The sequence below is a fragment of the Plecotus auritus genome, assembly GCF_963455305.1.
Source record: "Plecotus auritus genome assembly, chromosome: 2".
NCBI classification, from domain to species: Eukaryota; Metazoa; Chordata; class Mammalia; order Chiroptera; family Vespertilionidae; genus Plecotus; species Plecotus auritus.
Genome location: NC_137771.1, coordinates 103,533,354 through 103,677,532, shown reverse-complemented (window position 1 = coordinate 103,677,532; position 144,179 = coordinate 103,533,354). Strand labels below are relative to the sequence as shown.

Below are 144,179 nucleotides of genomic sequence, written 5' to 3'. Positions count from 1 at the left end.
AGCATGGAATATGCTGATGAATCTTGGAGGGAAGGAGAAAGGGGGGCAGGACAGATAGTAGGGTGGTGAAGGCCTGGGGCAGAGCAGGAACCAGGTGGAGTGATGGATAGGAGAAAAGGGGGGATAACTGTAATATGCTCAACAATAAAGATATAAAAAAAAAGATGGAAAAATTAAAAGGATGATTAAGAAAATATCACAATGAAAAAAATTCTCACAAACAAAGGTAAACACATAATAGAAGCAATAGATCAACCAACAACAAAGCTAGTATAAAGGTTAAAAGGCAAAATTAGGAAGATCATATATAATTACAACCATAAATTAAGGAATACACACACACACACACAGAAAAGCAAAACAAAAAACAAAGAATTAAAAATAATGACCAAAACATAAATGTGGATGGGGAGAGTAAAAACCATCAATTAAAAATAGACTGCTATAAATATAGGTTGGTATATTCCACGCACATGGTAACCATAAAACAAAAAGAGATATACAAGAAATAAAGAGAAATGAATCTAAAAGAACGTTACAAAAAGTCATCAACATATAAGAGAGCAAGAGAATAAGAAAGGAACAGAGAACTCCAAATCAATCAGAAAATAATGAATAAATGGCAATAACTCAATAGTTATAAAAATTACTTTAAATGTAAGTTGATTGAATAATCCAATCAAAAGATGAATAAATGAAGAAGATGTGGTACATATATACAATGGAATATTACTCATACATAAAAAAGAATGAAATCTTACAACATGGGTGAACCTAGAAGGTATTATGCTAAGTGAAATAAGTTAGACAGAAAAAGAAAAATACCATATGATTTCATTTATATGTGGAATCTAAAAAACACATAAAATAAATGAAAAAACAAAACAGAAGCAAACTCAAATATTCAGAGAACAGACTGATAATTGCCACATGCGAGGGGTTTAGGGGGAGGATGAAAAAGGCGAAGGGATAGGAAGTACAAATTGGTAGTTACAGAATAGTCATGAGATGTAAAGTACAGCATAGGGAATATAGTCAGTAATATTGTAATACTGTAATACAGTAATACAGTATAGTCAGTAATATTGTAATATTGTCAGGTGGGTGAAAGACTTATTGGGGGATCACTTTGTAAGTTATATAAATGTCTACACCTGAAATTAATATAATATTAAATGCCAACTGTAATTAAAAACTAAAAAAAAATGTTGTGTGCTTTATATCATATGGAGAAGTAAATGTATGAAAACAATAACACATAGGCAGAGAAAGATAAAATGGATGTATACTATAGTAAAATGCTTAGAGAATGTGTTATGTGATCAAATATAAAATGAAAGCACACTATGACAAGGTGCTTGAAAACATGTGAATTGATAAAACATTTATCTTTAATATTGTGATAATTTAGTTATTAATGATAATTAAAGATATATATTGTAAACTCTAAAGTAATCACAAAATTTTAAAACAAAGAGGTATGCTTCTTCAGCCCAAAAGGGAAATAAAATGAAAACATGAAAAATAACAAATTCAAAGAAATCGGGAGAAAAGAGAAACAATGAGTAGATGAACATCTACCAAAAAAAAAAAATTATGGCAAGAATATAGATTTAATCCACTTGCATTACTGTAAATGATCAAAAGACTCCAAAGAAGCCAACTCTCAAGAGAACTTATCAATCTTAAGTGTATATGCACCTGTAACTGACCTAACAACTGAGTTTCAAAATACAGGAAGCAAAAATCAACGGAACTAAAGAGAGACCCACAGATCCATAGATATTAAGTGGACAAATTTACTACTGTAATTGAAAATTTCAACAATGATCTCTCAGTAATTGATAGAACAAGTAGACAGAAAATCTATACATATATAGAAAACTTCATCAATTAGATCTAATTGACAGTCCAACCAACAAGAGCAGAATACACATTCTTTTCAAATGCACAGACATTCACCAAGATAGACCTTTTTTTTTTTTCCATAAAACAAGCCTCAATTACATAAAGTATGTTCTCTGATTGCAATAAACTTAAATTAGCAATCAATAATGAAAAGAAATCTAGGAAATTCCTAAATATTCAGAAATTAAACAACACACTTGTATAAACCCCTATAGCTCAAAAATACTTAAACAAATTTACAATTTTTAACTTAATAAACACAAATGCACAAAAAATTTTGTTAGATTCAGCAGAAACAATGGTTAGAAGGAATTTCATAGCATTAAACACTAATTATAGAAGAGAAAATTCTCATATTAATGATCCAAGTTTCTACCTTAACAAACTAGAAAAACAGGAGCAAATAAACCCAAAGTTTGCAGAAAGAAGAAAATAATAAAGATAAAAGCAGAAATCAGTAAAATAAAATGTGAAAATCAATAAAACCAAAAGATGTTTCTTTGAAGAGAAAGCCAGATTAAGGAGGGGGAAAAAGAGTACACAAATTATCTGTATCAGAAATGAAAGTGCAGACTTTCTCATAGATCCTACTGGCATTAAAATAATAATAATAAAGTATTATGAATAAAAATTGATGCCAACAAATTTTATAACTTAGATGAAATTTACAACTGTTGTGAAAGACACTCAAGAAGAAATAGCAAAACTGCATAGAGATATCTACTTAAAAATTGGACCCATAATTTACAAACTTCACACAAAAAAGTATTGGCTTCGCTGGTTAATTTTATCAAACATCTAAGAACACACCACCAATTTTAAACAGACTCTTCCAAAAGTATTGAAAAGGAGGGGATTTTTTCCAACTCATATTATGAGGCTAGCATAACACTGATACCAAAACCAAACAAAGACTTTGGGGGGAAAAATAAAGCTACAGACTGATATCCCTAAGGAACACAGATGCAAAAATTATTTTTTTAATTTAGTGAAACAAATACAGCCGTGTATAAAAAGAATAGTATATCATGATCATGTGGTATTTATTCTAGGAATGCAAGGTTTGGCATTCAAAAAGCAATGTTAGTCACCATTTAATAAATAAATATTAATCATATAATAAACAATAGGTGTGAGTGACCTCGGCATCACAGCAGCATAAGACATTCCTCCTTTTTGTCCCCGCTTTTAGAGAATAAAGTAAAAATCCACCCATGAACATAAACCCCTTTGTGGAGTGTGGGATCCAGCACCTATGCTGGAAACCGAGGTGGGGGGTTTGTCTCCCCAATCGGTGTGCATGGTAATAAGCAGACAGGCCTTGGTATGGACTGCAAAATCAGAAGAGCCAGCAAACCTACCTAAACTCCTCTCCCCACTGTTGGGGAAAAAATCTGGAGAATGCTCACCTGCTCACCTGGACAGATAACCAGAAATGAGAGAGAATTTGCAGAAGTCCAGCCTTCCAGAGGGGAGATTCCAACATGCCAATGGACAAAAAAAGCTATATTGATAGCTATAGTTGCTTGATAAGAGAAATTTTCTTAGCCCTAGCCAGTTTGGCTCAGTAGATAGAGCACTGACCTAGGGACTGAAGGGTTCCGGGTTCGATTCAGGTCAAGGGTATGTACCTCAGTTGCAGGCTGTGTGCAGGAGGCAACAATGGATGTGTCTCTCTCACATTGATGTTTCTGTCTCTCCCTCTCCCTTCCACTCTCTCTAAAAATCAATGGAAAAATATCCTCTTGTGAGGATAAAAAAAAGCTCTATCCACCATCCCCCACCTCTCCCCTCAGCCAAAGCAATGCTGCACCCCCACTCAGACTCTGGGGGCAGAGTGGGGGGGGGGGGGAGGGATGGAGAAGGGGAGGAGAGGGAGTGCCTGGCTTCCACAGTTGGGCTGAAAGCAGCTGGAGAAACCTGTTTCTCTCCAACAAGCAGGGAAGAATACTGAGGTGGAGCTTCCAGGACTGGGGAAGTTGCTCAGGACTTCAGTAGGAAGTCTGATCAGGATGCTCTGGGAGTCCCTCACCCTGGAATCTGTCTATTCACCAGGTCTGCAGGCACCACCAGCACCTAAAATGTTTAACCAAATCTCCCACCACTCTGCAGCTGGCCTCTTGTATGCCCTCCCAAGCACAGTGGCAACAGCAAGTCAGTAAATAAATGCTATCAGAAAAACTAACCAGGATCTCTGGGCTAGGGAGAAACCACAAAATTAGTTTATAGTGCCACCATCTGGAAAATCCAGAAGGTGGGGAAAAAAATCCCATCTGAAGGCAACTAACTAGAGAGATCAACCAAAAGGATTTGTATGAATGCATATAAGCCTAACCAATGGACATAGACACCAGGGGAGTGAGGGCATGAGTTGGGGTGAAGGTGTGGGGGGGTACCAATGGGGGGGGTAAGGACACATATGTAATACCTTAATCAATAAAGAAAACACACACACACACACACACACACACTAAAAAAAAAAAAGATTTAAGGAGGTGACTGCTACTTCAAATGAAACAGCAACAATGTAAAATCTAGGAAGTTTTGTTACCAAAACTTGTTACCAAAGTTGTTGTTACCAAAAGGAAACATTTCTCCAATAATCAAGCTCAGAGCATAGAATTTTGCAATGTGGCTGATAATTCAAAATACATGTTTTGAAGAAACTCAATGAGTTAAGAAAACACACACACAACTCAGACAGCTCATTGAGATTAGGAAGAAGAGAAGAAGACATGTAAACAAAATGAGATATTTATCAAAGTGATAGAAATCATAAAAAGGAACCAAACAAATTCTGGAGCTGAAGAATTCAACAGATGAAATTTTTAAAATGCTGTAGACAGCATGTGAGGGAGAGTAAAGCAAGTGGAAGACAGAATGCATGAGCTGAAGAACAAAATTTTGAAGTAACCCAGTTAGAGCAAAACAAAACAAAAAAAGGATGAAAAAGAATGAAGAAAGCCTTATATGGTCTATGAAATTTCAGCAAAAGAACAAATATGAGAATAACCTAGTTCCACAAGGAGACAGAAAGGCATGATAGAGAAAGAACAGACACCCAAATCAGAAAGAAAAGAGTAACACTGCCATTGTTTGTAGATGATATGATTTTATTTATAGAGACGTGTAAAGATTCAACCAAAACACTGTTGGAACTAATAGACACATTCAGTAAAGTGGCAACATGTACAATCAATATACAGAAGTCAGTGGTTTTTCTATACACTAACAAAGAAACAGCTCAAAAAGAAATTAAAAAAACTATCCTACTCACAATAGCATCAAAAACAATAAGTACTAGAAATAAATGTAATGAAAAAAATGAAAGAGTGGGAATTGAATGAAGTTGGGGGGAGGAGGATCCTAACGGAAGTCAGACGGTACAACCCTCTTGTTATAAGATAAAGAAGTACTGAGGATGAAAGTGCAGCATGATGACTATAGCTAACACCATGTTGTTAAGAGTAAATCCTAAGAATTCTCATCAAAATGAAAAAACCTTTTTTTTTTCTTTTCTTATTTTATAGCTCTATGATATAGTAAATGTTAACTAAACTTATTGTGGTAATCATTTTACAATATATGAAAAGTCATTATGCTGTACACCTTAAACTTACACAGTGCTATATGTTTAAGTTTTATGTCTCAATAAAACTGGGAAAAAAACCCCAAAAGACCTAAACAATAAAAACTGCAAGTCTTTCATGAAAGAAATTAAAGATACAAACAAGTAGGAATTTATCCCATAGTCATAGGTCAGAAGAATTAATGTTAAAATATTTATACTACTTAAAGCTATCTATAGATTCAATGAATCCCTATCAAAATTCCAATGGCATTTGTTCACATAAATAGAAAAAATATCCTAAAATTTGTATGGAGCCAGAAAAGGCCTTGCATAACCAAAGCAACCATGAAAAGGAGGAAAGCTGAAGGCATCCACGCGTTCTGATTTTAAACTATACTATGAAGTCATGGTAATTAAAACAGTATGGTACTGGCATAAAAATGGAGACATAGATGAATGGAACAAAATAGAGAGCCCAGAAATAAATCCCTGTATACATAGTGAGCTAATGTTTGAGAAGGGAGCCAAGAACACTCAGTGGGGAAAGAACAGATGGTGTTGGGGAAATTAGATCACCACATGAAGAAAAATAAAATTGAATGCCTATCTTACACCAATCACTAAAATTAACTTGAAATGTATTCAAGACTTAAACATTAAGACCGGATACCATAAAACACGTAGAAGAAAACATAATGAGGAAGCTCTTTGATATCAGTGTAGACAATGTTGTTGTTTTTGTTTTTTATTTTATATGACACCAAAGCACAAGCAACAAAAGCAAAAATCAACCAGTGGGACATCAAACTAAAACACTTTGGGATAGCAAAATAACTACCCTCCCAAAATGAAGAAGAACCTACAGAATGGGAAAAAATATTTGCAAACCATATATTGTCTAAGAGGTTAATATCCAAAGTAGATAAATAATTTATATAATTCAATAACAAAAAAACAATCTAATTACAATATGGGAAGCATAACTAAATAGACATTTTTTAAAGAAAGCATACAGCTGACCAACAGGACATGAAAAGATGCTCAACATCACTAATCATCAGGGAAATGCAAATCAGAACCATGAACTATCACTGCACACCTGTTAGAATGGCTGCTATGAAGAAGACGGGACATGTGTGCTGGTGGTGAGGATGTGGAGAAAAGGAACATTTGTGTACTGTGGTTGGGAATGTAAATGGCCTTACTCACTATGAAAAACAGTGTGGGCATTCCTCAAAAAATTAAAAATAGAACTACCATATGATCCAGTAGTTCGACTTCTGGGTATCTAGTCAAAGGCAGTGAAAGGAGGATATGCGCATGTTTACTGCAGCACTGTTCACAGTAGCCATGACATGGAAACAGCCTGTGTGTCAATGCATAGATGGATAAAGAAAATGTAATGCACACACACACACACACACACACACACACACACTGGAATATATCCAGTCATGAGAAAGATGAAATTCTGCCACTTGCAACAACATGGATAGACCTTTTGAGCATTAAGCTAATTGAGATAAGTCAGACATAGGAGAAATACTGCATGACACCGTTTACATGTGCAATCTAAAAAAGGTGAAGTCATAGAAACAGAAAGTAGAGTGGTAGTTACCAGGGACTGGGGGTTAGGGGAATTGGAAATATATTGTTTTAGGGTACAACTAGCAACTAATAGGCAAATAAATTCTGAAGCCTGATGCACAGCATAGAGATTGTAGAGAACAGTACTGTATAATAAACTTGAAAGTTGCTAAGAGACCAGATCTTAACTGTTCACACCACAAAAAAGAAGTGCGCATGGTGATATGATAGGGGTGTTAGGGACCTGAAGTGACCATTGCATTGCAGCATATTAAGTGTATCGTGTCAGCACACTGTACACCCTAATCTTACATGATGCTATATGTTCATTACCTCTCAATAACAATAAACTTTAAGAAAAGTAACTAGAAAGGACAAAAGCATATGATCATTTCAATAGATACAGAGAAAGCATTTGACACAATCCAGCATCCATTCTTAACTAAAAGCAAAAACAAACTCAAAAGCTAAAACAGGAAGGGAACTTCCTCATCTCAGGGCCTCCGTGAAAACCCGTGTGAACTTACTAGTGAAAAGCGAAAGCTTCCTCCTCCTCGGGGAACAAAGCAAGGGCTCTGCTCACCACTCCATCCCACACTGTCCTGGGCGTCCTAACAGGCCTTAAAGAGAAGGGAAAGGCAGGCCCTGGAGGACACGCTGGTGGCCTGGCACTGCCCCCTGTGGGCCTTGACGTGGGCGAGGCCCGCTGCAGCCAGTCTGGTCTTCCTGCCAGCACCGCAGGGCACCAGCCACCGGCCTCTGTCCCTTCCGACTGATTCAGTGTCTGTTTATTCACTCCGCGAACACCCCCTGCCAGGTGTGACCCCTGGGGTGGAGGTGAACGTGGCCGCCAGGCCCCTGCCCCAGCGGGCCGGGCCGTCTCCAGAAACATGGTCCCTGCGGAAACACGCGGGCACGTGAGAAAGCCCCCACTGCCAGAGCCCTGCGGCGGGAGAGCTACGTCCTGGGGGCCCAAGAGCACACCGCGTCCCTGGGGGAGCCCACGGCACAGGGGACGGTCCGACAGGAAGCGGGACTGGATGCAATCACCGTCAGCACACGGAGTTTGAAGCGTGGGCCTGTGATCAGGTCACTGCGGCTGCTGTGAGAACGGGTCAGCGGAGGGCAGGGGAGCAGAGAGGCTGCTCAGGGCCTTGGAGGACGGATGACAGTGTCCACGCCGCCACACTCCTCTGCCTGCATCTCCTCCTCTTACCATCTGAGGTGGGCTTCGGTCCTTGGCCCGGCTGGCCAGACTTGCTGTGGCCACGGCAGTGCAGTGGGAGTGATGGTTGGCCAGGGGACGCCTGGACCTCCAGAGGCCTTGCACACTTCATCTGAGAACAAGCGCGGGCTCTCCTGTGGGTGCGCCCGCCCCATGGAGCAGCTGATTGCAGCCTGGCCCTGAACAGCAGGCTAGCCAATCTGAGAACTTATGGGAAATAACACATACATCGTTTTGTTGTACACATTTTGGGGATGCCTTATGACTTAGTAACAGCTAGCTGATAACCACGGCCTCCCGTCTCTTCCTGTCATAGCCAACCTTCTTAGGAAAGGCCTTCTTCCACTGTGCACTCAGGCCCCCCACCCCCCAGCTGAGTCGTCTCCTGCCCCTCCTCCCTCCAGTGGAACCGCTGTCTCACTGCTGTCTCTGGTGACCAGTGACATCACTGCTGAGAAATCCAAGCTCTATGCATCTTTCTGTTACCCTGGACTCATTCTTAACATCAGTCCTGTCTTGTCTGCTCTGCCTCTTCTCTCCAGATGCCCCTCTCCTGGCTTTCCTCCTCCCTCCCTAGCTGACCCTTCTGTCCTGTGGCAGGCTCCTTTCCCCTGGCCTGTCCCTATATATTTTTTTTCCTCTGGATTCGGTGGGGGCACTTTTTCTCTCTCCACACGTGTGCCCAGTGATCTCACACTCTCCTGGGCCCCCGAGCCCATCTGCACACAATATTGACCCCTCTGAATCCCGCGCTGGGCTCCCAGTCATTGCCTCTTCATTCCACAATCTGCCCCTGACCCTGACTACCCTGCCCAGGTCGTAGCACAACCATATGCCCAGATGAACAAACCAGAGGTGCCCTCCTACCCCAGGCCCATCCCACAGTCCTGTCTCCCCAGGACCTAATATGTCTCCTATCTACACTCTCCTGAGCCCAGCCCACATCATTTCCATTGCCTTGAGCCCTCCAGCAAGCTGCTCCTCAACCTCCCGCCCCTGCCCCCCCGCGCCCCCCCGCCAACTCCCACCTGCAATTCAATCCACTTTTACAGGGTGCCACAGGGACTTACATGATGATGTCACACCCTTTATTGTAACTCTTTAATGGCTTCCCATCACCTTCAACTGAAGTCTAAAACCTTTCACACCAGGTACAAGGCCTTTCTTGCCCTGGCTTTGCTTGCACCCCAGCCTCACCCAGGTCAGAGCCCCGAGGGTTGTGCTCCTGGTCACTGTGCTCTGCCTGCAGCATAGCTCCCACTCTCTTCTGACTGATGGGCATCCTTCAGGCCTCACACAGACCTCCATTCCCCTGGAAAGGTTGCTTGAGGCCCCAGCGCTCCTGGCTGGGCATGCCATCCTGAGCCCCAACAGATCCTGTGGCAGGGAGCCCGCACTGTGCCTGCTGGATTAGGTTAGTATTTTGTTTTTGTTTTTTTGTTTAGGATTTTTGCATCGCTTCATGCATAATCACCCTTTCTTAGAATGTCCTTGTTAGGCTTTGAAAGTTATACTGGCTTTATAAAATGAGTTTGGGGGAATGGGCTAGAGACAGGGCTATCAGTACTCTCACAAAAGGACTCTTTAAAGGTTTGTCTGAAAATTACCATATGACACCTTGGGACAGGCAGATTTTAGCCAAAATAACTTTAGACACCAGTGAATGCTATGGAGAATGGAATAAAAAAGGATTCATGAAAAGAACTCTGATTTATTAAGACTTGTCTATATGTTATAGGCGCTTGTTTGATTATTGTTTTATCTGTCCTTTTTGTTTGGTTTAAATTGTTTATTGTTAGTTTATTAAGAATGCTTTTAATTTAATTTACTAAGAAAAGGAACCTAGGTGGCCAGGCCATTTACTGAATTTCCACAAAACAAACAGGATGTGGGGGTGGGGAGAAAGAATATGAGCGGTACACGTGGCCCATTAATTACTACGTCTTTTGGTGATCCTGTAAAATGGACACCCATTCTCAAGAGTGCTATTAAAAGTCTGATTTTTGCCATGTTTTTATTTCCCAGTCCATCATTTGAAATTTGGATAGATGAGGCATTTTTCAGAATTTAAGGGATACGTCTGGGATTTCTGTACTCGCGAAGAGAAAAAGGCTAGCTTAAGAGAAAGGCATGCCCCACCTGATTTTTGATGGCTTCTTAAAGCTGAGCCCCCTCTCTTTAAGGATGCTATAGAATAAACCCAAGACTGTTTTTTTTTCTCTAAAAGATGGCGGAAGTGACACAAGGAAAGTATACAGGCTGTATTTAGGCAACAAGATTAGTGTTTACATAATAAAGGGTAGTTCTTGAATAATAATGGACCGCATTCCAAGGTTAACATTAAGGCCACTGAAAATCAATAAGTTATCCCTGTTACAGAATTTGCCAAAGAAATGCCTTGGATAATAATAATTGGCTTTAAAACCTCAAAATTGTTGAAACATGAATAAATAGATATGAGTAAAATGAAAAATTTGTAGTGGAGCTTTTCAATAATAATTGTAGGTATACTAGAGGCCCGATGCACAAAGATTTGTGCAAGAATGGGCCTTCCTTCCCCTGGCTGCCGGCACTGCCTTCGTTCTGGCTGGAGCCACCTTTCCACCTTGCCATGCTGCCCAGAGGCCTTGAGCTGCTGAGGTGGTGCAGGACGCCTCCAGCCGTCTCGGCGCCTGTATATACAAATTAACCCGCCATCTTTGTTGGGTTAATTTGCATACTCACTCCTGATTGGCTGGTGGGCGTCATGAAGGTACAGTCCATTTGCATCTTTCTCTTTTATTAGTGTAGATTGATGGAGGAGGGGGCTGGCTGCCTTGCCCGCAGCAATAACCTTAGATGTTATCTCTAAGGAAGAATGTGGCGGTTTTACATTCAAGCTGCTATAGGCCTGCTTCAAAAGTCTTTGGCAAGTAATTCAGTAAACTCCAACTTAAAACTTTGGAGTTTACTGAATTAAATAATAAAACTTATTAAATATCTAGGTATTTTGAAATAACAGAATACTGAAATATTAATCTGAGTTTGCCTCCTATGAAAAATCTAGAGGACAGAATTGAATATATTAATTAAATATGTCTTGTATTTTTGAAATATACCCTTAAAGCAAAGCTGCCTAAGAGCCCTGGTGTGAGTGTTCTCCACTCCATCCATCCACAGCCTTGATGAAGACAGGCCTCTGGAGAGAACTACATAACCAGACACTGGGAGAAGCAGAGACCATGGGGAGACAAAGAAACAGCCCGCATATAAAAGAAAAGCAGGCATCACCAGAAAAGGAAGTAAACGAAATGGAGGCAATCAACCTGCCAGAGAAAGAATTCAGAGAAATGGTCATAAGGTGGCTGAAAAGAATGGAAGACAAATTCGACAATATGAGTAAGAACCAAGAGGAAATGAAGAAGAACCAAGAAGAAATGAAAAATGATATTGCTGCTGTAAAGAACTCAATGGAAAGCATCAAGAGTAGACTAGAAGAAGCAGAGGACTGCATCAGTGAGCTAGAAGACAAGGTAGGAAAAAATACCCAAATAGAGCAGCTTCTAGAAAAAAAATTAAAAAGCAGGAGGAGAGGCTAAGGGAACTTTGGGACAACACGAACAAAACAACATCCACATAATAGGGGTTCCAGAAGGAAAGGAAATGGAGCAAGGAATAGAAAACTTGAAGAAGAAATAATGAAGAAAATAGAAGAAATAAAGAAGAAAATAGAAGAAGTATGACAAAACTTCCCTGATATAGGGAAGAAAAAAACCACACAAATCCAAGAAGCTCATAGAGTCCCAAGCAAAAGGAACCCCAAAAGACTGACGCCAAGGCACAATATAATTAAACTGGCAAACACCAACGACAAAGTAAGAATCTTAAAAGTGGCCAGAGAGAGACAGAAAGTTACATACAAAGGAACCCCCATCAGACTAGCAACTGATTTCTCAACAGAAACTCATCAGGCCAGAAGGGAATGGAATGAAATATACAAAGTCATGCAAAGGAAGGGTCTGAATCCAAGAATACTGTACCCAGCAAGGCTATCAATCAAAATTGAAGGTGAAATCAGGAGCTTCACAGACAAAAAAGGACTAAGGAAATTTATTACCACCAAACCAGCAATGCAAGAAATGGTAAAAGGTCTGCTGTAAAAAAAAAAAAAAGGAAATAGAAAGCAAAGAAGGAACACAGGGGTAAAGAATAAAAAAGGCGACAAGTAAGTACCTATCAATAATAACTTTAAATGTAAATGGATTAAATGCCCAATCAAAAGACAAAGAGTAACGGATTGGTTAAGAAAACATGACCCATATATCTGTTGTCTACAAGAAACCCACCTCAGAAAAAGACGCACACAAACTGAGGGTGAAGGAATGGAAAAAGGTTTTTCAGGCGAATGGAAATGAAAAAAAAGCTAGGGTAGCAATACTTATATCTGACAAATTGGATCTCAAAGTGAAGGACATAACAAGAGATAAGGAAGGCCACTTCATAATACTAAAGGGAGCAATCCAACAAGAAGAAATAACTCTCGTAAACATATATGCACCCAATACAGGAGCACCCAAATACATAAAAAAAACTCCTGGAGGATATCAAAGGAGAGATTGACAGCAATACAATCATAGTAGGAGACTTTAATACCCCACTATCACCACTGAACAAATCCTCTAAACAAAAAATCAGCAAAGAAACATCAATCCTAAATGACTCACTAGACCAGATGGAATTGACATCTTCAGAACCTTTCACCCCCAAACCACAGAATATACATTCTTCTCAAGTGCACATGGGTCATTTTCAAAGACAGACCATATGTTGGGTCATAGGCAAAGTCTCTTCAAATTCAAGAATATAGAAATCATATCAAGCATCTTCTCAGATCACAGTGGCATAAAACTGGAAATCAACTACAATAAAAACAATCTTAAAAAAATCAAACAAATGGAGACTAAATAGCATGCTATTATTAAACAATGACTGGGTTACCAGAGAACAAGGGAGAAATAAAAAACATCATGGCAACAAATGACAATGAAAACACAACAATCCAAAATCTATGGGACACAGCGAAAGCAGTCTTGAGAGGGAAGTTCATAGCTTTACAAGACTACTGCAAAAAAACAAGAAACAATGGGAATAAAATACCTAACCCTACAACTCAAAAAGTTAGAAAGAGAGCAACAAGAAAAGCCCAGTGTAAGCAGAAGGAAGGAAATAATAAAGATCAGAGCGCAGATAAACAACATTGAAACCAAAAAAACAATACAAAAGATCAACTTAACCAAGAGCTGGTTCTTTGAAAGGATAAACAAGATTGATGAACCTCTAGCCAGGCTCACTGAGAAGCAAAGAGAGAGGACCCAAATAAACAAAATCAGAAATGAAAGAGGTGAAATAACAACAGATCTCGCCGAAATACAAAGGATTGTTAAAAAATACTATGAACAACTCCATTCCAACAAACTGGACAACCTGGAGGAAATGGACATATTCCTAGAAAAATATAACCTTCCAAAACTCAATCAGGAAGAATCTAAACATCTCAATAGGCCAATAACTATGGAAGAAATTGAAGCAGTCATCAAAAAGCTTCCAGCAAACAAAAGCCCAGGGCCAGACGGCTTCACAGGGGAGTTTTACCAAATATTCAAGGAAGAACTAAAATCTATCCTCCTCAGACTATTTCAAAAAATTCAAGAGGAAGGAACACTTCTAAGCTCCTTCTATGAAACCAGCATCACCCTAATACCAAAACCAGATAAAGACAACCCAATGAAAGAGAATTACAGGCCAATATCCCTCATGAACATAGATGCCAAAAGTCTCAACAAAATTCTAGCAAATCAGATCCAGCAGTACATCAGAAAGATCATACACCATGACCAAGTAGGATTTATCCCGGGAATGCAAGGATGGTACAATATCCGCAAAACAATAAATGTGATACATCACATAAACAAATTGAGAGATAAAAACCACATAGTCCTATCAATTGATGCAGAAAAAGCATTTGACAAAATTCAACACCCTTTCTTGATAAAAACTCTCAACAAGGTGGGAATAAAAGGATCATACCTCAACACAATAAAAGCTATATATGATAAACCCACAGCTAACATCATACTCAATGGGCAAAAACTAAAACCATTTCCCCTAAGAAGAGGAACAAGACAGGGATGCCCACTCTCACCACTCCTGTTCAATATAGTGCTGGAAGTACTAGCCATTGCGATCAGACAAGAAGAAGAAATAAAAGGCATCCAAATTGGAAAAGAAGAAGTAAAACTGTCCTTATTCGCAGATGACATGATACTGTACATAGAAAACCCTAAAGACTCCATCAAAAAATTATTAGACTTACAAAATGAATTCGGCAATGTAGCAGGACCAATAATGAACTTAGAGAAAGAGAGACTAAAAAAGTAATCCCATTTACCATCGCACCAAAAAAATTAAGATACCTAGGAATAAACTTAACTAAGGAGGTAAAAGACCTATATGTGGAAAACTACAGGACACTGAAAAAAGAGATAGAGGAAGACATAAACAGATGGAAGAACATACCATGTTCATGGATTGGTAGAACCAACCTCATCAATATGTCTATACTACCTAAAGCAATCTATAAATTCAATGCACTTCCCATTAAAATACCAATGGCATATTTCACAGACCTAGAACGAACCTTCAAAAAATTCATCTGGAATAAAAAAAGACCCCGAATAGCTGCAGCAATCATGAGAAAGAAGAACAAAGTAGGGGGGATCTCAATACCAGATATCAAGCTGTATTACAAAGCCACTGATCTTAAAACAGCCTGGTACTGGCACAAGAACAGACATATAGATCAATGGAATAGAATAGAGAACCCAGAAATTGACCCAAACCACTATGCCCAATTAATATTTGACAAAGGAGGCATGAACATACAATGGAGTCAAGACAGTGTCTTCAACAAATGGTGTTGGGAAAATTGGACAGATATATGCAAAAAAATGAAACTAGATCACCAACTTTCACCATACACAAAAATAAACTCAAAATGGATAAAGGACTTAAACATAAGACGGGAAACCATAAAAATACTAGAGGAATCTACAGGCAGAAAAATCTCAGACATATGCCGAAGGAACTTCTTCACTGATACTGCTCCTAGGGCAATGGAAACTAAAGTGAAAATAAACAAATGGGACTACATGAAAATAAAAAGCTTTTGCCCAGCAAACAAAACCATCAATAAAAGAACAAGAAAGCCCACTGCATGGGAGAACATATTTGCCAATGATATCAATGATAAGGGTTTAATCTCCAACATTTACAGAGAACTCATACAACTTAACAAAAAGAAGATAAACAACCCAATGAAAAAATGGGCAACTGACCTAAATAGACATTTTTCGAAAGAAGACAGAAGGAAGGCCAAGAGATATATGAAAACCTGCTCAAAGTCACTAATCATCAGAGAGATGCAAATCAAAACAAGAATGTGGTACCATCTTACACCTGGCAGAATGGCTATCATCAACAAATCAACAAACAACAAGTGTTGGCGAGGATGCGGAGAAAAAGGAACTCTTGCACTGCTGGTGGGAATGCAGACTGGTGCAGCCACTGTGGAGAACAGTATGGAGTTTCCTCAAAAAACTAAAAATGGAACTCCCATTTGACCCAGTGATCCCACTTCTAGGAATATATCCCAAGGAACAAGAAACACGAATCAGAAAGGATATATGCACCCCTATGTTCATAGCAGCATAATTCACCATAGCTAAGATTTGGAAACAGCCTAAATGCCTATCAGCAGATGAGTGGATTAAAAAACTGTGGTATATCTACACAATGGAATACTATGCTGCGGTAAAAAAGGAGTTCCTACCATTTGCAACAACATGGATGGAGATGGAGAGCATTATGCTAAGTTAAATAAGCCAGGCAGAGAAAGATAAATATCACATGATCTCACTCATTTGTGGAATATAATGAATGGCATAGACTGATGTACAAGAACAGATCCAGAGACTGAGAAACATCGAACAGCACGTCATACCTCAGGGAAGGCAGGGGAGGGTGGGGGTAAGGGGGAGAGATTGACCAAGGGACTTGTGTGCATGCATATGAGCCTAATCAAGGGACACAGACAACAAGGGGGTGGGGCATAAGTGGGGGGTGGGGGGTTATGGGGGAATAAGGGCACATATGTAAAAAATAACAATTTTAAAAAATTATAAAAAAATAAAATTAAATTTAAATAAAATATTAAATCTAATCCATACTAGTGATCACCATAACCTTAAGAGAAATTGTTTCATATGACAAAGATTTTTAAATGAAACTCTCTGTAGCCCGAAAATTATTTTGGAAGGAAACAAAGAGAAGTTTCCTTCAAAAGTCGTAAGGATTGTAATTGAAAGTCAATATATTTGGCCACTTGAACTAAAGTAAGTAATTTGTGTTTTTGCCTCCCTGACAAAGTTTATATAAAGTTACAAAAAGAAATTGACAGCCAGTTTGAAACTGAATTGCCATGGCCTAGAGCAAAGAATATCCTTACATGATATTATTCTACAATGTCATTATAATTTTAGATATTTTACAACAGCATATTGTACAATTATCCCAAACAAACTTACAAGCTAATTCTTTGAATGTTTGGCAGCAATTTTTTTAAAAAAAAGGACATGAAAGGATTTAATCCTTTTCAGAAGGAATTAAGGCGCTGGGAAGGAACTTGAGCATTCTATATTGGCCACCTCTTGCCTTTTGTGCCAACAGGGACCCTCTTCTCACAATCCAATTGCCCTCAGCTGTTGCCTGAGCTTTCTGTTCATGCTGAGCTTGAAGATTCGTGGTGGCTGGTACCATGGATCTGTCTCTCGCCCAATCATGTGAGCTGGGCCCTCCCTGGAGAAGAAACCTGAGTTCCCTGAGATATGTGATCAGTGCTGGGGAGCCCGCCAGCAGGCCAGGGGATCCCAAGGCAGGTGCTGGGCATGGAGGCCATGGGGGCATAGGCTACCAAGGAGACAGAACTGAACCTCACATCACCCTGCTTGGCCCTGGAGGATGACTGGTTAGCCAGAGATGGGTAAGATTCCTCAGGGAAGGAACAACCTAAGATAGGCACAGTCACAGAGGGGCCATTAGGAGAGAACTTGGGGATCAACAGAGGTGGGGCACAGACCCTCACCCCCGCAACCTTGCAAGGGCCTGAACCCTCACCCCGTCTGAGGGAGGTCTCCTGCCCCCATGGCTGCTTCGCTTCCCACACCCAGCTCAGATCGGGACACAGGTGACAGACAGTGACTTGGCCCAGCTCAGATTGGGACCCAGGTAACAGACAGAGACTTGGCCGACAGCAGCAGCCCTATATCTAAATCCAGCCTAGCACCAGGAATGCTCAGGGCCTACTCAAGAATGCAAATAATCCTTTCCACTAATATTTACAGGGTAAACTAAGATTGTTGGTAGAGTATTAAATTTGACAGTAAAATAATAATCTAGTTTTCAGATTAATTTAAATAGGCTAATTGAAATAAGTGAATATTCAAGAAAATTTAATTGTACTGGACAAAAAGTTGTTCCTAAAGTGGTAACTAAAATTTCTATTGGTAGTTCATCTCATGGTAAAATTCTTGAACATGCAATGAAACTAAAGCAGTCATATTTTTGTGCAAAAAATTAAAATTTAAAGTTATCAAGACTGTATTATAAAATTTACAAAAGCCTCCATTAATCAAAAAAGGGGGGATAGTAGGGTAATATCATGTAAGGAAAAATATCCTATAAGTAAATTACATCTAGAAAATTTTTACTTTACAAAATTAATTTTCATTTGTAATGCTAACAGCAAGACACCCATGAAAAACACACATGGTGTCTAAATAAGACAAAGGAAAATCATTTGGGCAAAAATAAAAAGGATCCCAAATCAATTATATAGAAAAGATTCCTTTATTAACTTTTGGTCAAGAATATGTTTGTATATTTTCAGAAAAAAACTCCAAGACCATGTGGATTCCTGCAACAGAGAGGAATTGACAGGTCTGCTCCAACCATGAAGACAAGAGGAGAAACAGTCCAGAGATGGGAGACGCTGACGACGCCTTGGCACGCTAGCAGTCAGAAGCTGTGCGTCGCAGCAGGTTGCCTAGGACCAAACCAGAGAGGGTCGGACCTGCATTGCCACCATGTTCTCACCATCCAGATATCATTGCTGACATGTACACATAAGGAACTGTTTGACATTGAAACGGGGACTCAGAACTGTTGGACATTGAAATTGGGACTCAAACATTTTTTGTTATTATGTTTATTTCTAGTCTGCAGAGGCAAGATTTTTTAAAGGAAAGAAATGGGGAAAAAATAGATACAGAGGCAAAGAAGCATTGAACAGACTGTCAAACTACAGCAGGAAGGCAGGGAAGGTTGTGGGGGGGTGCTGTAAGACATCAACCGAAGGGCTTGTATGCATGCATATAAGCATAACCAATGGATACAAGACACTGGGGGGGGGGGGGCAGGTAAAGGCATGTACTGGGGGGTAGGGGAGGCTGGGGGGAGGTCAATGGGGAAAAAAAAAGGAGACATATATACTATTTGTAATACTTCAAACAATTAAAAAAAAAAAAAGAAAAAAAATAGAAAAATTATGAGGTAAGCAGAACCCCACCCCCCCAAAAAGAAATATACCCTTAAAAATGTGAAGGTATTACTAATCTAAGAAATGCTAAGTATTTAACTTGCCTCCTAAAATTTAAGGGTTCTAAGAGTTTAAAGTTCAAATTAAGTTAAGAGAACTTATATGGTTGTAATAATGCATAAAGTATAAAAATTTATTTTTGAAAAAATAATTCTTGCATTTTCTCTGGAGAAATTAGTAGTTCAAAATATATTAGAGTCCTTATATGTACTATGTGTGGTAAAATTTCAACCTAAGATATAATATTTTATTGGCCTAATTAAAGAAAGAGGATTAATTCTATGGTCTGAACCAAATTTTTAATATAAAAACCAGTTTAAATTTAATTAATATCTTTTAGAATAATTACAAAAAGTATATAATATAATCTTTAGGTTATGTACATTTTATAGTCTTTCCAAGTTAAATTTCAAATCTTTAACCGAGAGATAGCCTTGGGATATTTCAAGGGCCCTGGAATGATTCAAGGATTTATTCTCTCTTCTTAAAAGAAATATTTTTTGAACTAAATTAGGCCGATCTAACACACTTGAAATCACGTTGGAAGCTTTATCAAATAAAAATTAACTATATTTTATTTACATACATATATTTTAAATGTTATAAAAGTTTCAACCTCTAAGGGAGAACAGGACAAAGTTGCTGAATACTTCTTAAGCAAAACCGGCTAATTCAGCAATGAAATTTTAAGATAAAAAGCACCAACAGCCTGCTCTTTAAATAGGCTGGGGGATAGGGTGGCATCTGTACTTCATAGGTCAAATATATGTTTGCTTACTTTGCTTTTTCAATAAAGATGCCTAATTTAGTTACTTAATAACCTAGCTTTTTATAATATAATCAAGGTCTCATATAAATTCAGTTATATTAGAAGCCAATATTTTTATAAGTAACTAGAGGCCCGATGCACAATATTCGTGCATGAAGGGGTGTCCCTCAGCCAAGCCTGCACCCTCTCCAATCTGGGACCCCTCGAGGGATGTCCGACTGCTCGTTTAGACCCGATCCCGGGATCGGGCCTAAACAGGCAGTCGGACATCCCTCTCACAATCCAGGACTGCTGGTTCTCAACCGCTCGCCTGCCTGCCGGCCTGAATGCCCCTAACTGCTTCTGCCTGCCAGCCTGATCACCCCCTAACCACTGCCCTGCCAGCCTGATCGATGCCTAACTGCTCCCCTGCCAGCCGATTGCCCCTAACTGTCCTCCCCTGCAGGCCTGGTCACCCCTAAATTCTTTCCCCTGCAGGCCTGGTCCCCCCCCCCCCCCAACTGCTGTCCCCTGCAGGCCTGGTCACTCCCAACTGCCCTCCCTTTTAGGCCGGATATGCCCAACTGCCCTCCCCTGCAGGCCTGGTCCCTCCCAACTGCCCTCCCTTTTAGGCCTGGTCCTGCCCAACTGCCCTCCCCTGCAGGCCTGGTTCCCCCCAACTGCCCTCCACTGCTGGCCTGGTTCGTCCCAACTGCCCTCCCTTTCAGGCCTGGTCGCCCCCAACTGACCTCCCCTGCAGGCCTGGCCCCCCCCAACTGTCCTCCCCTGCAAGCCTGCCCCCCCAATTGCCCTCCCCTGCAGGCCTGGTCCCTCCCAACTGTCCTCCCCTGCAGGCCTGGTCCCTCCCAACTGCCCTCCACTGTTGGCCTGGTTCATCCCAACTGCCTTCCCTTTCAGGCCTGGTCGCCCCCAACTGCCCTCCCCTGCTGGCCTGATCAACCACAACTGCCCTCCCCTGCTGGCCATCTTGTGGCGGCTATCTTGTGTCCACATGGGGGCGGCCATCTTTGACCATATGGATGTGGCCATCTTGTATTTTGGAGTGATGGTTAATTTGCATATCACCTCTTTATTAGATAGGATTGGATCTAACAAAGGCCAAAGTAAAAATTTGCATATGTATGCAAATGAGCACTAGACAAAAAGATTGCTGTTTAAAAATAAATTTTAAGCTTAATAAAAGGAGAACTTTTAAAATCTCTTCTGCTAATATTTACAAAGTAAACTAAAAGTTATTATTCAAGCATTAAATCTCATCATTAATAAGACACCGTAAGTAAAAAGAGATTTACTTTTACTTGATATGTATACATTACAGTAATGGCCAGCATCTGAAAAGCAACAAAGTTTGTTGCTGTGTTTAAAAGAAAGAAAAAAGTTTTTAAAAGACATTCCCTAAATGTAGCCTAGAAATTACTCTGGGAGAAAAAAAAAAACAGAAGAAAATGCACTTCAAATATCTAGAAAATTATAATTAAAAATCAATGTATTAGGCCTCAAAAAAAAAAATAATTTGCATTTTGCCTCCCTAACAAAGCTTATGTCAATATACTCAAAGATTAATAGCAGAAATCCAATTAGTGTCATTTACTGTCCATACCCAAGGACAAATGAAGTTAGAAAATAAGCCTTATTTCAGGCTGATTTAAATTGGCAAATTGAAATAAGTGAATATTCAGGGGAACTTAGTTGTACTAGGCAGGAACCTATTCCTGGAGCATTAACTATTTTTTACTGATGGTTCATCTCATAGTAAAGCTGCTTATTATGTAATGAATTCAGACCACGTCATCCAGAGCAGTCACACTTCTGTGCTAAGAATTAAATTAAAAAACTATCAAGTCTGCATTGCAGGATTTTCAAAAACCAAAATATTGTACAGCAAGCAAAAAATATCCCCCTTGCAAGTTAAAACAAAAAAAGGGAAAGAGTAATCTCCTGTAAGTAAATCACATCAAGCCTTAATTACTTTAAATTTTTTCACTTTAAAAATTTTTTCACTTGTAATGCTGATGGTAAGACACCCGTGGAATTACACTGGTGTCAGAATAAGTCAAAGGAAAATGGTCTGGTTAAATGGAAAGATCCTGAGTCTAGTTTATGGAAGGGTCCCTTTATTAACCTTTGGTCAAGGATATGCTTGTGTATTTCCAGAAAACTCCTCCAAACCCATGTGGAAACTTCAACAATGGATCCAAGAGAGGAACTGACCAGACTACTCCAATCACAGATAGCAGTGGCCCCAAGCAACAATGCTGATGAGACAGAGGAGAAACAATCCAGAGATGGGGGATGGTAAAGATGCCTTGCGGCGGTGCAGGTTGCCCTGAACCAAGCCAAAGAAGGTAAGACCTGCATTATCATTTCCCACCATTTGTCCACCATCCAGAACTCGAATATCATTGCTGTCATGTCACAGGGGACAGTGATTGAGAAGGGAACCCACAAAGAACTGATGGCCCAGAAAGGAGCTTACTGCAAACTAGTTCCTTTGATGCCTGACAACAATTTTAAAAGGACATGATAGAACTCAATCCTTTTCATTGAATCTAAAAGTATTAAAAGGACCTGAGCTCTGCAAATGGCATACACCCTTCTAAATTTATTAAGAAAATAAAAAGGGGGATATGCTGGTGGCAAAGACTAACAAGTAGTTAACATATAAATACGAGAAGTCTGTCAGAAGGCTGATGGACTTTAATATTCAGCAAGGGCTGAGAATTAGCATATTACCTGTTGCTGGCTGAAGGCAATCCCCTAATCTGATAATTCTTTATTGTTTACCAAACCTTACCAATGATGTCTGTTTGCTTTGCAAAAGGGCAAATGTATATTCTAGGATATAAAAAGCCATGGATCTGGAGATTCCGGGAGCCTTTCCACTAGAGAAGGGTCTCCACTTGGCTCCCACAATAATTTCTAAATTTTATTTCTAGTCTAGTGTATCCGTTTATGTGCAGCCCCTTCTCCAGATCCTGAATCCTCACTGCAAAAGGTTGTGGCATGAATACTGTACCATCCTTGCATCCGCGGAATAAATCCCACTTGGTCATGGTGTATGATCTTTCTAATGTAATGCTGGATTTGATTTGCTAGGATTTTGGCATCTATGTTCATGAGGGATATTGGCCTGTAATTCTCTTTCTTTGTGTTGTATTTATTCAGTTTTGGGATTAGGGTAATGCTGGCTTCATAGAAAGAGCTTGGCACAAGAACAGACATATAGACCAGTGGAAAAGAACAGAGAACCCAGAAATCGACACAAGCTATTATGCTCAATTAATATTTGACAAAGGAGGCGAAAGCATACAATGGAGGCAAGACAGTCTTTTCAATAAATGGTGTTGGGAAAACTGGTCAGATACATGCCAACCACTGTGTTAGAGCAACTGTAGAAAATTAACACATATGGTGAGGATAAGAAACTGCCACAGTGGTGGAGTCACTTTGCATTCCTGGTTAACACAAAAACTGTATGTAGACCACTCAATCTGCTCCTCTCCCAATTGACAAGGCCACTGCAGTGTTGCATTTTAGTTATTTATCTATTTCTAACCAAGAGGCATATCCATTGTTTTAGTCATTATTCATTTGGATGTATCCATGTAATGACCACTTCCATTACTATATATTCCTTTCTGCATCATTATTTTTTTTTTAGCACAACTTAACGGTATTTTCTTGTATATTCAGTATTAAGAACTACTGGCCTGGACTGCAGTGTCTCATGAGTCACTTGCTCTCTGTAGTTTCTCCTCCAATCTTTCCCACGAGCTCTGGAGCAATAGCTGACCATGTGAGGTCTAACTTTCCATGGCTCCTACTGCCTGCTGGATTGGTCTTATAAAGTCTTTCCTGATTTGTTCCCTACCTAACTCTAAAACCTCACCTTCCTCCTACTGCACATTTCCCCTATACTCTCTATTCATATCTGGCTACCTTCCAGAGTACAGAGATTTTATCAAAAACATGTTATTCCTTCTGCCTGGATTAACTTTCTCCATTCCTACATTTGAAAAACTACTTCCAATGTTTCAGGACCCAGTCACTTCCCCAGATGCTTTCTGCGCTGAGGTAGAGGCAGGAGCCCTCGGAGAGTGCTCGATGGCAGACCTGCTCTGCCTTGTTACTACTGTTGCTCCACAAGTGCATGGAGAGCCTCCCAGCCCAAGAGGAACACAGGGACTAAATTGAGTTCATCTTCAAAATGGAGATAATAATAATGCCTGTATCACCTTCTCCTTTGTGTTATTTTGAAGCTGAAATAATAGCCTGTGAGCTTTAAAATCCAGGGCAGTGTATACAAAGATTAGGGGTTGGTAGTGAGAGGCAACTCTGTTTCACATGTCTTATGGGAAAATATAAATAAAACATGTCTAGCTTTATTTTGTTTCCAGGAAATTATTCAATTTAGGCATCACTGGATGATAACTCACTTTGTAAGGAGATTTTGAATATGGTGCAATTGTTTATAACTTTTTTTCTTTGTAGTGTAACTCTTTTATATATATCCTAGAAGCCCAGCATGCAAAATTGCTCAGCCCTGCCCACCCACAGTCTCGCAGTGCTCACAGCCCTGCCCACCTGCGCCTGTCTTTTGTTCGTTAGGGCATTAGAGCCACTGAGTTTTTAGAACATATACTACACACACACACACACACCCTATCTAATAAGAGTAATATGCAAATTGACTGTCACACCAAGACACAAGATGGCCGCCCCCAGGTGATCAAATATAGCTGCCCCCATGTGGACACAAGATGGACGCCACAAGATGGCCTGCAGGGGAGGGCAGTTGTGGGAAGTTCGGGGTGACCAAGCCAGCAGAGGAGGGCAGTTGAGGGGGACCCAGGCCTGCAGGGGAGAGCAGTTGGGGGGGGGGGACCAGGCCTGCAGGAGAGGGCAGTTGGGGGGGACCCAGGCCTGTAGGAGAGGGCAGTTGGGAGGGACCCAGGCCTGCAGGGGAGGGCAGTTGGGGGGGAACTAGGCCTGCAGGGGAGGGCAGTTGGGGGAGACCAGGCCTGCAGGGGAGGGCAGTTGGGGGGACCAGGCCTGCAGGGGAGGGCAGTTGTGGGTGATCAGGCCAGCAGGGAGGGCAGTTAGGGGTGACTGGGCCAGCAGAGGAGGGCAGTTGGGGGAGACCAGGCCTGCAGGGGAGGGCAGTTGGGGGGGGGGCAGGCCTGCAGGGGAGAGCAGTTGGGGAGGACAGGCCTGCAGGGGAGGACAGTTGGGAGGGACCAGGCCTGCAGGGGAGGGCAGTTGGGGGGGACCAGGCCTGCAGGGGAGGGCAGTTGGGGGAGACCAAGCCTGCAGGGTAGGGCAGTTGGGGGGACCAGGCCTGCAGGGGTGGGCAGTTGTGGGTGATCAGGCCAGCAGGGAGGGCAGTTAGGGGTGACCAGGCCAGCAGAGGAGGGCAGTTGGGGGAGACCAGGCCTGCAGGGGAGGGCAGTTGGGGAGGCAGGCCTGCAGGGGAGAGCAGTTGGGGAGGACCAGGCCTGCAGGGGAATGCAGTTGGGGGGGGGGGGACCAGGCCTTCAGTGGAGGGCAGTTGGGGGGGCCAGGCCTGCAGGGGAGGGCAATTGGGGGGGGACCAGGCCTGCAGGAGAGGGCAGTTGGGGGGGACCAGGCCTGCAGGAGAGGGCAGTTGGGGAAGACCAGGCCTGCAGGGGATGGCAGTTGGGGTGGGGGGGACCAGGCCTGCAGCTGAGGGCAGTTGTGGGCGATCAGGCCAGCAGGGAGGGCAGTTAGGGGTGACCAGGACAGCAGAGGAGGACAGTTGGGGGAGACCAGGCCTGCAGGGGAGGGCAGTTGGGGAGACCAGGCCTGCAGGGGAGGGCAGTTGGGGGGACCTTGCCTGCAGGGGAGGGCAGTTGGGGGGGACCCAGGCCTGCAGGGGAGGGCAGTTGGGGGGGACCAGGCCAGCAGGGGAGGGCAGTTTGGGGGGGACCAGGCCTGCAGGGGAGGGCAGTTGGGAGCCAGCAGTCCTGGATTGTGAGAGGGATGTCCAACCACCCGTTTAGGCTTGATCCCAATGGGAGCGGGCCTAAACGGGCGGTCGGACATCCCTCAAGGGGTTCCAGATTGGAGAGGGTGCAGGCTGGGCTGAGGGACAACCCCCCCAATGCACTAATTTCGTGCACCGGGCCTCTAGTGTATATATATTTATGGATTTCAGGGAGGAAGGGAGAGGGGGAGGGAGACAGAAATATCAGTGATGAGAGAGAATCACTGATCAGCTGCCTCCTGCATATCCCTATTGAGGATCAAGCCCATAACTGGAGCATGTGCCCTTGATCAACCTGGGACCCTTCAGTCCGCAGGCTGATGCTCTATTCCCTGAGTCAAACCAGCTAGGGCTTTAGTGTAACTCTTTTAAAATAAAGTCATATACAGAATCCTGAATGGACGGACTACATTAACATTCGCGTGGTGGCTGAGCACAGGTCTTCTTGACAGCGAGGCTTAAGTGAGCCCCCTGCTAAGTGAGAGTCTTAGGCAGCTTTCTACAACCTTTTTAACTGGAAACTCGAATGACTTCGAACATGCCAACCTCCAATCTGGCATTTAAAAGGAACTTTATTAGGGTTTACGACAGCTGTTTCATACAGTTTGATATGATATGGCTACAAATAAACAGCACACACACCGCGTCCCTGAGCTTTGGGGATACATGCTCCTTTGCTCACACTGGGTGCTGTGGCATTGGCTGGGCTCTGTGTGACAGGTCACCTGCCTATAGGGACGCCCCGCCTATCCTGCTCTCACCTTCCAGAACTTGAACATTACTTACCCTGAGAAGAAGTTCAGAGCTTTTTCTATGATACTTATAACTTACTTTACTACAGTTGAAAAAGGCTGAGAGACATTTGTGAATTTCAAATATAAAAATGGAAAGTAAATTATTTGTCCAGATAAATTGTGCTAAAAAAATGAAAGGTTTTATTTGCAACTTATTCAACTTCATAATAAAAACACTGTTCAGAATCCAACATAGACTAACTTAAAGATTTTGTTGTCTGAAAAATACTACTAATATACCTGTTTTAAAATAATTCAGACATACTATTAAATAAACTAACTTTGATAAAATGTTTCTTAAGATGACAGTTTGTAAACAGAAAAATTAATGTAATTTAAACACATTTTAGTAAATATGCAGATATATTTTATTTGTCAAGAGTAAATAGTTTTATTTAGAATATTTAGGTACAAAAAATAAAAAAATTATATACCTATGACTGTTAATAAAAAGTTAATTGTTCTGAGACTACTATAAGGCACTGATATGAATTATCTAAATGTTTTTATCTTTAATATTTAGATGCTCATAGCTATTTTCTTAGAAATATTTTTAGTAAGGTAATTCAATCTTATTTTTCCCTTGGAAGACAGTTTTAAGTAACAAATATGTAATACATCCTAATAAAAATACTGTGATAACACCCAGATTCAAAAGTACTTATCACTAGTAAAAGAGTTTATATATGTGGGTGTTTTTACTTTTAAACTGTTTTTTTTTTTTTCATCATAATACACCAGCCACAAGAAGGTGTACTGAAGTATGGAAGACCATCGTGTTATATAAAATTTTATACAAAAGCTTAGGATCATGTTACTAACTGGATAATTATATCAAAAATTAAAAAGTTCTATAAAACTATTCAGAAGTTAGAGTTTTAGGTACATAATACATTTTAAAACATATTCTCAAAATTTTACCTTTAGTGTGCACAAAACAAAAGGTTCATCTTAGAACGTAAATGCAATGAGACCGCCTGATGTGAGCGAGCTCTGTTGTCAAAGGCGGTGGCACGGCTCTGTGGTGGCGCTCTGCAGTGACAGTAAGTCGGCAGTAGAGGCAATGATCTCGATCCATCACAAACCAGCAGCTTAAAAGTTCTAACAGCAGTGGACACATAAGTTCTATCACCCACTCTGGCTTATGTATTGGCCTTATACTCAAAAGTATTTTTCTATAAAAGACAGTAACTGTGGCCATTTGCCAGATACAAAATAACTGATACAGCAAATAAAATGAGCAAGAAAATCACAGTATATTTCGAACTTTTTAATAACTTTTGCTTGTGATGGCCTTCTGTGATCTGGAACCTTTGTTTTACATAAAATTGGAGCTGAAAAGAGAGCGAGAGAAAGAAAATCTTTTGATTGGTACAATATAAAATCAACTAAGAAATAAAAATTATTAGAATCATTAGTTTTACAAAGCTTTTTCAGAAAAAGCAAATATACATCTAATGTCTACAAGATATCTAGTTATGGAACTTTGGAAAGAAAGGAAAAAAACCCCACCAAACTCTATTTTCTTGAGGACGAATTCTGAAACTATGGACTTGGACCTAATTTTGTCATCAGCAGCTCATACCAAAGATTCTCAAGTGGAGCAGGGTGATAATTTCCACAAGGTAAGTGTAAACTGTCTTTCATATATGAAATAAATATGGGGGAATCCAATTTTAGTAACACTGGATTAAGATAAAAAGATAAAGTAAAAGGTCCCATAGCTTTGTAATAAAAAGCAATACATTATATTTATAGTTTATCTTTTAAAATTCAATGCTTGAATAAACATAGCTATTATTCATATTATGCTTTCTATGGACCAGGCACTGTGCTGGGCTCTGGGGATGGATACATCCATGCCCTCATGGAGCCTACGTTAAAAGTTCATACATGAGAATTCTTTCTTCCTCCCCAAAGCTATAAAATCTACGGGTCAATTAAATACACCAAAACCCTGTGGATTTATTTCTCCACAGTTCAAAAGCAGAAAGCTACCATGGATTAGCATCGTTTTCCTAACTATTCTCAAGTGGAGTTACAATGATCTGAAAATGCTCGGTTTGAAATCAGACCTGGTTTTGAAATCAACAATGGAAGGTTTGCTCTGTGAGGACATAAGGAGGACAGATGCTGCTAGAGCAGAGACAGTTGGAGAAACCGAGGCAAAGACCACAATGGAGAATTTGCAACAGGACAAACAGGCAAACTGACAAGGACGTATTAAGTGGGAGAAATAAAACAAAGGACACAAAGTACAAAAGAGGAATAAAACCTTATTTTCTAAAACTTTGGTAATTTTGATTGTGACACATACCCCAACCTAAAAGCCTTGAGAATATCATCCAAATGCTACTCATGCCGCCCCATTGTACTGGGACCCTCTCTACCTTCCTCTGCATCATTGCGTCCACCATTGGTTTCATAAGCTCTGACATCAAAGCACAGGAGTTCACATCGATAGCCTGGTTCCCTTATTAAAATAAAAATTCTCACAAAATCATTATCAGAATTTATTAAAATAAAGTGAACCTAAGAATTAGTATTTTTAAATCAAATATTATTTTACACCTATGATTCCACAAGAAAGCATACAGCTTCCAATTAGGTAAGAAATTCAATGTAACTAATGGTAGGTCAGCAGTGTATTAGAGCCACAGGCTTGGCTATAAAATAAGAGCAGCCGACTTTCCCCTCCCCCCCAGGTAATTGATGTATTTTACATTGTGGTGTGTTTTTATTTCATTCATTCTTTCATTTTGCCAAATATTTAATGAGCACCTAATATGTGCCAGGTGCTGTTGTAGATGCTAGGGAAGCAGCAGTGAACAAGAAGCTGACCACAGGAGGCAGACAAGGAAAAGGAAACAGACAGAAGCACAATAAAGATCAAAGAGGGCAATGAGAGGGAGAGGGAAGGGGCAAGGCTACCCGAGGTGGGTGGTTGGAGATGGCTTACTTCTTACGGTCCTTGTCCTTCTTCAGGTTGCTGCCCATAAAGGTCTGGTTCTGGTATATCTCGGAGGTAGCTTTCTTTTTAGAGAAAGAGATTATTTCTTCTTCCAAAAGTCTTCTCTTCTCCTCAAGCTTCATTCTCTCTTCTTGGTGAACTCTTTTGAGGTGCTCGAATTTGGCTTGCAGCTGGGAAACAAGGTGTAGCTCTTAGCAGTGACACAGAATGGCTGCAGCTGGGCAGGGGTGTCCTCCCGCTTTGAGAACACTTCTAATTCACGCTAACGGACACAATATATGCACAAGCCAGCAGCTGAGCAGGGCTGTCCTCCTGCCCAGAGCACACTGCTAATTCATGCTAAAGGTCACAGCATCTGCACAAGCTGCCTGGTGGCTCAAGTTCGTTCTTCAGAAAAAATTTAACTATGAATTTGCCTTAGCAACTTTAACTTTAAATAAGTTCCCATGCAAAAAAATGCATGAACAAAACATAATGAAAAACCATAGCCTCAGGAACAAACCTGTTTTTAAAACACGACCTTTTCTTGAAGTTTTTATTTTCTTGCTCTAGTTTCTCCAAAGCCTCTTCAACTAGATTTTCTAAAATCCATGCTTAATAAAAGTAAGGAACACAAATTACAGAAGCAAGTTATAAAAAAGGAAAAGAAACCCTTATTTTTAAAATGAAGTTATCATTTGTAGTGAGACAGTTGTTAAAAGTTATACTGAAAAATCTGTTTGGAAAGTTGTGTCAATTGCCAATTAAAATCAAGAACCTTAAAAATCGATTCTATTTTTCCACAGTCATTGACCTTCTTGAAATTTAATAGCAACTAAATCAAGAAACCCTAAATTCAGGGTTTGATAGCAACTAAATCAAGAAACCCTAAATTCAGAGAAATAATACTCACTGTAGAATGTACCCCATAATGGAAAAACATAGCCTGTGTCTAATAGAAATAAAGTAAAACCATAAATTTATGCTGAATAACTCAATACAGCCATGAAAACAAGTTTTACAAACGTTTATAATATTATAGCACTACGTTTCCCTGGTTAGTTGGTGTTAATCTGAAAACAAATCTGGGCACTTCAGTGGACTCCACATGAATCTGCTGTGTACTGTGTATATAAGCACAGCATTCTAAATCTCGATAAAAAAAGATACCTTTTCTTTTCTAATCTTCTAACCTGGTTAAACCAATGTTAAATTAGTCTTTTTAGTTTTAGGTAGCAACCTAGCATTCAATGAAAAGTAAAACTTGGCTTCCAGAAAGATGGCATTTAATAGTTGAGGAAACAGAAATACTCTACTAGCAACCACAGTCTGAGGGTAGAAACTAGAGAGAGCTAACCCCCACCCTAATAAACAGTAAATATCCCAAATATGGAGCAGTGTGTCCTGAGCCAGGAAACCCAATGGAGGCCTGAGACGGAGGTGGGAGAAGCTGAAATAAGAGAGTGACCTGCTGACCTCAGATCCTTTCTGAGGGGGCCATTTCAGAGAAGCACAGTGCTTGCTGCTTGCTAGCTTATTAAATGGTTCCTGCTTCTATAAAAAGGTGTGTGTGTGAGTGCACATGTGTTTACAGGGCGGAACTCATCCAGCTGTCACTCCCGTCAGTGGTATAAAGTCTACAGCTCTCTGAGCACATGTGCGTCCCCTGTAAATATGGGAGAGGAGCTGCATGGAGGCTGAAAACAGAAACTGAGGCTAGAGGGGCAGATTTGTATTATGTGAATAGAGACAGAGAACTCTGATTTCTTAAATGGGTTCTTTATAAACCTACATAAATATCTTAAAAGTTTAAATATAGAGTGATTCATATTTCATTCATGAGGTTGATAAAAATTCTAGGAAAACTGTAACAAGCAAAATGTTTTAAAAGGGGGAGTGGAAAAGGTGTGAATGGGACCATTATTCATATTATGTGGCATTCACAGCTTTGATAGCAACAATCTATTCCATGTACATGAAGCACTCACTCACAGTTCCATTAGTCACTGCAGCAGGCATTTACTCAAACGTACTTTCAAATACTAATCAAAAAAGTTAAAAACCAGTACACTTTTTGTGCTCCTGATAACTACTTACCAATGCTCTTAAGACTACCACCAATATGGTACATTAGAGGCCCGGTGCACGAAATTTGTGCATGGGGGGGGGTGTCCCTCAGCCCAGCCTGCACCCTCTCCAATCTGGGACCCCTTTCACAATCCAGGACTGCTGGCTCCCAACTGCTCGCCTGCCTGCCTTCCTGATTGCCCCTAACCGCTTCTGCCTGCCAGCCTGATCACCCCCTAACCACTCCCCTGGCAGCCTGATTGATGCCTAACTGCTCCCCTGCCAGCCTGGTCACCCCTAACTGCCCTCCCCTGCAGGCCTAGGTCCCCCCAACTGCCCTCCCCTGCAGGCCTAGGTCCCCCCAACTGCCCTCCCCTGCAGGCCTGGTCACCCCTAACTGCCCTCCCCTGCAGGCCTGTGTCCCTCCCAACTGCCTTTCCCTGCAGGCCTGGTCGCCCACAACTGCCCTCCCTTGCAGGCCTGGTCCTGCCCAACTGCCCTCCCCTGCTGGCCATCTTGTGGTGGCCATCTTGTGTCCACATGGGGGCAGGATTTTTGACCACATGGGGGCAGCCATCTTGTGTGTTGGAGTGATGGTCAATCTGCATATTACTCTTTTATTAGATAGGATAGAGGTCTGGTGCACGGGTGGGGGCTAGCTGGTTTGCCCTGAAGGGTGTCCCAGATCAGGGTAGGGGTTCCCTTGGGGCGTGGGGTGGCCTGGGCGAGGGGCCTCTGGTAGTTTGCAGGCCGGCCATGCCCCTGGCGACCCAAGTGGAGGCCCTGGTATCTGGGATTCATTTACCTTCTACAATGGAAACTTTGTAGCCTGGAGTGGAGCCAAGCCTTCTGCTCCCTCTGAGGCGGCAGCCATTTCTGTTGGGCTTTATTTATCTTCTATAATTGAAACTTTGTAGTCTTGAGTGGAGGCCTGGGCCGGCAAGGGCAGGCAGAAAACTTGGCTTCCTCCATTGCCAGGAAAACCCAAGCCTCCCTCCTGCTCTCTGTGGCCAAAGCTATCTTGGTTGGGTTTATGTGCATATTCACTCCTGATTGGCAGGTGGGCGTGGCTTGTGGGTGTAGCGGAGGTACGGTCAATTTGCATATTACTCTTTTATTAGATAGGATTGCTATATCTTTTGTCAACATTATTTCTAAGAATGTCATACATTTTGATGTTCAATGATCCTTTTAAACTTACCAATTTTTAGAAACAAATGCTAAAGACAGCATTCCTCTTTGAACTAGATTATCCTTACTGTGAGTTTTGTGCCTCCCAGTGGCCTTTTTGCCATGACTGCCTGGAAGGCGAGCTGCCTGTGCTCACTGAGAAGTCACCTTGGGCCTCAGCTCTTGGCTGCACCTATGGTGAACCCCTCTTTCTTGCCCTGTATTATAAGTCTTCTTCCTACACTCTCATGTTCAGGATTATAATGCAGCTATATTTTTACTGGAAATCATATAGAAGACTTTTGGAAATAAGGCTAAATTAAATGAAATATTAACAACAGAGTAGCCAAAACCGGTTTGGCTCAGTGGATAGAGCGTTGGCCTGCGGACTGAAGGGTCCCGGGTTCGATTCCGGTCAAGGGCATGTACCTTGGTTGCGGGCACATCTCCAGTGGGAGGTGTGCAGGAGGCAGCTGATCGATGTTTCTCTCTCATCGATGTTTCTAGCTCTCTATCCCTCTCCCTTCCTCTCTGTAAAAAATCAATAAAATATATTTAAAAAAACAAAAAACAAAAAAACAACAGAGTAGAGTTATATATAAAATGGGGAAGTAGTAATGATATAATGATGGTTATATGCTTTGAGGGATCAATAAAAACTGTACTTTTTCTTGTAGTGGGGGAAAAGGAATGTGAAATCTGCGTATAATACATAACATGCCTCATTAGTACATTCAGAACGATGTAATAAAGATGTAAGAAAGATAACATTCAGACAGTATCTTGAGATAACATTTGTTCTGTGCATCTCCCTACTCTAGTTGTCTATTTCATGTTCACAACATTTTTAATTAACTATATAATAAAATCCAGTTTTATACAAAAGATAAATTAAGAGGTATTTGTTTTATAACAGTATTGGCAAGGATATTTTAAATAACAAGGTCTCCTAATATAGAGTTAAGAAATGTTTTGGGTTACCAAAATTATCTTTTTATTATTGACTGCCAGTATCTTATTGACATAACTAAAATGTTGGCAGCCAAGAATTGGGATCAAATATCCCAGTTTACCCTGAAGAGACTTGGTTTACACCTACCTATTGCCCCAGTGTAATTAATAAGCCTTTCCCTCTAAAACCATCGTGATTAAGGCAATAACGTATTCTGTCTTCCTCAGCCCTGGAGTAGATGATTCTAGTCTCAAGGAGTGATGATGATTGACTAGATGCCCTTCTTCAGCAGACTGACCTCTATCAAGTATCAACAACAGTGGCTTAACAGCATGAAAAGTGGTCATGAGGCAACTTGTAATACTAAGGAAGCAGGCCAGTAATCTGTCTCTAAAACTATGTAACTAAAAGTTTAGAACTCCTGTGACAACTCCGTGGTGCCTTAGTTTCAAATTATCTTTGTTTAATATATACTCTTAAGCACTTGAATCATAAAAACAAAACTCTACAAAGCACCTACTAACAAACAGAATTCCTCTTTTTCTCTCAATCATTTGGTCACCTGAATTTTTAATATCCTTTTAGATAATAAACATTTAAGCAAAATATTCTTATGTGGGATTTTAAAAATTAAAACTTACCTATAAACCACTTTTACAACTTCTCTCCTCATTGGAGAAACTAGGAATCATGATATATGAGAAACTCTTGAAAGAATTTTACTCTACTTCCATCTTAAAGATGAATCCACTAATTAAAAGAAAAACCAGCATCCTTATTTCCTGTTCATTACAACTCCTTCCTCCTCAATATTTGTATTTTAAAATAGCTACAAAGTAGAGACTAGTTTAAAAGAGAAAAAGAAACAGAACACCCAAATGCAATGAGACCTGTGATTTAATTCTGGTTCAAAAACAAAAACAAAAATCACCAAACAAAAAGAAATAATAATAGACAATCTTGAGACAACTGGGGAAATTTAAATATGGATTCGAGATTAGGCAAGATTATGGCATTCCTATTAATATTCTTAGGTGTAAATTGGGACTATGGTTATGAAGAAAAATACACCTAAGCTTCAGAGATGCACGCTGGTGTACCTAGAGGTAAAGTGCCATGATGTCTCAACCAGCGTTCAGATGACGGGGAAAATAAAACATGTGTGTACATACACACATATACCCGCACACACACACATGCACACATACACACATGTAAAATAAAAATGGCAAAATGTTCCCTGCTAAGTCTAGGTGTGGGAGGGACACGGGTATACTCTGTATTCACTTTTCTATTATCTGAACTTTTCAAAAGAAAAGTCCAAAATTCAAATTATAAGTAGGATATATTAGTAGATTATTATCTTACAAAACCATTTACTAGTTAAATACCAAGTACTGTAAGTATACGTGACATAATTAATTTGTAAAATTAATTACAAATAACTCTTCAGGGACTCTTATGTTATCAAGTTCACTTGTATTAACATTTCTGTCTTCTCCTAGAAATTTCTTTTTGCAGCTCACCCTTTTTGAGCCTCATTTGAAAATGTGGTCATTTACTTAAAAGTAGCCATTGCAATTATGTCTACAGATCTATAGTAAATAGCTTAACAAATAAAATTAAAATTGTTGCTTGAAGAATGAAAAGCAAACAAAACTAAAGGAATTCACCGCTGATGTTTAGATGTGCCAAAGGTCATCTAAACTATCAAAAAAGGCTTTAGCAAGCCAGAGCTACACCATTTCTGGCTCGTGGTTAAGACACTTAAAACACTTCTTAGTAAACTGGTGCATTACAAGTCCTTGCTTGGTAAGCCACTTCTAAAGGATGACCATTTTCTCATAATGGCCAAAATTATTTGATTTCAGACTACGATTTTTTTAAAGACTAGGTGTTAAAATAGCTAGTTTTTAAAGAATAACAAGTCTCCAAATGCATCTCAACTAAATTTTTGAGATAAATCTCCCAAATTAATAGGACACCTAAAAAAATGCAAATCCCAACAAACTAGTGTACTTGCCTCTCTTTCAGCTTCTTTTAGTATGGCTTCTTTCTCCTTTACCCGCTGCACAAACATCTGCTTCATTTCTTCTTCCTTCCTCTGACGTTCCCCATAAAATTCGTGTCTTTTGGCTTCATAGGTCTCTTGAAGACTAAAAAGTTTTTATAGTACTCTCATGTTAAAAATGTGGTGTTAACAAATTTGCAAAAATTCAAATATCTCAGGAGAAGTCTCATAACTATAACATGTGCCAATATTCTCCCACATACAGTAACCCAAAACATGAGATTTCCCATAGCAGGAAACATACAAAGCCACAGTGCTACAGTTAACAGAGAGCACTAGAGTTTGAAAACTGCTTTATCAAATTCTTCACAGTAAGTACTCGCATTTTACCTCAATAGGAATCCCTTTCAATCTTTGTTAATTGGCATTACTATGTCTGGAAACCTCCAAGTCCTGACATCATCTCTGACTCTTCCCTTGTTCTTATCTCCATATCTGATCACCAAGGCCTGTGACCCTGGAACATCATTTAAAAGCAGTCTTCTTTAAATTTCTTCAGCTATCCTGTTACAGGCCAACTTGATCTCTGTGATTTTCTGTCTTCACTACTGCAATAATATCCTAATTGATCTCTGAGCTTTTAGTTCTCCTTCCTTGAACTTTGTTCTTCTTGCCACTCTAAAGATTTTTTCATCAAAACCACAGAGCTCACTACCTTTTTCTCTGCATTAGAGTTATCTTCAGAATAAAGTCCCACCTCTTTCAGAGAGCACTTAAGGAACTTCACAATGGGACCTAATGCCACCTTTCCAGATCCATTTCTTCCAAACAAACCCAAACCCCCTTAGGTCCCAGCCATAGCAGCCTATTCACCCCCTAAAGCATGCCACACACTTCATGCTTTAGTCTGCTGCACCTCCTCTGCTTGCACCTCCTCTGCTTCCGATGCTATTGCCCCCTCCTCTACCCAGCTCTTCCTTAAGGCCAAATTCAAATGCAACTTCCACTCTGAAGTCTTCTCTGGTCTTCCCTGGAACTAGCTGCCCCTTCCAAGCACTCCCATGGCACTGTGTTCACACCTCTTCCCTGGCATTTATAGCCACCTGCCTCTCCTCTAACAGATAGAACCATCTTTATATTTGTAACCCCATTCTGCAGCAGAGCTCTCTTAGACATTTCAGTGTGTTCATAAATGTTCATTTAATGATAGAAATTGTCAGGATATAGAAAAACCAAGATGGCGGCATAGGTAAGCACCTAAACTGCTGCCTCACACAACTATTTCAAAACTACAACTAAAAGACAGAACGGACACCATCCAGAACCACAGGAAAGCTGGCTGAGTGAAAATTCTACAACTAGAAGGAAAGAGAAAGGCTCACAGAGAATTGGAGGTACGGCAAAGGGTCTTTGTGCGCGCAGAGAGGAAGGGCGGCTGAGAGCCTGGCTGACTTTCTCTGGCGGAAGGGGGAAGGAAGCCCCCGACCGCACTGAACCCCAGTTCTGACAGCACTGAACCCCAGTTCCGGGCGAGCCCCTGGGGACCCACGCTCTTGTGGGGGGAGTCTGGACTCTCGGGCGGAGACTCGGGAGCCGGGGAAGGCGGAGGACTGAAAGCGCGCGCGCGCCAGTGTGCACAAAGGCTGCGGAGGTTGCCACAGGCTTTACCTAGTGGAAGGGAGTCAGAGGCTCCTGAATGCACTGAGCCCCAGTTCTGACTGCAGTGAACCCCAGTTCCAGGCGAGCCCCTGGGGACCCACGCTCTTGTGGGGGGAGTCTGGACTCTCGGGCGGAGACTTGGGAGCCGGGGAAGGCGGAGGACTGAAAGCGTGCGCGCGCCAGTGCGCACAAAGGCTGCGGAGGTTGCCACAGGCTTTCCCTAGTGGAAGGGAGTCAGAGGCTCCTGACTGCACTGAGCCCCAGTTCTGACTGCAGTGAACCCCAGTTCCAGGCGAGCCCCTGGGGACCCACGCTCTTGTGGGGGGAGTCTGGACTCTCGGGCGGAGACTTGGGAGCCGGGGAAGGCGGAGGACTGAAAGCGTGCGCGCGCCAGTGCGCACAAAGGCTGTGGAGGTTGCCACAGGCTTTCCCTAGTGGAAGGGAGTCAGAGGCTCCTGACTGCACTGAGCCCCAGTTCTGACTGCAGTGAACCCCAGTTCCAGGCGAGCCCCTGGGGACCCACGCTCTTGTGGGGGGAGCCTGGACTCTCGGGCGGAGACTCGGGAGCCGGGAAGGCAGAGGTCTGAAGGCACGCACGTGCGCGCAAGGGCAAGGCTGACGGGAAGCCAAGACTGAGACTCCACCCCATCCAAGCTGAGCACAGAGGCTATTGCAATTTGGCAAGTCTAATCCTATAAGGCTGTCTCCAGCACCGAACTTCTCCCAGCATAGACACAGCTGATCCTTACAGCCAACTGGCCTGGAGGTCAATTCTTCCCAGTGATACCAACAACAATAAAGACTTAGTTACAACAAGGCTGTACACACAGTCCACAAAGGGGTGCACCAAGAGCGTCCACCTCAGGTTTACTGGGGAGGCAGACCCACTGGGCCATATTGGAAACCTAGCACACAAATCTACCTTACCAACTCAAGGAAGCAGTCAAAATGCGGCGTCAAAGAATCAGATCACAAACAAAAGAAATGGAGGAAAACAAACGACTGGATATAGAATTCAAAACCACGGTTATAAGGCTTTTTAAGAATATCCTAGAAAAGGCCGATAAATATAACGAGACCCTCGAAGATATGAAAAAGGACCAACTAGAAATTATACACTGACTGAAATAAAAAATATTATACAGAGATCCAAAAACAGACAAGAGGAACACAAAAATCAAGTCAAAGAATTGAATTACAAAGAAGCAAAAAACACTCAACCGAAAAAGCAAAAAGCAAAAACAAAAAAATCCCAAAAGTTGAAGATAATGTAAGAAGACTCTGGGACAACTTCAAGAGTACCAACATCAGAATTATGGGGGTGCCAGAAGAAGAGAGAGAGCAAGATACTGAAAACCTATTTGAAGAAATAATGACCGAAAACTTCCCCCACCTGGTGAAAGAAATAGACTTACAAGTCCAGGAAGCGCACAGAACCCCAAACAAAAGGAATCCAAAGAGGACCACACCAAGACACATCATAATTAAAATGCCAAGAGCAAAAGACAAAGAGAATATTAAAAGCAGCAAGAGAAAAACAGTTAGTTACCTACAAGAGAGCACCCATACGACTGTCAGCTGACTTTTCAACAGAAACTATGCAGGCCAGATGGGAGTGGCAAGAAATTTTCAATGTGATGAATAGCAAGAACCTACAACCAAGATTACTCTACCCAGCAAAGCTATCATTCAGAAATGAAGGGCAGATAAAGAGTTTCACAGACAAGAAAAAGCTAAAGGAGTTCATCACCACCAAACCAGTATTATATGAAATGCTGAAAGGTATTCTTAAAGAAGAGGAAGAAGAAAAAAGTAAAGATAAAAATTATGAACAACAAATACATATCTATCAACAAGTGAACCTAAAAATCACGTGAATTAAAAACCTGAGGGACAGAATAATCTGGTGAATATAATAGAATCAGGGGCATAGAAAGGGAGTGGACTGATAATTCTCAGGGGGAAAGGGGTATGGGGGGTTCATGAAGAGACTGGACAAAAATCATACACATATGGATGAGGACAGTGGGGGGGAGGTAAGGGCAGAAGGTGGGGTGGGAAATGGGTGGAGGGGAGCTATGGGGGGAAAAAGGAGAAATAATTGTAATAATCTGAATGAAGATTTATTAAAAAAAAAAAAGAAAAGAAATAAAAAAACACAAAAAACAGTTAAAAAAAAAAAAGAAATTGTCAGGATATAGAGCCAAATTTAACAGAGCAGAGCAAGGGCTGTCCAAAAAAAAAAAAAAAAAGTGATAAATTGCCCTGGCTGGGGTTGCTCAGTGGTTGGAGCATTGGCCTGTGCACAGAAGGTCTCAGGTTCAATTCCCAGTCAAGGGCACAGACCTGGGTTGCAGGTTCGATACTGGCCCTAGTGGGGCTCCTGCGGAGGTGGACAATTGATGTTTCTCTCTCCTCCTCCCACCTTCCTTTCCACTCTCTCTAAAAAGAAATAGGGGGAAATGTGATAAATTAAGAAATTTTAGGAAAAGAACCCAAGTCAGTACTTCTGGAAGGAGCAAGCATGTTTTGGCCCTATGCAGTATAACGCTATACAACTGATTTCTTGGGTGGTTTTTTTTTTGTTGTTTTGTTTTTAACTTTTACAAATTGATTTTAGAAAGTGAGGGAGAGGGAATCATTGCACATCGGGAGGATGCTCTTTTTGTTTTGTTTTTTCATAAACACCCTTATGGTTAAAGAAAAAAAAAAGAAAAGAAATTTTACCAGTTTAAAGTACTATAACTGGGTAAGTAAATATTTTAAGTATAGAATTCTATAAGTTTAAGGAAAAATAAAGAAATGTTGCATAGTAGTTACCATGGCTGCCAGTGAATGTGCGGTATGTATAACAGGCATTCCAAGGAGGACCAGATCCTGAACACTGTCTGAGAGCATGGATGGACCTGGAGAGCACCATGCTCAGTGAAATAAGCCAGTCAGAGAAAGACAAATACCATGTGATTTCACTCATATGTGGAATCCAAAGAACAAAATAAACAAGCAAAATAGAAATAGAGTCATAGATACAGAGAAGAGACTGACAGCTATCAGATGGGAGGGGGAGGAGGGGCTGGGTGAAAAAAGTGAAGGGATTAAGCAAAAACAACAACAAACACAGACAACACTATGGTGATTGGCAAGGGAAAGGGGAATGTGGGGAGGTGGGAGAGGGTAAAGGGAGGGAGAATAAATGGTGAAGGAAAGAGACCTGACTTTGGGTAAAAAACACACAATACAATGTACAGATGATGTATTATAGAATTGTACACCCGAAACCTACATAATTTCATTAACCAATTTTACCCCAATAAATTCAATAAAAATTACAGAGTAAAGCCTATAAATGTACAAAATGCTCTGGATAACCATATAAGTGCTTCAAATTCAAAGAGGCATTTTAGTTTTTAACAGGTTTCTTGTTTTTCTGTGTTTGTTCTGGTCGTATTTTAAAGAAGCCTCTAAATCTATCAGGTTACTTTCACCATTTTCAGAAACCTCACCACATTTTGCTGGTCCTACACTGGGCTGGTAGCCTTTAATGACAAACTTGGTTTAAAGAATGTCTTGAATTCATATCAAATGTAAGTTTTAAAAAATTCTTCTTAATCTACTTATATAAGTACTTGAGTTGCTTAGGAGGAAAAGAAATCTACCCAGCAAAAAGACCTAACATCTGTTGAATAGCTGTTAGCAGCAAGGTACTTTTCTGGGTTCCTTTCAGTAATTCCGTGGCAACTAAGGGCAACTGGGAAGAACAAGCATTAATACTCTGCTTTACAGGTAAGAAAACTAAAGCTCAGAGAGGTACAGTAATCTGCTCAAAGTAACACAGTTGGGATATGAGCCAGAGCCAACCTGCTCAAAAGCCATCCTAACCGCCATGACTGACTACGCTGAAGTCTCAGCAAAAGGTAACAGAGATGGGTGCTCTACATTTCCACCTCACCACAGCGCTTTCCCACATAGGCAATGTAAATTATAAACTAACTGCAAGTACAGAAGTCTTTTAAAAGGCGGTAAAGAACCACTTAGAGCTGAAAGGAAATAGTTTATAAAGTTAGTGTTATAAAACTAATGCAACCATTGTTTCCTATCAAACAAAAATGAAAATAGTTTCTTGCTATACTACTTTTTTCTAGTAGTAGTTTGCAGTCATGAATGTTTAATGTAACACAGTAGTTGGCAAACTCATTAGTCAACAGAGCCAAATATCAACAGTACAACGACTGAAATTTCTTTTGAGAACCAAATTTTTTAAACTTAAACTTCTTCTAACGCCACTTCTTCAAAATAGACTCGCTCAGGCTGTGGTATTTTGTGGAAGAGCCACACTCAAGGGGCCAAAGAGCCGCATGTGGCTCGTGAGCCGCAGTTTGCCGACCATGGATGTAACATATTACTATAGTTGCAAATATCACTGATTTAAAGCAAAGTTGAAAACGAAACAGGAAGAAAATTCTCAGATGCTCATGTTCACCAAGAAAACCACTGCAGTCCCTGCATTTTGTGCTTCATGGCGGTCCTGGTCCTCATAAACCTGATGGGCTTTTTCCATTTCTACTGTTGACTAAATACTTACAAGTTCACTATTTACTTATTGACAACTTTCAAAGACACAAAATTATATGACACAAAAGATTATGTCAAACACTTGAGCAAGTCAAAAATACGACCAAACCTTCCACTCAAACTTTAGGTCTCACACACTTCAAGGACAGTGATTTGTATGCATATGTTAAAGGAGAGTGACTAGGAGCAAGACTGGTTATGTCCATCTAAAATAACTTGGGGATTTAAGTAGGGTTATAAAAGCAATAGAGATCCGGTGCACGAAATTCGTGCATGAGAGGGGGGTAGAAGGTGTCCCTCAGCCCAACCTGTACCCTCTCCAATCTGGGATCCCTCTCACAATCCAGGACTGCTAGCTGCCAACTGCTCACCTGCCTGTCTGCCTTATTGCCCCTAACTGCTACTGCCTGCCAACGTGATCCCCCCTAACCATTACCTTGCCAGCCTGATTGACGCCTAACTGCTCCTCTGCCAGTCCGATCGCCCTTACTGCCCTTCCCTACCAGCCTGGTCACCCCTTAACTGCCCTCCCCTGCCGGCCTGGTCGCCCCTAATTGACCTCCCCTACAGGCCTGGTCGCCCCCAACAGCCATCCACTGTAGGCCTGGTCCCCCCCAACTGCCCTCCCCTGCAGGCCTGGTCACCCCTAACTGCCCTCCCCTGCCGGCCTGGTCGCCCCTAACTGCTCTCCCCTGCCGGCCTGGTTGCCCCCAACTGCCTTCCCCTGCAGGCCTGCCCCCCTACTGCCTTCCCCTGCAGGCCTGGTTGCCCCTAACTGTCCTTCCCTACTGGAACGGTCACCCCTAACTTCCCTCCCTTGCCAGCCCAATCGACCCTAATTGCCCTCCCCTGCAAGCCCAATTGCCTCTAACTGCCCTCCCTTGCCAGCCTGGTCACCCCTAACTGCCCTCCCCTGCTGGCCCAATTGCCCCTAACCTCCTCTGCCAGCCTGGTCATCCCTAACTTTCCTGCCTTGCCAGGCCGGTCGCCCCTAACTGCCCTTCCCTGCCAGCCTGGTCACCCCTAACTGCCCTCCCCTGCTGGCCCAATTGCCCCTAACCTCCTCTGCCAGCCTGGTCATCCCTAACTTTCCTGCCTTGCCAGGCTGGTCGCCCCTAACTGCCCTCCCCTGCAGGCCTGGTTGCCCCTAACTGTCCACCCCTACTGGACCGGTCACCCCTAACTTCCCTCCCTTGCCAGCCCGGTCGCCCCTAACAGTGCTCCCCTGCTGGCCTGGTCACCCCTAACTGCCCTCCCCTGCAGGCCTGGTTGCTCCCAACTGCCCTCCCTTGCAGGCCTGGTCACTCCCACTGCCTTCCCCTGCTGGCCTGGTCACCCCCAACTGCCCTCCCTTGTAGGCCTGTTCCCCCCCATCTGCCCTCCCCTGCAGGCCTGCCCCCCCAAACTGCCCTCCCCTGCCAGCCTGGTCACCCCTATTTGCCCTCCCCTGCTGACCTGGTTGCCCCCAAATGCCCTTCCCTTCAGGTCTGGTCCCTCCCAACTGCCTTCCCCTGCTGGCTATCTTGTGGCGGCCATCTTTGACCACATGGGGGCAGCCAACTTGTGTGTTAGAGTGACGGTCAATCTGTATATTACCTCTTTATTATATAGGATGTTTCATACAGCTTAAATAATTTAAGATCAGTTAATTAAGATGCTAAGAACATAATGCCAATTACTTGAACTTCATAATAAACAAATAATCAGTGCAGACAGATTAGGACACTAACTCTGACCTGGCAGAAGGACTCAATAAATCTAAATGACAAACAAGCTAAAGGAGTATCCATGAAGAGGTCTAGTAAAGAGAAAGAAAGGCCATCCTAAAAGGTTCATGTAACTATTTTTCAAACTCATATATACATACTAGAGGCCCAGTGCACAAATTTGTGCACAGGTGGAGTCCTTCTGGGTGGCCTGTGGGGATCGGGCCAAAACCTGCAGTCCCAAGCCGCCTGCAGCTCCTACCTGCTGCACCCACTTGTTCTGGCCCCACTGTGCCTGCTGCAGGCTTGCGCCCAATCAGTCCCAATCAGTAGAGGCTCGTGCCACTGCCACAATAGCGCTTGCCATGCTTCTGGCGCCCTCCCGAGGGGGTGGCCTGCGGGATCAGGCCAAAACCGGCTCTCTGACAACCCATGAGGGGTCCTGGACTGCAAGAGGGCACAGGCCAGGCCGAGGGACCCCACTGGTGCAACATCAGGGCCTGGGAAGGACCGTGGGAGGGCTCCAGGGTGTGTCCAGCCCATCTCACTCAGTCCCGATTGGCCGGACCCCAGCAGCAAGCTAACCTACCAGTCAGAGCGTCTGCCCCCTCCATTGTCAGTGCACATCATAGTGACTGGTTGATCAGTTGACTGTCTGCCCTCTGGTGGTCAGTGCACGCCATAGCAAGTGGCTGAGCGGCCTTAGCATATCGTTAGCATACTAGACACCTGGTGCACGAAATTCATACACTGGGAGGGTGTCCCTCAGCCCAGCCTGCACCCTCTCTAACTTGGGACTCCTCGGGGGATGTCCCACTGCCAGATTAGGGCCTAAACTGGCAGTTGGACATTCCTCTCATAATCCAGAACTACTGGCTCCTAACCACTTGCCTGCCTGCCTGCCTGATTGCCCCTAACTGCTTCTGCCTACCAGCCTGATCGCCCCCTAACCGCTCCCCTGCCAGCCTAATTGATTCCTAACTGCTCCCCTGCCGGCCTGGTCGCCCCCAATTGCCCTCTCCTACAGGCCTGGTTGCCCCTAACTGCCCTCCCCTGCCAGCCCCGTCGCCCCTAACTGCCTTCCCCTGTAGGCCTGGTCACTCCCAACTGCCCTCCCCTGCTGGCCTGTTCGCCCCCAACTGCCCTCCCCTGCCAGCCATCTTGTGACGACATGGGGGTGGCCATCTTGTGATGACATGGAGCGGCCATTTTGTGATGACGTGAAGGCACAAGGGCCACCTAGGCTTTTATTAGTATAGATTATGCTTTGATTTGTTGAACAGTCAACTGGTCACCTGATGACCAGACACTTAGCATATTAGGCTCTTATTATATAGGACTAGAGGCCTGGTGCATGAAATTCGTGCACGGGGCGGCAGAGGGTGGGGGAGGAAGGCAGGGTTCCTCAGCCCAGCCTGTACCCTCTCACAATCTGGGACCCCTTGGGGGATGTCTGACTGCCGGTTTAGACCCAATCCCCGGGCCTAAACCGGCAGTCAGACATCCCTTTCACAATCTGGGACCGCTGGCTCCTAATGGCTCACTTGCCTGCCTGCCTGATGGCCCCTAATGGCTTGGCTGCCTGCCTGATTGCCCCTAACCACTCTGCCTGCCTGATCGCCTCTAACTGCTCGCCTGCCTGCTTGATTACCCCTAATCGCCTTTGCCTCGGCCCCCGCCACGGAGGCTTCATCCGGAAGGACGTCCGGATGGTCATTTGGCTGTCCAGTCTAATTAGCATATTACACTTTTATTATTATAGGTAATATTAAGGGACAGACTTACATGCTAACCAAATTATAGTGACTACTAGAGGCCTGGTGCATGAAATTCGTGCATGGGTGTAATCCCCAGACTTGACTGGCAATCAAAGCATGAGCGTCTGGCGTGGAAGGGCAGGTCCCAGCTGACCTCTGGGCTCTGGGCATCACCTGGGCTCCCAGACCCCCGTGTGCCCCCCTTCGCCTGAGTCATGGTGCCTTAGTCCCCATGCGGAGATGTGGTGAACGCAGCCAGATGCCACGGGCCGGGGTGCAGTGTGGGCCTCTGGTGGGCAGCACGCTCTCTCCCAGCTGGTCTCGCAGACCGGCTCCGGAACAAACCCACAGGGAGCCAGACCAGCCCCTCAAGTCCTGGAGGCTGCAGCCTGGTTCACCCGGAAGGGGCTGCGCAGGTGCGGGGCAGGCTCCTCGTGAGCACCCGACATCTGAGCATGGGGGCTTCTCTGGTGTCCCAGGGGAGGGTAGCAGGGGGAGTGAGATCGACCTTGGTGGACACCCTGCATTTTCACCTCACCTCCATCCCCATCACCCCCGCCCCCAGGTAGCCGGCAAGAGGTCGTAGCCCCTTGCCCGGGCACCGCGGGAGGTTGATCGCCACCACTCATTCCCAGTTCCCTGTCCCAGCCTGGGGCCCGGCCCAGATAGGGTGATCAGGGCCTGCCAGCCGCTGGTCACCATCTGTGGGGCGATGGGTTGGGGCCAGGCCCCCTGCCCGGCTCTCGCAGCACCTGGGCACCGGGCAGTGGCCCTGCCCCCGCCCCGCCGCCACCGCTGTTCGCCATCTGTGGGGTGATCGGTGGGGCTATCAGGCTTGCACTTGCCTTAGCCTGGTGCTGCCTGCTCACCTGCTCTACCATCCCGCCAGGGTCCCACTCTTGTCAGGGCCCATGGGGGCCGGCAGTGCCTCCACTGCCGCCTGCTGCCAGTGCCACGTTGCTGATGCCTGCCATGTACCACGCCGCCCCCGGTGGTCAGTGCACGTTGGTCTTAGCAAGCAGTCAAACTCCCGATTGAGGGGACAATTTACATATTAGGTTTTTATTATATAGGATTGTTATGTACACACCAAATTAAATGGAAAAGATTCCCCAGAAAATAGAACGTAACTTCTTCAAAGTACAAAAGTATTACCTTCCTGAGACATCAGGCTATAATGAACTATGGAAGCTATATCAAATAATTTATCCACAAGTGAGAAGAGACATTCCGCTGCCCCTGACCCGAGAAATCCAGTAGGAGATGCCTTCTGTCTTAAGGACAGCAGGCATGAAAAGGGCAGAGCCTCCCTTACACTGATATCTAGTTCTCTATTTTTCTTGCTTGTCCTCTGCAAGCAACCTACACTCACTGCTCTGTACCTAATCTGTGTAACCTGGCCTTTAAAGAAACCCCCTTTCCCATTTCTCCATTCTTCATCTGGTTAATAAGCAGATACATCCCAAACTGATAAATGCTCAAGAAATGGTCTGAGCAGTCATCGACTCTGACTGCCCACCACCTGCCTATCTCCTTTTTAAATAAAGTATTTTTATTGATTTCAGAAAGCAAGAGAGAGGGAGAGACAGAAACATCAATGATGAGAGAGAAACATTGATCAACTGCCTCTTGCACACCCCTTACTGGAGATCAAGCCCTCAATGTGAACATGTGCCCTGATGGGGAATTGAACTGTGACCTCCTGGTTTATGGGTCCACGATCAACCACTAAGCCACACTAGCTGGGCTGCCTATCTCCTTTTGGTATCATTTCTCTGATTCCCTTTTGGAGTGCTACCTCTCCACCATGGGATATAGTCTGGCAGGACAATTAATCAGGTTCATCCCAACGTAAGCCAAAACATGGGTGCATGTCAAACTGGGCCTACTGAGCACTTCATAGCCCATCCCTGTGGTATCGATTGTTGAGCAGAGAATAAAAAGGCTGGAAATGGTTTCAGTTCATTCATTCCGCTCCCAGCACTAGAATAAAACTGGTTCCTATTGGTTCTAAACCAGTGGTTCCCAATCTTTTATTGGCCATGCCCCACCTAAGCTTCTCTAAAATCCTGACACCCTCCCGCCCGCCCCCCCCCCCTCTCCCCCCGGCCCGTGACATATAATTCTTATTCAAAAAGTGAACTCCTATTCACGTGGAGGAAGCCTCAAAGGCCATTAACTTGGTCTAAACAAGTTTCCAAAGAACATGGCATCCATGAAAGAGAAAAATAAAAGAACAAAAGGACAGTTGCAGTACTAAGGAAGAAATCACTAAGAAATTATTTTTAAAAAAAATGAAGTTATATGAAAAAATAGCAAATAAAGTTTCAAAACATATAATAGAGAACTAAAATGCATAAATATGTCACAATATATATTTACATACTGTATATGAGGCCCCTAGAACCATAAGAAATGCAAAAAATTCACTGTTAATAACACATTCTCAAATTGTCCTCTTAAAACTCAAATTGTCCCCCTGTGGGGCGTGTGCCCCATGTTGGGAACCACTGTTCTAAACATTCCCTTTGAATCTATAGGTCTTGGCCTATGAAGTCTTCCAACTATTGCTCTTTTTGTTTTGGATGGAGTGATCTCCATTATTTTCAAAGAACAGGAAAGGAAGCAACTAGATTGTACTGCACTGCTATACTTCCACAGCAAAAACCTGATCCTCAACTTCAACATAGCTGACCTCTTCTTTTTTCTTGAGACCCTCTTCACTTGCTAGTTTCCCTCCTTCCTCTACCCAAGGCTTCTCAATTTCTTCTGCCTCTCCAGCTGACAAATATGAGAGAAACTCAAGGCTGTTTCCAAGGCACCTTTCTTTCCAGATGTACTTCTCTTTCCAAGTAATCTCATCCATACTCATATATTCAATTAACCATCTTAAGCTAATTTTTTTTGGTCCAGCCCTTTCCTCTGAGCTCCAAATAAATATCCAAAGTGCCATTTGACATTGTCACTTGGATGTTTCAGAGGAAAATTAAAGTCAACAGGTACAGCCCTAGCCGGTTTGGCTCAGTGGATAGAGCACTGGCCTGCAGACTGAAAGGTCCTGGGTTCGATTCCAGTCAAGGGCACATGCCCAGGTTGTGGGCTCGATCCCCAGGAGGGGACGTGCAGGAGGCAGCCGATTAATGATTTTCTCTTATCAATGACGTTTCCATCTCTCTCTGCCTCTCCTTTCCTCTCTGAAATCAATAAAAATAAAAATAAAATAGAAAAATAAAAAAGAAATAAAGTCAACAGGTACAAAACTCAGCTTATGATTTTCATCATGCTAGTTACTGCTGTCCTCCCACCCCTCCAAAAAAGTTAGTTTTCCTCCAGAGACACCTACCATGATGAATGGTACAAATATCTAACTAGCCAATGAAACCATAAATACAGGAGACTAGAAGTCTTCCTCTAGCATCTTCTGGCATCCCCTACCTTTTTATCTTATTACTAGAGGCCCGGTGCATGAAATTCGTGCACTGGGGGCGGGGGGGTGTCCCTCAGCCCAACCTGCACCCTCTCCAATCTGGGACCCCTCGGGGGATGTCCGACTGCCTGTTTAGGCCCACAGGGATCGGGCCTAAACAGGCAGTCGGACATCCCTTTCACAATCCAGGACTGCTGGCTCCCAACTGCTCGCCTGCCTGCCTGATTGCCCCTAACCGCTTCTGCCTGCCAGCCTGATCACCCCCTAACCACTCCCCTGCCAGCCTGATCGACGCCTAACTGCTCCCCTGCCAGCCTGATTGTCCCCAACTGCCCTCCCCTGAGAACCCGGTCACCCCCAAATGCCCTCCCCTGCATATTCCCTCTTTATTAGATAGGGTTTTTTCTTTAACATATTGGACAGCCCTAACTGGTTTGGCTAGGTGGATGGAGCATTGGCCTGCAGACTCAAGGGTCCCAGATTCGATTCCGATCAAGGGCATGAACCTTGGTTGGGGGCACATACCCAGTGGGGAGTGTACAGGAGGCAGCTGATGGATGTTGCTCTCTCATAGATGTTTCTCTCTCATAGATGTTTCTAGCTCTCTATCCCTTTCCCTTCCTCTCTGTAAAAAATCAATAAAATATATTTTTTTAAAAAAGAAACATTTAAGATTCCTCCATATCTGCCTGGCTGGTGTGACTCAGTGGTTGAGACCCCAGGCTGCCTCAGCTGGGAGGGGATCGTGCAGTGGGGGTGCATGCCCCTGCCAGGCTGAGACCCCAGCCCAGGTTGCCGGCGCTGGCAGGGGATCACGCCGTGGGGGTGCAGGGGATCGCGCCGTGGGGGTGCGGCGCCCCTGCCAGGCTGAGACCCCAGCCCAGGCTGCTGGCGCTGGCAGGGGATTGTGCCGTGGGGGTGCGGTGCCCCTGCCAGGCTGAGACCCCAGCCCTGGCTGCCGCCGCTGGCAGGGAATCAGCTGTGGGGAGTGAATTTGTCTTTGTTTATTTTAAAGGGTCAAGAGGGCCTCTGGGCAGCATTCCGCCAGGCCGCTTACTCTGCAGGTTCTCAGCGGCAGCCCTCCCTGAGACTGGAGGACTCCGGCGGGGCTGAGAGGACTGGGCACCGCCATCTTGTGGCTATGGGCGCCGCCATTTTTGTCGCGGAATGATGGTTAATTTGCATATTACTCTTTTATTAGATGGGACTAGAGGCCTGATGCATGAAGATTCATGCAAGAATGGGCCTTCCTTCCCCCGGCTGCCGGCACCGCCTTCGCTCCGTTTGGAGCTGCCTTTCCATCTTCATTCTGGCCTGGAGCCGCCTTTCTGCCTTCCCACGCTGCCCAGAGGCCCAGAGCAGCTGGGGCGGTATGAAAGGCCTGGTCATCACCATGGTGATGACACAAGCGTCCCACCCCCACGGCGCCTGCATATGCAAATTAACCCATCTTTGTTGGGTTAATTTGCATACTCACTCCTGATTGGCTGGTGGATGTCGTGAAGGTACAGTCAATTTGCATCTTTCTCTTTTATTAGTATAGAGAGCTAAACACTTAGTTCTTTCAGTTTCATCTTTTAGATATTTTTCAAATGCAACCAGTTCTAATTTCATTACTGTTTCATTAGTCTTAGCCACATCTCCTAACTCGTATCTCCTAAGCATCATTGTACACTCCTTTAATACCTTCCTTACATTACAGCTAACAGTGATTTTTTAAATGTAAACATGATATCACTCCTTCAATGACTTTGCCTTTCCCTTAGGACAAAGACCAAAATCCTTCCCAGAGCCTCCATGGTCTTACTCCTGCCTGCCTGTCCTCTCAATCTTATGCCATCCCCACTGTCGCCTTTCCAGAGGCCATTTGCTCTCTGCCTTCAGATCTTTACATGTCTTGCTGTTTCCCCCATGTTATTATAGCTCAAAACAGTAACTGCCTCAAGGAAGTCTTCCCTAAATTTCTGGATTAAACCAGGACACCCTCCCCTCAATATACACTGTCTGTCATTTAGTGCACATTTCACAACTGGGATTTGTTGTGCAATTAGTTGATTTTGCCCACCCCAACAAGAACATAAACTACAAGATGGTCAGGACCATGTGATCATCGTCAGTATATCTCCAGCACTTAGTCCACAGCCTTGTAAATAGTAGACACTTTAAAAATACTTATAATTTTACACAGTATTATTCACTGTTGAATCCCAAAGTAACTTCTTCCCAAGTTCCTACTCAAACTCTTCACCTAAATATTTAATAAGCAACTTAAATTTAACATGTCCCAAATCTCTCAATTACCACACACAACACCCAAAATCTAACCCTTCCCCAATCTTGCTCATACCAATAAACATCACCACCCTGAATCCAGTTTCATAGGTCACAATTGGTGACTAGAGTCATCCTCAATTCCTCTCCTTCCTTTAAGTCCTATGTCCAACCATCAGTGAGTCCTATTAACTTTACCTTCAAATCACATATCCTAAGTATGCTTCTGACAACCTCTATGCTACTCCCCTAATCCAAGCCTCTACTTCTCATGCCTGGACTACTACAGTACACTCCTAATTTGGTTCCCTCACTTCCACTTCTAAGCACATCCCACACTCTCTTTTCCACACAGGGCCAGAGTATCTTCTTCCCACTCCCACCTCAGAAGCTCTACAAGGGCAGGGTCTTGGTTTAATCCCAGAGTGCTTCCATGCCCAGTGACTAGCATCATGCTGGGCAGACAGCAAACAGTTAAGTATCTGCTAAATGACTGAACTTAGAATATTACTTTAAATGCAGATTCTTGGGCTTCATCCCTAGAAATTCTGAATCTGTATCCCTTAGTCATCCACAGGTGACCGATGACCAATCCACCAGGCAACCTGAATCCCGATTCTCAGAATCTTTCAAGGCTGTCCTACTTGCTCTCACTATTGTACACAGAGACCTCTGAAGTGACCCTGAGACTTGAAAGAATGAAAGATGAAGCCTTCTTTGGGAAACATTAGAGGAATCAAATCTAGGTGACTTATCTTCAATAGAGAACATAATCATTTTACCAGAACTGGCTCAGAACTGGAAGTATAGCATTCCTGAATAGGTGAGGAGGTATTAAGTACATAAAATGCTCCTTAGAACTAAAACACTAATTAAATCCATAGATTGAAAAAAAATTAAAAATTTAATGTCATTTATTAAATCTTCCCAAAAGTCATTTGCAATTGCAGCATCAATTTAATTTCTCCTCTTCCTTTCTTTTGCTTACTATGGTGCAATTACTGATAGCCAGAAAAATGACTGAAATACAAATAATCAAAAGGAGAAGAAGTCCTTAGTTTTATAACAGAGTTTAAAATAGTTTAAAGATCTCATGATTGGAATGCAACAGCAGCATAAAAAATTACATTTAATGTTCATCATAAGAAGGTCATCAGGTTCTAAAATTCTTGTAAGTATATTGCAATATTTAAGATACAGTCTAATTTCTGACTCCCTATAAGTACTTTCATTCTTTCTTTATATTTTCCTAAATTTAAGTCATTCTAAAACATTCATCAGGATAAAAACCAACAGTTTTTAAATTTATTTAATATGATTCCCATTTCAACTTTCCTTTATAATAATAAATATGCTTTCATTTTTTTTCAGATAAATAAAAATCAAAACCAAATTAAAGGAGTTTTTCTTTAGTTATTCATTTCAGCACATACTGAAATAGTAAGCTTTTGCCATATGTTCTTCCTTTCATGTGAGGACTTAGAAACCCTTAAAAACAAGAAGGCTTTAAGTGACCTAAAAGCACAATAATTAATCACTATTAAATGGTTCTACTTCATATTGGGAGATTTCTGAAAAAGACTTTCTCCATCCTTCTGGATAAATAAAAAAGTATAATCCCCCCTTACCTGAGAGGCTTATTCTCTGGGCCTACATCAGTAAAGCCCATTTCCTCCAGTTTGCAACGCCTGTACAGTTCATAATGCCTCATATGGGTCTGTTCTCGCAGATCCTCCATGTTTGTACAAATGAGCATTTCCCGAAGCTTTACAAAGTCACAGTGGTTTTCATTTTCCACTAGCCAGAAAAATGAGAAACAGCAACACCAGTTTTTAATTACTGACATACAATTAGTATTTGTTGAATGAATGATTAAATGAAAATATCTGAAATAACAAAGAGGGAAATGATAAGTCTGATATCTGTATAAGTAACCAAGGAAGAAACTCTTGCTAAGACACTGAATTATAGGCAACGTTAAGCTGATGGCCAGAAGATTTGCTTTAAATTTAGTAGCCAATGGATAAACAGAAAATAGGAAAGAAATGTCCTATATTATGTTACCACGTGCTCCAGTATTTCACTAATATAGTGCTAACAGTTTACAAAACATCTTCAGGATACTTCACATAGTGCTTAAAAAATAATGTAACACCAGCCCTAGCTGGTTTGGCTCAGTGGATAGAGTGTCAACCTGTGTCCTGAAGGGTCCTGGGTTCGATTCTGGTCCAGGGCACATGCCCGGGGTTATAGGCTTGATCCTCAGTAAGGGGCATGCAGGAGGCAGCCAATCAATGATTCTTTCTTCATCATTGATGTGTCTATCTCTCCCTCTCACTTCCTCTCTGAAATCAATAAAAATATATTTTAAAAAAGAAGTAACATTATTTCACTTCAAAGTAGTAAATTCTGTATACTCAAGAATCCCATCTGTGCATACTATCAAATTTTTTTGATATAAATGCCACATTTACAATCTTGTGTTAGACAGTTAATAAACTTAAATGTTCCCCCTATGTTCATAGTGACCAGAAAACCACAAATAAGTACGTTACTGTTTAAGTACAACTGTCTTTTAATATTTTATACATTAAAAATGTTTAATTTTCAGTATTTAAGTTCATTATAAAATTTGTCAATTTAATAAAAAGCATTGGGAAATCAGTACTAGCAATTACCACTACAAGTAAATGAACCAAATAGTTCTAATTACTTACTCATTATAATGCTAAATAAATTCTAACGTTTTTTTAGTTGGCTGACTGGTTTATTTTGGAAATAGTTGGCAATACTTTGTAGTAAAAAATATGTAAATTTGTAAGATAGCTTATTATACCCTAGAATTACCTGGTAATTAGTTTATGTATCATATTTACAAACTGTTATTTACACTCAAATTTTTGTTCAAAGTGCCTGACCAGTGTGTCCCACCTTCTGCATGTCTTGGTGCATCTGAGCAGGTAATGGGGAGGCTCTACCTGGCCTCTACAGACCTGGCTAACAATGAGTCATAATAAAAAATAAGCATCACTTTATCCAGCCCACATGGCTCAGTGGTTAAGTGTTGATCTATGAACCAGAAAGTCACAGTTTGATTCCCGGTTAGGGCACATGCCCAGGCCGCGGGCTTGATCCCCAGTGTGGTGCATGCAGGAGGCAGCTAATAAATGATTCTCTCTCATCATTGATGTTTCTCTCCCTCTCCCTTCCTCTCTGAAATCAATAAAAATATGTTAAAAAATAAATAAACATCACTTTAAAGAATGCATTAAACGCAACTTTGAGACTATTAGGTGACATAAATATTTCTAGTCATTGTTTATCTCATTTACCTTGCACAACACCCCAAGGGTACTGGCGAGCTTTGACCAGCTTATTTCCAACTTTTACCTCATCCATACTTCCTACAACAGCAAATGGCAAATGTCCCTGGAAAGAAGCCACAATATCAATCACATCTCATACCAGTGTGATAAATACTAAAACAGTTTTATAAAAATAACATAAAATTAAATAGCAAATTTATTAAAATCAAATAATCTACTATGTTTCAGATTTTAAAACTTGACCGTATATATATTTAGTGTGCGCACAGATATATACTATTAATATAAAATAATATTTACATCCCAAATTAATGCTAAATACAGAAAATGTTTCTAATTTAGAGAAATGAGAGATTACTATGAGCAAGAAGATACAACCCAAACTAAAGATGAATCTAGCAGACTAGAAAACTAGCTGAAGTAACGAGAAAAACAAACTTATTTGAAGAATAGTTTACTGCTTTTTAGAGAGAAAGGGAGGAAAAGGGTGAGAGACAGAAAAAAAACAACATCCATGTGAGAGTGCAACATCTATCGGCTGCCTCCTGCAAGCCTCCCTACTGGGAATTGAGCCCGCAATCCCGGCATGTGCCCTTGACCAGGAATTAAAATGGCAACCTCCTGGTGCACGGGACAATGCCCTATCAACTGAGCCACACTGGCCAGGGCGGTAAGGAGAAAATGTTGAGCAAACAAACAAAAGGTAGATTTAGAGTCAATGAGCAGATTGGTCTAAGTTAAGGATTAATATAGGGGAAAAGACAGATGTAAAAAATATTATGTTTAATATTTAATCATTGACATTATTAGTCTCTTAATTGTGTCTTTCTGAAAAGTTATTCCAGATGGACACAGAAATAAAATTAAATGTAGCCGAAACCGGTTTGGCTCCGTGGATAGAGCGTCGGCCTGCGGACTGAAGGGTCCCGGGTTCGATTCCGGTCAAGGGCATGTACCTTGGTTGCCGGCACATCCCCAGTAGGAGGTGTGCAGGAGGCGGCTGATCGATGTGTCTGTCTCATCGATGTTTCTAACTCTCTATCCCTCTCCCTTCCTCTCTGTAAAAAAAATCAATAAAATATATAAAAAAAAAAAAAATTAAATGTAGAAACAATATGACACATAAGAATTAAGATCACTTACATTTATATGTCATTTAAATTAATGAGGTTTTTTATATATTTATTTTTTTTAATTTTTTTTAATTTAATAAATCTTTATTGTTCAGATTATTACATTTGTTCCTCTTTTTTCCCCCCATAGCTCCCCTCCACCCGGTTCCCACCCCACCCTTTTATATATTTAGTTTTAAGTATCGTAAAATAAATGGGAGTATGAAAAGTCAGAAAAGGGAAAAAAGAGAAATGGAACGAACAGTTATTGAATGTCACGATGTTGGCAGTGCATAAAAGTTGTATCCTCTCAACAACCCTTAAGATAGGTATTATTAATCCCACTTTATAGGTAAGTTAATAGTCTTAGGGGAGTGGAGGTTAATAACTTCCACAAGAATATATGGTTAAATCTGTCCGACTACAAAACCCATGATTCTTCAAAATATAAGCTGATATTTTAAAGATTTGGAAGCCTGAAGAAAGTAATATAAATAACTTAGCTGTCTTCAATTATAGTAAACTAAAGGTTATATGAATGTTATTAGGTACCTGTGACACTACAAGAGAAAATGAGCTTAAACACCAGATCAGAAAGATCTCCTTAAAGATTTTAAGATTCTGAAATATCCAAAGGAAGCTATCAAATCTTCTGTTTTTAAAGACAGAGTCGAAAGGTATCTTTAAGGCAATTAAGGTATCTTTAAGGTGTCTTTAAGTATGGTTTCACAAAAGGAGTATCCCAGTCTCACAATGTATCATTTGATTTACATGAAAATATGGAGGAAAGAAAATATGCTAAAAAATATAGGCTCATTATACTTTTTTCAACTCCAGAAAACAAAACATTTTCCTATACTGGACTTTTTGAAAATTCACCTTTAGAGTCTTTCTGGAAAACCTAAGCGAAAATATGTTAGTAGCAATGTTATCTATAAGTTACTTTTTTCACATGTAAAACAGACGTAATATTCAGTTAGGAGCTCACATTCATTGAAGCATTGATTTTAGCAACAGTTTCATCATCTGTCGGGAATTGGTATATCTGGACACCATTGCTGACCAATTCACTCATGAGCTTGATCTTAAACTTCTGTAATTCAGTTTTAGAAATTGCATCTGCTTTGGCAATCACTGGTATAATGTTCACCTATTAAAAATAAAGAAAAACAAAATCTCATAATTGAAGATTTATTTTTTTAAAAAAATATATTTTACTGATTTTTTACAGAGAGGAAGGGAGAGGGATAGAGAGTTAGAAACATTGATCAGCTGCCTCCTGCACAACCCCTACCGGGGATGTGCCCACAGCCAAGGTACATGCCCTTGACCGGAATCGAACCTGGGACCCTTCAGTCCGCAGGCCGAAGCTCTATCCACTGACCCAAACAGGTTAGGGCAAGATTTATTTTTTAATCCTTCAGTTTCTGCATTCAAAACCACTAAGTCTCTGAGAAATTTCCTTAACCTAGATTAGGGGATGGGCAAACTATACTCGAGCTCATTGCCTGTTTATATAAATAAAAACTTATTGCCCTGGCTGTTATGACTAAATGGTTAGAGCACCGGCTCTCGCACCAAAGGGTCGCTGGTTCAATTCCCCATCAAAGGAATGTACCTGAGTTACGGGAGGCAACCAATGGATGTATCTCTCTCACATTGATGTTTCTCTTTCTCTCTCTCTCCTCCTCCTCTCCTCCTCCCCACCCCTTCTACACTCTAAAAATTAATAGTCAAAATATCTTTGGGTGAGGAATAATGGAAGGAAGGAAGGAAGGGAGGGAGGGACGGAGGGAGGGAGGGAAGGAGGGAAGGAGGGATAGAGGGAAGAGGAAGACAAAGAACAGGAGAGAGAAGGGGGGAGGAAGGAAAGAAGGAAGGAACTTATTGGAATACAACTAGGTCTATTCATTTACTTATTGTCTACGGACACTTACATGCTACAATCAGAGATCAAGTGGCCTGAGAAGCCTAAAGTGTTTACTACCTGGCCCTTCACAGAAAAAGCTTGCTGACCCCTGACCTAGATTAATCTTTCACCTAAATTTCAGTTTAAAAATCTCACATTTTCTTCTCTCAAAATCTCTTACAGTCCTATCATACACAAATAAGTAACATGTATCATTAAGTTGAAACCACCTGCTTACTTACTAATATTTTATTTCTTAATAATCTAAGCACTAAGTAATTAGGATGATTGATCCCATACAAAATTGTGAAACAGGTTGTTTCTTCTTCTGCCTCTCATTTCAACAGCTCCCTTTCCCCAAAGAATCTATCCAACTTGTGCCTCATCAGCAGTGACTCCTACCTAGATGTTAAAGGAAAGAAATTTTATGACCAAATGAAAATGTTCGTAACTCAAAGAAATAACTTTCTCAGCATTATCTGAAGTCCTATCACCAGCCAGAGAGAAAGAGATCTGGAGTCATGAAGGCCAACAAACTTGTAAAAAGCTAATTCTGTAAGATTAATGTCACAATAAAAGATGGATGTCTACACAAATTTAGGGGTGTGTAAGTTTTTTGGGGTTTTGGTTATTTATTTACGTAGTTTGTTTTTAGTGAAAAACTTCAGTCACATGTGTCAAGAGAGTGAGATATCAATATAATTTCCAAAATGAAAAGTAAAAATCATAATTTCTACTTTATTCCTATATTTCTTTCTCATCTCCAATTTCACACTGATTTACTGGTATGTTTGGATTTATTAGTCTTAAATATGGAAGTGAAAATTTTTCTAACTATCCATGAAATGACAGAAAACTTTCCAACATGTGGGTAAAAATAGCTTTTATGTTAAATTAGAGTACAGCACATAAAAAGTTGATGCAAAGTTCAATATGATGTACGTAAATATTCAATAAATTATGCCAAGTTAATAACTTACATAATTGCATCCACAGTAAGTGCAGGAAGCAGGCTGCAGTATAAGTGGTCCAACGTTAAACTTTTTGACTGTAATAAAAGTGCCTGACCTTAAGCTTTCGATTGCCAAGGCATCCATTTCAAAGACATCAAACTTGAATAAATATATTGCCAGGTATATGACAAAGCTACTAGCAAAACACCAGTAAGGAACCAGGCTGCCAGACCCACGAAGTTCCCCTTTTAGATAGCCTGAGCCACCGAAAGAACTGACCCACATCTCCCTTCCCACACTCTAATTCCCACTCTTACGCTTTACATTCACCAATAAAGAGCAAACCCACAACACCCAAGATACCCCACTCTTGAGCCCTAATAAACACAGAGTTCCAGGTTTGTACTTCCTTCTTTTCTCTCTTCTCCTGATCTCCTATGTGGTCCTTGGGTGTGCTGTGTACCCTCCAGGGATCTGTAACAAATCTTGTTCTTCTAAGTTCCCTGATGGTTTCTTGCCGAATTGCATCCTGAGATCATAATAAGAACCACAAGGGCTGGCCCAGCCAGGACACAGACTCTGGTGGTGGTGGTAGCGGGTGGGGGATGTCTGTGGAGCTCATACTATGAATAAATACAGTCGGAGGAGTACCTTCGGCATTTCTAACCACGAGCATCACCATCAATAGGCTTGAGGACACACATAGACCGAAAGATAAACCTAATTAGTATTTGTATATCAGGGGGAGGGGAAGTAACATGTTCCACATTGAAGGTAAGATAAGGTAGGTTTCCATGTGAGCAGTGGAGTGTTCTGCTTTTAGGAACAAAAGACGAACTATCAATTTTAATTAATCTTCACATCTGCCCCTTGAGATCACCTCTTTTTAAAACTCCCTAGCTTTTATTTTAGAGGTGAAAAAACTGAGGCTCAGAGGGCTAAAATAACTTGCCAAAGAACATATAGCTATTATGTGACAGAGCTAATATTTAAAACCTGCCTTTACTGACACCAAATTCTATGATCTTTACACAAACTACATCATGTTGCTTCTGTCTAGCTAAGACAATGCTGCACACTCTTACTTTTATGTTCCATTAATAAATATGAACTTCCATATAATCAGACTAAATAATGAAAAATAACTGGCTAAGTGGTTACAAAGTCTGGTCAGATGAACAGGCTATCAAATAAGCTTCATCAAATTTTCGCTAAGACCAGGAGCCTGCAACTAGTGAAACGTTGATTGATCTATGCACCAAGACTTCACACCGTCAGGCCTTCATGCTTTCCACTCTGATATCTACATAGAAAGTAGTAATGCCCAGAATGACCTTGCTTTCTGAATATTATCTCATAAAATAAATAGCCAGGATAATGAAAGCTGAATTTCTCATAATATTAGAGGTTACAGAAAATTTCTAGTTATTTTTTTAGTATAAGATAGTAGTCTATAACTGCCCTAACCGGTTTGGCTCAGTGGATAGAGCGTCGGCCTGCGGACTGAAAGGTCCCAGGTTCGATTCCGGTCAAGGGCATGTACCTTGGTTGCAGGCACATCCCCAGTGGGAGGTGTGCAGGAGGCAGCTGATCGATGTTTCTCTCTCATCGATGTTTCTAACTCTCTGTCCCTCCCCTTCCTTTCTGTAAAAAATCAATAAAATATATTTAAAAAAAAAAAAAGATAGTAGTCTATAACCACATTTTAAACAAAAAAAATCCTAGGTGAGTTAATTTGTGAATAATATTTTTTATAGATCTCTAAATTTATATATATGTCCTTGGCTCAGAAATTCAAAAATAGTTTTTTTGTATAGCGCATATTAAAACACAATTTACTGTAATATATGATAAAACATTACATCTTAATCTTTGTCAATGAACTTGTCATAAAGTAAAATTAATGTCAAATAAATTCCACATTTAAAAAACGTAAATGACCCTTCCACCATGTGAGGCTACATTGAGAAGTCTGCAACAAGGAAGATGAACCTCATACAGCCATGCTGGCACCCTGATCTTGAACTTCCAGCCTCCAAAACTAAATTCTACCAGGACCCTGGGCTATAGGATTTTCACTATACAAGAGAAACAAACAGTCCTGGATGTACCCTGTCCATCTACACACTGGCTCTTACAAAGCACCAATGGCACAAAGATTCTAAATAGAAGTTTGCAAGTGTTATTAATCAAATGTGAAGAAAGGGATTTTTTCTGTTATGTGTGCACACCCTATTTTTCCTCTACCCCGATTTTTTTTAACATGAAAAGTCCCTAGAAGTTTTGTCATAAAAAAAAAATAATTTTAGCAAGAAGATAGTTAGTTTTCTACTTGTCGATGCCTTTGCAAGCCCAGAAGAGAGGCCTCAGAAGACATCAAACCTACTGACACCTTGATTTCAGACATCTATTTTCCAAAACTCTTGAGAAAATTTCTGTTATTTCAGCCACTCGGTGTGTTGTATTTTGTTATAGCAGCTCTAGCAGACAAACTAATTAACTATGTCTCCTAGCAATTTCACTCCTAGGTAGACAGCCAAGGGAACTAAAAATTATGTGACCACGCAAAAATGTGTGCATTAGCAGCATTATTCAGAGTAGCCAAAACCCAAATGTCCATCACCTGATAGAGAAAATATGACATATCCATACAATGGAATATTATTCATTAATTAATTAAAAGGAATGGAGTACTGATAGGCGTTTTAAAAGAAAATGTAAATAAATTCTCATATTCTGACATACAATTTAATATGAAAAAAGAACTAAAGTTGCCCTAGCCGGTTTGGCTCAGTGGATAGAGTGTCCGCCTGTGTCCTGAAGGGTCCCGGGTTCGATTCCGGTCAAGAGCACATGCCAGGGTTGTGGGCTCGATCCCCAGTAGGGGGCGTGCAGGAGGCAGCTGATCAATAATTCTCTCTTATTTATGTTTCTACCTCTCTGAATTCAATAAAAATACATTTTTTAAAAAAGTGCTGCTGCTAGCATTTTACAAAGAACTAAAGTTTTATGTTAATGTTTTTTTCTGTGTGTCTCATCTTCCAAACTAAATTTCTCTGGAAAATAAGCTAAGATTGAAACTTAGCGAATATTTTAAAAATGCAAAAAATGAAAGTTATACATATACTAGAAGCCCGGTGCACAAAATTCATGCACGGGGGGGGGGGGGTGTCCCTCAGCGCAGCCTGCACCCTATCTAGTCTGGGACCCCTCGAGGGATGTCCGACTGGCTGTTTAGGCCCGGTGGGATCGGGCCTAAACGGGCAGTCGGACATCCCTCTCACAATCCAGGACTGCTGGCTCCCAACTGCTCGCCTGCCTGCCTTCCTGATTGCCCCTAACCGCTTCTGCCTGCAAGCCTGATCACCCCCTAACCACTCCCCTGCCAGCCTGATTGATGCCTAACTGCTCCCCTGCCAGCCTGTTTGCCCCTAACTGCCCTCCCCTGCAGGCCTGGTCACCCCTAACTGCCCTCCCCTACAGGCCTGGTCCCCCCCCAACTGCTCTCCCCTGCAGGCCTGGGTCCCCCCCCAACTGCCCTTTCCTGCAGGCCCGGTCACCCCCAACTTCTCTCCTCTGCCGGCCTGGTCACTCCTAACTGCCCTCCCCTGCAGGCTTGATCACCCCCAACTGCCCTCCCTTGCAGGCCTGGTCCCTCCCAACTGCCCTCCCCTGCTGGCATGATCGCCCACAACTGCCCTCCCTTGCAGGCCTGGTCCCTCCCAACTGCCCTCCCCTGCTGGCCATCTTGTGGTGGCCATCTTGTGCCCACATGAGGGCAGGATCTTTGACCACATGGGGGCAGCCATCTTGTGTGTTGGAGTGATGGTCAATTTGCATATTACTCTTTTATTAGATAGGATAGAGACCTGGTGCATGGTGGGGGCCAGCTGGTTTGCCCTGAAGGGTGTCCCGGATCAGGGTGGGGGTTCCCTTGGGGCATAAGGCAGTCTGGGCGAGGAGCCTGTGGTAATTTGCAGGCCGGCCACGCCCCTCCGGCAACCCAAGTGGAGGCCCTGGTATCTGGGATTTATTTATCTTCTACAATGGAAACTTTGTAGCCTGGAGCGGAGGCCAAGGCAGGCCAGGGCTGCAGAAGCTTGGCTTCCTCCATCGCTGGGGGCAACCCTAGCCTCCTGCTCTCTCCAGCTCCGTGGCTGCCACCATTTTTGTTGGGATTTATTTATCTTCTATAATTGAAACTTTGTAGCCTGGAGTAGAGGCCTGGGACGGCCAGGGTGTGCGGAAAGCTTGGCTTCCTCCATCGCCGGGGAAACCCAAGCCTCCCTCCTGCTCTCTTTGTGGCCACAGCCATCTTGGTTGGGTTTATTTGCATACTCACTCCTGACTGGCTGATGGGCGTGGCTTGTGGGCATGGCTTGTGGTTGTAACAGAGTGATGGTTAATTTGCATATTACTCTTTTATTATAGGATTATCATGAAGGTATTTTAATAAGTCAAAATAAATATTACAGTAGGATAAGTTTATTCCTCTTCCAAACCCACCTTGCTGTCAAGGCTCTTCATGGCTAAGAGGTCCAGTGTCTTCAGAGAGTGGCCTGTTGGAGAGATGAAGTAGAGGCATGCATGGACACGAGAATCGTGGTAGTTAAAGAGAGAACGCTTGATCTTCAGTTCTTCTTGGAGATAGGCCTCAAACTGAGCATCTATGTAGTCAACTATTGGTTGGTAGCTGGAAAAATAATTATTTAAATACTGAATACAACATATTCATGTGACCTTAATAAGATATCTATAACTCTAAAGTTGGAGATCTATATTTTCATCAATTACTAAACACTCAATATCTATGCAAAACAGATAACTTTAGTATTAAATTGTGCAAAACATGCATGTACAAAGATAGTGCTCTAAGCTGTTTTACAGAAATGATATTGAATTTACAATGATTCATTCTCACATTCATTCATACAATGGACCCCTTTCTGACAAGGTTCCCACACTTGCCTGAGTTATTGATATTATCCTTTCACTTGATGTATGCCTTCCTTCCTTAATATGTTCATGATTTTCATGCCTTACAAATCTGATTTAAGAATAAGTCACGAAATTTTATTTTAGCGTCTATTAAGTTATTGATACGCATGCCTTTTCTCAGTTAAATAATATGCCATTCCATTGTAATTTGCCCTAGGTTTCCATTTCCAGTAAATTGCAGGATCATTCTTCTAATGAAATGAAAGATACTGGCTTAAAATAGAAAAATCACCTCTTAAAATATCAAAGTACTCATAAAGTGGTAAGGAACTAACCAGGTAAAAATTGAAGAGAATATACGACCTGGCTGGTAAGGCTCAGCTGGTTGAGCATTTTCCTGTCCCGTGCACTGAGAGGTTGCCAGTTTGATTCCCAGTCAGGGCATATTCCCAGGTTTGGGGCTCAATCCCCAGTAGGGGGCATGCAGGAGACAACCGGGCAATGTTTCTCTCTCATTCATGTTTCCCCTTCCACTCTCTCTAAAAATTAATAAAAACATTTTTTTTTTTTTTAAATAGAAGAGTGTGTGGAAACTGAGAGGTAAGCAGAGGCAAATCCAGCCTGATGCCTGTTTTTATAAGTAAAGTTTTATTGAAATACAGCCACATTCATTTGTTTATGCAGTTTGGCTGCTTTTGTACTACAGTGGAAGGGTTGAGTAGTTTAGACAGAAACTATATGTCCTTCAAAGCTTGAAATACCTACTATATGGCCCTTAAAAAAAAAAAGTTTACTAATCCCTGCACTAAAGCATCAGTGCTAGTTTCATCCTGAAGTCATTTGTCAATCTAATTCTTGGGCTTTGCTCTGAAGAACTTATAAGATAAGAAAGAAGAATCAAAGTCCAAGACCCATACAAGGTGGAAATCTATTGAGACTGCCTCCTCACATTGAGCTGAGATCCTAAAAGCCTAAACCTTCAGGGTAAGAATGAACTAGAATAGATCTACATTTCCTATTCTCTCCAAGAATCTATAGGGAAGGCTGCCTGGCACTAAATGAAGTAGGAAAAATAAAAAGAAAAGGAAAAAAGACCCATCATTGAGATCTTATGGTCCAAGGCGGCCCTGGTGCAGCACAGGTGCACACTGCCTCTCTGATTCTGGAAACCTCAAGCCATCAAACAGATTTAGGGATCTTCAGAGTATTAATGCCCAGAGGGGCTTAACATAAGCAAACAAATCTGTTCATAGCAAGATATGTTCACCTCAGACCTCAAAGTATCTCTGCAAATAACTTTTCAAAGGCCATTAACTACAATAAAAAAAAACACACACCAAGCACATGAGAAAATAAAAAGCACAATGAATGAAAACCAAAGGAAAAAACAAACATCAGTAAAATAACTGCAAAATTTTAATATACTGGGATTATAAGATATAATTATAAGTAGAGATAAAAGAAACAGAAATAAAAGGCAGCTTAAACATATGTGCTGGGAATAGTAAAGTATAACAAGTGATCCTACAGATATGAACTACACAGAGTGTACACACTTGAAAGATTAATAAGCAAAATATAAAACGCAACGGATTAGTTTAATAGCATACATTAGACCAAGGCTGGGGAACCTTTTTTCTGCCAAGGGCCATTTGGATATTTATAACATCATTCTCGGGCCATACAAAATTATCAACTTAAAAATTAGCCTGCGCTTCTTTTTGGCCAGAACCGCCATCTTCCAGTAATTTGCCAAAATGACTAACACACAGGGAAAGAGGACAGGCTCCCACTATATGTTCTCTAGGCCTTCTAGAAAACATGAAGTTGTTCCTTTGGCCACATACATGTGAATCTACAGGAAGGTGATATTGTGGACATCACGGGAATGGGCGCTGTTCACAAAGGCAGGCCCCAAAATGTTACCAAGGCAAAACTGGAAGAGTCTACAGTGTCACCCAGCATGCAGTGGGCATTATTGTAAACAAGCAAGTTAAAGGCAAGATTCTTGCCAAGAGAATTAATGTACATATTGAGCATATTAAGCACTCTAAGAGCCGAGATAGCTTCCTGAAACATGTGAAGGAAAATGATCAGAAAAAGAAGGAAGCCAAAGAGAAAGGTACCTGGGTTCAACTGAAGCGTCAGCCTGCTCCACCCAGAGAAGCACACTTTGTGAGAACCAATGGAAAGGAGCCAGAGCTGCTGGAACCCATTCCCTGTGAATTCATGGCATGATAAGTGGGGAAAAATAAAAAAGACTTCTGTGCTGATAAAAAAAAAAATTAGCCTGCTGTATTTGGTTAAACATTTAATTAAATCTCCCTAAGGCCTTGGCAGGGCCAGACCAAATGATTTTGTGGGCTTGCAGGTCAGATGTTCTCCACTCCTATATTAGACACAGCTATAAAGAGAATTACTATACTGGAAGATAAATAACAATTGTGAAAACAATGTGGGGGGGGGAATAAAAATATGAGAGAGATTAAAAGAGACATTAATGACACAATGGGAAGGTCTAACATATTTCACCGAAGTTTCAGAAGGAAAGGAAACATAAAAAGGATAGAAGCAATATATAAAGATGATGTCTCAGATTATTTCAAAGAACTAATGGTACTATTCAGACTCAAGAAGTCAAACAAATCACTGACAGAATAAATTAGAAATAAATAAAAACTTAGACATTATGGTAAAACTGGAGAACAGAAAAAAGAAAGATCTGAAAAGCACTGGAGGAAAAGAGAAGAGGACTCTAAAGGAGCAGACAGACCAACAGCTGACTTCTCAACAGTAAAAATAAAAGCCATGGGACAAGTGGAATCTATCTTCAATGGGAAGAAAGAAAGTAATTGCCCATCAAAAATTGTATATCCAACTAAAATTTCAACTATGAAAGCAAAACAAAATCTTGGTTAAAAGGATAATAAATATTGGCCACATCTATAGTAATAAAAGGGTAATATGCTAATTAGACCAGACATCTTCCGGACAAAGCCACGGTGAAAGGGGCCGAGGCAGAGGCAGTTAAGGGCGATCAGGCCGGCAGGGGGGAGCAGTTAGGGGGCGATCAGGCCAGCAGGGGGGAGCAGTCAGGGGGCAATCAGGCCGGCAGGGGAGGGCAGTTAGGGGCGATCAGGCCAACAGGGAGGGGCAGTTAGGGGGCGATCAGGCTGGCAGGAGAGAGCAGTTAGGGTGCAATCAGGCCGGCAGGCAGAGGTGGTTAGGGGTGATCAGGTCAGCAAGAGAGCAGTTAGGGGGTGCTCAGGCCAGAAGGGGAGCAGTTAAGGGGTGATCAGGCCGGCAAGTAGAGGTAGTTAGGGGTGATCAGGTTGGCAGGCTTAGGCGGTTAGGGGCGATCAGGCCGGCAGGAGAGGGCAGTTAGGGGCATCAGGCCGGCAGGCAGAGGTGGTTAGGGGCTATCAGGCAGGCAGGCAGGTGAGCATTTAGGAGCCAGTGATCCCAGAATGCGAGAGGAATGTCTGACTACAGTCGAACATTCCCTGAGGGGTCCTGGATTAGAGAGAGTGCAGGCCAGGCTGAGAGACACCACCACTCCCCCACCCCCCGTGCATGACATTCGTGCACCGGGCCTCTAGTCCTATATAATAAAAGCCTAATATGCTAAGTGTCCGACTGTTTGTTCGACCGTTCAGCCAGTCACTATGACACGCACTGACCACCAGAGATAGACACTCCGACCAGTAGGTTAGCTTGCTGCTGGGGTCCAGCCTATCAGGACTGGGCGAGACAAGCTGGACACGTCCAGAGCCCTCCCATGGTCCCTCAACAGCTAGCCAAACTCCTCTGGTCCCTCCCCAGCTGGCCGGCCCTAATCAGCCCAATTGGGACTAGGCGAGATAGGCCAGACACACCCTAGATCCCTCCTATGGTCCCTCCACAGCCGGCCAACTTCCCGTGGTCCCTCCCCGGCTGGCTGGCCCCAATCAGGACTGGGCGAGATGGGCCAGACACGCCCTGGATGAATCTGTGTACTGGGCCGGTTTCAGCCCAATCCCTGCAGCCAGGCCAAGGAACCACACCGGTACACGAATCCATGCACAGGCCTCTAGTCTATATATATAAAAGGTTAATATGCTAAGTGTCTGACTGTCCAGGTAATGAGGTCATGTAGCAATGACCGGCTTCCTCTCCCTAGCGACTAGCCTTCCTTGCAGTTTCTTCAGCCCAGGAACACGACTTGCTTTATAGCCAGGTGGAAACATTTCATACTGTAAACAAATGTCTGTGAAGCGTTTTCACATGTCTCATCCCATTTAATCCTCACAGAAGTCCTGGAGTAGGTAGATAGGAGACTCAGTGGAATCCTATTTTCTTTTCATTAGCAGGAAAAAGGAGATTTAGAAAGCTTAGAAACCTGACCTGATTGAAAAAAAAGAAATGGTGGACCTTGAAAATGACTTCAGGTTTTTACACTGCGCAGAATATAGTCAAACCCTGCTGCAGTTAAATATTTTACTCTTTGTTCTCCCTGCATGATCTACAATAATAATCTGCTTCGTGTTGATATTTACTGCTGTGTTGCTGACAATTACCTGAAAGAGAAGTTGCGGTGCTTCACTGGGCTGGAAAAAGTTTAGCTAAATCAGAAAGCAGGTCTAATTAATCAAGTTTATTTTATTTATATATATATATATGGCTGAGTTGTATTTTATTTATATATATATATATGCCTGAGTTGACTCACGCATGCACGATACATATAAAGCTCTCACTGGGACCACGTGTGTTTCGATCTGTCATTGTTGATCGTGAATTTGGTTGACACTTCTATTATAGAGAAAGGGCAAACAGCGATATTAAAATATTTCTTCTAATTAATTTCCTTTCAATGTGCAAATTCGTGCACCGGGCCACTAGTATAATAATAACGTCTGTGTGGTTAAGGAAAAAAAGAGATATAAAACACATGCCATGATAAGTCAGAAGGGTGAGTTAATGGAGTTTAACTGGTCGAAATTCCAATTTATTGTTTATTTGAATCATCAGGGACAAGTACAAATATCAATTTATCTTAAACTTTGATTAGGTTAGATATTATATTTTATAATTTCTAGAATAATACCTATAAGAATAGAAATCAAGCAAGAAAGAATAAAGAAATATGGAACTGGCAGGACAAACAAAAACACAAAATCCCCTGCCCAGTCAACTTCCCGCAGTCCTTCCCCCCCCCCCGGCCGGCCGGCCCCAATTGGCCCGATCGGGACTGGGCCAGATGGCCCCAATCAGCCCCAATCGCTGGCTAGGCTGAGGGACCCCACCCATGCACAAATTTGTGCACCGGGCCTCTAGTATAAAATAAACTTGCTTAATTAGACCTGCTTTCTGATTTAGCTAAACTTTTTCTAGCCCAGTGAAGCACCCCAACTTCTCTTTCAGGTAATTGTCAGCAACACAGCAGTTGATATAAACACGAAGCAGGTTATTATTGTAGATCACGCAGGGAGAACAAAGAGTAAAATATTTAACTGCAGCAGGGTTTGACTATATTCTGCACAGTGAGAAAACCTGAAGTCATTTTCAAGGTCCACCATTTCTTATTTCTTTTCAGTCGGGTCAGGTTTCTAAGCTTTCTAAATCTCCTTTTTCTGGCTAATGAAAAGAAAATAGGATTCCACCGAGTCTTCTATCTACCTACTCCAGGACTTCTGTGAGGATCAAATGAGATGAGGCATGTGAAAACGCTTCACAGACATTTGGTTAAAGGGTAAAATGTTTCCACCTGGCTATAAAGCAAGTTGTGTTCCTGGGCTGAAGAAACTGCAAGGAGGCTAGTCGCTAGGGAGAGGAAGCTGGGCATTGCTACATGACGTCATTACCTGGCGCCCATAGTGACGTTTCCGGGCTGGGCTGTGGGCCACATTTTGCACCATGGGGTGTCAGCAGCGTTGTCCGTGATTTGGTGGGCTGTCTCTCTGGGGTGGTGGTGGGGCCTGTGTCCCACTTGGGGAAAGCCGAGTGTTGCTTTGTTGGCACCAGTTCCACAGTGCCGTTTCTTTGTGTTGAGCATCTGCCCCCTGGTGGTCAGTGTGCGTCATAGCGACCAGTTGAACAGTTGGAGGGACACTTAGCATATTAGCCTTTTATATATATAGATGATTAAAAAAAACACCCATGACTATTGTAATATAGAGAAACTCCCTTATTCTAACCAAAAGAAAAAAGGCAAGCAAGTATAATATACGGCTTAAAACATAACTTTCCCTTTGGAGTCAACACAAGACAAGGATGCCCACCATCACCACTGACTATCCTACAAAATACTGCAGGTTCTACCAAGTACAGTCAGGTATTTAAAATGAAAGAAAAATAAAGACTACCATCTTCAGACATGATGGAGTAAATGGGACTGCATTTACCCTCCCACCTTAAACAGCCAGAAACTTGGACAAAATATATGGACAAAGGTTTTCAGATAATGGACAATCAGCAGTATAAAACTGTGATCACAAAGGTGAAAAGTAAATGAGGAGAGCTCAACTATTTCCTCAGATTATTGTCTGGAGACAAGTTTCCAGGGCATAGCACAGAAGAGAGAACAGAGCCTGGCCAACACTATGACTGGAGAGATATAGACAGCAGTTCGGGGAGGCTAACACAACTAGAATTTGTAGGCAAGAACACTAGGAAAAGGAGCTACACCAAGAGAAAGCAATGCAGGTCTGGAGAGGGCCCGCCTGGCTTTAGCAAAGCCCTAATCTGTATGTGCACGTGCATATGAGAAAAGCACTCAAGACTCTGGCCTTCTCCTGTATCTAACCATGGTGGTGGCAACAAATCTATACATTTGTCAAAATTAACTGAATTGTACACTGAAAAGAATCAGTACATTTTATTTTTTCTATGTAAATTTTACAGCAACAAAACATTTAAAAAGAAAAAACAAGGATTGGAAATATAAATGTCATTGTACTATCACATACATAGAAAATCTAAATATTAGAAGTGAATTATTATAATTAATCAGAGAATTTACAAAAGTTGCTATATGTAAAATTGATATTTCTATAGAAAATGAAATACTTTTGAAAGGTACCATGTATGAGATCATCAAAAATGCCCAAGATCTCTATATAGAACATTATTTTAAAAACTAATATGATTTAAAGTAGCATATCACAGGCCTTTGCCTCTGCCACAGATCTGTTTCTTCCAAAAAGCACACAAATCATTTTTTGAAATTTAAAGCAGAACACACAAATGCACTGAAAAGGCTAATATAAGTTACATAGAGTCAATTATGCAAAATATTTTCTCTCTAAAGCAAACTAGGAAATTACTGCTAATAATGAAAATATATACATTTCAAAAAAGGAAAAAAAGAACAAAAGTTATTGCTCTACCCCAATCTATTTCTCCCTTTCTTAGTTTAAATTTCATACAGAACCTATAATCAATCTTTATAATAACACAAGAGAAATAATGACATAATATAAAATAGAAATTTCATTATCAAACCTTTCCTGTAATGCATAATAAGTTACCTGGCTAATTTGGTTAGAATTTCACAAAAAAATTCATGCACCATGGATTTGGCCATTTATATTTGCCACTAGTAGCCCTGCGCACGAATCCGTGTGCCACTAGTTCACTGCCGCCCTCCAGTAGCTCACCACCCACTGCCCCACCCTTCTGTAGCTCCTCCCTGCGCCCCCTCCCCCCTCATAGCTTGCTGCCCTGCCCCCTCCTGTAGCTCTCCACCGCCCATTTGTAGCTCGCAGCCCCACCCTCCTGCTGATCCGTGATCCGGTTGTTATGCGATTGTTCATTATGCATTCAGTCGTTACGCATAATGACCATTTGCATATTACATCTTTATTATATAAGATTATATGACTTATTTCTTTTTTTTTCCCCTCACTGAAATAAGTCTTGTCTGAAAATAAGTACAAGTCACTTAAAATACACTATATTGGCGTATCAGAAAATAAAACTATTTTTGCTGAAATAGACATTTTAATAATGTAATTCAAATCATTCTAAAGAAATTAGATAACTGAATACAGAAATGTCAATTGTTAGTGAGAATAAAATATTGCTTAATGATTTAAAAAATTAAAAGTCTGGGAGGCTAAGGTATGGATTTCCATAGTAGAAAGTCAAATCATAGCTCATGGGGCAAGAACGCAAATGTCCTGAATTAAGAAAAATTTGTTTTATTACAAGAAGAAAACATGTACCTCTCTTCTTTGTTTATTTGGTCACCAAATCCCACTGTATTCACAATGGTCAATTTCAATCGAACATTACTTTCTTGTAGTTCATATGTCTGAGCTTTAAGTCTAACATGTGGGCAAAAATGTGACGATTCATGGTCTTCAAAATTAGTATTAAACAATGTATCAATCAACGTTGATTTTCCAATTCCAGTCTCCCCTGAAAGAAACAAAGGTATATCTTCACAGGTGCACAGGATGGATGAGAAAAAAATAGAACTATAAACTCTTAAAGTGGTTTTAAGGATCCCAAATATTTCAAATATTTCAATGGCTGAGTTGTCCAAGAAAGAAATATATGATATGGGTGGTCCACTAAGTCATTAGCAGAACATAAAAATGAGTATGTAAGATAAGTTACTCAGAACGTTGAAGAAAGTACTGAAATGTTTAAAGAACAAACAAAAAAGTTAAAGTAGTACAGCTAAAAAAAAAATAAAAATAAAACTCAGAATTTAAATAACTGAAAAATATCTGTGATCATGATCTCAAACTGATAACATGAACACCACACAGCTTACAAGAATTAAGTGAGCACAAGGAATATGAGAACAAGTTAGAGGAAGAGTCGGGCACTTACCAACACAGAGAATATTAAAACAGAAGCCTTGCTGAATAGATCTGTTGACCAGCTGATCAGGCAAACTCTCAAAACCAACATGGCCAGACATAGTTAAAGAACGAATGTTTTCTCTTTTCTGCAGAAGAAAAACAGCAATGAAAAAAATAAAACTTTTACTAAAATAGGAGGTAAGCAAATTTGAAAGAATAAAAAAATCAAAGACACTAGAAAGATTTTATGACCATTATATTTCCCCAAGATACAACCGATTTAAGTAAATTTGTAAGAAATGTGTCCAGACCCTCATAACATAGTTCTTCTCTTCATATAAAGAATCCAGCATTATTTATAACATTGAAATATTTGATTTCCAAAACAGGAAAATACCCAAGTAAACTATGGCATATTCACTCATAAAACAGTATGTTTAAAGTCATTAAAGATGTTTGTGATACATTTTTAATAACATTTTAATTATTTTTGCCTTTGATCAGGTTTTTATTCAAAATTAGCTATCCAAAGTGATTTAACTTTTATGAAACAAATTTAAATTTATGTTGCAGGCCTTTTTTCTTCTGTGGTAGGTTTCTTTTCTGTGGGTTTCTTCTCAGCTGCCAGTTTCCTGGTAGCTGCACCCTTATTTCCCACCAAAGGTTTCTTCTGCTTCGTAACAGCAAGGCCTTCTTTCCTTCCTTTCCTACACCAAGGCTTCATGCCTGGAACCCCCTTCTCATCTGATTTGGCCTGGAGAAGACTGGTGTTCAGGTGCACGGTCTTTGCACATGGGTTTAGCTTCAACATGATGCTCAGATTTGTCAGGGGATTCTTCTTTAGGACTTTGTGATGAATTTTCTTATGTAGTGCTCAGAGGGTTCTTTGGATCTCTGGGCTTTTCAAGATTCTGCTCAGGTCTGTATTGAACATTGTGTGCACGGAAGGTTGTAGTTACTCTTGAGGGAGAAAGCTTTACACAGTGCCATAGAGATCATCTAACGTGCGGAAGGCACTTTCAGTCCAAATGCAGACATAGCCCACATGCTCACCAGGAGCAAGTTTCAAAATATTCTATTTGCTTAAATTAAGCAGAGTAATTCTAGGAATGTTTCTGAAGGCTTTGATGATACTGTTGTCTGCATTATAGGTGATGCAAGGTCCCCTGCTCTGGATATGACGATGATTTCTCATTTTGCCCTTGTCAGCTCTCATTAGCTGAGAGGTATAGACCAGTGGTTGGCAAACCGCGGCTCACGAGCCACATGCGGCTCTTTGGCCCCTTGAGTGTGGCTCTTCCATAAAATACGTGCGGGTGCGATTGAAACTTCATGACCCATGTGCAGAAGTCGGTTTTCGGCCTAGGCGAGTCTATTTTGAAGAAGTGGCTCTCAAAAGAAATTTCAATCGTTATACTGTTGATATTTGGCTCTGTTGACTAATGAGTTTGCCAACCACTGGATAGACGTTTTTAACATCCTCTCGGGCCTTAAGTTTCTTAAAAAATAAATCAGCTTCCTTGGTCTTCTTGTAGCCTTCAACTTTACCTTCAACCACCAAAGGAAATTCAGGAACTTCCTCAATATGATGACGTTCAGACATGACCAGCGCTGGCAATGAATGCCAAGGCAGCCACGGCAGAGCAGATGGCATAGCACTTCTATGTTGTGTTCACTCTGTGGTGCCAATGATGCCAGGTTTTTGTTGGCGCAAACATGTGGTGGCCCCATGACACATATTTCCAAAAGCACCCTGTGTAGAACAAGGAGTCCCACCACCTCAAACTCTGGGAATTCGAGTCATAGCTCTGCCAGTACCTCAAGACTCCATACTGGTTTGATGACTTGCCAATTCACTGACCACTGACAGCACAAGACTGTCTATTGTTTTTGCATAAGTTGATGAGAACAAAGTCCACAATATCTGGTCGAAAGGGAGCCTTGAACACAGTAGGCAAAGTGACATTTTTGCCAGATAATTTCCCCTCTTTGGAGTACACTAAGTGCATGGAGAGGAGAAGGCTACACTCCTCTCAACCCAGTGGCTCCCACAGAAAAAGGAACACTTTAATTCTTATGTTAAAAAGTTAAGTGAAAAAAGTACAATACAAAATTATAGCTATAGTTCTAGCACCCAGTAATGGCAGAGTAATTATATCACATTAACCTCCCAGTTAATAATTATAATCAATTTTTTCAAGGAACTGGAGTGCAATCAAAGGTTGACAGACACTGAAGGGGAGACTCTTGAGAGAACGAAACTATATAAGGTGAGATGATACTTACTACCTTTTCCCCTGAGAGTACTGCCTAGTTATTGCTATACAAAGATAGAGCTCAACATGCAAATGGCAGTCTTACTGGGTTGACAAGTCAGTTGGAGATAAGGGCATGTGAAAAAAATTCCAGAAGGATGGAGTCCTAAATCAGCAAATACACTTCCCTCAAATCCTTGGCTGACTGCTGAACCGCACATGTATAGGAGGAATACAAAGAGCCTAGCAGGGAAGAAATGGGAATGGGAAAAAGCTATGTGAAGTGTTTAGGAGAGCTTGAATTTTAAGTCTATAAATTAAAGGAGCTTGTTAAACACTTTAAGTCTTTTTACTAAAAGCCTATATTAGCCACGTGTTAGGAATAAGAATCACATCCCAGAAGTCAGAAATGCTCACTAGTATAAAAGGCACAACTGAAGTAGACCTGCTCTAATAATGCCTATAAACAAGGGCTCAACATAATCAATGTGACCAGCTAGTAATTTGCATGCTAGAACAAAGGTCAACACTCTTCAGAAAGAAAACAGAACCCAGCATCTCCACAATGTATCATTCACAGTATTTCTTTTACAAATAAAAACTACTATATATGAAGCAAAAAACGATGATTCATAGTCAAGGGGGGGGGAAAAGTCAACAAAAAGAGATCCACAAATGAACCAAATGTTGAATTACCTAATAAGAACGTTAAAATACCTATGATAACCATGCTAAAGGAGAAAAATATGTTCTTTTCTACAGAAGAGATGGATTATAAGAGGTGACATCACATGAAATTATGACATCTGAAAGCTCCCACAAAGAAGGGGCAACAAACAGAATTCAGAGAATGGCAAAAAGCAGAATCTGAAATAAAAAGTTATTGAGCAGTATTAACAGCAAGATCAAACAATGAAATTAAATTAAATTCTCCCATAAAACTATAACAGAGGCTCAAAAAACTGGAACAATATCAAATGATCTAACTTATCTATAATTAAAATACCAGATGATAAAGAAGGGGCAGGCAAGGGGAAAAAGTATCTAAGTAAAAAATATCTAAGTAAAGAGTAATTGAAAATTTTCCAATTTTCTAAACATGAACTCGGAGATGCAAGAATTTCAGCAAACTACAAACAGAAATATGTAATGGAACCCACAAATAGGCATGTCAGAACAAACTGTTTAAAAATAAGGATAAAGGAAAACTGTATGAGCAAACAGGTGTGGGAGACATATTACACACAAATAAAACATAAAATGACCAGTTTTCCCATAAGAAACAACACAAACCAGAATAGAACAAAATCAATAAAATGCCAAAAGAAAAAAATGACAACCAAAAATTCTATATCCAGTGAAAATATCCTTTAGAAATGAAGACAAAATGAAGACATCTTCAGAATCTGAGAAAATTCTGTGTAAGCAGACATACACTATATGAGATGTTAAAAGTTCTTCAAGAGAAAGGAAAATGAGAATGGAAACTCAGATTTTCAAAAAGGAATGGAGATTACAGGAAAGGTAAAAATATGAGTAAATATGATACTTTTTTGCTTTTTTAAATTTCTTGAAAATATAACTGAATGTTTAAAGCAACAACAATTACTGCAGGGTTTATAATACATGAAGAAGCAGAACATATGATAGTAACAGCACAAAGGATAGGAAGGGGACTAGATCTGCACATGTATAAGATCTGCACATGTAATGTTTCTGTGCTTAATATCTGCATGTGACTAGTAAATACCTATTGCATGGCTCAGATATAGAACATTTCCATCATCACAGGAAGTCCTATTGGTTCATATTATACATAAACTACTATAGCACAGTTTGAAGGTAGTGTGTGTAAGTTAAAGCCTGCATCGATTACTATTTTAAAAAAAGTTAAAAACAGAGGTATAGCTAATAAGCCAATAGAGGAAACAAAATCCTATATAATAAAAGGGTAATATGCAAAACCCTAACGGCGGAACGACCAGAACGACCACTCGACCAGTCACTATGAGGCACACTGACCACCTCTAGGTCCCTTTGCCCAGCTGGCAGGCTCCGATCGCCCAGGGGTGGGTGGCGGGAGACATGGGTGGTGCCAGGCCAAGGCCCCCACCCCACCAATCACACCACACACAGAGGGCAACCTGTGGCGGGGGCAGGGCCAGTGAGCAGGCAGGAATAGCCCACCTCTTGGTCCTTTCCCCCGGCTATCAGGCTCCAATCACCCAATGGCAAATGGAGAACTGGGGTGGGTGGCGGCAGGGGCAGGGCTGGCGAGCAGGCAGAACAGCCGAACTCTCGGTGCTTCCCCCAAGCCGGCAGCTCCAATCACCCAATGGGAAATGGGGAACTGGGGGTAAGTGGCGGGGGGACGGGGCTGACTGTGGGCAGCTGGGGAAGATGGCTCTGATAGCATGCCAGGCCTAGGGACCGTACCCATGCACGAATTTTGTGTGTCAGGCCTCTAGTGCAATCATAAAAATACTGTTAATCCAAAAGAAGACAGGATAAGAAAAAATATGTAAGAAAAAGCCTGGAACAAATAACAAATTAATAGACTTAAATCCAGCTCTATCTATAATTAAATTAAATGTAAATGATCTAAACCAGCGCTGTCCAACTGGACTTCCTGTGATGATGGAAATATTCTTTATCTGAGCTGTGCAACAGGTATCCTCTGCTAGTCACATACAGCACTTAAGCACTTAAAATGTAATTAATAGAATCCAAGATGGCAGCCGACATGATGGCAGTGAGGGAGAGAGTGTGAGTGAGGGAGCAAAAGGGGAGTGTGTGGGCATGTGGGGCATGTGTGTGTGTGTGAGTGAGGGACAGTTATATTCCGGAGGACTTTTGGGGGCTGGCAGACCAGGCTCCCCTAGCTGGGCGGCCTCTCTTACTGCTGAAATCTCTCCTGGGGCAGCTGGCTCCACTGCAGAGGCCGTGCCATCTTGAAGGGGAGAGCTGCTGTGAATGGGAGCCCAGACTCACCTCCACCCAGGGAGCCCTCGGACACCCCATGGGACCCTGCAACCACACCAGCCAGGGACCAGCTGCCTTGCCTGCGAATTCATGAACACCAAGATTCCAGGCTTCAGGCTCCTAAAACGTTTGTCTGGGGGGAGACAAAATGGCAGCCAAATAGGAAGACGTGTCCTGTGCCTTCTCACAGAGCAAATAGAAGAAACAGATGAATCGAATAACATCCACCCGGAATTGGCAAATTAAACACAGCTGGTGAGACAATCCATGGCCGGAAAGGAGAGAGAAACACTCGACTACCGGAATGAGAGGGTAAGAAGGAAACTGTGCTGCACCAAGTCTGCGTCCTGTGGGGACACACGTACCACTCAACTGTGGAAGGGAGTCCACAGGGCTTCTGGCAGTGGGGACTTTAGATCTTAGTCCACAGCCATGGGAGGCTGCACCCAGAAAGGCAGCCTGAAGTTCTGCACTGGCCACACAATGCCAGGGGGAGAGAATCAAGCAGTAGCATGATTGCTCTGTCTTTATATTGCCCTTGCTTTTACTCGCTAAACCCAGTGCATAGGATCTTTCAATTACAAACACTCACCGAGTTGGATGTGGTTTGGTGGAGACTGAGGAGCAAAGCAGCAAGGAGAGGTGACCAGGAATCCAGCTCTGGGACAGCCCGGTCCCTCCAACCCTAAACAGCCATTTTCTCCAGAAGAGCTAGCCCTTCCTAGTGACCTCGGAAACTAATAAAGCTACACTGCCACCTAGAACCAGTGTCAGAAATAGATGCTTGTGTAAATACAACTGAAAGAAGGGAGACAGACAAAGCGGGCAGATTGGTTCCACATGCCTAAATCCAAACTATGGGGAGACAGATACAGAGGAGAAGTAGATCACTGGGAACTTTAACAGGTCCTGAATACCTAACAGGAAACTGAAAAGTGGTAGACAGAACAGTAGAGAGGGGTCTTAATCTAGCCCCCATGGGACATTAAAACTCAGCTGAAGCAAACACTTGACTTTTTTATTTTTTACCATTTACTTAAGGGAAAGAAAAAATTTTTTTCTTTATTTTATTTTATATTATTATTACTTTTTAATCTTCTATTTTTTTGATTAGTGTTCTACATGCTATTTTTATTTATCACTATTTTACTTTATCTCACTTTTCCCTTTTTGCCAACCTTTTCTTCCTCACTACTCCCTTTTTTAGCCTGTTTCTCTTCTCCTGTTCTTGCTTTAGTTTTTCTCTCCTTTCTTTTTACACTGTGTTAAAAATTGACCTTTTTTATCTGCTTTACTGACATATTCTGTTATAGTAGTCTCTGTTGGCTAACTCGTATATCTAATTTCCTCTTCTCTGCTACAAGTCCATGCACCCTTCTCTTTTCTCTTTCTTCGTTAGCCAATTTATTTATTTACTAGAGACCTGGTGCACAAAATCCGTGCACGGGGGGTGAGGATGGTGTCCCTCAGCCCAGCCTGTACCCTCTCCAATCTAAGACATCCCTCTTACAATCCAGGACTGCTGGCTCCCAACCGCTCGCTTGCCTGCCAGCATGATCACCCCCTAACCAATGCCCTGCCAGCCTGATCGACGCCTAACTGCTCCCCTGCTGGCCCGATTGCCCCTAAGTTCCCTCCCCTGCCGGCCTGGTCACCCCTAACTGCCCTCCTCTGCCAGCCTGGTCGCCCCTAACTGCCCTCCCCTGCAGGCCTGGTCCCCCCCAACTGCCCTCCCCTGCAGGCCTGGACCCCCAATTGTCCTCTCCTGCTGGCCGGGTCCCCCCCAACTGCCCTCCCTTGCAGGTCGGGTCCCCCCAAACTGCCCTCCCCTGCAGGTCTGGGTCCCTCCCAACTGTCCTTCCCTGCAGGCCCGGTCACCCCTAACTGCCCTCTCCTACAGGCCTAATCACCCCCAATTGCCCTCCCTTGCAGGCTTCGTCCCTCCCAACTGCCCCCCTGCTGGCCTGATCGCCCACAATTGCCCTCCCCTGCCAGCCATCTTGTGTCCACATGGCGACGGCCATATTTGACCACATGGGAGCGGCCATCTTGTGTATTGGAATGACTGTCAATTTGCATATTACTCTTTTATTAGATAGGATGCTTTTGTTTTTCCTCTCCCACGTGCTGTTCTTCTCCTAATTGCTTAATTAGTTTCACTAACCAAACTCAAGCCTATTTGCTCTCTATTATCCTTTTCAAAAAATAGATAAATATACAGATAGATAGATTAAAGGGGAAAATTTACTTATTTATTTATTTTAGTTGACTTATTATTTTGATTTTTACTTTTCTTCCTATCCATTCATTCTCTTTCTACCTCCTCTATACTGAACCATAGCCATTCCCCATTCATTCAATACTTTTAACTTACTTTCGGGAATTAAGGTCTGCCTCTTCAGATTCAGTTCCCTCCCTTTTCTCTGGGTGTTTGTTGTTTGCATTTTTTGGTTTATTTATTTGTTTCATGAAATTATCTCCCCATATACGTGTATTTTTCCCCTTCTTTTTTCTTTTCTCTCTTACCTTTTCCCCTTTTCTCAATATCATCTTTGTGCTCTTTTTGCTCTCCAAATTCTCTTTTCTCTGGTGGTCACCTTTATTGGGGTTATCAGTGTGGTGAATACATTCATGTTTTGTTCCCTCTGTGTCATGTCTTGTCAAGTTGTATTTTGTGCCTTTCGGTCAACGTGGCAGGGTAAGCTACATAACCAGACACCCTGAAAGGAGCAAAAATGGGGAGACAAAGAAACAGCCTCCATAAAAAAAAAAAAAAAAAAAAAAAAAAAAGGAGGAATCACCAGAAAATGCAGTAAACGAAATGGAGGCAAGCAATTTGTCAGAGAAAGAATTTAGAGAAATGGTCATAGAGAGGCTGAAAAGGATGGAAGACAAATTCAACATGTGTAAGAATCAAGATTAAATGAAGAAGCAGCAATAATGAAGAATGACATAGTTGCAACAAAGAACACAACAGAAAGCACCAACAGTAGATTAGAACAAGCTGAGGACTGAGTCAGCGAGCTAGAAGACAAGGTAGGTAAAAACAACCAAGCAGAGCAGCAACTGAAAACAAAACAAAATACCACAACCTTAAAAGCAGGAGGAGAGCCTCAGGGAGCTTTAGGACAACACAAAATCTAACAACATCTGCATAATACGGGTGCCAGAAGGAGAGGAAACTAAGCAAGGAAGAAAAAACCTGCTTGAAGAAATAATGACAGGAAATCTTCCTGATATTGGGAAGAAAAAACTCACACAAGTTCAAGAAGCACACAGAGTCCCAAACAAGATGAACCCAAAAAGACCAACACTAAGACACATCATAATTAAACTGGCAAACACCAACGACAAAGTAAGAATATTAAAGGCTGCCAGAGAAAGTTACCTATAAGGAATCTCCATTAGACTCTCAACTGATTTCTCAACAGAAAAACAGAGGCCAGAAGGGAATGAATAAAATATACAAAGTGATGCAAAGCAAGGGACTGAATCCAAGAATACTATACCCAGCCAGGTTATCATTCAAAATTGAAGGTGAAATAAGGGGCTTCACAGACAAAAAAAGGGCTAATGGAGTTTATTACCACCAAACCACCAATGCAAGAAAGGCTAAAGGGACTGCTGTAAAAAGAATAGGAAGGAAGAAGGAACACAGGCATAAAGAATAAAAAAGATGACAAACAAGTACCTATCAATAATAACTTGAAACATAAATGTATTAAATGCTCCAATCAAAATACATAGGATAGCTGAATGGATAAGAAAACATAGGGTAGCTGAATGGATAAGACCCATATATCTGCTGTCTACAAGAGACCCACATCAGAACAAAGGACTCACACAGACTGAGAGGATATGGGAAAAAATTTTTTTCAGGCGAATGGAAATGAAAGAAAAGCTGGGGTAGCAATACATATATGACAAAATAGACCTCAAAGTGAAGGCCATAACAAGAGATAAGGAAGGCCATTTCACAACACTAAGGGGAGCAATTCAACAAGAGGATATAACTCTGGCAAACATAATTGCACCCAATACAGGAGCACCCAAATACATAAAAAAACTTTTGGAAGATATCAAGGGAGAGATCGACAGCAATACAGTCATAGTAGGGGACTTTAATAACCCACTGACACCACTGGATAAATGCTCTAAACAAAAAATAAGCAAAGAAACATCAATCCTAAATGACACACTAGAACAAATGGAATTGATTGACATCTTAAGAATATTTCACCCCAAAGCTATAGAATATACATTCTTCTCAAGTGCACGAGAGGACATCTGCAAAGACAGACCACATATTGGGACACAGGCAAAGTCTCTTCAAATTCAAGAATAAAGAAATGATATCAAGCATCTTCTTAGATCACAATGTGAGAAAATTAGAAATCAATGACAATAAAAACAGTGAAAAAAAATCAAACATTTGGAGGCTAAATAGCATGCTATTAAACAATGATTGGGTTACCAAAGGGATCAAAGAAGAAATAAAAAACATCTTGGTAACAAATGACAATGAAAACACAACAATCCAAAATCTATGGGACAGAGTAAAAGCAGTCCTGAGAGGGCAATTCATAGCACTACAGGCGTACCTCAAAAAAAAAAAAAAAAAAAAAAAAAAAACAGGAGAAACCAAGATGGCAGCATAGTAAACACCTAAACTGCTGCCTCACACAACAATATCAAAACTACAACTTAAAGACAAAACGGACACCATCCAGAACCACAGGAAAGCTGGCTGAGTGGAAATTCTACAACTAGAAGGAAAGAGGAAAGCACACGGAGACTCAGAGGAGCTGCAAAAGGCTGAGGTACAGAGACGTGTGCGGGGAGAGGACGGGTGGCTGAGTGCATGGGTGGCTGAGTGCGCGGCTGGCTCTTTACAGCAGGAGGGAGACAGAAGCTCCCGACTGCGCTGAACTCCAGTCCCGGGCGGGACTCTGGGAACCCAGAATCATTCGGGGGGAATCTGGATTGTCAGGAAAAGAGAAAGCACACTAAGACACAGGGGAGCTGCGGAAAGCAGAGGTCCGGAGGCGCGCGCGCACATAGAGGACTGACTGCTGAGTGCAGGAATGGCTGAGTGCGCGGCTTTCTAAAGCAGGAGGAGACGGAAGCTCCCGACTGAACTCCAGTTCCAGGCGAGTTTCTGGGAACCCAGACTCATTCGGGGAGAAACTGGACTGTCTGGCAGCAGGCAAAACTTGAGAGCGGCTTCTCTCAGAGGTGCTTGCAGCGATTACAGAGGGACACTGAGACCCAGGGGCCTCCAAAGGCAGGGCTGACGGGAAGCCAAGGCTGTCTGCTCTGCCCTGAGACTCCGCCCCATCCAAGCTGAGCACAGAGGCTTTTGCAATTTTGCAAGTCTTGTCTCATAAGGGTGTCTCCAGCACAGAAGTTCTCCCAGCGTAGACACAGCTGATCTCACAGCCAGTTGGCCTGGAGGTCAATTCCTCCCAGTGATACCAACAACAATCAAGACTTAACTACAACAAGACTGTGCACACAGTCCACAAAGGGGTGCACCAAGAATGTCCACCTCAGGTAACTGGGGAGGCTGAGCCACTGGGCCCTATAGGATACCTAGCACACAAAGCTACTCTACCAACTCAGGGAAGCAGCAAAAATGCGGAGACAAAGAAACAGATCACAAATGAAAGAAATGGAGGAAAGCAAACAACTGGATATAGAGTTCAAAACCACGGTTATAAGGTTTTTCAAGAATTTCCTAGAAAAGGCTGATAATTTTAGCGAGACGCTCGAGGATATGAAAAAGGACCAACTAGAAATTAAACATACACTGACTGAAATAAAAAAATATTATACAGAGACCTAACAGCAGACTAAAGGACCGCAAGAATCAAGTCAAAGATTTGAAATACAAAGAAGCAAAAAACACTCAACTGGAAAAGAAAAAAGAATCCAAAAATTTGAAGATAGTGTAAGGAGCCTCTGGGACAACCTCAAGCATACCAACATCCGAATTATGGGGGTGCCAGAAGACGAGAGAGAGCAACATACTGAGAACCTATTGGAAGAACTAATGACAGAAAACTTCCCCCACCTGGTGAAAGAAATAGACTTATAAGTCCAGGAAGTGCACAGAACCCCAAAAAAGAGGAATCCAAAGAGGACCACACCAAGACACATCATAATTAAAATGCCAAGAGCAAAAGACAAAGAGAGAATATTAAAAGCAGCAAGAGAAAAACAGTTAATTACCTACAAGGGAGCACCCATACGATTGTCAGCTGATTTCTCAACAGAAACTATGCAGGCCAGATGGGAGTGGCAAGAAATATTCAAAGTGATGAATAGCAAGAACCTACAACCAAGATTACTCTACCCAGCAAAGCTATCATTCAGAATTGAAGGGCAGATAAAGAGCTTCACAGATAAGAAAAAGCTAAAGGAGTTCATCACCACCAAACCAGTATTATATGAAATGCTGAAAGGTATTCTTTAAGAAGAGGAAGAAGAAAAAGGTAAAGATAAAAATTATGAACAACAAATACATATCTATCAACAAGTGAATCTAAAAATCAAGTGAATAAAATATCTGATGAACAGAATAAACTGGTGAATATAATAGAATCAGGGGCATAGAAAGGGAGTGGACTGACAATTCTCGGGGGAAAGGGGTGTGGGAGGTGCGGGAAGAGACTGGACACAAATTGTACATCTATGGATGAGGACAGTGGGGGGGAGGTAAGGGCAGAGGGTGGGGTGGGAACCAGGTGGAGGGGAGCTATGGGGGGGAAAAAGAGGAACATCTGTAATAATCTGAACAAAAAAGATTTATTAAATTAAAAAAATGATAATTATCTAATCCTACAACTTAAAGAATTACAAAGAGAACAACAGCTCTAGCTGGTTTGGCTCAGTGGATAGAGAGTCGGCCTGCAGACTGAAGGGTCCCAAGTTCGATTCCCGTCAGGGGCACATGCCGGGGTTGTGGGCTCGATCCCCAGTGGGGGGCGTGCAGGAGGCAGCCAATCAATGATTCTCTCTTATCATTGATGTTTCTATCTCTCTCTCCCTCTTCCTTCCTCTCTGAAATCAATAAAAATATATTTAAAAAAAAAACACGACAAAAAAAGAAAACAACAAGAAAATTCTAGAGTGAGCAGAAGGAAGAATATAATAAAGATCGGAGTGGAAATAAACGACATAGAGACAAAAAAAAGATCAATAAAACCAAGAGCTGTTTCTTTGAAAGGATAAACAAGATTGATGAACCTCTAGCCAGGCTCACCAAGAAACAAAGAGAACGGACCCAAATACAGTAGGTCCTCGGGTTACGTCGGAGATCGGTTCCTCCAGTGCGATGTAACGCGATTTTTGCTGTAAGTCGGAACCCACCTACATAAGCACTTACGTCACTCACATGGAGCACATACACAGCAGTAATGAAATGAAACAGTAAAAAAAATTTTAAAGATAACAATTCCTGACATTTACTTGTGGTAAATAAATAATAAAAAACATAAAACACATGTGTACATACATCAAAATGACGGAACTTTTTTTTAAAAATAAATAAATGGGTGATGGCGACGTAACCACAAAACGATGTACTTCGAGTCCAACATAACCCAAGGACTGCCTGTAAACAAAATCAGAAATGAAAGAGATGAAGTGACAGCAGACTCCACAGAAATACAAAGGATTGTTAAAAAAATACTATGAACAACTCTACTCGAACAAACTGGAAGACCTAGATGAAATGAACATATTCTTAGAAAAATACAAGCTTCCAAAATTCAAACAGGAAGAATAAAAAAACTTGAATAGTCCGATAACTACTGATCAAATTGAAGCAGTAATCAAAAATCTTCCAGGGGAGTTTTACCAAACATTCAAAGAAGAACTAAAACCTATCCTCCTCAGACTATTCCAAAAAATTCAAGAGGAAAGCACACTTCCAAGCTCTATGAAGCCGGCATTACCCTAATCCCAAAACCAGATAAAGACAACACAAAAAAAGAGAACTACAGGCCTGATGAAGAAAGATGCTAAAATCCTCAACAAAATTCTAGCAAATCAGATCCAGCCTTACATTAGAAATATCCATGCAAGGATGGTACAATATCCGCAAATCAATAAATGTGATACCTCACATAAATAAATTGAGAGATAAAAACCATATCATTATATCCAGTGATGCAGAAAAAGCATTTGACAAAATCCAACACCCTTACTTGATAAAAACTCTCAGCAAAGTGGGAATAGAGAGATCATACCTCAACATAATAAAAGCCATATATGACAAACCTACAGCCAACATCATACCCAATGGGCAAAAATTAAAATCATTTCCCCTAAGAACAGGAACAAGACAGGGATGGCCACTTTCACCACTCCAGTTCGACATAGCACTAAAAGTGCTAGCCATAGCGATCAGACAAGAAGAAAAAATAAAAGGCATCCAAATTGGAAAAGAGAAAGTAAAAATGTCATTATTCACAGATGACATGATACTGTACATAGAAAACCCTAAAAACTCCATCAAAAAACTACTAGACTTAATAAATGAATTTGGCAATGTAGCAGGATACAAAATTAACACCCAGATCTATGGCTTTTTTATACACCAATAATGAACTCACAGATAGAGAAACTAAAACAACAATCCCATTTACCATTGCAACAAAAAAAATTAAGATACCTAGGGATAAATTTAACTAAGGAGATAAAAGATCTGTACTCTGAAAACTACAGGACATTGAAAAAAGAGATAGAGGAAGACATAAACAGATGAAAGAACATACCGTGTTCATGGATTGGTAGAATCACCATCATTAAAATGTCCATACTACCCAAAGCAATGTATAGATTCAATGCAATCCCTGTTAAAATACCAACAGCATATTTTACAGACCAGACTAAACTCTCCAAAAATTCACCTGAAATAAAAAAAGACCCCCGAATAGCCACAGCAATCCTGAGAAAGAAGAACAAAGTTGGAGGGATCACAATACAAGTTATCAAACTATATTACAAAGCCATGGTTCTCAAAACTGCCTGGTACTGGCATAAGAACAGACATATAGACCAATGGAACAGAACAGAGAACCCAGAAATTGACCGAAGCCATTATGCTCAATTAATATTTGACAAAGGATGCAAGAGCATACAATGGAGGTAAGACAGTCTCTTCAATAAATGGTGCTGGGAAAATTGGTCAGATACATGGGAAAAAAATGAAACTAGATCACCAACTTACACCATACACAAAAATAAACTCAAAATGGGTAAAAGACTTACCAGGTGTACCGGTTAATAATGTGGATTGTGTAATCAAAGAAAACACAATAATTTCAAGAGAAACATCAAAAGTGCTTTATTCAAAGTAATATCCATTGCTAGCTACACATTTCCCCCACCTTTCAGGTAATTTGTGGGTACCGTCCCAACAGAACTTTACTTGTTTTGAGGCAAACCATTCAGAGACCCAATTTTCCACTTCTTCGTATGTTTTGAAGTGCTGCTCAGAAAGTGCATGTGCCATCGACCAGAACAAGTGGTAATCTGAAGGAGCAAGGTCTGGTGAATATGGCAGGTGGGTTAATACTTCCCAGGCAAGATCTTTTAACGAGTCTTTAACTGGTTTTGAAGTGTGGGATGGTGTGTTATCATGAAGCAAAATTACTTTACCGTGTCTTCTAGCCCATTCTGGTTGTTTCACGATCAAAGCGTGGTTCAAATCGATTATTTGTTGTCGGTAGCGATCAGTATTAACGGTTTCACCTGGTTTTAGAAGCTCATAATACACCACACCTTCCTGATCCCACCAAATGCAGAGCATTGTCTTCTTTATGAAGCAATTTGGCCTTGCAGTCGATGTTGATGGCTGTGTGTTTGGGATTCTCAAAATAAATCCACTTTTCATCACCAGTCACAATTCGATGCAAAAAAAGACTTTCTTTCGTGCCATTGAAGCAACATTTTACTGATGACTTTTCAATTTTCCACTTGTCTTTCGTTCAGTTGATGTGGCACCCATTTTCCTTCCTTTAAAATCTTTCCCATTGCTTGTAAATGATCAGAAATTCTTTGCTGAGCAATATATAATCTTTATGCAAGTTGTTTTTGAGTTTGACATGCATCTTCATCCAATAATGCTTCTAATTGTTGGTCTTCAAACTTTTTCGGTTGACCTGGATGTTCTCTGTTTTTCACATGGAAATCATCACTTTTAAAGCGTTTAAACCAACGTTCACAATTATCTTAAGATGGAGCATGTTCACCATAAGCTTCCCGAAGTATATGATAATTTTCAGCAGCACTTTTCTTCAAAATAAAGTAATGAATTAAAACTTCCTGCAAATGCTCTTTTTTTGGCACGAAATTCGACATTGTTAAGCGTAAAAATATCTATGATGTTAACCCCTTTAGGAAATTTGACATATGAAGTTTTGAAGCTTGCTATCAATACAACAAAATAGCATACATATCAAATCGCATATATATCAATATATGTGTAACTCCATCTATTGAAAAAAAATCCGCATTATTAACTGGTACACCTGGTAAATGTAAGACAGGAAAGCATAAAAATCTTAGAAGACTCCATAGGCAGCAAAATATCAGACATATGTCATAGCTATATCTTTACGGATACAGCTCCTAGGGCAATGGAAACTAAGAAGAAAACAAATAAATCAGACTACATCAAAATAAAAAGCTTCTGGCACAGCAAAAGAAACCATCAACAAAACAACAAGAAAGCCCACTGTATGAGAGAACGTATTTGCCAATGCTATCTCAGATAAGGATTTAATCTCCAAAATTTACAGAGAACTCATACAACTTAACAAAAGGAAGATAAACAATCCAATAAAAAAATGGGCAAAGGACCTAAATAGACACTTTCGGAAGAGGACATAGAAAGCCAAGAGACATATGAAAACATACTCAAAGTCACTAATCATCTGAGAGATGCAAATCAAAACGAGGTACCATCTCACACTTCAGAATGGCTATCATCAACAACTCAAAAAACGACAAGTGCTGGTGAGGATGTGGAAAAAAAAGGAACCTTGTGCACTGCTGGTGGAAATGCAGACTGGTGCAGCCACTGTGGAAAAAAGTGTGGAGATTGCTCAAAAAATTAAAAATGGAACTCCCAATCAACCCAGTAATCCCAGTGCTGGGAATACTAGTATATCCCAAGAAACCAGAAACACCCATCACAAAGAACATATGCATCCCTATGTTCATAGCAGCACAATTTACAATAGCTAAGATTTGGATACAGCCTAAATGCCCATCAGCAGATGAGTGGATTAGAAAACTGTGGTACACCTACACAATGGAATACTATGCTGCTATAAAAAAGAAACTTTTACCATTTGCAACAGCATGGATGGACCTGGAAAGCATTATGCTAAGCAAAATAAGCCAGTGGGAGAAAGATAAATATCACATGATCTCTCATATGTGGTATATAACGAACAACATAAACTAATGAACAAAAGTAGATCCAGAACTAAGAAACACTGAGCAGGCAGTCCAACCTCAGAGAGAAGGCGGCGGGGAGGAAGGGGTAAAAGATCAACCAAAGGACTTGTATGTATGCATATTAGCATAATCAATGGACAGGGACACTGGGGTGGTGGGGGCTTGTCCTAGGGCTGCGGTTGGCAAACTGTGGCTCATGAGCCACATGCGGCTCTTTGGTCCCTTGAGTGTGGCTCTTAGGCCAGCTTAGGAGTACTCTAATTAAGTTAATAACAATGTACCTACCTATATAGTTTAAGTTTAAAAAATTTGGCTCTCAAAAGAAATTTCAATTGTACTGCTGATATTTGGCTCTGTTGACTAATGAGTTTGCCGACCACTGTTCTAGGGGAAGGGAGTGGATAGCGGGGTGTCAATCAGGGAAAAAGAAGACATATGTAATGCTTTAGACCGTGATTGGCAAACCGCGGCTCGCGAGCCACATGCGGCTCTTTGGCCCCTTGTGTGTGGCTCTTCCACAAAATACCACGTGTGGGAGCGCACATACAGTGCGATTGAAACTTCGTGGCCCATGAGCAGAAGTCGGTTTTTGGCCTGGGTGAGTCTATTTTGAAGAAGTGGTGTTAGAAGAAGTGGGGGTGTCGATCCGCCGGGCGACGGGAGACGCGGCGGAGGCGGGCCGCGGGATACGCAGCGTGGGGGAGGTGCGTGCGATTCATGCACGAGTTGAGTGAGCCAGTCAGCAGCCTCACTGTGCAGTGGGTAGTGCTAGTCATGTCCGCAAATCGCTCGCAGGTGACAAAAGTACCTACTCGAAGCATAAAGTTACCTGTATTTTTCCAACCGGCTGCAAATCCTACAGGTATTTTTGTCATCAATTTAAGAATAGTAATTATTTTGTGTTGGTGACTTTATTATTATAAAATGAAACTTTTTTTAGGTGCCATTTGACATGGCTACAAAGAAGAAGCAAAGAAAAACGGAAGACGAAAACCGTGAATTTAAAGTTCATTGGACCGAGACTTTCGTGTTTATTCAAAACTTAAATGGCCTTCTGACCTGTCTTATTTGTCAGGAAAAATTGGCACATAACAAGAAATCAAATTTGGAGAGACACTTTACAACTAAACACGTGTCATTTAGTACTAAATATCCTGTTGGTGATGCAAGGAAGAAAGCAGTTAAGGAACTTCAGAAGAGTCAAGAAAAATCAAGTTCTGTATTTAATTACTGGATACAATCTTCCAACAATGTTAATATTGCAAGTTTTGCGGTTAGTCAAGAGATTGCTAAAAGAGGAAAACCATATACAGATGGCGAATACATAAAAAGTTGTTTTATAAATGCATCCAAAGAGCTATTTCGGGATTTTAAGAACAAAGCAGATATTCTAAAAAAATTAAAGAGTTACCATTGTCTGCTAAAACAGTGAAAGATAGAACAGTCAAAATGTCTTTGAATATAACCGACCAGCAAGTCGAAGATCTTAAATTGGTTTCAGCTTTATCAATAGCAGTTGACGAGTCTTGTGACATAAATGATACAGAGCAAGTTTCACTTTTTGTACAATTTATTTCATCTACAGGTCCTAAAGAAGAACTTTTAGGATTATTGCCACTCAAAGATCAAACATGTGGAGAGGATATAGCAAATGCTGTAATTGAGTGCACTGAAAAACATCATATTCCACTCGATAAAATTGTCTCAATTTCAACAGACGGGGCAAAAAGTATGACTGGCATAAGAAACGGGTTTGTTGCTATTTTGAAAGAAAAAATTAATCACAAGATACTTACTTACCATTGCATCATTCATCAAGAAGTGCTTTGTGCGCAGACATTTCCAGAAGAAATTTGCAAAGTTATGGAATTGGTGATTAACATTATCAACTCCATTATAGCTAAAGCCCTTAATCATCGCCAATTTAAAGAATTTTTAGTTGAAATGGAGAGTGAGTACGCAGATCTTCTGCTGCATAACAAGGTACGTTGGTTATCAAGAGGAAACGTTTTGAAACGTTTCACTTCCTTATTAACAGGAATTAAAGCATTTCTCCTTGAGAAGGGTGTTCACTATCCAGAACTAACGAATGATCAGTGGATCCAAAAATTTTATTTCATGGTAGACATTACGTCTCATCTAAATCAGCTTAATCATAAACCACAGGGGAAAGGAAACACTATTTTTTTGATGTTAGAAGAAGTTATTTCATTCGAAAACAAATTATCTCTTTTTGCTCAAGATTTTGAAAGAGAAACTTTGATTCACTTTCCAAGCCTGTTGAAACATCACCAAGAAAATAATTCTGATATTGACATTTGCTATATCAAAACAACACTTTTAAATATGAGGGAAGCTTTTCTCAACAGGTTTCAGGAATTCAGAAACAGCAAAGTGACGTTAGCCTTCGTTAAAAAACCTCTTAATGCTACTGTAAAAGAATTAAATTTTTCTCCCTTTTATAATGACATTGGCAACTTTGAAATGCAATTGCTGGATTTAAAAAACAAAGAATTGTGGAACTCGAAATTTGAACGTCTTTGTGCTGATATAGAAATATTGGAGAAAAACAAATGTGAACTTAGTTCACAGCACAAGTGGTCTGCTTTGAAAGACCTGGAGAAGGAAGATATGTTGATTTTTAACACCTGGAATAGTATTCCTGACTCATATAATCAACTGAAAAAACTAGTGTTTACTGTTCTTTCCTTATTTGGGTCTACATATTTATGCGAACAATCATTTTCAAGCATAAACCTTATCAAAAGTAAATTGAGAAGTCGTCTTATTGATGAGAACCTGGAATCGTGCCTAAAATTAAAAACAACATACAAACCTGACTTACCCAAACTTTCCAAGGAGATGCAAGGCCACTGTTCACACTAGTGTTTGTCAGTCGTTGTCATGATTTAATTTTATGGATAATGTAAGGTAAATTGTAAGGAATTTAATTTTATCAATAAATATCGTTATTAAGTATGATATCAAGTTTTATTCAACGTACCTATAGTTTAACTAAGACTTAAAACTTTAAGTAAAGTTTATTAAGTTAATTTTAGGGAACGTTGTGGAGTGAAAGAAGATGTAGTGTTGAGGATTGAGAAAGTTATGTTGAGATGGTTTGGACATATAGAGAGGATGAACGAAAGGAGATAGACAAAACAAGTATACAAGACGAGTGTGGATGGGAGAGTTGGAAGGGGTCGACCTCAGCGAACGTACCTCAATCAGATTGAGGACGTTTTTAGCAAAGGCCAGCTTAGGAGTACCCTAATTAAGTTAATAACAATGTACCTACCTATATAGTTTAAGTTTAAAGAGCTAATATGCAAATGGTCATCACACCCTCACGCCATAAAGGCTCAGACACTCAACACTGGCAAAGGGGACCAGCCAGGCACAAATGAGCTCATGAGAGAGGAATGGGGACCTTCCAGGCTGCGTCCCGGGAGAGGGACAAGCCACCCACCCCATGGTCCCAGGCGCCAGTGGCTGCGCCTGTGGCCTGCGAGAGGGACAAACCGCCTGCCCCGCAGTCCCTGGCGCCAGCAGCTGAGGCTGCGGCCCGGGAGAGGGACAAGCTGCCCATCCCTCAGTCCCGGGTGCCAGCGGCTGTATCTGCGCCTGCGGCCCGGGAGAGGGAGAAGCCGCCCGCCCCATGGTCCCAGGCACCTGCGGCTGTGGCCCAGGCGAACCTACCCACCCACGGTCCCCTGCAGCTGCGGCCATCCCGGGAGAAGCTGGCCTGGGTCCCGTGTGCCTGCGGCCGGCCAGAGGAAAGGAAGTCCGGGGCCCGTGTGTCTGCGACCGGCCGGAGGAGGGAATCCTGGGTCCTGGGTGCGGGGCAAGGCAGAGGGGGTTAGGGGCGATCAGGTCAGCAGTTAGGGGCGATCAGGCAGGCAGGCAGAGGTGGTTAGGGGCAATCAGGCAGGCAAGCAGGCGGGCGGTTAGGAGCCAGCGGTCCCAGATTGCGAGAGGCAGTCGGACATCCCCCGAGGGGTCCGGATTGGAGAAGGTGCAGGCCGGGCTGAGGGACCCCCACCCCCGTGCATGAATTTCATGCATGGGGCCTCTAATTTAAATATAAATAGCTATATGTGGCTAGTGGCTACCATACTGGACAGTATAGAATAAAACATTTCAATTAAAAGAAGGAAATTGTCAAATTGGATAAAAGAACAAGATCCAGCTATATGCTGTCAATATGGTAACTGAGAAGCTAATTCTAAAATTTATATGGAAATGTAGAATTTAGAATAGTAAAAACAGTTCTGTAAAAGACAGGATTGAAGGACTTATACTACCTACTCAAAGCTATAATCATTAAGTGTGATATAAAAAGGGCTGAAAAGTTCTGAAGAAAGGGGTTTGAGGCATTCCAGTTCTCCATTGTTGTATGGGTACAAAGGAGCCACATAGCACAAGTATCTAAGAATGATGAGGAACTGACAGCAACTGGCCTGCCAAAAAATGAATTGTGCCAACAAACTGAGTTTAGAAGGGGAGCCTCCAGATAAGAACCCAGCCAGCCAACATCCTCAGTGTGAGATTCTGGACAGAGAAGCCAGCTGTGCTGTGCCTGGCTTTCTGACCTACAGAAGTGAGCTAATAAACAGGTGTTGTTTTAACCAAGTAAATTTGTGGCAATTTGTTATGGAGTAAGAGAAAACCAGTACACTGTATTTTCTTTTGTCCCCTTTAATCCCTTTTAGTCATGTAAGCATATTATCTTTATAATTTAAAAAAGGGAGAGTGAAGAAACACTGTGCTTTCCAGTCATGAAAGCATTCAAGAAGATTAAAATAATACTTGTTGTCTGATAAGCATATGCAAAAGTTGAACTTAACTGGCTGTAGAATTCCTTCTGGCTCTAATGCTATATAATTTTTTTAAGCTGAGAGGCTTTTTATTACATTAATAATTAGGATTATGCTAATATGTGTATCTCAAAATAATCCCGAATATTTAAGACATGCTATTACAATAGTCATATGGCTAACAGAGAGGGGTAGGAACCAACACATTGGAATAACATACCTGTATCAGACATCAAAATCAATGGCAAATATGGCTCCAATTATTCAAAGTACCAGACAAAAAGCTGAAAAGCTTTGTAAAGCTATATAATTTTAATGTCATGAAAAACAAAAGAAGCTTTTCAAAAACATGGTATTGGTCACCATAAATTATTTGAAGAGGGGCCAGAGAAAATCAGGAGTAAGCAATGAGCACTCAATGGGTTAGTCACTAAAGATTACTATGACAGTAGTTTTAGCAAAGTAGTGTGTCAGAAGGCACATTAAGAGTAATTCAAAGTCTTTGAGGAGATAAAATAAAGGTGAAATATACTATTATTACCAATGAGAAAAAAATTAAAAGGATGGCAGTTTGGTGGTCTGATTATGACTTATCGAACCCATGAGGACTTTTAGCATGTGTGGGGAAAGAAGGAAAAATAAAAGACTTAACTGGAACACAGAACTAAAGGCAATTATTTAATCTTTTCAAATTATCCAGGCTTGTATTTGTAATTTTCTTTTTTAAAATAACTGACAACCTCTCTCTTCCACCAAGTTAAATTTATCCATCCTTTTAAATATAAATTTTAATAGGAATTACTGAAACACATCCCTGTTATATGGCCCATTTAGGATTTTAGGACCCTGGAAACATTAAGGTCTGACCTCACACTCAGGAAGGCATCTGACCGCTGTCTTGTGACTTCCACACTCTCAAGAACTAGAGGAGTTCTCCACATCCACCAAGTTCTGCAAGTATGCCCAGCAAAAGCTGATCTAGTCTTCAGTTAGAATTTTAACTTGCTTAATGTCAAGTAGGATAGAGACACTGGACACATAGCAATTATTCACTCCATCATTAATTTTTAACTTGAATAAACATAAGTTATTTCACATTCAAGGTAAGTATAAACAAAAGTCTCTTAGGTCTCTGAATAATTATCTTGAAATCACAGAGATATCTGGAGTACTTTATGGAGCTATTTGAAAGATATACTCACTCTCTGTTCATCATCAGATACTTGGGAGGACATACAAGATTTTGTTGCCATGTGAGACTGAAAGAGCTGAAAAAAGTTAATAGAAAATATGCATATTACTCCAAAAACCTACATCTAAATAAGGTATTTACATTAAAAAGAAATTCTAATAGTCATTATTACCAAATTTTGACTTGTAATCTATACAGTGTTTAAAACCTTCTTGCTAGATAGATATCTGCATAAGTAAATAATATATAATAGTCAAAATATAATATACATTAATGCACTTAACCCCACACAAATTATTTTAAAAATTAGCAAATGCCCATTTACATAAAGGAAAACAAAGAACATCACTTTTATTTGAAAGACTTCATTGGATTAAAAAAAGGAAAATAAGTTATTTCACTTAAAAACTACTCTAGGAGCCAAGAGGCACTCAAAATTTGTTATAGTCCACTGTAGCATGCCAGGGGAAATAGGTATGTCAATGCTTCAATTTCAGTATAGTTGGAAAAGCAAGTATTTTTAAATGTCCCTTAGTTATCCAATTAAAATTGAAATAATTATCATTTATCCAACTACTATTATATGCCCATCACTATGCTAGCTTATTAAATACACTTTTTTACTTAAACCTTACAACAGATCTGAGTTTTAACATTCCCTGCATAAGAAAGCTACAATTCAGAAAGTAATCATACAGGCCAGTAAGCCAGGTCTGATCTGACTGCAAAGCTGTTCCTTCTACTATCCCAAGTGGTAAACCAAATACATATTCACTGTGCTTGTAACAGTCAGGAATAGGAATGGGGGAAGACAGGTGTGAGAGAAGTTCTGTGAATTTCAAAGCAATGCTGCCGCAGAGGCATTACTATTCTACTTCTGAGTGCAGCACACAATACTGAGGAAATGCGTGCATTTTTAAAAAGTAATATCAATATGGACATAGTAAGAAAACATGTAAACAGTGCCAATAAGCTCCCTTCCTACCTTTAATTCCCTAATCCCTCAGCAATTCTGTTACCCAGAGGCCACCAGCTTATGTCTCCTTCCAGAGACAGACCATGCATGTAAAAACATACATGAATATGCAGGTCTCCTTGTTTATAGGAGTAGCCTATTGTTCTATACTGGTTTTTTTTTTTGTTTTGTTATGTTTTGCCTAATCTGTCCTAGAGGCCATTTCACCAGTACCCAGATCTACCTCATCCTATCTAATAAAGAGGGAATATGCTAATTGGCCCTCACGCTGTCGCAGAGATGGCGGCACCCACAGCCAATAAGGAGGGAATATGCTAATTGACTGCCACGCCCTCAAAGATGGTGGCGCCCAGGCCCCTCAGGCCCGCCAGGGCGGCAGGGGCCTCCAGAGTCCCTCAGTCCCCTCAGCCCCCCAGCTGCCCAGGGCCGGCCCGAGGCGCAGGCAAGTCTCGGATGGCGGCTGCCCAGGCGCCCAGGGCCGCCTGAGGCTAAGGTAACCAGGGCTGGCCAAGGCTTGCACTGACAGCAGTGGCAGCGCGGCAGAGATGTGATGGGGGCGTCGCTTTCCCCTGATCACCAGGTTGCCTCCCATCCCTGAGGGCTCCCAGACTGTGAGAGGGGGCAGGTCTGGCTGAGGAACCGCCCCTCCAGTGCATGAATTTTCATGCACTGGGCCTCTAGTTGTTTCTATAGTGTAGCATTCTGTTCTGTGTACTCGAGTATATGTAAATGTTCTACCTTTATTTAAGCAGTTCCCTGGTCTTTAATTACAACAAACTATACAACAGTGATAAAAGGGGGAACCATACCAATTGCAGCAAGGGAGTGGTGTTTCTACACCACACCAACCCCCGATCCCATCCCTGCACCTCCACCCCTACCCCCACCCCCACCCCCACCCCCAGGTGTGAATGCAATCCCACATAGACACACAGGCATATTTCATGACTGAATATTACAGAATGCTAACAACCACCTTCCTCTGGTACATATGGGTAATCTAAGCTATTGAAGGCTAGACTTGTTAAATAATCACTTCATATACAGTGTTTCCAAATCCTAAGTAGCTGACTGAACACACTGTTCCAACATGAAATGACTCTTATCAGTTGGAAGATGCCACTATACAAAAGTACACCTACTGGCTATGTTTCACAATTTAAAAAGTAAAAGCCCATCAGATTGGCCTAAGGTTTTGTTTTTAACTATATAAACACTTCACCTTACTCCCTCCAGCCAGCTCCCTGGCATTCTAATAAGCCCCTTCACTCTAGTCACTGTGTGGACATAAGCAGATCCAGTCCCTCTTCTACACCAGGACAGAAAGGTGAGAATAACTAGAACAGTGTGGTAGTTAATGGAGCTTTGGAGAAAGAGATCACTAAAGACCAGAGCAGTTTCTAGGAAGACCATGATATTGAATGGAGTCAGAAAGGTGGTACAGCATCAGATGAGGTGGCATTTAAAGTAGAAAAAAGGAGAAAGGAAGATGGCTGCCGATGGGAAGGCAGACTGCAAGATACTGTGAGAAAACAAAGGGAGAGTTTGTGGTCGCACAGGGAGTGTTTGTTGGTGAGTTGAGGGATAGCTATACTCCAGGAGACTGTGGGGAACTGCTGGATGGGGCTCCCTTGACTGGGCAGTCCCCACTGCTGCCAGGTTCCCTCCCAGAGTGACCGGCTCGGACATGGAGACCGTGCCATCTTGAAGGGGAAAGTGGATGTTATCGGAAGCCTGAAAATCTACAACTATGGCACCCACAGAACAGCTGTGAACCCAAGAACATTGGTCTCCAATTGGCACAAACATGCGGATTCAGAGGAGATTTACACCCCACCGTGGAAAGGAAAGATTTCGCCAGGGATAAGGTGAGGTCTCTGGTCCCGGCAGGAGAGAGAAACACACGCATAGCGGGAGCTGGAAGACTGGGGGAAGTCTGCGTCTAGAAAAATCCGTGGCTATTGGGGCTGGCGTGATCCGTGAATGTGGAAGGGAGTCCTCAGAGCTGCTAACAGAAGGGAACTCTAAAAAGCATCCCATTTTGATCTGAGGCAAAAGGACATCCTAAAAATTTTAAAGGTGTGCCGGCTGCTTAGACCCAAGGGGGGAAAAAAGACTGCACAGACTTGCACACAGCCCTGGAGTTCACACACTTATGCTGGCTCTTTTTTTTTTTTCCTTTTTCTTTTTCCTCTTTAAATCTTTGCTTCTAATTACTAAGTCCAATACATAGGATCACCCAAGTGGGGACACCCTAAGAGACAGCAGAGAAAAGTTGTTTTTCTGGAACCTGGGGATCAGAGCGGGAAATAACCATCAGAGAACCAGCTCTGGGGCAACCCACTCCCACAAACTGGTACTGAATGCCACAGGGAAAGCAGGATCTAAGCCAGCCGTGGGCAAACTACGGCCCGCGGGCCGGATCCGGCCCATTCGGCTGTTCTATCCGGCCCGCGGAGCCGAAAGAGCGGAGGGTTCTCTTGCTCTCCCCTCCGCTCCTTTACTTTGAATTTATATTAGTTCACACAAACACTCTATCCATGCTTTTGTTCCGGCCCTCCGGTCCAGTTTAAGAACCCATTGTGGCCCTCGAGTCAAAAAGTTTGCCCACTCCTGATCGAAGCACTGGCTAGAGAGGATCTATAGACTGGGAGGTCAATCTAGAAACACTGCCACCCAGGGGTTGAATCACAAATTGACTCTTGTGTAAACACAAATAAAGGAATACAAGAAATTAAGACACACTGCCCACTTAAAAATCAGGACTGGCTTACAACACTGAGGAGCAGTGGAACGCAGGGAACTGCAATACTGTCCTGACTAGGAAACAGGTGTGCCAAACAGAACAGTACAGGAAGTGAATGACCTTCACTACTGCACATTTTTATTTTTTTAATCTTTTACTTAAGAAACTAATTTTTTTCCTTTTTCCTCGCTTGATTTTACCTTTTTAATTATTACATTTTTATTTTCAATCAGTGTTATTACTACTACTATTTTACCTTTTTTTAAAGTGTCATTTTATTTTCTCTTTATTTTACTTAGGGATTAGTGTTCTACATTCAATTTTCATCTTTCCTTTAGCATCATTTTACTCTATCTCAAATTTACCTTTATGCCATCACTTGCTTCCTAACTTTTCCCCTTTGGTTGTCCTGTTTCTCTTACCCTTTTCCTTCTTTAGTTTTCTCTATAACTTCTTTTTACCCCCTGTTAAAATTTCACCCTACTTATATATCTAATTTCCAATACCCTGCTCCAAGTTCATACATACCTCTCTCTTCTCTATCTTCACTATCCAAAAAATTTTTTTTCTCTCTGTCCTTTTGTTGTTGTTTGCTTGATTGCTGATTATATCGATTTTTTATGCTTGTTTGTGAGATTGTTCTGCTTATTCTTCTTTTTGTTTTGTTTTTTGCTTCTGTTTTCCCTTGCCTGGATTGATATTAGTTGTTGTTTGTAGTTTGTATTCATCTCCAGGTACTTGTTGCTGGCATTTGTTGGGATTAGTGGCTGTTCTATTGGAGTTTTCTCCCCATATATATAGTGTGTTCCCTCTTTTTTCTTATTCTCTTCCTTTTCTCTCTTACTTTTTTTCCTTTTCCCAATTTCATTTTTGCACTTCTTTCTTTCTTTCTTTCTTTCTTTCTTTCTTTCTTTCTTTCTTTCTTTCTTTCTTTTTTTTTTTTCTCTTCTTCTTTCTCTCCTATCCTCTAATTTGCCTTTCTCTGGTGGTCACCTTTATTTGGGGTTATTAATATCGTGAATACATTTCTGTTCAGTGCCTTGTGCGTTGTACTTGGTTGTGTTGTATTTTGTGCCTTTAAATCAACGCAGGAGAGAGAGAACTACATAACCAGACACCTGGAGAAGAGAGACCATGGGGAGACAAAGAAACAGCCTGCAAATGAAAGAAAAGCAGGCATCACCAGAAAAGGAAGTAAACGAAATTCAGGCAAGCAACCGGTCAGAGAAAGAATTCAGAGAAATGGTCATAAGGTGGCTGAAAAGAATGGAAGACAAATTCGACAATATGTGTAAGAACCAAAAGGAAATGAAGAAGAACCAATAAGAAATGAAAAATGACATCACTGCTGTAAAGAACACAATAGGAAGCATCAAGAGTAGACTAGAAGAAGCAGAGGGACCGCATCAGTGAGCTAGAAAACAAGATGGGAAAAAATACCCAAACAGAGCAGCTTCTAGAAATAAATAAATAAATAAATAAATAAATAAATAAATAAATAAAAAGCAGGAGGAGAGCCTAAGAGAACTTTGGGACAACACGAAATGAAACAACATCCGCATAATGGGGGATCCAGAAGGAGAGGAAACAGAGCAAGGAAGAGAAAACCTGCTTGAAGAAATAATGACAGAAAACTTCCCTGATATAGGGAAGAAAAAACTCACACAAATCCAAGAAGCTCACAGAGTTCCAAACAAAATGAACCCCAAAGACTGACGCCAAGACACATTATAATTAAATTGGCAAACACCAACAACAAAGTAAGAATTTTAAAAACAGCCAGAGAGAGACAGAAATTTACCTGCAAAGGATTCCCCCATCAGACTAGCGACTGATTTCTCAACAGAAACACATCAGGCAAGAAGGGAATGAAATGAAATATACAAAGTCATGCAAAGGAAGGGTCTGAATCCAAGAAAACTGTACCCAGCAAGGCTATCAATGAAAATTGAGGGTGAAATCAAGAGCTTCACAGACAAAAAAGGACTAAGGGAATTTATTACCACCAAACCAGCAATGCAAGAAATGCTAAAGGGTCAGCTGTAAAAAACAAAAAAAAAAAACAAAAAACAAACCAACAAAAAACAAACAAACAAACAGAAATAGGAAGCGAAGAAGAAACACAGGGGTAAAGAATAAAAATGGATGCCGAGGCCGGTTTGGCTCAGTGGATGGAGCGTCGGCCTGCGGACTGAGGGGTCCCGGGTTCGATTTCGGTCAAGGGCACGTAACTTGGTTGCGGGCACATCCCCGGTGGGGGGTGTGCAGGAGGCAACTGATTGATGTTTCTCTCTCATCGATGTTTCTAACTCTCTATCCCTCTTCCTTCCTCTCTGTAAAAAATCAATAAAATATATATTTTTTAAAAAACAGAATAAAAATGGTGACAAATAAGTACCTATCAATAATAACTTTAAATGTAAATGGATTAAATGCCCCAATCAAAAGACATAGGGTAACGGACTGGATAAAAAAACATGACCCATATATCTGCTGTCTACAAGATACCAACCTCAGAAAAAAAGATGCACACAGACTGAGGGTAGAGGGATGGAAAAAGGTTTTTCAGGCGAATGGAAATGAAAAAAAAAAGCTGGGGTAGCAATACTTATATCTGACAAATTAGATATCAAAGTGAAGGACATAAAAAGAGATAAGGCCACTTCATAATACTAAAGGGAGCAATCCAACAAGAAGAAATAACTCTGGTAAACATATATGCACCCAATACAGGAGCACCCAAATACATAAAAAAACTCCTGGAGGAAATTGAGGGAGAAATTGACAGCAAAACAATCATAATAGGAGACTTTAATACCCCACAATCACCATTGGACAAATCTTCTAAACAAAAAATCAGCAAAGAAACATCAATCCTAAATAACTCACTAGACCAGATGGAATTAATTGACATCTTCAGAACATTTCACTCCAAAGCCACAGAATATACATTCTTCTCAAATGCACATGGGTCATTTTCAAATATAGACCATATATTGGGTCATAGGCAAAGTCTCTTCCAATTCAAGAAGATAGAAATCATATTAAGCATCTTTTCAGATCACAGTGGCATAAAACTGGAAATCAACTACAATAAAAACAATCCAAAAAAAATCAAACACATGGGAGACTAAACAGCATGCTATTAAACAATGACTGGGTTACCAGAGAGATCAAAGAAGAAATAAAAAACATCATGGCAACAATCGACAATGAAAACACAACAATCCAAAATCTATGGGACACAGCAAAAGCAGTCTTGAGAGAAAAGTTCATAGCTCTACAAGCCTACTGAAAAAAAAACAAGAAACAATGGTAATAAATTACCTAACCCTACAACTCAAAGAGTTAGAAAGAGAGCAACAAGAAAAGCCCCCCCCCCCCAAAAAAAGAAAAGCCCAGTGTAAGCAGAAGGAAGGAAATAATAAAGATCAGAGCAGAGATAAATGACATAGAGACCAAAAAAACAATACAAAAGATCAACAAAACCAAGAGCTGGTTCTTTGAAAGGATAAACAAGATTGATGAACCTCCAGCCAGGCTCACCAAGAAGCAAAGAGGACCCAAATAAACAAAATCAGAAATGAAAGAGGAGAAATAACAACAGACCCCACCGAAATACAAAGGATTGTTAAAAAATACTATGAACAACTCCATTCTAACAAACTGGACAACCTGGAGGAAATGGACATATTTCTAGAAAAATACAACCTTCCAAAACTCAATCAGGAAGAATCTAAACATCTCAATAGGCCAATAACTATGGAAGAAATTGAAGCAGTCATCAAAAAGCTTCCAGCAAACAAAAGCCCGGGGCCAGACGGCTTCACAGTGGAGTTTTACCAAACATTCAAGGAAGAACTGAAACCTATCCTCCTCAGCCTATTCCAAAAAATTCAAGAGGAAGGAACACTTCTAAGCTCCTTCTATGAAGCCGACATCACCCTAATACCAAAATCAGATAAAGACAACACAATGAAAGAGAATTACAGGCCAATATCCCTCATTAATGTAGATGCTAAAATCCTCAACAAAATTCTAGCAAATTGGATCCAGCAGTACATCAGAAAGATCATACACCATGACCAAGTAGGATTTATCCCGGGAATGCAAGGATGGTACAATATCCGCAAATCAATAAACGTGATACATCACATAAACAAATTGAGAGATAAAAGTCCCATAGTCCTATCAATTGATGCAGAAAAAGCATTTGACAAAATCCAACACCCTTTCTTGATAAAAACTCTCAACAAGGTGGGAATAGAAGGATCATACCTCAACATAATAAAAGCCATATATGATAAATCCACTGCCAACATCATACTCAATGGGCAAAAACTAAAACCATTTCCCCTAAGAACAGGAACAAGACAGGGATGCCCACTCTCACCACTCCTGTTCAACATAGTGCTGTAAGAACTACCCATTGCAATCAGACAAGAAGAAGAAATAAAAGGCATCCAAATTGGAAAAGAAGAAGTAAAGCTGTCCTTATTTGCAGATGACATGATATTGTACATAAAAAACCCCAAAGACTCCATCAAAAAACTATTACTTAATAAATGAATTCGGCAATGTAGCAGTATACAAAATTAACGCCAAGAAATCTATGGCATTTGTATACACCAATAGTGAACTTACAGAAAGAGAAACTAAAAAAGCAATCCCATTTACCATTGCACCAAAAAAAATTAAGATACCTAGGAATAAACTTGACTAAGGAGGTAAAAGACCTATATGCGGAAAACTACAGGACACTGAAAAAAGAGATAGAGGAAGACATAAACAGATGGAAGAACATACCATGTTCATGGATTGGTAGAATTAACATCATTAAAATTTCCATACTACCCAAAGCAATCTACAGATTGAATGCACTCCCCATTAAAATACCAACGGCATATTTCACAGACCTAGAAAGAACTCTCCAAAAATTCATCTGGAATAAAAAAGACCCCGAATAGCCACAGCAATCCTGAGAAAGAAGAACAAAGTAGGTGGGATCTCAATACCAGATTTCAAGCTGTATTACAAAGCCACTGTTCTCAAAACAGCCTGGTACTGGCACAAGAACAGACATATAGACCAATGGAATAAAATAGAGTATCCAGATATAGACCCAAACCACTATGCTCAATTAATATTTGACAAAGGAGGCATGAACATACAATGGAGTCAAGACAGCCTCTTCAATAAATGGTGTTGGGAAAATTGGACAGATACATGCAAAAAATGAAACTAGACCACCAACTTATACCATACACAAAAATAAATTCAAAATGGATACAGGACTTAAACATAACACGGGAAACCATAAAAATACTAGAGGAATCCACAGGCAGAGAAATCTTAGACATATGCCGAAGCAATTTCTTCACCGATACCGCTCCTAAGGCAATGGAAACTAAAGAGAAAATAAACAAATGGGACTACATAAAAATAAAAAGCTTTTGTACAGAAAATGAAACCATCAACAAAACAACAAGAAAGGCCACTGTATGGGAGAACATATTTGCAAATGTTATCACTGATAAAGGTTTAATCTCCAATATCTACAGGCAGCTTATACAACTTAATAAAAGGAAGATAAATGATCCAATAAAAAAGCAGGCAACGGACCTAAATAGAATCTTTTCGAAAGAAGACAGAAGGAAGGCCAAGAGACATATGAAAACATGCTCAAAGTCATTAATTATCTGAGAGATGCAAATCAAAACGACAATGCAGTACCATCTCACACCTGTCAGAATGGCTATCATCAACAAATCAACAAACGACAAGTGCTGGCGAGGATGTGGAGAAAAAGGAACCCTCGTGCACTCCTGGTGGGAATGCAGACTGGTGCAGCCACTGTGGAGAACAGTATGGAGTTTCCTCACAAAACTAAAAATGGACCTCCCATTTGACCCAGTAATCCCACTTCTAGGAATATATCCCAAGAAACTAGAAACACCAATCAGAAAGGATATATGCACCCCTATGTTCATAGCAGCATAATTCACCATAGCTAAGATTTGGAAAAATGTCCATCAGCGGATGAGTGGATTAGAAAACTATAGTACATCTACACAATGGAATACTACGCTGCTATAAAAAAGAAGGAATTCTTACCATTTGCAGCAGCATGGATGGACCTGGAGAGCATTATGTTAAGTGAAATAAGCCAGGCAATGAAAGAAAAATACCACATGATCTCGCTCATTTATGGAAAATAAAGAACATTATAACCTGATAAACCAAAAGATAGATACAGAGGCAGTAAAGCACCGAACAGACTGTCAAATTACAGTGGGAAAGCAGGGGAGTGTTGGGGAGGGGGGGAAAGAGATTAACCAAAGGATTTGTATGCATGCATATAAGCACAACAAATGGACCCAAGACACTGGGGGGGGGGGGGGAATGAGGGCATGTGATAGGGGCTAGGGGAGGCTGGGGGAAAGTCAAGGGGGAAAAAAAGGAGATACATGTACTACTACATGTAATACTTTAAACAATAAAAAAATATTTTTTAAAAAAATAAAATAAAAAATAAAAAAAAATAAATAAAGTAGAAAAAAACCCTGAGCACCAGGAGGAAGCAGAATTTCGTATCTGGAGAAAATAAATTGTGATTATGGAGTTTGGTAAGAGAAGAAAGGGTTCATCGGTCTCCTGGTGCAAAGTTATGAATGAGGTTGATAAACAGATTAGGGACACTAAAGATTGGTATCTGACTAAAACAGTTTGAAGCATCCAGTCCATCTAAAGCAGGGGTGGGGAACCTTTATTCTGCCTAGGACTATATGGATATTTACAACATCATTCTCGGGCCATACAAAATTATTAACTTAAAAATTAGCCTGCTATATCTGGTCAAACATTTAATTAACTCACTCCTCATGCCTTGGCAGGGCCAGACCAAATTATTTCATGGGCCTTATACAGTCCATGGTCCGGACATTCCCCATCCCGATCTGAAGAGGCTGACTTGTGGTAAAGGCAAAACAGTGCCACAGAAAATGTCTTTTCAGGAGCCCTGTTCAGAGCCTTGCAGGAGATAAACTGAATGAGAGAGCAGAATACTCCACGATCAATGTTACTTCCTAATGTAAGGTGCCATTTGCTCACATCAGTGATGGAAGTGAGATGCCACACATCTAATTTACTGAAGACTGTTATTTCCACATATCAACTATAGAACTTTAATTAAACTTTAAAAAATTACAGTAAGAAAATAGTCAGTTTTTAATATAATGGGTAACATATGACTTGTTTTTTTGTGAAATGTGGTTCAGTAAGCAGTTTGGTTGGTAAGTACCAGTAAAATTTGATTAGAAAACAATGATTGGTTTTGTGCTCATCTGTCATTAAACTTTGACTAATAAAACCTGTGTTACATTTCTGTCACTTATGTAAGTTAATATCAAATATCTGCTTTTGTTTATTCATTTCTGGTGTTTCTGAATACCTGCCAAAAAGCCTACTTAACATCTCTGTGGATAAATGTTTTGATCAGGAAATAATAATGAATCACATAAAAAGTATTATAAATAGCTGCTTTTAATATTTTCCACTGGTACTACTTTACTAGTCAAATTTCCAAAACAACTTTTAGAATGAAACCTGTTTTTAATAAATGTCCTGTCCCATTTTTAAAGGTAAAATAATAAGCAGACCAGAGTTGACCCAGTCCCTTTAGTGGTAAGCCCTGAATTAAAAGTAACCACCACCAAGAAGTGGAATTCTGTCTGCTCTATCACTGACCACCTACTTACTATATGCAAATCACTGCTGAGCAATGGGGTCTTGAGAGGAGGAAGACATGGCCCTTGATCTTAAGAACTTATCTCAGAGAACACAAACTTATAGCAGGCAACCATAATCCCATTCTAAAACACAAAGAAGACTAATAAAATCACTATTCCTACACTTGATTACACAGTCACACAAGTTTGCTTTTCCTGCATTTTTTAATTTTAAATACATATATACATCATACATACAGAAACATACATATATTTAAATCTCTATACTTACTACCTAGAAGAAAAAATATTAAACAGTACCTTTAATTCCTAGCAAAGTCTAACATATTTATTTACTTATTATTCATTTTTTAAAGTTGTAGTATGTAATGAGTTGTAGGAAAAAGTGCCAGAAAAAATCAGGTTCTTCCCCTTCTTCAAAATTTCAGTGTGGGGAGTACGGGCCAATTATAGGAAAACATATGGGGATTCTTTCACAACAGGACCCTAGATAACTTTCCTTACCCTACTTGGAAACATTCCTTAGAGACTGTGTATAGCCTCTGGGTTTAACAATGAGCCTGGGGGGAACAGAATTCAGACTTGACTTTAAAAATAGCTTCATTTTAACTTCATTTCCCTATAAATTCTATCTTTATAAAGTTAAAGAAATAGAACCAAACTTTTCAAATTGTCCCCTGGTGTTTCTTGGAGTCTTTTAAGACCAAAAATAAAAAAATAAAAATCTTGGCCCATTTAATGGGTTTTGAGGGCAGGGTTCTTTGGCTTAAAACAATAATTTAAAAGATTACACAGACTCATTCTTTAAAATCATTTTATTACATCTTCAGGTTAAGGAAACTTTAAAAAAAGTTAACAGTGCTAATCTAAACATTTCCTAAAAATAAATAGTTATATTACCTTATTCAAATTCTGCACAGGATCATTCTAGAATTAGATGCTAATTACAACCCAGGGGAAAAAAAGAATTCAAATGAAATCAGTAAGACTTGGTAATATAAGACAAAGCAACACAATATATGGCAAAGCCTGCCTGGATCTCCCCCAGGATAGTCTCAGTCTAGGGCAGCTTAGGGTAGTCCAAGTCCCATCAATATATCCATTTTACCTCAATTTTACCATCCTCTTCAATAAATACAAAACTTAAATGATAACTAAACAGTTTAACACTCAGCCTCAAAATATCAAGACAAGGAAATTCTTGATAATTGTTTATGTACTAGTAAAAGAGGAGTTTCAAGATTAACAAAAGCTTACAGTACTAACATGGCTGCTTAAAATACAAATGCAAGCTTACTTTGAAATTACTTTCCCCCCTTAATTAGAAAAGCAATATTTCATGTTTATTATAGGGAAAAAATACCTTTCTAATTATGTCATTTTAAATTAACACTGCAATAAATGTCCCTCATGCAGCAGCCAAAGAGGTTGTCCTCCACTCAGATCTCCCTCCCTTCCATCAAGAACTTGCCTTTTGGCTATGGAGAATGCTGACAGCTTCCAGCTGCAGAGCCTTCAGGGTCTGCACAGTACTCAACCCAAGACCAGCTCTTCCCAGGAAGCCCCTAGCCCAGGGGTGGGCAAACTTTTTGACTGGAGGGCCACAATGGGTTCTTAAACTGGACCGGAGGGCCAGAACAAAAGCATGGATGGAGTGTTTGTGTAAACTAATATAAATTCAAAGTAAACATCATTACATAAAAGGGTATGGTCTTTTTTTTTTATTTCAATAGTTTTATTCATTTCAAACATTTTAACAAGAAGAATGTAAACACTAATTATTATAATTTGAAACTTCAAAAAATGGAGGAATCATAGCACAATAACATAACTTATATTGAAGATGGCAAAGGCAAAATAAAATTGCCTAACAAAGGAAAGGTACAAAAGCCTTTTAAATTAAACTTAAATATAATAAAATAATTTAAAACTAAAACAAATAGAAAAGAACAGAATGTGTAAACAGTAAATTAAACATTTTCTTTAGTGCAACTTCCAAATTATGCCCGGGACGTAGATGTAGAAGGCAATGTAGACTGGGTTGAAAGGTTTTTGGTCTTTAAAACATCAACTTCAGTGGGAACAGTGCTGTTGGTCTCCTTTTTAGCTAATGCTCTGATACTGTGCTCTCCAGGGGCGTGTCTCCCTACATCACCACGATAACGTGTCTACGCATTCCCAGGGTGATGTCGGGAGACGCATCCGTGGGCATTACAAGGAGCCTCTGGAAGACTGAGAGGTTGTTCCTTCTACTGAATGGGCGGATATAAATCCACCCACTCAGAAGAAGGAGCTGCGGCCATGTTTCCCGACGTTGCCATGTTAACACTGCTGCTGGTGAAGGAGCGGAGGGGAGAGCAAGAGAACCCTCCGCTCTTTCGGCTCCGCGGGCCGGATAGAATAGCCAAACGGGCCGAATCCGGCCTGCGGGCCGTAGTTTGCCCACGGCTGCCCTAGCCAAAGACTGAGCACAGTGAGGGTGTCAGGACCTGGCCCCTTCTGCCCTAAGCAGGCAAACCTAACAAGCAGTCAAAGCTCTCCACTGGGCTGGCCCAAACTTTGCCAGATACTCAAAACCTCTGAAGCTCTTTGGGCCCAATTCTGCTTCCTAACCTCTTTCCTTTCACAGCTATCAAAATCTGCACCAAGGCCTGGACACTTTTCCTCTCTAGTCTAGCTTCCTCCCCCTTTCTCTTCCACAGGCATCACTTCTTCTCCCCAATTTCCACCCTTAATCAATCTCTAACAGTCCTAACTCCAACATCTGCTTCCCGCTGGATCCAAAGGGAAGTCCTGTAGAAACAACTGTTAATTTCCTCATAATAAATTCCTAGAATGTAGTACTAGTCAAAGGTATAAACATATTGCCAAACTGCCCCTCAAAGAGGCTGTACCTGCTTACTTTTCCAAAATTAGAGTTGAGGGTGCCATTTTGAACAGGGTGGTTAGGGAAAGCCTACCTGAAAAGACCTGAGGGGTTAAAGGAGAATGGTCAAGTCTCAGGGTTCCTCAAACTACGGCCCGCGGGCCACATGCGGCCCGCCGAGGACATTTATCCGGCCCGCCGGGTGCCACTGCCTGTCCTGCTTAGCAGCCGACTCGTCCAGGGCCTGCAGTGCGCATAAGAATTTGTTCATAGTTTTTTTTTTAAACTATAGTCCGGCCCTCCAACGGTCTGAGGGACAGTGAACTGGCCCCCTATTTAAAAAGTTTGAGGACCCCTGGAAGAGGATGTCTGGAGGAAGAGCATTCCAGGCAGAGGGAACTAACAATGGCAGAGATCCTGAGGCAAGTGTGTACTGCAGTGTTTGAGGAATAGCAGTAAGACCAAGCAGCTGGAGCAGAGAGGGAGGCAGAGTGGCCAGAGATAAATGCAATGCCAGATCATGCAGAGTTCTTGTGGCTTGTTGTAAGGCCTTGGCTTTGAAGGGTTTTGTATAAGAGGGACATGACTTCTCTTTGTACTAAAGGGTTTGCTAAAGCTACTATGTTGAAAGTAGAATGAAGAATGACAAGCCAGAAACAAGACTAGCTAAGAGACTGCTGCATTAATCTAATCCAGGAACGACATCATGGCAGAATGTTAGTGGTGGAAGAGGTAAGATGAGGTCAAATTCATCTACCTTGAAGGCAGAACCAACAGAACTTGCTGAGGGCTCAATGTGGGATGTGAGGAGATATAGAGAATGGTTCCAAAGTTTTTGGTTTGAACAATAAGGAGGAGGGAGCTTCCATTTACTAAAACTGGGAAGTCTGGAGGAGGAGGAGGATAGGGGAAGATCAGGAGCTCTCTTTAGAACATGTTAAATTGGAGATGCCTATTAGATACTGAAGTGAAGGTACTGAGTATGTAGTTGGACAAACAAGTTGAGAGTACTGAGATATCTGGACTGAAGAAAACAATTCTGAAGTCATCAATATATGGCTAGTACTTAAAGCTGTGGAATGAGATGAAATCACCCAGGGATTGAAGGTATTCAAAAAAGAGAAGGGATCACAGAATTGAGCCCTGGGCAGGGGTTCTCCAACATTAAAAGTTGGAGAACTGAGGAGCAACCAGTCCAAATGGCTAAGAAGGAGGGTGAAAGAAATCCAGAAAAGTGTGGAGTCCTGGAAGACAGGTTAAAAAAAAAAAAAGTCCGTTAGGGAGGAACGAAGAATGTGCCACTACCATTCCTCTACTTACCATGTCTGGCTGCTTTCAGAAAACAATGGCATTGCATAATTGTGACAGAGACCTTGTGGCTCACAGCATTGAAAATAGTTACTATTTAACTCTTTAAATGTCTGCTCACCCTTTATCAAGAAGAATGAGGGGGTGAATGAATGAGGAAAATGCAGTACAATTTTTAGGCAACCTCTTGAGTTTACGTAGTGATCATGATATTAGAGTAAAACAACCAGCATGATTTCCCCCCATCATAATCAGCAGTGAGGGTACAAGAGCAGAGTCCTGGGACAGTTTAAGTGTGTGGGGGGTTTTGCTAAGGAAGAATGAAAAAGCAAGAGATGAAACTGAGATGTGCAAGAAAATAATTATACATGTTACAAGATGGACTTAAAGCTGGCAAAAAAGGAAAAGAAGGCATGAAGGATATGAGGGAAAGGGGAAAGGTTCAACAGATTAGATCAAAGAATTATGGGACTTGGAGTTACCTGAGGGAGTAAATAAACAGGCAAAGTAGGAAGTATGGTCAGAGTGAAATGCCTGAAAGTGAGATTAGGAGGGGTTGCAGTTATTGGGTAATGACACAGTCAAGTTATAAACTACAACAAGGAGATACTACAGTAGGATAGAGAACACAAGGTATTTTAGGAGAGGAGGTCAAAAACTGAAAGGCAGATTATTGAAAGGATAATCTATGTGAATACTGAAATCACCCAGAATTATGACAGGTCTAATGTTAGAGAATTACAGAGAGCTAATAGAACACTGTCAAGCATAGAGGGAGGTGAGGTTTCAGAGATGACTGAACAAAGAAAGGTGGTGAGTATATAGTGTTATAGCTAAGTGAGAGTCAAAATTGGGAGTATTTAGGGAGAGAAGAATGATCTGGAAGTGGCAATGAGAAGTAATGTTGTCAACAACCATGCCTCCAGGAAAGAGTGATGTGATACAGAGAGAGAGAGAGTGTGTGTGTTGGGGGTGGGGCGGGGAGGGCAAGAGTTTTCAACAAAGTGCAAATGCAATTTAAGGGAGAAAGGACAATCTTTTTTTTTTTTTTAAATGGTGCTGGAACAATTGGACTTTCATATGCAAAAAAAAGTGATCCTCAATTCATATTTCATACCTTGTACCATATGAATCACAGACCTAATAGAAGAAAAGGTATAAACAAAATCTTTGTGGCCTTACATTAAGATTTCTTACTATAACATCAAAAGCATGATCCATAAAGAAAAAAAAGCTAAATTGTACTTAATAAACTAAAATCTTCTGCTCTTCAAAGCATACTGTTAAGAGAATTAAAAAAAATAAGAAACATACTTGGATAAAACACTGGTAAATAATTTATCTCATAAAGGACTTATATAACATATATATACATATTTAAAAACTTGTATAACTGCATAATAACTAGACGATAACTTAATTTTTAAAAATGGGAAATGATTTTAAATAGACAATTCACCAAGGATATAGGATGGCAAATAGGCACATGACAAGATGCTCAATAGCATTAGTCATTAGATAAATGAAAATTAAATCATGAGATATCACTATATATCAGAATTACTTTTTAAAAATTGATAATACTGGCAAGGATGCAGACAACAGGAACTCTCAGTTGTTACTGGTGGGAATGCAAACTGGAACAAACATTTGCAAGAGTTTGGCAGTTTCTTAAGTTAGTTAAACACACACTCAGTAATCCTACACCTAGATATTATCCCAAGTGAAATGCAAACTTATCCTATTCTTCTAATAAAAGAGTAATATGCAAATTAACCATCACTCCGCTATACCACAAGCCACGCCCACAAGCCAATCAGGAGTGAGCATGCAAATTAAACCCAACCAAGATGGCTGTGGCCACAGAGAGAGCAGGAAGGAGGCTTGGGTTTCCCCGGCGATGGAGGAAGCCAAGCTTTCCGCACACCCTGGCCGGCCCAGGCCTCCGTTTAAGGCTACAAAGTTTCAATTATAGAAGATAAATAAATACCAGATACCAGAGCCTCTGCTTGGGTCACCGGGGGCCGTGGCTGGCCTGCAAACCACCACAGGCCCCTCGCCCAGGCCGTCCCACACCCCAAGGGAACCCCCACCCTGATCCGGGACACCCTTCAGGGCAAATCAGCTGGCCTCCACCCGTGCACCAGGCCTCTATCCTATCTAATAAAAGAGTAATATGCAGATTGACCATCACTCCAACACACAAGATGGCTGCCCCATGTGGTCAAAGATCCTGTCCCCATGTGGACACAAGATGGCCGCCACAAGATGGCCAGCAGGGGAGGGGCCAGGCCTGCAAGGGAGGGCAGTTGTGGGTGATCAGGCCAGCAGGGGAGGGCAGTTGGGAGGCACCAGGTCTGCAGGGGAGGGCAGTTAGGGGTGACCAGGCCGGCAGAGGAGGGAAGTTGGGGGCAAACAGGCTGGCAGGAGAGCAGTTAGACATCAATCAGGCTGGCAGGGGAGTGGTTAAGGGGTGATCAGGCTGGCAGGCAGAAGCAGGTAGGGGCAATCAGGAAGGCAGGCAGGTGAGCAGTTGGGAGCCAGCAGTCCTGGATTGTGAGAGGGATGTCCGACTGCCCGTTGATATCTAAACGGGCAGTCGGACATCCCTCGGAGTCCCAGATTGGAGAGGGTGCAGGCTGGGCTGAAGGACACCACCCTCCCGTGCACGAATTTTGTGCACCGGGCCTCTAGTATTCACATAAAAACCTACATGTGAATATATATAGTTAACTTTATTCATAACTCTTAAAAACTGCTAACAGCCCAAATGTTTTTCAATGGAGAAAGGATGAACAAAATAAATTGTGGCACAACCATACAATGAAATACTAGTCAACAATAAGAAGGAACATGCAACACATGGATGAATCTCAATATAATAATTCATACATATGAAATTCTGGTAAAGACAAAACAACAGGAACACAAAACTGATCAGTGATTGTCAGAGATTAAGAGAGGGACTACAAAGAAGCACAAAGGAATTTGGGGAAAGCGGAGCGATGGAACTATTCTACGTTTGCAGTTATGGTTACACAATTGTATATATTCACTGAATCTCATAAAACTTTATACTAAAGAAGAATAAATTTCAATGTATATAAATTATACCTCATTAAAAAAAGTTAATTCATAAAGATATAACAAAATTTTCTAACTAAAAGCAATCAATACATGGTAAAGTAGTAGCTAACAAAAACTTAGACTGAGGATAACATGATTAAGACAATATATGTATTATTTTATAAGCAGTAATAAAAAAGAAAATATACAGCAAAATATGCAAATGCAAAATGAGATTAAAATATTTTCTCCAATTGTTCAAATTACAATGCAGCATTAGGTTCTTTTGGCTCTCGCTATGTGGAAACTGTAAATTTTAATTCTTTTCTAAACAACAGAATCTCTGTTACTATATGACCAGCAGCATATAGATTCTGCCAAAACAGAGATCTCCTTGAATTAATAAAAGTACGGCTTGCCCTGACTGGTTTGGCTCAGTGAATAGAGCGTTGGCCTGCGGACTGGAAGGTCCCAGGTTCAATTCCAGTCAAGAGCATGTACCTTGGTTGCAGGCACATCCCCAGTGCAGGGTGTGCAGGAGGCAGCTGATCGATGTTTCTCTCTCATCGATGTTTCTAACTCTCTATCCCTCTCCCTTCCTCTCTGTAAAAATCAATAAAATATTTTTTTTTAAAAAGTATGGCTTAAGAAGGCTGTTAGAATTAACTGTTTATGGATGGCAACAGATACAAACTGCTAGTGCACTAAGTAACTGCCAAAACCACAGATGAGGGCATGGGGCAAGGAGGTACAATGACAACATGAACAAAATAAGAGAATGTTAATTCCCCTCCCTCCCCAAATGGAGAAATTTAACTCATGGGATTAGGAGGATATCATATATAATAAAAGCCTCGGTGGCGTCATGCCCTCATGTGACGCCCTCACGTCATCACAAGATGGCCGCCCCCATGTCATCAAAAGATGGCTTCCACAAAATGGCTGGCAGGGGAGGGCAGTTGGGGGCGACCAGGCTTGCAGGAGAGGGCAGTTGGGGGGACCCAGGCCTGCAAGGGAGGGCAGTTGGGGGCTACCAGGCCTGCAAGGGGGGCAGTTGGGGGCAATTGGGCCAGCAGGAGAGGGCAGTTGGGGGTGATCGAGCCGGCAGGGGAGCAGTTAGGCGTCAATTACTGCCGAGGGGAGCGGTTAGGGGGAGATCAGGCTGGCAGGCAGAAGCGGTTAGGGGCAATCAGGCAGGCAGGCAGGCGAGTGGCTAGGAGCCAGCAGTCCCGGATTGTGAGAAGGATGTCCGACTGTCAGTTTAGGCCCAATACCCTAAACTGGCTGTCGGACATCCCCCGAGGGGTCCCAAATTGGAGATGGTGCAGGCTGGGCTGAGGGACACCCCCCCCCCCAGTGCACAAATTTCATGCACTGGGCCTCTAATCCTATATAATAAAAGCCTAATATGCCAAGTGTCCGGTTGTCCATTTAACCAATCAAAGGGTAATCTACACTAATAAAAGAGCAAATTGACCATGCCTCCACAATGCCCACCAGCCAGTCAGAAGTGAGTATGCAAATTAGCCCAACAAAGATGGAAGGTTAATTTGCATATGCAGGCAGGGAGCGAAGACTGAAGGCTCTGGCCCAAGCGAAGACTGAAGACTGAAGACTGAAGACTGAAGACTGAAGAGGCTTGGCTTCTCCACTGTAGCCAGAGCGAAGGCCTGGGTCCTGGGTGCCAGAGGAAAACCAGTGCCAGCAGCCAGGGGAAGGAAGGCCTATTGCACGAATCTTCGTGCAATGGGCCTCCAGTATGCTAATGATATGCTAAGGCCGCTCAACCGTTCACTATGACATGCACTGATAACCAGGGGGCAGAGTCAACCAGTCGCTATGACGTGCACTGACCACCAGGGGGGGCAGATGCTCCAACCAGTAGGTTAGCTTGTTGCTGAGGTCTGGCCAATCGGGATCAAGCAAGGTGGGCCAGACACTCCCTGGAGCCCTCCCGCGATCCCTCCCCAGCTGGCCAACCTCCTACATCCCTCCCTAGCCCCGATCGTGCACCAGTGGGGTCCCTCAGCCTGGCCTGCACCCTCTTGCAATCCGGGACCCCTTAGGAGATGTCAGAGGGCCAGTTTCGGCCCGATCCCACAGGCCAGGCCGAGGAACCCCACCGGTGCATGAATTTGTGCACCAGGCCTCTAGTATGTAATAATGCAAGCACTGCAATCCTTGCCATAGTGAATGCACTTTAGCATTTGGTAGCATTCACTTACCCATTGGATGTATTCAGAGCAGCAAAGAACAAATCCATATAAAAATGCATCTTGAATACTTTAATGTTTGCAAAGATCTTTAGAGATCACTAGACCACTAAAAAGGTAAAAATATGAACCAAGAAGTAAAATATGCCTAGAGTTCCCTTTAGTTTTAAATATCCTTTAATAAGTACTGCTCACTACCAGACTCTCCCACCCCAACAGGGGGCGGGGCCAGCCAGCCAACCTCCTGCAGTCTCTCCCCCAACCCCTATCAGGCCCTGATCACCCTGATTGGGGTGGGCTGGCCAGCCAACCTCCCACCATCTCTTCCTCCCAACAGGCCCAGCCCTGATTTGCCCCAAGTGGGGCCGGGCCAGCCGGACCCCATCCATGCACGAATTTGTGCACTGGGCCTCTAGTATACATACATTAAAGAAAAATGTAAAGCTATTTTCTTCATGATTGCTAAATGCAATTGAAAGGCATCTCATGTTATTTTAAGATTGAGTATATAGACAGTTTACAATTACTAAAAAAATAAAATAAAATAGGTATACAGTAGTCCCCCGCTTATCTATTCTCTCCATACTTTCAATTTCCGTTATTAACCACAGTTTGAAAATATTAAATGGAAAATTTCAGTAATAATAAGTTTTACATTGCATGCTGTTTTGAATAACATTATGAAATCTCACACCATCCCGCTCCATCTTCAAGGAAGCGACATCCCTATGTCCAGCGTATCTACACTGTATAAGCTTCCCACCTGTTACTTAGTAGTATCTCAGTTATCAGATTAACAGTATTGCAGTACTTGTGTTCAGTAAACCTTATTTTACTTAATAATGGCTCCAAAACTCAAGAGTAGTGATGCTGGCAATTTGACTATGCCAAGGAGAAGCCATAAAATGCTTCCTTTTTTAGGTGGAAAGGGTGTAGAGGAAAAAACAGCATATATAGGGATCCTGGAACATACGTACTAGGAAAATGGGGAGTATTGTAACAAAACATATGCAGAGCTTGTATATAATGCTGATGAAATTAAAGAATATGAAATAATGGGGAGAAATATTATGCTCATAAGTTGGAAGACTCAACATAGTAGAGATATAAATTCTCCCTAAAATGATATGCAGATTTAACATCATTCCTATAAAAATGCCAGCAAAATTATTTAGACTAATCTAAAATTTATAATTAAAGACAAAAGAACTAGAATAGCAAAAAAAAAAAAAATGAAAAATAGAATTAAGTGAGAAGAATCAGTCTACTTTATTTCAATACTTATTATTTAGTTACAGGAATCAAGACCGTGCTATTAGAAAACCCAGAAATAGATACACAAATATGCTCAACTGATTTCTGAAAAAAGTGCAAAAGCAACTCAATAGGAGACAGACAGCCTTTTTGACAAATGGTGCTGGAGCATGGCAAAAAATGATCCTCAATCTAAGTCTCACACCTTATATAAAACTTAATTCAAAATGGGTCATGGGCTTAAATGCAAAACATAGACTGGAAAACTTTTAGAAGAAAAAATAAGAGACTACTTTTGAGATCTAGGGCTAAGCAAATAATTCTTAGACTTAATAAAAGTATAATCCATAAGAGGAAAAATGGAAAAAAATGGTTTATAAAAATTAAAAATGTTTGCTCTGCAAAGGGTTCTTCTATTAAGAAGAAGAAAAAACTACAGACTAAGAGAAAACATTTGCAAATCACATATCAAGGAAGAACTAGTATTTAGAATATATTAAAAAAAAAACAAACCTCTAAAACCAACTATTTAAAAAATTCAGTTAGAAAATGGACAAAAGACTTTCACTGAGGAGAATATGCAGATGGCAAATAAACGCATGAAAAGATGTTTAACATCATTAGCCATCATGGAAACACAAGTTAAAACCACAATAAATCACTATATACCTATCAGAATTCCTAAATAAACGATAGGAACACCAAATGCTGGTGAGGATGTGGAGAACCTGATCTCTCATACATTGCTGGTGGGAATGGAAAATGTGCAAAAACGTTGGGAAAGTTTAGCAGTTTCTTATAAATATTTACACCCAGCTACTATGGGACCCAGCAACTGTACTCCTGGGGAGTTATCCCAGAAAACTGAAGTCTTATGTGTTGTTCATTATTTTACATTACATGTTACTGTACATCAATGTTTACAGCAGCTTTATTCATTAATAACCCAACAATGGAAACAACCTAGATGTGCTTCAAACAAAGTGTGCTACATCCATACCATAGAATACTACTCAGCAATTAAAAAGAACAAACTAATGACACATGCAACAACCTAGATGAATCTCCAGAGAATTTTGCTGAGTGAAAAAAGTCCAATCCCAAAAGGTTAAATACTGTGTGGCTCTTTAAATAACAGTCATAAAATGACAAAATTATAGAAAGGAATAACAAATTAGTGGTTGTTGGAGATTAAGGAGGTGGAGTGGAAATGAAGTGGGTATGAGTATAAAAGGGATCCTTCTGGTGTGGAAAGTTCTCTATCTTAACAATCAATGTCCTGGTTGTGGTCTTGTACAATGGTTTTGCAAATGTTATTATTGAATAAAGTTGAATAAAGGGTACAGATCTTTATTGCATGTGAATCTACAATTATCGCAAAATGAAAAGTTTAATTAGAAAATACATAAAGATAGCCTTACTACTGAACTGCAAAATAAGTGCAGTTGACAAGAAATCCAACGCCAATTAAATGAAGCGCTTTCTTCAGCACAAGTTTAATTCTGAAGATTACTATGAACCAAAGTTTGTAAAACACATTTTTCTCACCCACACATGCACACAAACACAGCCACTGTAACAAGGCAGTTCAGATAGAAAAACCGAGACTTCTCTAAGTACATCATAGAGTAGGAGGAGACCTGGCGGAATCAGGGCTGTCCCGGCTCTGTCAGAAACGCTGTGTAGTTTGGACACATCACCTAACCTCTCAGGCTGCAATCGGTAAACTGTTCCTACAATGGAACCTTCTGACTCAAGAGACTGCTTAGACCAGTCTCAAACTTTTTGGTCTCAGGCCCCCCAGAGAGCTTTTGTTTGCATGGATTACAACCATCGATATTTGTAGTACTAGAAATTAAAATAAAAAATTTACACAAGTGTGCACAGAGACACATTCCATCGGCCCTCGGGACGGTGAGGTCCACATCATGTAGCCTCTGAAAAACAACCTACACTCACAAGGGGACAAGTGTGGAAAAGGCAAATGATAGCTTGGTATTGTTAGGAAAATAACTGTGACCACACGTTGAGAACCGCTGGCTTCAAATGAGATAAAAACATGTAACTGGTTTGAAAGGTATAAAACACCGGACAGCTCAGTCACCCGTCTTTTAATGCACGAAGGTGCCAACGTCCCCCCCAAAAGAGGGTGGGGGGGATCGAATTTTAGCGGAGGACCAGGAAGAGGACCGCGCGCCGGACCCCGAGGGTCGAGTCAGGGAAAGGCCACGACTGCAGAAGATCGCTACCGTTGTAGACATCAGCTCGGTGTCCAAAACCGTTATAAACACACGGACCCACGATCACTGTTTCCATTTAACTTTTGGCGAAGACTGGAAGCCGTGCAAAAAGTTGAGCGCTCCCGCCCGGCGCGGAGAGCTGGGAGACCTCGCGCGCCGGATGCGGGCCACCCGCCGACGCCCGTGGACCGAGGGGGAGAGAGGGTCCGTTCCCCCTAGAAGAGGGACCGCGGAGCCCGCAAGGACCGCGGAGGGCGGGACCCACCACCGCCCGACCGGACGCGCGGGAGGAAGTTACGTTGGGACCCCGGGAACGGCGGGGCGGAGACCCTGGGAGCCCGGCCCTGGGGGGGTCGCCTGGACTCACCAGGTGCCGCGCCTCCTCAGAGTTCATGGTTCCGGCGGGAGCAGGGCGAAGTGAGCCGAGGGCGGGCGGAGCGGCGGTCTCGCCACGACCGGAGCAGCGCATCGGCGGAGGGAGCGGGGGTCCGGGAAGGGCTCGGGACGCGGGGCGCGGGCCGGAGGCGGCGCTACGGGAGGGGCGGGGCCAAGCCGGCGGCCTCAGTGACGCGGGCGCGAGCGAGCCTCTCACAGGGGTGTCCCACGACGTGTCGCGGGACGAGTCTGTGCGGGGCAAGTGGCTGCAGGACCCTGGGCCGGGAGGGAGAGGGGATGCGGCCAGGACTACTCAGCTGGCGGCGGCCGGAGGCACTCCCGCGCGAGGGCCGGAAGTGGGCGGGCTCGGGGCCGTGTCCGCGGGCGGTCGGCCGGAGCCGAGATTGCGGCCGCGCGGGGACCGGAAGTGGGCGGGACGGGGCGGTGCCGGCGGAGGCGTGTTCGCGCGGGGCGCGGCCCTGTGAGCTAGTGGCGGCGTCTCCCGTCGCAGAGCGGAGGTTTGGAGTTCGCGGAGCCCGCACCTGGTAGCGCACCGCGATGGGGCCGGGCTGAGTCTCCCGCCGCCCGCCCGCAGCCAAGCGAGCAGCGCGATCCCGGATGGAGGGCCCGGCGGAGCTCGGCCCCGAGGCGGTGCTGCGCTTCCTCGCGGAGCGCGGGGGCCGGGCCCGGCACGCCGAGCTGGTGCAGCACTTCAGGGGTGCCCTGGGCGGCGAGCCCGAGCGGCGCGCCCACTTCAAGGAGCTGGTCAATGCCGTGGCCACTGTGCGCACCGACCCCGCCGACGGCTCCAAGTACGTGCATCTCAAAAGGAGGTTCTGCGAAGGCCCACAGTCACCCAAGGCCGCGCCCCCTCGGGACCTGCCCCGCATTTCGGTGACTGCAGAGCCCGAGCCCCACGGAGGCGGTGACCCGGAGGCGTCCGACAACCCGGCCAAGTGCTGGGAGAGCGGCTTGTACCCCGAGGCGGCGTCCCCCGGTCTGGGCTGTGAACCCGGCGATGAAGAGTCTTCCTCCGCCGCGCTTGGGCCGTCCAGCCTGGCCGGCGACGGCCAGAGCGGGTCGCCCCTGAACGGCGGGGCCAGGAGAAAGAACTCGCGGCGCGGCGCGCAGCCTCCGGCCGGAGCACCAACCCCCGAGCCCAGCGAGGACCTGGAACCCCAGCCCCAGTTCTGCGAGGAGGCGGAGGGAGGAAGCTCTCACGGGGGAACCACCACTCCAAGGTCTACTCGCCAGAACCTCCGGGACCTTGTGATGGGCAACTCCCCGCAGCTGAAGAGGAGCGTCTGTACGGGGGGCAGCAGCACCGGGGGCTGCTCTGGGGGAGGACGCGGCAAAGGCGGGGGCGACTCAGACAGCGCTTCTGTTGCTTCGTCCTCGGCAGAGGAGGAAATCAGCAGCGGGGCCTCGGTGACGCTAGACCCTTTAGAACACGCCTGGATGCTCTCGGCCTCGGACGGCAAGTGGGACAGCCTAGAAGCGCTGCTCGCCTGTGAGCCTGGCCTGCTGACCAAGCGGGACTTCATCACCGGCTTCACTTGCCTGCACTGGGCTGCCAAGCACGGCCGACAGGAGCTCCTGGCCATGCTAGTCAACTTCGCCAACAAACACCAGCTGCCAGTGAACATCAACGCCAAGACGAGTGGAGGCTACACCGCCCTGCACTTGGCAGCCATGCACGGGCACGTGGAGGTGGTGAAGTTGCTGGTGGGGGCCTACGACGCAGACGTGGACCTCAGGGACTACAGTGGGAAGAAGGCCTCGCAGTACCTGAGTCAGAGCATCGCCGAGGAGATCAAGAACCTGGTGGGAGCCCTGGACGAGGACGATGGTGAAAGTGCCACAGGCAGCGGGGGTGGGCGCTGGAGGCTTTCAAAAGTGCTTCCTTCCCACCTCATCACCTACAAACTCTCGCACGTCCTGGAGGATGGAGGGGATCATCACCATCACCACCACCATCACCTGGCTGAGGGATGGGCAGGAGGCAAAGCAAAGGACCCAGGACGAAAAGCCTCAGGCAGCTCTAGTGGGCGAATAAAACCCAGACTCAACAAAATCCACTTCAGAACCCAGATCATCCACACCACACCCTTTTTCAGAGACCCGGAGCAGCCCCTGGAGGAGGGGGGGCAGGAAGAAGAGGATCGATCTCTTAAAGGCCATTTACCCTCATTCAAATTGAGACCGAAGTCCAATGTATTTGGGTAAAAATAATTTTTTAGAAAATTCTAAGAGTTACTTGTCCTCCGAACTACAATACTAGAGGCAGGCAAGTAAATGAGACCAGAAAAGACTTAGGCTAAATTATGCATTCTTGCTTTGGGGGTTTGGAGTGGGGGAAGGCGGAAGGAGGGGAGTTCCCCCTAGTATTCTGAGAGAGGTGGCTTTCCAAGTGATTCATCAAACCTTGACTTAGGCTTCTTTTCTCCATGCCATTCCTCTGCCCTGGAGTCCCTGTTTGTAAAGACTACAGATGTATCTAAATTGGGGGTGCAGAATTGATGACTGAGGGTTTCTTTGATTTAACCATTATTGGATGCTATGCTAAGTGAGGAATATTGCTCGTTTATGATTGTTAAAAGTGGTTACTCTTCCAAAAACAAGATATGCAAATTGTAATGAAACTGGTAACATTTGTTAAGTGTGAACAAAAACTAATTGCATTTGCTTTTTAAGATTTTTACGTAGGTGAGGTAAGAGTTGAAATGCAAAAATTCTAATTAGAAAATGAATAAAAATGGGAATCCTGTTGGTATCCTACTGTATTGTAAGTGTTCAACTGTTTTTAAAAAGCAATTTCAGCTTTAATCACTGAACTAAAGAAATAAGCAACATTCACTTTTAGTTAATCTGTAGTATGCTTTCCTCTTAACTATCATACTGCTCTCAGTATTAAGGTGCATTACTAATAACTACCCAAATTTTCGTTTAAAGAAAATACCTTGAACAACCTATGGTACTTTTAAGTAAAATATTGCGTGTGGTTCCGATTCTCACTGACTTGTTTTGCTATTCTAAAAGTCTAAATTTGCTGAAGTTTTTATTCTGGGGTTATATAACCATTCTTTCTATTTGACATGACCCTAGTTGATGGTGCTTAGACTTGGATTGCCTACAGAACTGTTTCTGGTTTAGATGATTAGCAAAAATTGGCATAAGTGTACGTGAGCCTATGCTTCTCTCAAGTAATTATTAAATCAACCTAAGGTACACTTTTTGTTTTACTAATAAACATGCTCATAGTTTATGCTTTGTAGCAATATTTTGCAAATATTTAAAATACTAAATCCTTTCAATTTTTCATTGTTTCCTTGAATCTAAATAGACATACAGTGAAGTTAATGAGAAGCTGGATAGTAACTCTACCCAGTTAAGAATAGCACTTTATAAAAGGGAAAAGAGAAGAGATTGTACTATTTCTATATTTAAATACTGCTGGCTATTGAATTTCTTTGCATGTAAGTGAAAAATACCAGTCATTAAAACTAAATACTTACACATGATTCTTAATTACATTCCATTCAAATACATTAGTGTGAATATTTTATAATTGTAAAATTTAACTCACAAGCAAATTAAATCTATTTGTAACAAGATTCAAAACAACTTTCCTGGGAGACTAATTCCACAAGTCCTTCTTTAGTCTTTTTGGTCTCATTGATGAAACAAGTACCTGCAGCCTATAGAGATTAAGAGGTGAGTTGGCTTGCAGAGTGAATGAACCAATATATGAATTGTATACCACTGCAGTCTTTAGAGAGATCTTAGATCTTTAATTTCCCCAAGTCATAGAAATTTGTAACAAGTTTATCACACATCTCTAGAGTGAATTTGTTTAAAGATTAATGAAGAATATTCACATAAAAAATATAAACTATTATCCATTTATGTGCCTTTATTTTTCTTTTAGGATTATGGAAATGGGGGCCATATACATTTGAGAAGCACTTTTTCCATACATGTGGGTGAAAATCTAATTTTGTATAAATTAAAAGTAGATTCCTTGAAGGTGAAAGCCACTATTTGCTCTGAATCATATACACATCACCTGTATCTAGTGCAGAATAAGCTATAACTTCCCACTGAAGAATCTTATCTTTCATTGACATGTAAAGCTAAAGTAAACTATAAAGAGTAGACACTTCAGAACCACCTAAACATTCTATTAAACAGTTGGTATTAAGCTCTTAAATGTGTATGTTACTAATTAATTGCACAAAAATCTGTAATTTGCTAGAGCTTTAGAGATTGAGCTAATAATTCATACAACTTTTCACACTAGAGATTTTAACTTTTCTGATAAAATTTACTTTAAATTTTTAAAAATCATTCCTGAGGGAAACTACTTGTACATTCCTTGTCACAATGTGCTCATGTAGCATTTTCAGCTACTTAACTCTAATTCCTCTTATTTTTCAATTTCCAATTTAAGATTATAAAGAGCAAATTATTTGTGTAATTTGATATTTGTGAAGTTGTATTTATCATTAATGGAAATTATGTCAGTTACTTAGATGTTTGTTGATATGAAACTGTGTAGTTAGGAAACTCAAGAATGTCCATGTGTTTTTTTATAGGTACATTTGAAACTAATGAATGTATGTCATAGTTCTCTTCACATTTATGGTATATAAAATGCAACCAGCTTATATAACTTGAAAATCTGGTACTATTTTATTCATACCTGAAATCTGGGTGTCCAGGATGCCTTGTCTTTTATTTTTTAAATAAGTGAAACTTTGGGAGCTTAGAATGTAAAATTTATAGTTTGTTTTGTCAAATAAAAGGTTCATACTAGATTTTTTTCTCTGAATTGTCTAAATATCTCTAGTCCTTTATCATGTTTTATGGTTCATACAATGCTTTTTGACATTTCAGTTTATTTGGTCTCTTCCTATCCCTTGAAGTTAGTGATCATGTATCCCTAATCCTATATAATAAAAGCCCAGCTACCAAAACTGGAACGACCAGAATGACTGCGGCCCCTCCCCCTGGCCGGCCCCGCCCCCCAGCAGGGACACCCAGCCCGATCTGGGGCCCCCATCAGAGCAGGCCAGCCAGCCCCAACCCGTGCACTGGGCCTCTATATAATAAAGAGCCAGGGTCATAATGACTGTTACCACCCAAGGCTCAACCAGACCGGAAGTCAGTGCTGGGTTGCCGTAGCAACCCAGCACTGACTGGGGCCATTGCCATAGACCAGCCGTGGGCAAACTACAGCCCGAGAGCCGGATCCAGCCCGTTCTGCTGTTCTATCCGGCCCATGGAGCCAAAAGAGCGGAGGGTTCTCTTGCTCTCCCCTCTGCTCCTTTACTTTGAATTTATATTAGTTTACACAAACACTCCATCCATGCTTTTGTTCCGGCCCTCCGGTCCAGTTTAAGAATCCATTGTGGCCCTCGAGTCAAAAAGTTTGCCCACCCCTGCCATAGCCCCAACCCAGCACTGACTGCCTAGGGGGCTGTGGATCAGGCCCGGAGAGAGGCCTGCAGAGAGAGAGGCAGGGTCTGATCCGTAGCCTCTGTGGCAGCCCTTGATCAGAACTTGCCTCTCTTTCCCAGCCTGGCCAATAGCCATGCCTCCATTTCTCTCCAGGCCTCCACTAATTAGCTCCACATTTCTGATCAGGCCCCATTGATAGGCTGAGATGCTGACTGACATAGAAACTGACCAAATCAGAACCAAATCTGGGTGAATGTAAGGAGCCAATGGCTGCCTAGGAGGTGTGGCTTTTGATGCTGACTGGCATAGAAACTGACCAATCAGAACCAAATCTGGGTCAACTGTGAGGAGCCAATGGCTGCCTAGGAGGCGGAGCTTTTGACACTGACTGGCATAGAAACCAATCAGAACCAAATTGGCTGGCAGAGGAGGGCAGTTGGGGGCGAGATCAGGCCAGCAGGGGAGGACAGTTAGGGGTGATCAGGCAGGCAGAGGCAGTTAGGGGTGATCAGGCCAGCAGGGGAGAGCAGTTGGGGGCTTGATCAGGGCGGCAGGGGAGGGCAGTTAGGGGCGATCAGGAAGGCAGGCAGAGAGGTTAGGGGCAATCAGGCAGGCAGGCAGAGGGATTAGGGGCAATCAGGCAGGCAGGCAAGTGAGTGGTTAGGAGCCAGAGGTCCCAGATTGTGCAAGGGGTGTCCGATCCCTGTGGGCCTAAACTGGCGGTCAGACATCCCCCGAGGGGTCCCCGATTGGAGTGGGTGCAGGCTAGGCTGAGGGAAACCGCCCCCCCATGCACGAATTTCATGCACCGGGCCTCTAGTCAAATATAATAAAAGGGTAATATGAAAATTGAACCTAATGGCAGAACGACCAGAATGACCACTCAACCAGTCACTATGAGGTGCACTGACTACCTCTCGGTCCCTTTCCCCGGCCTGATGGCGAACAAGGAACTGGGGATGAGTGGTTGGGGATGCGGGCAGCACCAGGCCAAGGCCCCCACCCCTCCAGTCGCCCCACACACAGAGGGCAACCCGCCGCAGGGGTGGGGCCAGTGAGCGGGCGGAAACAGCTGACCTCTCAGTCCCTTTCCCTGGCTATCAAGCGCTGATCGCCTGATGGCAAAAGGGGAACTGGGGTGGGTGGCGGGGGCGGGGCGCAGGGCTGGCTGCGTGCAGCCAGGGAAGATGGCCCTGATCACAGGCTAGGCCTAGGGACCGTACCCACACATGAATTTTGTGCGCTGGGCCTCTAGTTTACATATAAGGAAATAAAGGTTGATGGTTGTTCAGGGTCACAAAGTAAATGGCAGTGAGATCTTAAAATTGGGTTTTTTTTTCACATTTTTTCTACACTTCAAATGGCAAAATTTTGACAGTGATGGATGAATCAACTTACACAGAAGGTATTACCTCTACTACTACCTTAAAAAAAAATAAAGCCTATGGCTCCTGCACATACCACCTACCTACCATGAATGCTCCCACCCAGACTGAACCTTCAGAAAGGTATGGAGTATACCTTTTTCTATTTTCTTCAGTATCTATCAATAGTATTGGACATTAATGAATTCACTTCCTCATCCAACCTGCCTTTTGATCTTCATTTTAACAAGATTGACATCTATCAGATGACAGAGGGATATAGGATTCAGTGTAATTGTCCGCCATTGTTTCCTCTTGGAAGATTTTGTTATGATTGGTGCTTGGTTTTTCTGTTATTGCTGTTGATTTATGACAACTTTTTTCATTATACCTGAAGTACTAGATAAATCTAGTTTCATTTCTAAAATGACTTTTTTTTCCTTAGAAATAGGTATCTGGAAAGGATTCAATGAGCAATCCATTTGAACATATTTTTGTAATTTTTCCTAGTGGAAAATTATTTTTTTATTTTGCTAAATAATGGCATTATTTAGAGCTTCTTGTGAGTTAATCTTAAAAGTGAATACTCTGCAAACCATTGTTCCTTCAATGGTGAGTCAAATTTTCATTGAAATGCTTAATATTAGAGTACTGGAAGATGAAACTTGTGAACTAATTTTTCAAGACATAGCAGTAGAGCTGTTTGTGTTACTATCCACTATTTTTCCTCTGAATAACATTACTTTCATGTTACCATACTCTTTTCTCAATCTTCTCTTTTAGATGTCAGTTTCATCTCAGGAACTGGCTTCCCCATTCAGTTATCTGTTACTCCACATTTATTGATGAATATGTGACAAGTGCTGCCACCCTTGCACAATGCCTGGCATCTTAAAGGTACTCAATAAGAATTTTTTCCTTTCAATGGAAAACACTAAAAAAACATTTTGTAATGTTGCATAATATGGATAATTTCAACAATGTGCACTCATACCAAGTGAATTAGAGGTATTACTCATACAAATGGCTCTAACTGCCAGACAACCACTTTATCTGCAACTTAGTCAAAAGAACAATCTATTCTAATCCTCGAGGTAAAATCAGCTTTATTGGAATTTTACTTTGTGAGCAATATGAGAGATTTTTAAGAGTAAAATTGATATTAAAAAGTTTTACCTTACAAGTTGACTCAAGTACATAATCCCTAGGAGAATCTTTTAACTCTACATTCTTCTTATTTTTCAATTTCCAAATTGAGATTATAAAAATCAATTTGTGGAGTTGTATTTATCATTAATTGAAGTTATGATAGTTATTTAGATGTTTGTTTATATAAAACTGTGACTAGAAAACCCAAGTTTCCTGGCTTTAAATATATTATTATCAGTATACAAAAGACTATTTTGTGAAGCTCCAACAAGCAAAATAAGAGATGATGTTTAGTTTTGCCTAGAGGACTTTCTAATAGTCATTTAAAGCTTGCCATGGACTGTTTCCTGAGGTGGAACACTCAACCTTTGGAAAGAATTGGTCAGAGGTTATGTGAGCATTTGAAAAGTTAAAATCGATCATTTAAAGCATCCCTGTGACTGACTGTGTCTTGAGAAACTTTGCTCTATCCATACTGACCAATGGTTTAGCCAAAACTGGCCTAACTGAGAATGAAGTTAACCAGAGAAATAGGGTCACTTATGTTTTTGTGTTTTGTTTTTTAAACACAACTTTATGCTGTTCTGATCAGAGAACCTGGAAATACCCCTTTGAATACTCTTCTGGGTCTCTAAGAAACATTGAGTTTAATAGTCGACAAATATAATTGAATATTCTTGAAATTTGTCCAGAATTGTCTGATATTGATAAATGTGATCTTTAAGCTTTGTTTAGTCCAGTGGTTGGCAAACTGCGGCTCACGAGCCACATGCAGCTCTTTGGCCCCTTGAGTTTTTAGCAAAGGCCAGCTTAGGAGTACCCTAATTAAGTTAATAACAATGTACCTACCTATATAGTTTAAGTTTAAAAAATTTGGCTCTCAAAAGAAATTTCGCCAAAACCGCTTTGGCTCAGTGGATAGAGCGTCAGCCTGCGGACTCAAGGGTCCCGGGTTCGATTCCGGTCAAGGGCATGTACCTTGGTTGCGGGCACATCCCCAGTAGGGGGCGTGCAGGAGGCGGCTGATCGATGTTTCTCTCTCATCAATGTTTCTAACTCTCTATCCCTCTTCCTTCCTCTCTGTAAAAAATCAATAAAATATTAAAAAAAAAAAAAAAGAAAAAAAAAAAAGAAATTTCAGTCGTTGTAATGTTGATATTTGGCTCTGTTGACTAATGAGTTTACCGACCACTGGTTTAGTCTGTTTGGGCTGTTATAACAGAATAATAGACTAGGTGACTTATAAACAATAGAAACTGATTTTGCAGTTATGGAGGCTGAGAAGTCCAAGGTCAAGGAACTGGCCGATTCAGTCTCTGATGTGAGCCTGCTTCGTGGTTCGTAGGCATTCGTCTATTTGAAACTAGATAATCAATGGGTCTGGGCTGCCTGTCACTACTTGAGCCAATTCATCAGAGACAGAGTTGAAGCATATGTGAGTGTTTATTCCAATACTGCTAGCGGTATGGGAGAGCAGCAGGTCATCCACAAAAATCTGCTCTGCAGACCCCCATAAACCAGCTGTTTATGTAGGATAAGACAAAGATTACACGGGGAAGTTGGCAATGCAGGCTGAGTAGGACTCCACTGTTTGGGCAACAAGGTTGTTAATCTTTCCATGATAATAGGCAGTTCCTGAATAAGATTGTGCTACATTCCAAGGTTGACTTCTAGGTCCAAGGTTGACTCCCAGGTCCTGGCAGTGTACAACTCCCAGCCATGTCAGAATGTCCTTTCTTTAACCAACACAAGGTAATCATGGTTAATAGAGCATGAGCATCATTAATATTTCCCATAACCATAGCTATTCCCCAATATTCTATTTTTGCCCCTAACATATTTGCTGTGTTCTCACATGGCAGAAGGGAGTTCTCTGGGGTCTCTCTCTCTCTCTCTTTTTAGTTGAAATCTTTATTGTTGAAAGTTTACATATGTCTGGGGTCTTTTTTTATTAAGGGCAGTACCTTCATGACCTAATCACCTCCAAAGGCCCTACCTCCTAATCCCATCCCACTGGGTATTAGGTTTCAACGTATGAATTTGGGGGTGACAAGCATTCAGTGTGGATGAAAAGGGGCCACGTGCTAACCTGACAAGTTCAGGGAAGGTCTGTGTAGTGACCTTGAAAACTTAGGGACCTAAAGTAACCACAAAGGATGATCTGAAATTAAAACATTTTTTTAAAAAAAGCAGTTTATGGCAGTTTATGTCCTAGGCTAGAATCTTCCCTGACAAAAGTCAATCTTTACCTTAACTAAGCCTGTCTATTGTCTTTTGCATCTATGATAACATACCTTGGGAATGTCAGGATAACTTCCCTTTTTTGGGACCCCTCAGGGCACAACCAATGCACCAAAGCAGAGACTACAAATCCTCTTGTTTTTTTTATCATATTAATTGTTGACTATTAACTATTCTGTATTGACCTATGTTAAAGATGGATCATTTTACTTATTATCCAATCCCAGTGGTTTCCCCCACTTTGCTTTCTCCAGCCTCCCTAATCTATCACCAATGACTTTCAAGTAACCCACTTATGTCTTCTCTTTTGTAAGAGAGTAAGTTCCACTCCATTGGCAAGGCAAGGCCGCAAGTAATGGTCCCCTGCAATACCACCAGACATCAGCATGGGATATTCACAGTGCAGAATGATTGGCTTCTGAGGATACTCAGCCATTTACATATCCAAATAAATTTCCCATGTACTTTGAGTACTGTTCCCCTCTACCTTGAGAGGCAGGAGGTATAATTTACTTCAGAAGATGGGGGCTGGATCATTTTGGGGAACCCTTGCTCTTTACCTCTGTTGGATGGGAACAACAGGAAGTCTTACAGAAAGCGTTTCCCCAGGTGGTTTCCTCCTGATACAAGGCAAACATACATTCCATCCCATGTCTGAGGCCATCTGAATGGAAATGGGACCACTTGTACCCCTGGCCTTGCTGCCGCAAAAGCGTTAACAGTTGCTTTTATATAGGGTGCGTATAGTATATTTAATCCATTCCACCCAGGCATTCATTTCCTTATATCCTTCTTCTATTTGCAAAGTTTGTCTTGAATCCTCAACTTCAATTAGGGTCCCTTTTGTAGGATCATTCTGTGGTACAAAGGGATTTCCCCTCAGCTTAGAGGTAGAACTAGTGATGGCAGTGATGATGCCCTTGGGTGGGGCTACCAGTCTCAGAGCAAACCTCCCTTGGGGATCTTGTCCTGTGACATCTACTCCTAAATCTAGTCCTAGCCAATCTTTTGGCCTAGAGGCTGAACTATCCAAGTCATTCAAGTTATCTATAGTGAAGAGCAAGGGATTACACTGTAAATTCTGGCAAGCATAGGGAGGGGTACCTCTGTATAGATGTATTCTAGCCTTTAGTTGACTAAAGTTTTTATCTGCTGGTTAGGGTATAGCCATCCAGCCATGGTAGAATGGTCCACCATACATCATTCCAGGTAGGACAAGGCGATAGACCATTTGCTCCCAGTGAGGTATCAGGATACATGTAAATGGAATAGGCCTGTAGCTGCCTTTGATGGTTTGGCAGGCATCAAATTGAAGGGTTATGGGCTTATCGCTCCTGGTTATATTAATCAATAACTTAAGTGGGTAAGCATGATCCAGATTGTACACATTTCCCCAGCCCACATTGTAAGCCCTTGCAATTTTCCAGAGCCCTAAAGCAAATAAAACCTAGTACATGATGGCTATTAAGACAGCTTACAGTTGCTTTAGTGTTAATTTCAAGGGGCTATGTCCTGGTATGACCATCCAAGTTGAGGTGTCTCTACCCTGAGAGGTTGGTGGTACACCCTTAACCCAAGTGTGATGGGGTGCAACCTCATTCTGCAGTCTGAACAGTGGTCTCAGCGGTAAGCAAGACAAGGTAGGGTCCTTCCCATGAGGGTTCCAACTTGTTTTTCTTCCAAGTCTTGATTAGAGCATAGTCTCTCAGTCAATGGCGATGAACCAGAAACTCAATAAGACTTTGGGCTACGACACCTTTTAACCTGAGAGATTAGAGTAGAGGAGATACCTAGTACATAGTTCTTAAGAAATTAATCTTTAGTCTCCGTTTTAGGAAGATCTTGAGGCCTTCCTAAGTAGGGAAGGCCATGCAGCATCTCAGAAGGGGATAGCCCTCCATTCTTCCTTGGGGCTGATCTAGTCCAGAGAAGTGCAATAGGGAGACATTTAGTGCAGGGGAGCTTTGTTTCCAGCATCAGTTTGGTGATCTGTCTCTTTAAAGTTTGGTTCATTCTTTCTACCCTTCCCAAAGAAGGGGGTGGACCAAGGGATATGACATTCCCATCTTATATCTAAGCCATAATATCCTTAATAATGGTGGCAGTAAAGTGGATCCCGTTATCAGAATCTAAATTTCAATGGCTTCAATCCAATTTGTTACATGATCTACTATCACCAGTAGGTATTTTTGTCTTTCTACTTTGGGCATTTCTGCATAATCCACCTGGATGCTTTGGAAGGACCTGAGCCTGGGAAGTCTTCCCCCTGAGAGTTGCTTCCTCAGGCCTGTTTATTAACCTTTCTGCAAGTAATGCAGCCCTCTTGGACCTGTTTTGCCACTGACCTTAGAATGACATCACATATAGCTTGTGGCCCCCAATGGCTCCCTTTGTGAAGGAGGATCATAAATTCTCTAATCTTTTCCCTTCCATCAGGTAATTCCATTTTTCTTCTTTATCCTTCACAGGTCCCATCTATATTAATTGTCTCTCTTCCTCCATGCTAAACTTTGGAATAACTTCAAGGGGTAGCAGGACTGGTACCAGAGTAAATATAGGAGTTTCAGACTGTCGTGCTGCCTCTTTAGCAGTCTCATCCGCCAACCTGTTTTCCCCAGGCTTCCAGGGTTCCCCCCTTTTGATGACCAGTGTGTAGACAATAGCAATTTCTCCTGGCATCATCAGGTTGTCCAGTACTTGAGTAATTAATTTCAGACCATGCTTTGTGGTTACTTTAGGTCTCTTTTTGAGTTTGCAAGGCCACCACACAGGCCTTCCCTGAGCTAGTCAGGTTAGCATATGGCCCCTTTTTGTCCACACTGATCAGGCTACCACCTAGTGCTGTAGAAATGTAGAAAATTCTTAGTCTCTCTACAAGAGACCAAACAAAAACCACAAACAAGCACTAATGGTTAAAACAGATGCACAAGAACAGATTAGAACTAGAATTTTAGGTGTTTGGGTTTTTTTCCAGCTCACCTAGAATAAAATTAATTTGGGTTGGGGAAGAATATTTCCTTAGGTCAGAATGGTAGACTTGCTAAAATGTATAGGGTGTGGTTATGTTTCTATTTTTAGGCTCACCATGCCTCTCCCCAGCCTCCACCCACCTTGTCTAAGCACTTAAGCACTAACAGAAAGACTCAGGCTCCCTTCCACATATCCATGGGACTGAAGGCCAACCTGAATGGAAACCAGCAACACAGCACCCATTTTCCTTACCATAAATTTATAAATTTGTAACACTAAATCTGAATTTTGATAACTCCTTTTGGAATAGGCAGAAGCCTACCTTAGCTCTATTACTAAGAGTGATATTTAAATGTATTTAAGAACAGAAGACATTGGCTTATTGTCTGTTAACTATGCATGTACTTCAAATGAACAAAACTTTAATATTAAATCATATATTTATTAAATTTATTATTACATTAAATTTTAATTAATTTAATAATTTATTTAATTTATTAACTATTTTTATATAAAAATGTATACTCATGGATTTAAACAAATGACAGTATAGAAACAGGGTGAAAAGTAAAAACTACTCATTTCTTCTCTATTTATTTTCCCCAGTGTAACTTCAGCTAATGGTTCCTTCTATACTTTAAATTATTTGATGTTTCTTTAATTCAGGCTAGCATATCTCTTTGATTTAAAATAATTTATTAAGTTTTTACTGGGTTATACCTAATGCAGATATCAAAGAAGTGAAACACAGCTAGTATTTAGATTCTTATCCAAAGAACACCTTAACTATAAGGCTTCAGAGGTGAAAGTAGGACTTGTTATAGTTTAGGTTCCCAGGAAACTTCACTCAGGCCCTGGCTCCATCTCAGAGTTCTCCCCACCAGTCCACTGCACCCTTCCTAGGGAGAGATTTGCAAATGAACAGCTGACTATGCCATCCCTGGCCTTCTATTAAGGAGAAGGTTCTGCAATTTCCCAGCCTACTTTCTCCTTTCTGGCTTCCATTCTCCTCACCCAGCACCATGCTTTGGACACACCAAGCTCTTTGCGGTTCACAGAATACAGTGCCCTTTCCAGCCATGCCCTTTTCCAAACTGTGCAGATGGCTAGAAGTCGAGTTTCTTCATTGCCTGGAAATCCCTAGTCCCTCCTCCTTGGTTCTACCCCCACAACCCTGAACAGCTGACAATGTCCTCCTCTGTGCTTTGCTCAACCCTTGAGTGTCCCTTGTATCATCCATTCCTGGTTTTCCTGACCGCTGTCAGCTCCTCATGCCCAGACATCCTGAGGTGCACTTGCTCTCAGGAGTTCTTTAAAGTCTGCAGTGGTTGGCAAACTCATTAGTCAACAGAGCCAAATATCAACAGTACAACGATTGACATTTCTTTTGAGAGCCAATTTTTTTAAACTTAAACTTCTTCTAACGCCACTTCTTCAAAATAGACTCGCCCAGGCCGTGGTATTTTGTGGAAGAGCCACACTCAAGGGGCCACAGAGCCGCATGTGGCTCACGAGCCACAGTTTGCCAACCATGGGTCTAGGGGATAACAGCTCTTCTCACCAGCCGCACCTCTCACCACAGTCCTTTGATCTCTAAGACAGGATACATCTGGAGCTTCTTTTTCTCAAAACCTCAAGTGGCCCAGGTGCATAGCTTCTGGCAGGTGCATCTGGTATCTGTGTAGGGTTATGTTACTTGTTTAAAAGCTATTCCACCCTGATTACCTTTCCCAATGTCTTACCTCAGAAGCCTAAGTGTTCCGGGATTAAGGTACCCTCCTATATGCACACTTTGGGAAAGTTCCTTCCAGGTGAAGTAATCAACCACTAGAAATAACACCTTTGAAACCAAAATCAATCTCCCAAAATCTATATATATAAAAAGCCATCGACTGGAATGCTGTAACAACCATAACAACTGGTCGCTATGATGCCCACTGTGGCCAACGAACCAGCCAGATTGAGGGCGGGGCAGCCAGCCAACCCACCCGAGCCCCTCCCCCTGGCTGGCCCCACCCCCAATCAACCCGCCCCACTCCAATTGGCCTGCAGCCCCTCTCCCTGGTCAGCCCCACCCCTGATTGGCCCCCTACTCCAAATAGGGGGTGGTACCGGCCAGCCAACCTCCTGCAGCCCTCACCACCCCGATCAGCCCCTACCCCAGTCAGCTCTGCCCCTGATTGACCCCTGCACTCCTATCAGGGGCAGGGCCAGCTGGCAAACCACCCATGGACCACCCCCCCTCCCCCGGGGCCGCAGGCCCCTGATGGGCCTCCATACCCCATTAAGGGGCAGGGGCAGCCAGCCCACCACCCACTGCCCCTCACCATGGCTGGCTCCACCCCCAATTGGCCCTCCACCCCAATTGGGGGCAGGGCCCACCAGCCAATCACCCTTGGCCCTTCCCCCCAGCCAGCCCAACCCTGATTGGCCCCCATTGGGGCAGGCCAGCAGGCCAACTTCCCACCATCTTCTCCTCCCCACAGGCCCAGCCCTGATCCACACCGATCGGGGCTGGGCCGGCTGGACCCCACCTGTGCACAGATTTGTGTACTGGGCCTCTAGTAACTACATAAGCAAGATTAGTAAGTTTGTGGTGGAGTGAGGAGAGGAGAAGACACAAGGACAGCCTGATATGGGTCTGGACAAAAAAGGGAAGCTCTTGAGGGTCCTGCAAAGGGAGGGGCTGCACAACTTTCTTCTGGGTGTCATCCTTGTGCCAATTTAATTCTACAAAAATATGATGGTTGCTCTTCTGTGCACTGCAGGGCTAGGCATGCCCTGTTGGCCTTCCGGCTCCATGAAGACAGGGGGGAGGCAGCCTTGACATAGTCTACAACAGTGCTCTGCACATGATAGTTGCTTGGTCCAAATGTGCTCAAAGGAGGCCATGGGAACATGGTCTGAGGCTAAGACAAAAATAAATGCCATGGTCCAGCCTATCATACAAAACTGTTTTGAGGTAACCTCCATTCTAGGGGTGCTCCAGGGAGGGTTGGCAGGAGATAAACATGAAAGCAGGTAGGGGTCATCTCTTAGAAAGTTTTGAATGGCAGGCTGAGAAGTTTATCCATACTCTGGTGAGTTTTTTCAATAGGACAGCAACATGATGCATATTATATTTTAAGAAAAATTTCACCACTGTTATTTAACTTAGTACTGGAAGTCTGAGCCTCAGCAATTAGACCAGAAGAAGAAGTAAAAGGCATCCAAGTTGAAAAGGTGAAGTAAAAATGTCATTATTTGTAGATTATATAATACTAATATAGAGAACCCTAAAGACTCCACATACAAAAATACTAGACCTGATAAATGAATTCAGTAATTACAAAATTAATAAAAAGTTAATATTCAGAAATAGTTAAATTTTTATACACTAATAAATAACTATCAGAAAGAGAAACTAAGAAAACAATCTCACAATTGCAACTACAAAACAAAATAAGTTACCTAGGAATAAATTTATCCAAGCAGGTAAAAGATCTGTATTTGGAAAATTATAGGATACTGAATAAAGAAACTGAACAAGATACAAATAAGTGGAAGCATATACCATGTTCAGGGATAGGAAGAATTAACATCATTAAAATGTCTATATTACTCAAAGCAATCTATAGTTTCAACAATTCCTATCAAAACACCAATGGCATATTTTACAGAACTAAACCAAATATTCCAAAAATGTATATAGAACTACAAAAAACACTAAATAGCCATAGCAGTTTTGAGAAAGAAGAACAAAGTTGGAGGAATTACACTAACTGATATCAAACTATACTCCTGGGACATAGAAATCAAAACAGCATGTTACTGGCATAAAAACAGACCTGTAGATCAATGGAACAGAATAGAGATCCCAGAAATAAACCAACAACATTATTGTCAGTTAATATTTGAAAAAGGAGTGAAAAATATACAATGGGATATGGATGACAGGGAGACCAGAGGATGGGGCTATTGCATTTCACAAGATTGATGCCATGAGAAGGGGAGTGCTCCACTCGAGATAAATGGGATCTGCAGTGTGTGAGAGGGACTCAGCACAGGGATCCTGGCAGCTGACCCTTCAGCTCTTTCCCAGAGCCACAAACCCCTGTCTCTCTTCACACAACTCTAGTCTACTCCATCCTCCTTCTGTGAGTTGCTGTAAATGAGATTAATTGGCCCTTTAAGAGAGTGCTTGTGCATACAGCAGACTCCCATCTCTCCCTGGGAGACAGAATCCCTGCTGATTTTCACAGCTAAAATGTTATGTGGGCATCCCTTCTTGGGTCTGGTGCTCTGGGATGGGGAGCCCAGAGTGGGGTTGAGATCCCTTGCTTCTCAGAGAGAACCTTTGCAGCTGACATATCTGTCCAGAATCTCAGCTGCCTGTGAGAGCGGGGCCAGTCCCCTTTGTGTCTCCACCCTTCCTACCTGTCTTGATGTGCCTTCTTCTATAAATCCTTGGTTATAGGACGTCTGTTCAGGTTGTCTTCAGTTGGTTATTCAGGTTGATTGTTCTACATTTTAGTTGCAGTTCCATTTTGGTCCTGGGAGGAGGTAAGTGCAAATTCTACCTACTCCACCACCATCTTCCATCCTCTTTTTGTTTGTTTTTCAGATTTCACATGTAAGTGAGATCATATGGTCTTCCTCTGACTTATTTTACTTAGCATAAAGCCCTTAAAGCCCATCAATGTTGTAGTGAATGTAAGATTTCCTCCTCCTCTTCCTCCTTCTTCTTTTTGTTAATCCTGACCCAAGGATATTCTTTCCATTTATTTTTTTTTAAAGAGAGAGTGGAAGGGAGGAAGGAAAAGAGAGAGAGAGAGAGAGAGAGAGAGAGAGAGAGAGAGAGAGAGAGATCCATGTAAGAGGAACACATTGATTGGTTGCCTTCCACACTCACCCCAACCAGGGGTGGGGATCAAACCTGCAACCCAGGTATGTTCCCTTGAGTGGGAATTGAACCTACAACCCTTTGGTGCATGGGCCAATGCTCTAACTACTGAACAACACAGGTTAGGGTGAGATTTTCTTCTTTTTATGGCTGAACAATATTTCATTTTGCATATATCTTTTCTTTTCATTTTTTAAATGTATTTTTATTTTTTATTTATTGATTTTTAGAGAGAGAGAGAAATGTCGATTTGTTGTTCTATTTATTTATGCATTCATTGGTTGATACTTGTATGTGCCCTGACGGGATTGAACCTGCGACCTTGGCGTATCAGGACAATGCTCTAACCAACTGAGCTACTGGCCAGGGCTCTTTTCATGTTTTTATTAAAGTGTAGTTGGCACACAAGTTTCAGGTGCAATATATCTTAAAATGTAATCACCATACTGGGTCTAGTAAGCATCTGTGTTGGTGAAAACTTATCACACTACTATTACTATATTTCCTTTCACCCTTTCACCTATTCCTTCTGTTCCCTCCCCTCTGACAACCATCAGTTTGTTTTTTGTTTCTATGAGTCTGTTTTTGTTTTGTTTGCTCATTTGTTTTGATTTTTTAAACATTTTTAAAAATAAATCTTTATTGTTCAGATTATTACAGTTTTTTCTCTTTTTTCCCCCCATAGCTCCCCTCCACCAGGTTCCCACCCCACCCTCTGCCCTTACTCCCCTCCCCCACTGTCCTCATCCATAGGTGTATGATTTTTGTCCAGTCTCTTCCCGCACCCCCACACCCCTTTTCCCCCAAGAATTGTCAGTCCACTCCCTTTCTATGGCCCTGATTCTATTATATTCACCAGTTTATTCTGTTCATCAGATTTTTTATTCACTTGATTTTTAGATTCACTTGTTGATAGATATGTATTTGTTGTTCATAATTTTTATCTTTACCTTTTTCTTCTTCTTCCTCTTCTTAAAGAATACCTTTCAGCATTTCATATAATACTGGTTTGGCGGTGATGAACAACTTTAGCTTTTTCTTATCTGTGAAGCTCTTTATCTGACCTTCAATTCTGAATGATAGCTTTGCTGGGTAGAGTAATCTTGGTTGTAGGTTCTTGCTATTCATCACTTTGAATATTTCTTGCCATTTCCTTCTGGCTTGCATAGTTTCTGTTGAGAAATCAGCTGACAATTGTATGGGTACTACCTTGTAGGTAACTAACTGTTTTTCTCTTGCTGCTTTTAATATTCTCTCTTTGTCTTTTGCTCTTGGCATTTTAATTATGATGTGTCTTGGTGTGGTGCTCTTTGGATTCCTTTTGTTTGGGGTTCTGTGCGCTTCCTGGACTTGTAAGTCTATTTCTTTCACCAGGTAGGGGAAGTTTTCTGTCATTATTTCTTCAAATAGGTTTTCAGTATCTTGCTCTCTCTCTTCTTCTGGCACCCCCATAATTCGGATGTTGGTACACTTGAAATTGTCCCAGAGGCTCCTTACACTATCTTCATGTTTTTGGATTCTTTTTTCTTTTTGCTTTTTCGGTTGGGTGTGTTTTGCTTCTTTGTATTTCAAATCTTTGACTTGATTCTTGCAATCCTCTAGTTTGCTGTTGGATCTCTGTATATTATTCTTTATTTCAGTCAGTGTATGTTGGTCCTTTTTCATATCCTCCAGAGTCTCACTGAATTTATTGGCGGTTTCTAAAAAATTCTTGAAAAACCTTATAACTGTGGTTTTGAACTATATATCCAGTTGTTTGCTTTCCTCCATTTCTTTCATTTGTGACCTGTTTCTTTGTCTCTGCATTTTGGCTGCTTCCCTGTGTTGATAGAGTGGCTTTGTGTGCTAGGTGTCCTATAGGGCCCAGTGGCTCAACCTCCCCAGTTACCTGAGGTGGACACTCTTGGTGCACCCCTTTGTGGACTGTGTGCACAGTCTTGTTGTAGTTAAGTCTTGATTGTTGTTGGTATCACTGGGAGGAATTGACCTCCAGGCCAATTGGCTGTGAGGATCAGCTGTGTCTATGATGGGAGAACTGTGCTGGGGACACCCTTATGAGGCAAGACTTGCTTCAGTGGGGCTTTGGTGCTCACTGAGTCTGCCCCCTGAGTGTGTCCCTTATGGATCTGAGGAGTTGTAATCTGGATGGTCCCTCTCTGACCACTGGTTACACTGGCTCGTGGATCTCCAAGGAGGTGCTAATTTAGCCTCTGCCTGAGGCCACCCAGCAGGAGCTTTGGAGAGATCTGCAGATTCCTCTTCTTTGTTTGGGGTTTGGAGGTGCCCAAATGAGGCCCAGCTGTGAAGCAATGCAAATTGCTGTGGGGCCTTGGGCCTTTTTTGGTGGCTCTGGGGCTTTCTGACCCAGCTGCAGTTTGTTAGGTAATTTTAGATTTCAAAGGACCAGGCCATTCATATGCAAAAGCCTCTGCTCACAGCTTGGGTGGGGTCTCAGGGTATTGATTGGGCAGAGCAAGCAGCTATGGCTGATCCTCAGCCCTGCCCTAAGAGGCCCCCCCGGTCTCAGTGTCCCTTGGTAATCACTGCAAGCACCTCTAAGAGAAAGCCGCCTTCGAGTTCCGCCCGAAGCCAGACAGTCCAGTTTCTCCCCATATGAGTCTGGGTCCCCAGAGTCTCTCCCGGGACTGGTGTTCAGAGCAGTCGGGGGCTTGTGTCTCCCTCCTGAATGAAAAAGATAGCCATGTCCTCAGTTGCCAGCCCTTTCCACGTGCACACCTCCATACCTCTGCACTTTACTTTTGCACCTCCTCTGAGTCTCAATATGCTTTTCTCTTTCCTTCTAGTTGTAGAATTTCCACTCAGTCAACCTTCCTGTATTTCTGGATGATGTCCATTTTGTCTTTCAGTTGTAGTTTTGAAGTGGTTGTGCAAGGAAGCAATTTCAGGTGTTTACCTATGCTGCCATCTTGGTTTCTCTCCTGTTTTGATTTTTTAAATTTCATATAGAGAAGTGAAATCCTATGGTATTTGTCATCTGTGTCTGACTTATTTAACTTACCAAAATATCCTATAGATCCATCCATGTTGTCACAAATGGTAATATTTCATTCTTTTTATTGCCTATTAATATTCCAGCATGAGTGTGTGCATCACATCTTCTTTACCCATTCATTTATTGATGGACACCTAGGTTGCTTACATATTTGGGCTATCCTATATAATAAAGAGGTAATATGCAAATTGACCATCACTCCAACACACAAGATGGCCACCCCCATGTGGACATAAGATGGCCGCCACAAGATGGCCGGCAGGGGAGGGCAGTTGTGGGTAATCAGGCCGGCAGGGGAGGGCAGTTGGGAGGGACCAGGCCAGCAGAGGAGGGCAGTTGGGAATGACCAGGCTTGCAGGGGAAAGCAGTTGGGGGCGACCAGGCCTGCAGGGGAGGGCAGTAAGGGGTGACTGGGCCAGCAAGGGAGGGCAGTTAGGGGCAATCAGGACTGCAGGGGAGGGCAGTTAGGGGTAAACAGGCTGGCAGAGGAGGGCAGTGGAAGTGACATGGCCTGCAGGGGAGGACAGTTGGGGGGGACCCAGGCCTGTAGGGGAGGGAAGTTGGGGGGGACCAGGCCTGCAGGGGAGGGCAGTTGGTGAGGATCAGGCATGCAGGGGAGGGCAAGTGAGGAGGACCAGGCATGCAGGGGAGGGCAGTTGGGGAGGACCAGGACTGCAGGGGAGGGCAGTTGGTGAGGATCAGGCATGCAGGGGAGGGCAAGTGAGGAGGACCAAGCATGCAGGGGAGGGCAGTTGGGGAGGACCAGGCATGCAGGGAAGGCAGGTGTGGGGGACCAGGCCTGCAGGGGATGGCAGGTGGGAGGGACAAGGCCTGTAGGGGAGGGCAGTTGGGGGGGACCAGACCTGCAGGGAAGGGCAGTTGCGGGTGACCATGCTGGAAGGGAAGGGCAGTTAGGGGAGACACTGCTGGCAAGGGAGGGAAGTTAGGGGCAACCAGGCCAGCAGAGGAGGGCAGTTGGGGTCAACCAGGCCGGCAGGGGAGGGCAGTTAGGTGCAATCGGGCCAGCAGGGTAGCAGTTAGGCATCGATCAGGCTGTCAGGGGAGTGGTTAGGTGGTGATCAGGCTGGCAGGCAGAAGCGGTTAGGGGCAATCAGGCAGGCAGACAGATGAGCAGTTGGGAGCCAGCAGTCTTGGATTGTGAGAGGGATGTCCGACTGCCCTTGAGGGGTCCCAGATTGGAGAGAGTGCAGGCTGGGCTGAGGGACACCCCCTCCCCCAATGCATGAATTTCACGCACCAGGCCTCTAGTTATAAATAATGCTGCAATGAACATCAGGATGCATATATCATTTTGAATTCATGTTTTGGATTTCTTCAGATAAACACCCAGAAGTAGAATTGCTGATTCATCTAGTAGTTCTCTTTTTAATTTTGTGAGAACTCTCCATACTGTTTTCCATAGTGGCTACACCAATTATATTCCCACCAACAGTGCACAAGGGTTCCCTTTTGTCCACATCATCACCAACACTTCATATTTCTTGCCTTTTTGATTATAGCCATTCTAACAGGTTTGAGGTAATATCTTACTATGGTTTTGATTTGCTGTTTCCTGATGATTAGTGATGCTGAGCATTTTTTATGTACCTGTTGGTCATTTGTATATCTTCTTTGGAAAATTTTCTATTCAGATTCTCTGTTCATTTTTAAATCACACTGTATGCTTTTTTTGCTATTGAGTTGCATGAATTCTTTATATAGTTTGCGTATTAACCCCTTATCAGATATATAATTTGCAAATATTTTTTTCTAATTCAGCAGGTTGTCTTTTCATTTTGTTGATGACCTTAGCTGTACAGAAGCTTCTTAATTTGATATAGTCTCATTTATTTTTGCCTTTGTTGCCTTTGCTCTTGGAGTCCAATCCTGAAAATTATAGCCAAGACTGATGTCAAGGAGCTTACTTCCTATGCTTTCTTCTAGGAGTTTTTGGTTTCAGTTCTTACATTTAAATTTTAATATGCTTTGAGTTAATTTTTGTGTATGGTGTAAGATAGTAGTCTAGTTTCATTCTTTTGGATGTTGTCCAATTTTTCCAACATCATTTATTGAAGTGGCTTTCCTTTCCCCATTTTATATTTTTGACTCCTTTGTCATAAATTGATTATATAAGCATAGGTTTATTTCTGGACTCTATTTTGTTTCATTGATATGAGTGTCTGTTTTTATGCCAATACCATGCTGTTTTGACTGCTATCAATTTGTAATATAGTTTGAAAGCAGGAAATGTGATGTCTCCAGCTTTTTTCTCCTTTCTTAAGATTGCTTGGCTTCAAGATCTTTTCTGGTTACATACAAATTTTAGAATTTTTTTTTGTTTTGTTTTTGTGAAAAATGCCATTGGAATTTTATAGAGGTTGCATTGATTCTGCAGATTGCAATGTGTAAAGACATTTTAGCAACATTAGTTCTTCTAATCCATGAGGACTGAATATCTTTTTATTTAATTGTGTCTTCTTTAATTCATTTCATTAATGTCATAAGTTTTCACTGTACAGGTCTTTTAGCTCCTTGGTTAAATTTATTCTTAGGTATTTGTTCTTTTTAATGTCATTGTAAATGAGATTGTTTTCTTAATTTCTCTTTCTGATAGTTTGTTATTAGTGTATAGAAATACAGTAGATTTTTAAAAAATATTTTTATTGATTTCAGAGAGGAAGAGGGTGGGAGAGAGAGAGAGAGAGAGAGAGAGAGAGAGAGAGAGAGAGAGAAAGAGAGAGATCAATGATGAGAGAGAATTATTAATCGGCTGCCTCTCACACAAGCCTCACACTGGGGATCGAGCCTGCAATCGGGGCATGTGCCCTGACTGGAAATTGAACTGTGACTTCCTGGTTCATAGGTGGACGCTCAACGCCTGTTGGGCTGTATTGATTTTGTATTCTGCAACTTTACTGAATTCATTTATTTTTTCTAACAGTTTTCTTGGTGAAGTAATATCATTTGTAAATAGTGACAGTTTCACTTCTTCAGTTCCAATTTGAATGCCCTTTTTAAAATATATATTTCTTGCCAATTGCTTTAGTGGGGACTTCCAATACCATGTTGAATAAAACTGGTGAGGGTAGGCTTTCTTGTATTGGTCCTGACCTTAGAAGAAAAGCTTTCAGGTTTTCACTGTTGAGTATGATATCAGCTGTGGGCTTGTCATACATGTCCTTTATTATGTTGAGCTATGTTTTCTCTATATTCACATTGTTGAGAGTTTTTTTTATCATAAATGGGTGTTTAATTTTGTCAAATACTTTTTCTGCATATGATGACATAATTTTTAATCTTGAATTTTTTAACACAGTGTATCACATTTATTTATTTGCAAATGTTGAACCATTTTTATATCCCTGGAATAAATTTCACTTGATCATAGTGTATGATTATTTTAATGTGTTGTTGGATCTGCTCTGCTATAATTTTGTTGAGTTTTGCATCTATTTTCATCAGATATTGAC

The 144,179-nt window shown here is 41.9% G+C and overlaps 2 protein-coding genes and 2 pseudogenes across 7 annotated transcripts; 2 read left to right on the top strand and 2 right to left on the bottom strand.

The window, feature by feature from the left end:
* Window positions 1–26,309: 26,309 nt before the first annotated feature.
* Window positions 26,310–120,053, bottom strand: SEPTIN10 (septin 10). 4 transcript variants are annotated; one of them, XM_080655323.1, is made up of 12 exons: window positions 119,623–119,827; window positions 94,849–94,914; window positions 72,149–72,266; window positions 71,533–71,728; window positions 62,897–63,083; window positions 56,517–56,678; window positions 54,423–54,519; window positions 52,719–52,887; window positions 35,711–35,843; window positions 29,508–29,689; window positions 28,939–29,021; window positions 26,675–27,882 (listed from the first exon to the last, which is right to left on the bottom strand). In XM_080655323.1, exons 1-12 carry the CDS (start codon window positions 119,722–119,724, stop codon window positions 27,710–27,712), a joined length of 1,668 nt encoding a protein of 555 aa, XP_080511449.1. In that variant the 5' UTR covers window positions 119,725–119,827; the 3' UTR covers window positions 26,675–27,709. The 4 variants fall into 4 exon arrangements, with proteins under 4 accessions (XP_080511446.1, XP_080511447.1, XP_080511448.1 ...); XM_080655320.1 differs by lacking the exon at window positions 28,939–29,021 and having other exon boundaries at window positions 26,310–27,882; XM_080655321.1 differs by lacking the exons at window positions 28,939–29,021; window positions 94,849–94,914 and having other exon boundaries at window positions 26,310–27,882; window positions 119,623–120,053.
* LOC308241756 (large ribosomal subunit protein eL21-like) lies at window positions 65,086–65,566 on the top strand (annotated as a pseudogene). Its single transcript has one exon. The product of its transcript is annotated as a large ribosomal subunit protein eL21-like (transcript).
* LOC308242597 (large ribosomal subunit protein uL4-like) lies at window positions 72,683–74,129 on the bottom strand (annotated as a pseudogene). Its single transcript has 2 exons — window positions 73,580–74,129; window positions 72,683–73,339 (listed from the first exon to the last, which is right to left on the bottom strand). The product of its transcript is annotated as a large ribosomal subunit protein uL4-like (transcript).
* A 66-nt stretch (window positions 120,054–120,119) lies between the features above and the next one.
* On the top strand, window positions 120,120–124,447 carry SOWAHC (sosondowah ankyrin repeat domain family member C). Its single transcript, XM_080655447.1, has one exon. The coding sequence runs from the start codon at window positions 120,249–120,251 to the stop codon at window positions 121,854–121,856; it is 1,608 nt and encodes a 535-aa protein (XP_080511573.1). The 5' UTR covers window positions 120,120–120,248; the 3' UTR covers window positions 121,857–124,447.
* Window positions 124,448–144,179: the final 19,732 nt, after the last annotated feature.

What these genes read in the sequence shown, in the direction of transcription:
- SEPTIN10 (XM_080655323.1), bottom strand. Translation starts at nt 119,724, where the DNA reads ATGCGCTGCTCCGGTCGTGGCGAGACCGCCGCTCCGCCCGCCCTCGGC. An exon ending in CTGAGGAGGCGCGGCACCTG is followed by an intron (nt 94,915 to 119,622) that starts GTGAGTCCAGGC and finishes AACTTTTTTCAG; the next exon opens with CTCTTTCAGTCTCACATGGC. An exon ending in CCCTTGGGGTGTTGTGCAAG is followed by an intron (nt 52,888 to 54,422) that starts GTAAATGAGATA and finishes TTTTCTGGCTAG; the next exon opens with TGGAAAATGAAAACCACTGT.
- SOWAHC (XM_080655447.1), top strand. Translation starts at nt 120,249, where the DNA reads ATGGAGGGCCCGGCGGAGCTCGGCCCCGAGGCGGTGCTGCGCTTCCTC.